Source organism: Moschus berezovskii, chromosome 11 (genome assembly GCF_049115385.1).
Source record: "Moschus berezovskii isolate FMDL1 chromosome 11, NW_MosBer_1.0, whole genome shotgun sequence".
Lineage (NCBI taxonomy): Eukaryota > Metazoa > Chordata > Mammalia > Artiodactyla > Moschidae > Moschus > Moschus berezovskii.
This window is the reverse complement of record NC_142470.1, coordinates 99362817-99504435: the sequence shown is the minus strand read 5'-3', so window position 1 is coordinate 99504435 and position 141619 is coordinate 99362817. Positions and strand designations below refer to the sequence as shown.

The following is a 141619-nucleotide window of genomic DNA, read 5'->3' as shown; positions in this document are numbered from 1 at the left end:
TCATTTTAACCGTTCTTCCTTAGAGCTGGCAGAGTGTCAGGCTGTCCCCCAGAGAACAAGGAGGTGCTGGCAACACTCTCTGTTACCTGGGTGGTTGTTCAGTCACCGAGTCGTGTCTTTGCATGCTGGCCTGCAGCACGCCAGGCTTCCCTGTCCTTCATTATGTCCTGGAGTTTGTTCAGATTCAGGTCCGCTGAGTTGGTATTGCTATCTAACCATCTCATCCTCTGTTGCCCCTTCTCCTGCCCTCAATCTTTCCCAGCATCAGGGTCTTTTCCAATAAGTCAGCTCATTGGAAGGGTTACCTTGGGAGCCCGTAGGCCTGAATATCCCTCAGATATTCTCCACTGAAGTCTTCCCATTGGGCTGCTCTCCCCTGAGTAGAATTGGATGCTGAGTGTCACTTGTCCATCTCACTCCACAAAAGCTTTAATCTTGGTTTTATTCACCTACACTATCCCTCACTGATACAAGCAAAGTACATCAAATGGTTTTAAAAACCAGTACAATCCGGATTGTGAGATAGGAAGAGAAAACAGGAAGTCGTGAGTGGGGGAAGGGAAGGGGAGAATGGAGAGAGGAGAGGCGCCTTCCCACTCAGGGCGGCAGATACAGAGCAACCAGGAGGAGAAGAGGCAGGATCAGGGGGCCATAATCAAGGAGACTGGACACCCCAGCCCAGGGCACGTTCCTTCCCACTTGGGCGCTGTCCTGCCCCCAGGAAGGGCTTGGGGAAGGGCACAGGTGTCAGTTGCCCAAGCTAATGGCTGGGAGGGCCTGGCTTGGGCTGACACCTTTTGGGAGGGTGGCCTGTGATCTGTGTCCACGCTACAGGAGGCACCCCTTGCACCAATCCTGGTGGATGACGGACAGGTGTCTGGCTAATACTGATACTGTTTATTGGGCTTCCCTGGTGGCTCAGTGGTAAAGAATCCGCCTGCCAATGCAGGAGACCCAGGTTTGAACCCTGGGTCGGGAAGATCCCCTGGAGAAGGAAATGGCAACCCACTCCAGTATTCTTGCCTGACAGAAGATGCCATCCAACCATCTCATCCTTTAGGTCATTGTTATTTATCTATTTAATAAGTGTGAAACTCCTGGAATTTAAATCAAAACTCTTTGTGTGCCTTTTTTTTCTGGAAGGATGGCCTTCAATCAAAATTCTCAAGGGGTTCAGGTCCAGAAAGGAGTGTCTGGGCCTGGGAGGGGGTCACTGTGCTCTGATTCCTGTTCCACAAACTATTGCAGGCGAGTAACTGCCAGCTCACTACCTGTCCACCACCAGCTTTAGTGAAAGTCAGGGCAAACCAAGGCTGAGCCACACAGGTAAAGCGCTAAAACAGACCAGGCAGATGACAACAGTCAACTGTCAATAAATCATAGTCAGATGATATTAAGAAATTATTATTAATGTTGTAGCATAGGATAATGGTATCGTGATCACGGTTTTTTAAAGTCTTTGGTTAGCCTGAGGGATGGGGGAGTGGGGAGCAGATTAAAGAAGAAAGAAAATGTTGACAATCTTTCAGGCTGGGGCTGAGCACTCCTGGGTTCATGATACAATTTTTTCTACTTTTGATTTTTAAAATGCTGTTATAAAAAAGTTTTAAAAATAAAAATAAATCCAAGCTACTCTTCATCAGTTCAGTTCAGTTCAGTCGCTCAGTCGTGTCCGACTCTTTGCAACCCCATGGATCACAGCACACCGGGTCTCCCTGTCCATCACCAACTCCCAGAGTTCACTTAAACTCATGTCCATCGAGTCGGTGATGCCATCCAGCCATCTCATTCTCTGTCGTCCCCGTCTCCTCCCACCCCCAATCCCTCCCAGCATCAGACTGTTTTCCAGTGAGTCAACTTGTCGCATGAGGTGGCCAAAGTATTGGAGTTTCAGCTTTAGCATCAGTCCTTCCAATGAACACCCAGGATTGATCTCCTTTAGAATGGACTGGTTGGATCTCCTTGCCGTCCAAGGGACTCTCAAGAGTCTTCTCCAGCACCACAGTTCAAAAGCATCAATTCTTCGCCGATCAGCTTTCTTCATAGATGAAAATCACTCAGCAGGCAGAAGTGTAAAGTTCTCCCAAAGAGGGCAAGCGCAGTCGCCACCCTGCACCTTGCCCGTCTGTCTGTCCGACAGGTGCCACGCTTTGGGAAGGAAAACAGGTAAAAGAGGTGCGTCCCTCTGTTAAAGAGCTGGCGCCCCGCCTCCCCACCCCGCAGCGAGCCCCTCCTGGCCTCGGTTTTGCTCTTCCTGAGATGGGCTGGCGTCCCTCTTGGAAGAGGCGCGGGCGGTGAAGAGGGGTGGGTTGGGAGCGCCTGCAGGGTTGCCCAGGTGAAGCAGAGGCCGGCATTTTCCAAAGCTGGCTGGGGACGCGCGGGTGGATGGAGAGGCTCGTGATTGGGGAGGAGGAAAACACACACACGCGCACACACACACACACACACACACACACACACACACAGGTGAAGCAGAGGCCGGCATTTTCCAAAGCTGGCTGGGGACGCGCGGGTGGATGGAGAGGCTCGTGATTGGGGAGGAGGAAAACACACACACGCGCGCACACACACACACACACACACACACACTCATCTCCCAAAGCTGGCTGGGGACGCGCGGGTGGATGGAGAGGCTCGTGATTGGGGAGGAGGAAAACACACACACGCGCGCACACACACACACACACACACACACACACACACACACACACTCATCTCCCAAAGCTGGCTGGGGACGCGCGGGTGGATGGAGAGGCTCGTGATTGGGGAGGAGGAAAACACACACACGCGCGCGCACACACACACACACACACACACACACACACACACACACACACACACTCATCTCCCTCCCGCCTCTTCCTGTCACTCCGCCCCCCGAGGGGCGGTACCCTGGTCCCTGGGGGAGGTTTAGGCCGAGGAGCCGGGAGCGCGGCGGCCCGGGGAGGAGGGCTTGGGGCTCGCAGCGCCAGCCCGGAGGCCGGTGGTGCGGCGGCCCCTCCCCTGCCGTCCCTTCCCCTCCTCCCCGTCCTCCTCCGGGTCCCTGGCAGCCGAGGCTCGGGGAGCGGCCGGCGGCGCAGCGGCCGCGCAGGCTTTGTCTCGGGGCCGCCGGGCGGAGGGCCCCGCGCAGGCGTGAGTGACCGGTGGCCGGGCGGGGGCTCGGCGGGGAGCGGGCCCGGGTCGGGGGCACTCCCTGCGGGGGACGCGGGCCAGCCCGGTGGTCCGGGGCTCGGGCTGTGCGCGCCGGGCCAGGCGGTGCCGGGGCGCGGTGGGCGCGGAGGGGCCGCGCCGAGAGGGGCCGAGAGGGGCGCGCGGGGCGCGCGGGGGGCGCCGCAGCCTGGCGCCCGCGGACGTGCGGCTTGGGTGCGAGTCCCGTCGGCCGTGTTTCTCCGGGCAGAGGCCACGCGGGGACGCGGGGGGCAGGGGACAGGCGGCGATGAGGCCGCGGGAGAGGACGGGGCCGGCGTCACCACCGCCATCACCATCACCGCCACTGACCGGCGCCCAGCCCGGCTTCCGCCACCTCCTCGCCCCGGTGTACAGACGACTTTATCAGATGATGTCCTTTTCACGGGTGGTACTTTGAAAAAGCGTCAGAGCTCAAACCGGAGATCAGAGGGGCGTGCAGTCGTCTGTCCGGGGCCGGTTAACTAAGGTAGCAGTCAGGCTTCGATGCTCTCGGTTTTTCTAATTCTGGTGCTGGAGAGGTCTGATTAAAAACTCCCCCTCACTTGGTAATGATGATGATGATGATCAAGTATAAAGTAATATCCTCACTAAATTAGATAATCAGGAGTTTAATTTTTTTTCTCCTTTAATTTTTGGGTGTGAAAATACCAGTAGTAAGTGGAGACGTGAGGAAAATGAAGCTTTTCCAAAAATAATAACCAGGAATAGGGGCGAAAGAGGTCCTTTGTAGAAAAGTCACCCAAGTGGGCTGAAGGCAGTGAGTCCCATCAAGTGTGGAAAGTGCTTTTGGAGGTTGGTGGATCTTGATCTCATTACTCTGGATGTATGGTTTCTCATGCTGCCCTAAGAATGTTTCCCTTCCTGTTTCAAACTGGCCTTTCCTTGGTCAAAGGGACCACAGATCCGACCAGAGCACGCACACAGCTCTGGAGCCATCAGGGCTGTTAGGGAGCCCAAGGTGAGCCCCACAAAACTGGCTCCTTATGAAAAGTGACTTTCAGAAAATAGGCAGCTAAGTCCCCTCTGTTTTTGCCCACTGGTTAGAAATGAGCCTTGGACGTCTGGGTTTTGTGTTCTCGTCTAACTGAACATAAACTAGACAATCCTACATATCGATATGCTTGGACATTTTCTTGTCCAAAAGTCAGGGTAACAGGACTCCTTTTTTAAAGATGATTTTTAAATTTATTATCTATTTGTGGCTGCACTGGGTCTTCATGGCTGCTCGGGCTTTTCTCTAGTTGTGGCCGGCGGTGGCTATTCTGTGGTTGCAGTGCTTGAGTGTCTCATTGTGGTGGCATCTCTTGTAGAGCACAGGCTCTGCAGTGTGGGCTTCAGTAGTTATGGCGCACGGGCTCAGTTGCTCCACAGCAGGTAGGGTCTTCCGAGACCAGGGATCAAACCCATGTCTCCTGCATTGGCAGGTGAATTCTTTACCACTGAGTCACCAGGGAAGCCCTAACTTCTTTCTTTTTACTGACGTGTGATTTATACACTTAGCTCACTGCACAGCTCAATCTTTACCTGTGTTGACCCCCACATAACCTCCTCCCAGAGCAAGAGACAGAAAATCTCCATGGTCCATGAGCGTCCCTCTGTGTCCTTTTCCAGATATAACTGCTTCTTTCGCTGTTTCCAACATAGAAAAATCATTTCTTTTAAAATCATTTCTTTTCAGTGTCATTCAGTCACTCAGTTGCCTCCAACTCTTTGTGACCGCATGGACCGCAGCACGCCAGGCTTCCCTGTCCATCACCAACTCCCGGAGCTTGCTGAAACTCATGTCCATTGAGTCAGTGATGCTATACAACCATCTCATCCTCTGTCATCCCCTTCTCCTCCTGCCCTCAATCTTTCCCAGCATCAGGGTCTTTTCCAATGAGTCGGCTCTTCACATCAGGTTGCCAAAGGATTGGAGCTTCAGCTTCAGCATCAGTCCTTCCAGTGAATATTCAGGACTGATTTCCTTTTGGATTGATTTCTTTTCAGTATCTCACATCAAATCTGGTTGGCCTATTCCTTTAGCAAATAGGACTGGGGACTTCCTTGGCGGCTTAGTAGTAAAGAATCTGCCTGCCAGTACAGGAGAGATTGGTTCAGTCCCTGGTCTGGGAAGATCCCACATGCCAAGGAGCAGCTAAGCCCAGGAGCCACAACTACTGAACCCATGCCCTCTAGAGCCCATGCTCTGCAGCAGGAGAAGCCACTGCACTGAGGAGCCCACACTCCACAATGAGAGGGCAGCTCCCACTAGCCGCAACTAGAGAGAGCCCATGCAGCAACAAAGACCCAGCACAACCAAGACTCTAAATAAACAACTTTTTTTTTTTTTTTTTTAGAAATTCATGTCTGAGTCCCAGCCCTGGGCCCAGCACTGCATGGACAGGAGCTCCCCATGGACAGGCAGATAAACCAGATAATTAGACAAGCGGGGGTGACACTGTATGCAGATACAGAACGTTCCAGGCCATATCCTAGTTTTGTTTGTTGTTTTTTTTTCTGAGGGGGAAAGGGAAGGCTTCTTGGGGGATGTGAATCTTCAAGTTGAGAACTGAAACCTGAGCACAAGGTCATCAGTAAAACGTAGTCAGAGGAAAAGGAAAGTCTGTTCCGAGTGGCAGGAATATCATGCATCATGGTTCAGAAAGAAGAGAGCGTGGAGGGTTTGAGGAACAAAAACACACTGAGGCTAATTGGAGCACAGTCTCAGGGAGGGTGTGCAGACAGCCAGGGGGTCAGCGGGGCCACCGGGAGACTCAGGTCGGGGCGGGGGTGGTGGTGTGCTTCTGGCAGGGAGGAGGCCTGGACACGCGTGGAGGATGAGATCTGATTGTCAGCTGGCTGCTGTGTGGTGGGGAGATTGCAGAAGGGGTGGGGTCCGGGTGACTGCCGTGGCATCCCAGCGAGACACTAAGCTGGCCTAGCCAGGCAGGGGCAATGGGAATCAAGGATTGAAAGAGACTTAGGGGACTTCTCTGGTGGTTCAGTGGTCAAGAATCCACCTCGCAACGCAAAGACCAAGGGTTTGACCCTTAATCAGGAAACTAAGATCCTCCCTGCGGCAGAGCGACTAAACCTAGGAGCCGCAACTACTGAACCTGTGCACCGCAGTCTGGGTGCTGCCACTGAGACCCACATGAAAAGATAACAGAATAAATAAATAGTTAATGAAGAAAGAAACTTAGCAGGCGAAATCAGCACGGCTTGGTGTGACCTGTGAAGATTCAAGGATGCCCCTTTGGTTTCTCAGATCTCACAAAACTGATGGATGGAGCCATTGGAGATATTGGTGGGGGAAGAATCTCGTTTATATAATATCCTTTTGTGGTATATAACTCTTTGAATACACCGGATCTCAGTTGCCAGTTAGCTTGTGGGATATGTAGGTGGAAATGTCTCCCAGGAAGTTGTAACAGATGTTTATGGAGCATGTGCTATGTGCTAGGCATGCTGGGGTCACCTAGATGCCACTGTGACTGAACCACAATGCAAGATTGAACCATGACCTTCTGAGGCTCACATATATCAGACCAGAGCTGCAGTCTGGGCCTTCTGGGTGTAGGTGGTGACGAAGGCTTCAGAGAGAATGGATTTGTTTGGTAAGGTTCTAGTGAAAGAGTAGAAGCCAAGGGTAAAGTCTCAAGGGACACCAGGAGACTAAAAAGGGGAGATGGCAGAGAAAGCAAGAAAGGTGTGGTGTTCTGAGGTCCAGGGAGAGGTCCCCAGTGCCACCTGCAGCTAAGTTACATAAGGTGAGGTCTAGAGGGACTTCCCTGGTGGTCCGGTGGCTAAAACTCTGAGCTCCCAGTGCAGGTTCCATCCCTGGTCAGTGAACTAGATCCCACATGCCTCAACTAAGACCCGGTGCTGCCAAATGAAATAAGTAAATATTAGGAGAAAAAAGATGAGGATCAGCAGCAGCAGCTGACACCAGAAATTTAGCAATGCAAGTTCTTTTTAAAATTTATAATTTAAAAATTGATAATTTATCATTGCTCTACAATGCTGTGTGTTTCTGCTGTACAGCAAAGTGAGTCAGCTGTATGCATACCTGTATCCACTCCCTCTCGAGCCTCCCACCCCCACCTGCATCCACCCCTCTGGGTCGTCACAGAGCCCCGAGCTGAGCTCCCTGTGCTACTCAGCGGCTTCCCGCTAGCTGTCCGTGTTACACAGGGGCGTGTATGTGTGTCAGTGCTGCTCTCTCATTCCGCCCCCTGTGTCCGCAACCCTGCCCTCTACCTGTTTCTCTGTTCCTTCCCGGCAGCTAGGTTCATCAGTGCCATGTTTCTAGATTTCGTGTATATATGTTAGTGTACAACGTTTGTTTTTCTCTTTCTTACTGAAATACACTTTGTATGACAAACTCTGGGTTCATCCACATCACTGCAAATGACTCCGTTTCATTCCTTTTTATGGCTGTTTATTTCCACTGTATGTATGTATTGCATCTTCTTTATCCATTCATGTCTATGGGCATCTAGGTTGCTTCTGTGTCCTGGCTATTTTAAATAGTGCTGCTATGAACATGTGGGGTGCGTGTGTCTTTTTGAATTATGATTTTCTCAGGGTGTATGTCCAGGAGTGGGATGGCTGGGTCATGGTGGTTTTATTCCTAGTTTCTTAAGGAACCTCCATATGTTCTTCTTAGTGGCTGTATTAATCAGCACTGCCCCAGGACCACCTGAATCTGAAAGTGAACCTCTGAATGTTAACCAGACCTCCAGGTGATTCACGTGCCCTCCCGGAGTTTGGGAACCACTGCTCTACTATATTAACTAATAAGAAAGTCAGTCACGGCTGCCTGGGAGGCTTGGTGAGAGTAATTTCATTGGTGTTACAGCCTGGTTAGGCAAATGTTTAAAAATTGTAACAAAAGTGTTCAGAGTTTTTTATTGGGAAATTTCCAATGTTTTATTTTCTTTTGCGTGTTTGAGTTTTTTTCCGTTCTATATGGTAGTTGATCACAGATTCATGTTTTGTTTCACCCTGTTCCGTATGATTTTGGGAGTTTTGTTTTTATCTTCTTTGAAACACTTCCATATACACATACGTCCACCCACATCACTGATAATTGATTCGCTGCCCTTGGCTCTGAAATGGAGGAATGAAAGCAACGAAGCAGAGTGAAGATGGGTGAATCTCAGCTCTGAATGGCAGCCTGAGAAAACACCTAGACACATAAAGTTGTTTCTTCCAGAAAGTTCCAAGACACTGTCTGGGGTGTATTTCTAATTATTTGAACTTGTCCTCATGTGAAGTAACTGGATATGCGTCCTTTTCGTCTAAAGTGGGCCAATAGCACAGCCTTAATTATTGTACTTCTGGTGTGCTTATGAGGAGGAGGGCTGCTCGGAACTAGGTCTTCCCCTGACTTTTGCTGTCAGATCCCCAAGTATTTCATTTCACTTGATGGGAAGAATTAGAGCATATTACTCTGGTTTGCTGTCATTAGGGGAAATCTGTGGTTGATGTTCAAGTGAGAAGAGGCTAAGGCAGACCTCCAGGCACAGGCCCAGGATGCTGTGGACTTGGACCCAGACCCACCCCCACCCCAAGTAAAGCGAATGCCGCAGTGAAGCAAGTCACACAAATCTTTTGGTCTTCGGTGCATATAAAAGTTATTGGGGGAGGACTTCCCTGGTGGTCCAGTGGCTGAGATTTGGCTTTCCCAATGCAGTGGCTGGGTTTGATCCCTGGTCAGGAAACTAAATCCTGCATGCTGCAACTAAGACCCAGCACAGCCAAATAAATGAAAGATTTAAAGTTTATCGGTACACTGACACCGCACTGCCGTCTGTCCAGTGTACACTGGCATTGTGTCTAAGATGACAGTGTGTATGCCTTAATTATAAACGCTTTATTGCTGAAAACTGCTAACCAGCACCTGAGCCTTCAGGTCATAATCCTTTTGCTGGCAGAGGGTCTTGCCTTGATTTGACGGCCGCTGCCTGACCAGGGTGGTAATTGCTCTCAGTCTAATAGCAGAAATAAAATCTCACTGAAAGTAAACAATCAGCCTCCTTAACCAGAAGCAGAACAAAGGATTAGTCTGTGCACTTGCTCATTTTTCCCGTCTGCTGGGTCAGAGGAACCAAATGGACAAAACAGAACATGTTTCACACTTTTCCTGCTATTGACTGTTGAGATTCAGTGCCCATGACTTTGGGCCACAGGCAACAAATGAACAGACAACAGCTCAAGGCACGGAAGCTCTGTTCTATACCTCCACAGGTTTCATTAACAAAGACTCGTTGCCTTGTGGAAAGTTTTCTAGAATATTCTACCTTATGCAGTTTTCCAGGGACATCAGGGTAGAAGAGAGTTTGAACAGGAGAGATGGACCTGGGTTTTCATTCTGACTCCGCCTCTGTCCATCCCTGGTGGCTCAGACAGGAAAGAATCCACCTGCAATGTAGGAGACCCGAATTTGATCCCTGGATTGGGAAGATCCCCTGGAGACGGGAATGGCTATCCACTCCAGTATTCTTGCCTGGCGAATTCCATGGACAGAGGAGCCTGGCGGGCTACAGTTCAGGGAGTCAAGAAAGAGTCGGACACGACTGAGCAACTAACACCTTCACATTTTTTCCACCTCCATCTAAGTGTCTGGCATTTGCAGGTCACTCACCCCCACCCAGCCCACCCCCACCATCTTGAGCCTCCACTTCCTCTTTTGTTAGCAGGAAGGAAGGTACACAGTTGCCAGGATTCTTCCCAACCCTGCAATGCTGAAATTCTGTGTTTCTCTTCCTTCATGTGCCTTTTCCCATCTTTTTTCTCTTACATTCTGAACTTGACACCCGCATACTGGATGCTGTTACCATAATTACCCAATCACAGAGCACCCCATGATGGAGAATAAAGTCGCTACTATTTATGCTAAAACTGTTTGGTTATTTTGGAGGGAGGGCGGGTAAGAGCTCCATGCGTGAAGCTCTAATTACAGTAATATAGTACATTAGATTATAGCTCTCTTTTGCCCTATTTTATTGATGATCATAGCTGAGGAAATCCAAGCCAAGATTTTTATTTCCATGCTCACATTCTCTAGATCCCAGGCGTATAAGAAGAGGCCTGCTCTTGGAATGAGAAAGGCTGGACTGAGGTTGCGGCTCCCAGTTAAGGGGGGGCAGGGAACCGGGCGGCGGCCCTGCATGGCTCTCACCAGTGAAATGCACCTCTGGTGCCAGCCTGAGCACCCACCCTCTGTATCCTTGGCTCAGGGTCCCCTGGCTATGCCCCTCACTCAAGCCATGTCGACGGGCAACATGGAGGTATCTACTGAGAATGTACTTTTTTCTTAAATTCATTTGTAGAAGAAATGTTGTTCAGCCGCTCAGTCGCATCCAACTCTTTGTGACCCCGTGGACTGCAGCACGCCAGGCTCCTCTGTTCTCCCTTGAGTCAGAGATGCCATTGAATCCTCTCAACCTCTGCTGCCCCCTTCTCCTTTTGCCTTCCATCTTTCCCAGCATCAGGGTCTTATTAACTAGAGACATATTAATACATCTTTTGTTACCCAAATGTTATTGACCAGAGTGTTTCAATGTTCACTTCCATAATAAATCGCCAGCCGCAGGCGTTAATTTCTGCAAAAATCCCTCAGTAAAAAAATGTGTTAAAAAAAACTCAACCTTATAATGGAGTAGAATGCAAAACTTGCATAAATATTTAACATGAGATAGAATGCTTAAGGGCTTCCCAGGTGGCTCAGTGGGTAAAGAATCCACCTGCAATGCAGGTGACATGGGTTCATTTCCTGGTTTGAGAAGATTCCCTGGAGGAGGGCATGGCAACCCACTCCAGTATTTTTGCCTAAAGAATCCCATGGACAGAGTAGCCTAGCAGGCTACAGTCCATGGGGTCACAAAGAGTTGAACACGACTGAAGTGTTTGAGCAGGTATGCACACAGAATGCTTAAAAGAAATGTCAAGCAGATGGAGGCTAATTTGGGTCTCTCCCCAGATCCTTACTCATATTCTTCTGTTAGGGCACTTTGGTGGAAATCATTGAAAATGCTAACCACTAATATTTATGGAGTGCTGTGAGCGATTCTAAGCATTTGAATATGATTCTCTGGAGGTTTTGTCCCTATCCTCGTTTTTCAGATGAGGAATCTGAGATACAAAGAGAAGTTCAATAATTTGTCCAGAGTTCACACAGCTTGTAAGTGGCGGAGCTAAGACTTAATCCCACCGACTTCTCCCTTCCCTTGCTCCTCACGCTGCCTGCACCCCCTTACAGAGAAAGCAGCCGCACCCCAAGGATGAACTGTCCACATCACGGTCATGACAGGTGGATCTAATGAGGCGGGGGTCCTTGCTCCAGACGGTCTGCACAACTGACCTCGAGACAAGTGTGGTGAACGCATCTCTAAAGAATCTCCCTGGACCTTCAGAGCAGCCAGGCACAGAGCAGAATCTCCTGATGAAGGCACACTTTCTAAAAGTAGCGGATGCTTCTCTGCATACCCGCTGCTTCCGGATGAAGCCAGCTCTGGTCTCCCATCCGCTGATGGGCCTGCTCCCCTCCCTGGACCACTGAGCCAAGAAGGCCTGAAGAGACCCTGCAAGGAGTACACATTCTGTTATATGTCTGTGAAACGGATTGAACATGTGCTCAGAGACATGAGTAAAAGGCTGTGTGTGAGAGTCAGTGTGGAGAAGCCATTGGTTCTGCCTTGGGTGATGGAGGAAGGTGTCCTCGAGACAGTGGGCAAGGAGGGGCGTTCTGAGTGGAGGCGAGGCATGCGTGAAGGCCCAGAACCAACTGCACAGCACGTGTCTGGAATCCAGAAGTGAGGCATTTTAGCAGCAGCATCAGATCACATGGGAGAGCAGGTGAAGAGAAGGCTGTGGATGCGAGGTGGAGCCATTGTATTGCTGGCTTTGAAGGCGAAGGAGGTTGAATTTTATCATGAAGCCAGAGATGAGCTGCTAACAGTCATGGAGGAACGGAAAGGAAGGCTAGAGACTGATGTCTCTGCCCACAATCTGCAGAACAGAGGAGCCTGGAAGAGAGGGAACCATTTAGATAATGCCAGCAAGAGATAGTGAGTGGGCGAGCAGGACCAAGGCACAGAGTATGGAAGCAGCATACTCTTAACTCGGGGTTTATTAAGGAGGTAGCATCTTCACGTGTTGTCCTGATATTGGAAGTGGAGGGAAAAGGAGGACATCATTCCTGAAAGAGAAGAAAGATGGTTCATCAAAAACAAAACAAACAAACAAAAGTGGATTTCTGCTTCTAGGAAGATGATGTTCGAGTAATTGTTCTTATTCTTCCTACTAGGTAGAGCTAAACATCTCTGAACATTTTGTGTAAAATAAGCATAAGAAGACTCTGAAAAGTGGCAAGAAGGAAGTAGACCCACCAGGGACCTTAGGACATGGAGGATAACACTGCCATGAGTTCCCTGGGTGTTATTTCATCTCTCAGCATCCTAGAGTCCCATAACATGATACCCAACACATCTAGGCTTCAACCTCAAATCACTCATCATACAAAGAATCAGGAAAATCTCAACTTCAATGAAAAACTTCAAGCAATAGATGCTGACACCAACATAATACATGTGTTCGAATTACCCAACAAGGATTTTAAATGAGTCCTCATGAAAGTGCTCCGAGCAGCTATGGTACACTTTGCTCAAGTGAAAAACTAAAAAAAACTCAGTGAAGAAATATTAAATATAAAGAAGAATGAAATGGAAATTTTAGAACTGAAAAGTACAATAGATAAAAGAGAAATCTCAGTGGATGAAGTTAACGGCAGAATGCAGGAGACAGAGGAAGAAAATTAGTGAACTGGAAGATAACCAAAAATTACCTAAAGCAAATAAGAAAAAAATAGACAAAAGGAAAGAAAGACAGAAAGAAGGAAGGCTTAGAGGCCTATGGGACTATTAAAATAGACCTAACATTCATGTCATTGGAGCTCTAGAAGGAGAAGAGAAAAAGGTCAGGACTGAAAAAATTCTCAAGGAAATAATGGCCACTATTATTCAAACTAGAAATCAATAACAGATAACAGGAAGGTCTAAACACCTCAAAACTAAATAACACACTTCTAAGTAATTCACAAGTCAAAGAGTAAGTCTCAAGGGAAATGTAAAGACACACTTAATCAAAATGAAAATAAAGCATATCAAAATTTGTGGGACGCAGCTAATTCAATGCTGAGAGGGAAATTTACATCATTAAATACTTAGAAAAGAGGCAAAGTCTCAAACCAATAATCTAAGCCTCCATCTCAAGAAACTTAAAGAACAGCAAAATAAACCCAAAGCAAATAGAAGGAAGAAAATGATATTCAATCAGAAATCTATGAACTTAAGGGGATTAAGAGGTATAAAATAAAAGCTAGTATCTATAAAATAAAACTATTCTGTATAAAATAAAAAACTGTAATATATAAAATTTTAAAAGCCACAGGGATATATTGTAAAACCCAGGGAATATAGGCAATACTTTATAATAACTATAAATGGAGAATAACCTTTAAAAATTGTGAATCACTATGTCGTACACCTGAAACTTACATAATATTATACATCAACTACAAGAAAGGAAGAAAGAAAAAGACAAGAAGAAAGAAATTTGTGAATTTGAAAATAGAAAATCAATGAAACAATTGAACAAAAATCTGGCCATTTGAAAAGATTAAGTTACTGACAAATCTCTAGCAAGACTGACAAAGAGAAAAAGAGAGAAGATGCCAATTCTAACACCAGAAATGAAATAGCACTATAAATCCTTCAGGCATCAAAAAAAGTAGTAAGAGACTAGTACAAGCAATGCTTTACACATAAATCTGACAAGTTGGATGAAATAGATCAATTTCTGAAAGAGTGCAACCTACCATAACTGCCTCAATATGAAATAGATAATTTTAACAGTCCTACAACTATTAAGGGAATTAAATTCCTAATTTAAAATCTCCATATAGAACAGTCTTTGGGACTCTGTGGGAGAGGGTGAGAGTGGGATAATTTGGGAGAATGGCATTGAAACATGTATATTATCATATGTGAAATGAATCACCAGTTCAGGGTCGATGCATATTACAGGATGCTTGGGGCTGGTATGCGGGGATGACCCAGAGGGAGGATAAAGGGAGGAGGGAGGTGGGAGGGGGGTTCGGGAGGGGGAACTCATGTACACCCGGGCTGATTTATGTCAATGTATGGCAAAACCAGCCAATATAATATTGTAAAATAATTCCGTTCCGTTGCTCAGTCGTGTCCGACTCTTTGCGACCCCGTGGACTGTAGCCTAACCAGGCTTCTCCGTCCGTGGGATTCTCTAGGCAAGAATACTGGAGTGGGTTACCGTTTCCTTCTCCGGGGGATCTTCCCCACCCAGGGATCGAACCCGGGTCTCCTGCATTGGAGGCAGACGCATTAACCTCTGAGCCACTAGCCTCCAATTAAAAAAAAAATCTCCAGACCAGACAGCTTCACTGGAGAATTATACCAAACATTTAAAGAATAACAGATCAATTCTACCTAATGTCTTCCAGAAAAAAAAAAAAGAAGAGAGAACTCTTCTCGGGCCTTTTTATGAAGGCATGATTTCTCTGATATCAAAATCAGAAAACAGCAGAACAAAAAAGGAAAGCTAAACACTATGAAAATAGGTGAATCTTCTTCAGAGAAATGCACTTTCCGCTCCTTTGTCTATGTTGGAATCAGGCTGTTTGTTTTTACTGTTGGGTTGTAGGGCTTCTCCATCTATTCCAGATATTGATTCCTTGCTGGGTGTTTGCTTTTACAAGCATTTCCTATCGATGGCCTTTCTCCTGTCGTTAGTGTCTTGATGCACAAAAGCTGTAAATCTGAACGTCCAGTCTAATTTTCCTTTGGTCCTTTCTGCCAACTCTGAAGTTTCTTTGTGGGGGAGGGGTCATGTGGGACTATATCCTCTTTTTTGCTTGACATCCACATTCCTCTGTGGCCCGCATCGGGCCCCCTTCCCCACCCAGCAGAGCCTGTGGGGTGCAGTGTTGTATGAATTCTCTCCTCTGCTCGCGTCTCGCACCAGACGGATGGCAGGGGGTTCCTATGCATCCTGGGGCTTCCCAAATAGTCGCACAGCACAGGGTGGGGCTGAAAAAGTGTTGGATGAGTAAATGAAGGGGTGACTGAATAAGCTGCTTCTGGAAGGAAGAAGCTGGCCTCTCAGCAGGGCTGCCGAGCCTCAGACCTCGCTGCTTTCAGAAGCTCTTTCTTTCCTTCGCTTATTATCCTGGAAGGTTGCCTGTTTATGGGATCTGACTTTTATGTAATTATTTGGAGCATCACAATACAGCTCTCCAGCGGTAAGGTCGGGGTCTAATCCTCCCCTTCTCCAATGAAGAGGACGTGTCTTCTGTGGCAAATGGGTGATTTATTGAGTAACCAAAGACTGTTTGTATTCCTGATAGAAGCTGGTGCAGACAGGCTGCTCCCTAGAAGGAATGAGACCAGCTTCTTCTGAATAGGAAATTGCTTTTGTCGCCCCTGGTGTGTCCTTGCTGATGTGGAGCTGGGTGCATCCTGTGTTCTCCTTCAGATGGATGGGCCTCCTCAGGACATCCTGTCCAGACACCTTTTTAAATGAGCTCTGTGTGTGTAAATCGCCTGACAGCACCCAAGGCACTGAAATCTGAAGTCACATTTGAGAACCTACCTTCCGTAATAAAAGAAAATCTCCCAAATGAAGCATGAATCGTTGTTAAGGATCCTTTCCTAATTTTTCATCCCTTTTAGGACTGCTGATGTCACTATCCAATAAGGGGTCAATCAGTTCAGTTCAGTCGCTCAGTCGTGTCCGACTCTCCGCGACCCCATGAATCACAGCACGCCAGGCCTCCCTGTCCATTACCAACTCCCGGAGTTCACTCAAACTCATGTCCAGAGGCACCAAAAGCCTTAGGAAAAAAATAATGAGAATAAACATGAAATTAAGAAAATTTTAGTGAAACTGGGAAAAGACTGTCATTATAAATCATTATTTGATTTTAGCAGCGAAACCCCCCAAAATCAGTGTTTCCTGTCTGTCTGGAGCAAGTTTGGAAAGTCATGTCATTCCAGAAAGAGCAGGACTCAGACAGACCTGGACGTGCACCTGTGGGTCCAGATGGGCCCTTCTCTCCATTTGATCTTGTACATGTTATGGAACCAATTGTAGCTTCTGTTTGCTCCTCTGTAAAAGAGGGATGTGATGAAAAATGCCTTACAGAGCTGGTAAGAACAGCATTTTTAAGGCGCTTGCTCAATAAATAACCCGTCCCCTCTGCTTCCCGCTCCTCCCCCTTCTACTATTCAAGGCTTTTGTTGTGAGTATAGCCATTGAGGATAGAGTTGCTCATTAGGTGCTTACTAATTTAAAAAGTTGTAGACTCTTAGAGAACAATCTTATGGTTACCAGGGGAGAAGGGTGTGGGGAAGGGATAGTTACGGAGTTTGGGGTGGACGTGTACACACTGTTATATTTAAAGTGGATAACCAACAAGGACCTACTGTACTGTACAGGGAGCTCTGCTCAATGTTATGTGGCAGCCTGGATGGGACGGGGGCTTGGGGGAGAATGGAGACGTGTATGTATGGCTGAGTCCCTTTGCTGTCCACCAGAAACTATCACAGCATTGTTAATTGACTCTACCCCAATACAAAATAAAAAGTATCTTTTTTAAGTAGTGAAAGTGATAGTCTAGTGGTAGATCAGATGACCAAGACCCTGAGGATGAGAAAATGGTATTTTTTTTTCTAACAAGAAGTCATCTCTTTTATCCACTTGCATCAGACATTTGTGTCTAGCTTGAGAAAGGAGCTGGCGGTAGTGAAGGTTTAAAAACTGAGCTTGTCTCTGGAAGCTTGATGTGATTTGCAGTTTGCTCTTTCTCCCATGACTGATTCCAAATTGTCCCTAGATATTTGGTTGGTCTGGGTGAGCTGTTGTGGCTGCAGTGGTCAATGTGTGAGCCCCCTGCTTTACTGTACGCCCCAAGGATGGGCTCCATGGGTGTAATTCTAGGCTGCATCCTGGTGCCCAGCTGCCCATCAAGAGAGCCCTCAGCATCACCACTGACCACTGACCCACATCCAGCAAAGAACATTTTTTTGCCTTATATACTTCAGTATACTTTCCTCTGTCTCAAGTCCCTTTCATGTCACTGGGGCAGGAAGGGAGTGCCATGCCCCCCTCAAGGTCCTATTTCTGTCTTCATGAAAGAGCAGAGAGACACAGCAGCATATTTGGGAAGAACTTTGTAGAGTTAAAGGGTTTCTAAAAAACTGTATTCCCATCTCTTTCAGAATGTTCCACACTTTATTGTGATCCACACAGTCAAAGGCTTTGGCATAGTCAATGAAGCAGAAATAGACGTTTTTCTGGAACTCTCTTGCTTTCTCCATGATCCAGCAGATGTTGGCAATTTGATCTCTGGTTCCTCTGCCTTTTGTAAAACCTGCTTGAACATCTAGAAGTTCACGGTTCACATATTGCTGAAGCCTGGCTTGGAGAATTTTGAGCATGACTTTACTAGCTTGTGAGATGAGTGCAATTGTGCGGTAGTTTGAGCATTCTTTGGCATTGCCTTTCTTTGGGATTGGAATGAAGACTGACCTTTTCCAGTCCTGTGGCCACTGCTGAGTTTTCCAAATTTGCTGGCATATTGAGTGCAGCACTTTCACAGCATCATCTTTCAGGATTTGAAATAGCTCAATTGGAATTCCATCACCTCCACTAGCTTTGTTCGTAGTGATGCTCTCTAAGGCCCACTTGACTTCACATTCCAAGATGTCTGGCTCCAGGTGAGTGATCATGCCATTGTGATTATCTTGGTCATGAAGATCTTTTTTGTATAGTTCTTCTGTGTATTCTTGCCACCTCTTCTTAATATCTTCTGCTTCTGTTAGGTCCATACCATTTCTGTCCTTTATCAAGCCCATCTTTGCATGAAATATTCCCTTGATATCTTTAATTTTCTTGAAGAGATCTCTTGTTTTTCCTATTCTGTTGTTTTCCTCTATTTCTTTGCATTGATCGCTGAGGAAGTCTTTCTCAGAATGTGGAACATTCTGAAAGAGATGGAAATACCAGACCACCTGACCTGCCTCTTGAGAAACCTGTATGCAGGTTAGGAAACAACAGTTAGAACTGGACATGGAACAACAGACTGGTTCCAAATAGGAAAAGGAGTACGTCAAGTTTGTATTTAACTTATATGCAGACTACATCATGAGGAACGCTGGGCTGGAAGAAGCACAAGCTGGAATCAAGATTGCCGGGAGAAATATCAATAACCTCAGATATGCAGATGACACTACCCTTATGGCAGAAAGTGAAGAGGAACTCGAAGGCCTCTTGATGAAAGTGAAAGAGGAGAGTGAAAAGGTTGGCTTGAAGCTCAACATTCAGAAAACAAAGATCATGGCATCTGGTCCTATCACTTCATGGGAAATAGATGGGGAAACAGTGGAAACAGTGTCAGACTTTATTTTTTGGGGCTCCAAAATCACTGCAGATGCTGATTGCAGCCATGAAATTAAAAGACGCTTGCTCCTTGGAAGGAAAGTTATGACCAACCTAGATAGCATATTAAAAAGCAGAGACATTACTTTGCCAGCCAAGGTCTGTCTAGTCAAGGCTGTGGTTTTTCCAGTGGTCATGTGTGGATGTGAGAGTTGGACTGTGAAGAAAGCTTAATGCCGAAGAATTGGTGCTTTTGAACTGTGGTGTTGGAGAAGACTCTTGAAAGTCCCTTGGACTGCAAGGAGATCCAACCAGTCCATTCTAAAGGAGATCAATCCTGGGTGTTCATTGGAAGGACTGATGCTAAAGCTGAAACTGCAATACTTTGGCCACCTCATGCGATGAGTTGACTCACTGGAAAAGAGTCTGATGCTCGGGGGGAGTGGGGGTGGGAGGAGATGGGGACGACAGAGAATGAGATGACTGGATGGCATCACTGACTCAATGGACATGAGTTTGAGTGAACTCTGGGAGTTGGTGATGGACAGGGAGGCCTGGCATGCTGTGATTCATGGGGTCACAAGGAGTCGGACACAACTGAGCGACTGAACTGAACTGAACTGAAAAAACTGTAAACAGACTACACTGTGGAGCCTGAAGGCAAGTGGAGATAATTGGAATCCTGCTCCCCAAAGAGACAGAAGCTCTACCCTGTTTTTTATTACAGACATTTCCATTTTTATTCCCTGTGGAGGAATCTGTCTCCAGAGATAGTTACAGTTCAGTCTCTGGAGGCTGGATGCCTACGGCCTTGCTGCTCAGAGTTGTCTTCTGCTAACAGAGCAGAGTGGAGGCGCTGACCAGTCCAGGAGGGTGGAGATAACACGAGGCCCGGAGCCACCGGGGCTTCAGGCAGGAGGGGACACTTCTAGTCTTCACTTTGGAAAAGCAGAGTCCCAGTAGAGACATTTCCATGGTCCGTTCTCACTTTTAAAGAATGTACAAGGGCTTCCCTCGTGGCTCAGTGGGAAAGAATCCTCCTGCCAATGCAGGAGACATGGGTTCACTCCCTGATCTGGGAAGGTCCCACATGACTCAGAACCATTTGGAGGGACATGGGACGTCTGGGGGAGAGGATATTGGGGAGCCAGATGGGGACAGGTCAGGGAGAGGCACAGCAGAGACAGCAGCTCACTCAGAGACAGCATGTGGGCAGAGAGCTCTTCTGGTAGGTCTGAGGGTGTTTGCACCCAGTCAGGGCTATAGAGGCACAGGCCTGGGGGCAGCACTGTGTCTACTTTGCATCCTCTCTAGTAATTAGCGCTGTTGAGCATCCTTTCATGTTCCCGTTGGCTACCTGTATGTCTTCTTTGGAGAAATGTCTATTCAGATCTCTGCCCATCTTTTGATTATTTTTTTTAATATATATATATATTGAGTTTTATGAACTGCTTATATAGTTTGGATATTAACCCCTTGTCGGTCATGTCACTTGCAAATAATTTCTCCCATTCGGAGGTGAGGTGTGTTGAGCTTCAGGTGTCACGGGCGAATTTCAGGGGATATATGCACAAACCAGAAGCGAGGTCTTGGGTGGATGCCGGACTTAGGAGTCATGAGTTTCGTTAGGAAGCCATCAGGTATTTGATCAAGGGGGGAACCGAAAGACCCAGGGTTTAGGGGAACAGGTGTCACATGTCATCTTGGGGGTTGGCTGGAGAGAGGTGATGCTGAGAGGGATCGTTTGGGAGCTGTTATACTGACCTAGAAGACTTGGCAGAGGACAGAGCCATAAGCTGTCTTCCAGACTCAGAAGCTGATTGGATGGGAGGAAAGAGGCAGAGGGAAGAGTCACGGGTGACTCCGGTGACAATCCAAGTGCTCCACGAGAGTGACGAGGCCATTTCTAGACAGGGCAGGAGGAGGGACAGACCTCTCACAGGGTGAGTGGATAAGGGGCTGGGTGGAGAGGAGGGGAGGAACTTGGTTTTTGATGTTTGAGTACGAGGTGCTGAGGGTCCCCCGACTGCAGTGGATGGAGTGGACAGTGGGGAAGGCTCAGGCTTGGTGTCAGAGCACAGAGTTCAAATCCGGGTCCCGAAGCTTCTAAGCCGTGTGACCTTGATCAAGTGTATGCCACCTCCGCATGCCACTACCCCAAAAAAATAAGAATTAGAGGACTCCTAAGAAGGATCATCAGAGAAGGCAATGGCAAGCCACTCCAGTACTCTTGCCTAGAAAATCCCATGGATGGAGGAGCCTGGTAGGCTGCAGTCCATGGGGTTGCTACAAGTCAGACATGACTGAGCAACGTCATTTTCACTTTTCACTTTCACACGTTGGAGAAGGAAATGGCAACCCACTCCAGTGTTCTTGCCTGGAGAATCCCAGGGACGGGGGAGCCTGGTGGGCTGCCGTCTATGGGGTCACACAGAGTCGGACACGACTGAAGTGACTTAGTAGCAGCTTAGCAAGAAGGATCATATGGGTTTCCCTGGTGGCTCAGTGATAAAGAATCCGACTGTCAGTGCAGGGGCTGCAGGAGACATAGGTTTGAGCCCTGGGTCAGGAAAATCCCCTGGAGAAGGAAATGGCAACCTACTCCAGTATTCTTGCCTGGAGAATCCCATGGACAGAGGAGCCTGGTGGGTATAGTCCATGAGGCTGCACAGAGTCAGACACAACTTAGTGAGTAAACAACAACAAAAGAAGGATGGGCATGCATATTGTCAAACACACACATAATAAATGCTGGTATTTTAAAAAATTTTTTATTATTACAATAGCTAATACTAAGCTGTCTGACCGGTGGCTAGAAGTACAGCCAAAGGCTCAGACAACGGGCTGGAGATCAAGAGTGGGGAGTCCTTGCAGCAAGGTGGAGTGTTTCAGCCGGGCAGGGGAGAGGTGGAGGCAGGAGGTCCCTTGGGGAGCATGCACGTGTGGAAGGGAGCCCCCCCACCCCCAGCATAGCCATGGTCTCTGAAACGTGAACATCACTTCCTCAGCTCGATCCAGCCCTGCCATTTTTCAGGAGTTGCCTGGCAGTTCCATTAAGTCTGTTTCCCAATGGACTCCATGAGGCAGGCCCCTAGCTGCACCCCAGCACCCAGCACAGTGTCCTGCACACAGTAGGTGCTGTGCTGTAATTATTTGTTGTTTGAAGGAATCTGGTTGAGGGGGAAGATTTGCTGGGGGAAGAGGTGTCTGTAAATATTTGGGTTGCCCTGAAGAATAACCTGATGGAGAGGAAAATATAACAGAGACTCTGAAGGTGAGGGTTGAGGGGCTGGGGGTGGTAAACCTTGACCTGGCTCCCTGCAGTCCACCCTGCCACAGTCCACTCGGGCTTAATAAATGGCAAAACGGTTTTCCTGAGAATGGAGCCTTGAAAGACTGTCAGCCAAGCAGATCTAATCACATAAGCAAGTGAAAAATAAACAACCGGAGTTTGGAACAGCTGATCAAAAGCTGGGAGGAGGCGTGTGACTCTCCCCAGGGTCTCCTGGCCCCTCCCAGGCACATCCCTGAATCTCACGTCACATCCAGCGACTCCCGCCACTGATTTATGGCAGGGGACCGCCGAGGGCTCTGTGAGCATCATAAATGATCCTCAGGGCAGGGAAATGCTCGTTCATCTCTTCCAAGAAGGAAGAAGGCACAGCTGGGTAGCCCGCGTCCGCCTTCAGTCATCCTTCACTGTTGAGACAGAGGCAAACGCTCCGGGCTCAGACTCTGCAAAGTGACAGCGTCAACGGCTCCGCGTGGATCATAGACGAGGCAGGCAGGGCCCTCAGGGACGGTCCCCTCCAACCTCACAGCCTCATTTCATGACAGGAAACCGAAGCCTCGGAGGGAACCCGAAGATGAGAGACTGAGCCTCACCGAGCTTCTAGATGGGCTGGCGCTGAGCGGGCCACTCCGCAGCTCTGTGGTGTGTTCTCCACTTCAGCCTCATAAGTATTTTCTGTAGGTTGATGGAAGCATTAATATGTGTGTCGTACTCAGTGAGGGCAACTCGCTTGTCCAGACCCCCAGGGAGTGGCAGAGAGGGGACCTGAACCCCGAGTCCTTGTCAGGAGGACGAGGTTATGCAGTCGCTGCTTGTGCTTTGCGCTCCCTGACCGCCGAGGGTGGCTGGGCTCTCCTGTTTGTCGCCTTCATGCAGGGAAGGCTCCAGCATCAAGGGCTTGGAGTGGGGAGGGAGTCAGGGGCTCACCTGCTATTCAGCATCAGTCGGAGGGCACCCCTCACGCTTACTGCCAAGGAGAGCCATTTGCCACACTCAACCTTGGGGAGCAGAGAGGGTGACCCTGAAGTGTGGCTGGAGACATACAGGAAATGCCTGGGGGCTGTACCAGTAACCCCCCAGCTCGACAGCGCCCCCATCCTTCCAGCCCCTGGCAAGCGCTGAGACACTCCCCAGGTGGCAGATCCCCCACTCCTCTCCTGCACCCTGTTTTCTGCTCTCTTCAGACCACCTCCCCCTGCTTGGCTGAAAAAAAAAAAAGAGTAAATAAAACCTTTGTTCTTTATTATGGCAACTGGATAAATATAAATATATTGGCAAATATTTACAGCCCCCAGAGCTGAAAGATGATATGCAAAGGGAATTAAATTACAGGCTGCAAGGTATAATAAAATAGTACTTGGGTTTCCCAGACTCTTGATAGTAATGTAATGTTTATTTTCTACAATATATGATGCCGGAAAGACATCCTTTTCTAGTCAACTTCTTTTATCTGCCCTTTTTTTTTTTTTGCCTCCAAAGTGCATGCAAAACTTTTACATTAATTGGAAATTCATTTCAGGCAGTAGAGGGACTTCCCAAATAGTGTTTCTACTTTTGCACTTGGATCTTTCAGCAAGTTATTTCTTTTATTCTGGGCTTTACACTTGCTAAAAGTATTGGGGGTAACTCAGGAGAGCTTTCCTGGTGGCTCAGCGGTAAAGAATCTGCCTGCAATGCAGGAACCATAGGAGCCGCAGGTTCAGTCCCTAGGTTGGGAAGATCCCCTGGAGGAGGGCATGGCAACACACTCCGGTATTCTTGCCTGAGAATCCCATGGACAGAGGATCCTGGCAGGGAAAGTTCATAGGTTTGCAAAGAGTTGGACATGACTGAAGAGACTTAGCATTCACGCATGGTAACTCAGGAAATTCCCACCACTCTAGCAAGAACTAGTTTATTGGAGTCCTGCCCTGTAGGACAGGATTGAGGGCACCCAGGGAGCCAGAAGGAGGGGTCCATTCAGACAGCATGTCCCTGGCGGCCTTTCCGTCCTTTAGGATGTGCTGGAGGTGACTGAAGCACAGAGCTTTTGGGATGGGTTGTGAGATTGGATGTGAGTGGTCCTTGCACCCCGAACCTTCACAGTGGCTCTTCTGCAACCAGTCAAGGGGTCCTGGCAGGACATTCCACCCCACCTGCAGGTCCCCACATGTCCCTAACCAGACCCTGCCCACCTGCACGGATGCCCAGTTATCTGGACCAGACCCAAGTTCTGTTGGCGGGAGAAGAGGAGAGAAGCCCAGTGCTGGGGGAGAGGGGCAGGGGTTCAGCTCCCTGGCTGCGTTGGTGACATGGTCACATCCATGGCTTCTTGAGATAGCTCTGACCGGGATCGCCACAATAACAACAGCTTTATTTCTATGGAAAAGAAAACTGGCTTTAGGATAACCTGCTTTACAAACCGCTTCTGGGAAATTCCCTGGACAAAATGTGGGGCCAGGGCTTCCCTGGGGGTCCAGTGGTTAAGAACTCACCTTACAGTACAAAGGACACGGGTAGTATCTAGAGCCTGTGCTCTGCAGCAAGAGAAATCACTGCAGTGAGAAGTCCACGCACGACTCGAGAGGAGCCCCAGCAGTTCTTTAAAAATAAAGATCTTTAACAAAAATGTGGGGCTGGCCCCTGTTTTACCCCCGCCCCACGCAAGGGGCGCCTCGCTGGGGGCCTGTTGTGGGTGAGCCTGGGGTCCTCAGAACAGTGGTCCCCATCGATGCAGAGGGTCTGGTGAGCGAGATGGGGAGAAGGAGGGTCTCCATGGAAACCTGTGGGGACCAGTTGCCCCCAGGTGAAGCATCCACTGAGGTCCATCCAGCCAGGGCCCGGCTGCTAACAGAAGGCCACTGCCCATCTCCACTGCCTAATCCCAGAGGCTTCAGCTGCTGTTCCAGATTTTCCAGTGGAGATGTCTCTCCATCACTGCCGAGTGTAGGTCCCAGAACCTGGGCAAGTGGGCGGGGCAGTGCAGGTGAGGCAGGGAAAGTAAAGGTGTGTGCTGCATGAGATTCTGTTGGAGAGAAGAGATATAAGTGGACAACAGAAGCTGGAGAAAAGAAAATATTTTTAAAACACGGTAGGCTGCAGGCAGCAGGATCTGCCCAAGGCAGCCTGCTGTGGGGACCAAACACAGGGTCTGGAGCTTGGCAACCCTACTTCTGACATTTATGACGTGTGTGCTTTGGAATGAGGAGCCTAATCTCTCTGAGCCTCAGTTTCCTCATCTGTAAATGGAGATAGTACCTTCTGCGTAGGGCTACGTGAAGATTACAGTTAAAGACTTGGACATGTGATACAGTAAAATAATGGAGACATTTTCTATCTTGTGCATGCATGCTAAGTCGTTAATTTGTGTCCAACTCTTTTGTGACCCTATGGACTGTAGCCTGCCGGGCTCCTCTGTCCATGGGATTCTCCAGGCAAGAATACTGGAGTGGGTTGCCATGCCCTCCTTCAGGGGATCTTCCTGACGCAGGGAATGAACCGGCATCGCCCACATTGCAAGCAGATTTTTTACTGTCTGAGCCACCAAGGAAGCCCAAAAAACATAATACTTCAATGTGATTTTTTAAAAATAAAAATGAAGCAAAGAAACCCATGATGAACAAAATAGCATAATGTTTAAATAAAGACAGGATCATCAGTGTTGTGTAGCCATATCAGAGTCTGAAACAAAAGGAAAGATGGTTAGCTGTCATCTTCTGCTTATTCAGAAAGTGAGGCCCCTCTTTCCCCACCCTCGCCCCATCCTCCAGCCCTTGCACCTCTTCTGGGTCCAGTGGCTCTCAACCCCCTGCACGGTGCAAACAGTTGTACTTTTTAAAAACGCAGGTGCTTGGGCTTCCCTGGTGGCTCAGTGGTAAGTAATCTGCCTGCCAATGCAGGAAACATGTTTGATCCCTGATTCGGGAACATCCCACATGCCACAGAGCATCTAAGCCAGTGTGCCACAGCTACTGAGCCTGTGCTCTGGAGCTTGGGAGCCACAGCTACTGCCCACGCATCCTAGAGTCCATGCGCCACACCTAGAGAGTAGCCCCCTACTCTCTGAAATTAGAGAAAGACTCAGCACAGCCAAAAATAAAATCAGTCAGTCAATCAATACCAGGGCGCAGCCCCGGACCAGTGAAACAGAATGTGAGGGAGTGGGGCCTGAGCATCTGACTGCTCAAACTCCCCAGGTGGTGCTTCTGGGCCCGGGGCTGGCTGTCACTGTGTCTGCGGGTATCTGGAGGGTCCCTGGAAAGCCAGCTGTCCCTCCTCTGTGGCTTCTCTTAGCAGAGAGAGGAAGAAGCAAGTAACTGGACTCTTTTCTGCACAGAAACTGGAGAAAAGCCAACATGCTCGGAATGGTTCTGTCCATCGCAGATCGGCTGGTTCCTGGAGAGCCTCCTGTGGGTGTGGGCTGCCAGCCAGTTCCCTTGGCTCCCCTGTCAGCTTGGGCAGTCCTGAGTCTGCTCCTCAGTGGCTGCTCCCTAAGCATCCCTTCTCCCCAGAGACCTGAACCTCCCCAGAAAGGTACTCGTGAGAAACAAACTCAATACCAGTACCGCTCAGCAACATCTGTAACAGCGATGTTGAGCGTGAAGACGTGCTTTCCTTTAACTGAGTCAACAGATTCCCCAGATACGTCTATTCATGCCTCTGACATGTTCAATCCATGGGTTGGGAAGATCCCCTGGAGAAGGGAATGGCAACCCACTCCAGTATTCTTGCCTAGAGAATCCCGTGGACAGAGGAGCCTGGCGGGCTACAGTCAGTGAGGTCTCAGAGTTGGACACGACTGAGCATGAATTCACAGTCCAGTGTTGAGCAAAGGTTGTGCTTTGTTCTGAAGAAAAATAAAGCCCAGTAGAAGCACAGAGAGTGCCTGGGGCTTCTGTGTCAGCCAGGGCATCTGGGCAGAGCTGAGAACGAGGTGAAGAGTGAGCCCTGGCATCATTTGGAGACGTCTTCAGGCAGGGAACCACGGTGCAAAGGCCCGGGGGTGGAAATGCTCTAGGCTGTTCCAGGAACTGCGGGTTTTTGCATCATTAATACTCATGTGAACTGAATTTTGTAAATCTGTGATTTTTGTTCTCACCAACTCTAAGAGAACTCAGCCTTTGGGTGTTTCTGGAGAAGCTCGCATTTGCTCTTGGAAACTGTGTCAGCTCTTCTGTGCTCAGTCACTCACTGGCGTCCAGCTCTTGCGACCCCACGGACTGCTTCACGCCAGGCTTCCCTGGCCATCACCAACTCGCAGAGCTTGCTGAAACTCATGTCTATTGATTTGGTAATGCTATCCAACCATCTCATCTCACTTTCCTGTATCCGTGGAGAATTTCTCCCCTTCTTCCAGCCTTTGCTGTTTGGTCCTATATCATCTTCTTGGGGAAATCAGTTGGAGGTTGCTTTTTATAACTTTTCTCATTCTGGTTGATTTAGCTATTATTGGACCATTTTTATTTCCTCCTAAAAGATTCAGATTTAATTACATGTTTTTCTTCTGCCTTTGGTTCAAGTGTGCTAATTATGTGGTGTTTAGTCTGTCTCAAGATTATTATTAGACTTTTCATTGTCCCTGAATTTGCTCAATTGTAGAGAATTTATATTTTTAGGGTTCTTTCCATTCATGGTGTCATTCCTTGAGGAAAGTTTTAAAAAAATATGCATATAAAAAGTAGGCCAAACTCAGTATTTCCGACTCTGAGTGTAGAATCCTGCTTAGTGAATGAGGCTGGTGATTCTGTGGTCAGCCAGCTGGTAAGTGTTACGTTAGGGAAGTTACTCAGTCCCAGAGCTTTTTCTTAAATGAATGGTTGGGAAACCAGGAGAATTGAGAGACTGAAGTGATGTCTCCTCACTGGCCTTTGGGACGTGTGCTCTGGGTCCTGCTTTAGCATCTGACTGTGAGGACCCTCTCCTGATGGTCATCGCTGGGACTGATGGAGGTGCTGGGGTTTTAGAGGAGGAAGCTGGCTAAACCCGGGAAGCAGATTGCAATGAAGACAGAGTGGACGTGCTGGGGACCCCCCCCCCCAGGGAGGTCAGAGGTGTTTCCCAAAGAGTATCCCATGAGGCATAGTCTTGGGAGATGTGGTGGAGGGGCCGAGTATTCCAGGACCACATAGGATTTGGAAAGGCTGGGTTAACTGTGCCAAGGGTTTCTTTCGTGCAGGACTTCTCAGGGCCTTTATGTGTCAATTCAGGTCAAAACTCATGCTGGGGCTATGGTGTAGAGCAGGGTCCCCAACCTCCAGGCCACAGACCAGTACCTCCTGTCACATCAGCGGTGGCATTAGATTAGAAATAAAGTGCACAATTCCAGTATTCTCCTCTGGGAAATCCCATGGACAGAGGCGCCTGGTAGGCTACAGTCCATGGGGGTCACAAAGAGCCGGACACGACTGAGCGACTAGATAGCAACCAAGTGCCCAATGATTGTGATGCTTGAGTCACCCTGGGCCCCCCCGCTGCCGTCCATACTGCCCCACCCCGCCCTGGCCTGTGGAAAAAGGTGTTTTCCATGAAACCAGTCCCTGCCGTCAGAAAGGTTGGGGACGGATAGTCTAGAGAGAGAGGGATGGTGCGAGAGACAAGAATAAAAGCAGCAGGTGCTGGCGATGAACTGGCAGGAAGGACAGTGTCCAGCCTGGCCCCAAGGGTCTTTGGCTCATGCGGTCAGTGGGCGATGGGGGCATTTGCTGAGGGGCACTTCTTTCGCTGGGAAGAGAATGAATGAAGTTTGAGAAGGCTAATGGTGTTCCCTGACTTGCTTCCGCCTTTGAGAGATGCAAGAAGAGATGACAGTCAGAACAGAGGAGACTTCAAACTCAAGGGAGAGTATTGTTCTGCAGACTTGGGAGTAAGGAGGGACCCCGAGCTGATCTGAGGGCCTCTGGGGAACCCTGGTGCCATCAGCCATTCCTGGAGGGATGGTTTGGGACTCCAGAGCCAACATCTCCCATTACCCCAACATGTTTGTGACCCTTGACCCTTCCCATAAAGTACAACTAGAACTCAGGAGTCCAGCATAAGAACTAAATGCAGACGTCGAGCTATTTTTAAACACCATGTCAGGCATGTAAGGTCCTCAAGGCACCTTGTCATTGCCCCAGAATATTAAAGTTCTGAGCAAACCAAGGACTTCATATCTATTTCATATGAAATTTTATAAGACATGTAAGCATAATTTTCATATAACGATGTCCTGTGAAATACAAGATTTCCATGCTGGAAATCAACGCTTGAGTCCCGCATTTGGGCTGGAGGAGGTTCTGTTTGATTTATTTTGGGTCCGAAAGAGTCTTCCTTAAGCACCTAGCATCACCCACAGGATGCTGTGCTCCTGAACTTGCTCTTCCCGGGGAGCAGTGGTCCTGATGCAGAGGTCAAGAGACATAACCTCTGAATTCCAGGCAGTGATGATGCCTTGTTTCTGTGTATCCAAGGGGCCAGCGCAGCTGAGGGGCTCAGGCAACACATAAGGCTTGAATTAATGAACAGGCTCAAGTGTCTGTTCATTCAGCACGTGGTCACCGAGCACCTGCTCCATGTACTATGTGCCAGGAACAGAGAAGGAAAAGTGAAAGTGAAAGTCACTCAGTCGTGTCTGACTCTTTGTGACCCTGTGGACTGTAGCCCACCAGGTTCCTCTGTCCGTGGGATTCTCCAGGCAAGAATACTGGAGTGGGTTGCCATTTCCTTCTCCAGGGGAATCTTCCCAACCCAGGGATCGAACCCAGGTCTCCTTCATTGCAGGCAGACTCTTTACCATCTGAGCCACTAGGGAGTCAGAGAGGGGAAAGACAGACATAATTCCTGCCCGGGTGGAGTCAATGGTGGAAAGCAGACACAAACCACTGCTCTGCACAGTGACGTGGACACCAGTGGGGAAGGGAAGGTGACATGGGGTAGGGGGCCCACCCCGTCAAGGCTTCCACGAGGGAAGGACATTTCAGCTGAGACTTGAGGAGTGAGAATTAGATGTGCAAGTCCAGGGTGGGGCAAGCAAAGATAAGAGCCTGTGCAAAGGGCCGGGGGCAGTGGGCAACTGGGTCTGGAGGCGACTAGAGAACCTCGAAGGGGGCGACAAGGAGGGGCCTGAGAGTCGGGCTGGGGCCAACTCAGCAAAGGTCTCATCCACTAGCGTTTCTCAAACTAGTCTTAACTACAGCCCACAGTGAGAAATGCACTTACGTCGTAGCTCAGGACACCCAGGCAGGTAGGACTCAGCCATCACCAGCCATACTCGCCCTGCGCAAAGACCTCCACGTCCATCTTATTCTGCTTTCATCAGCACTGGTTATGACCCCAGACTTGATCTCATTACCTTCACGGGTGTCTGCGCACACCCTTGGATGTTTAGGCAGAGACGCTGCCCTTCATCCCAAGGTCAGTAGGGAGCCGTCCATGGGCTTTCAGCCGGACGTGGCTGGGTCTCTTCTCCTTCTCGGGCTGGTCGGTGGCCATGACCTTGTTGAGAGGTGGCAGCCCCCCAAACTGGAGCAGCAGCAGAGTGGGTGGAGAGAAGCGGGTTCAGGTCTGTGGTTCTTCTTTTTCTCTTAATTCTATTTATTTGTTTTGGGCTGCACTAGGTGTTCACTGCTGTGCCAGCTTCTCTGTAGTTGTGGCCAGTGGGGCCACTCTCGAGTTGCGGTGCACGCGTTTCTTACTGTGCTGGCTTCTCTTGTTGCGGAGCATGGCCTCTAGGGGTACCTGAGCTCAGGAACTGCAGCTCATGGGCTTGGCTGCTCAGTGGCATGTGGGATCTTCCCAGATCAGGGACGAAACCCACGTGTCCTGCATTAGCAGGTGGATTCCTAACCACTGAGCCTCCAGGGAAGACCCTGCAGTTCTTAAGACAGAGAGTAGACGACTAGTTGGCGGCATGGAGTGGGGGGAAGCAGGGGTCAAAGATGACTCTGGGGGGCTTGGGGGGCTGGTTATTGAGATGTGGAGCAATGAGGGGACAGCCCCGTTTGGGGTGAAGATGCTAAGTTCTGATTCAGGCAGGCTGGGCAGAAAACAGACCAAGAATTGATGTTCCAAGGACCCTGGGAGTCAAGAAAGGGGGCTGGATGTGGCTTCTAGAATTGGGCCTGAGCAGTCTCTTGGGACGTTTGGAGTCTTGGAAGAGAAGGGATCTCTTCAGGTGAGTGTGTGAGAAAAGCCAGGGCAGACCCCGGGACCCTCATGGTTCCTGCTCTAGCGCCATCTTTGTCTCCAAGTAAGAAGGCAGCCCTCGCCTTCCACACACTAGAGACCTCTGGATAGTATTACCTGAGGAGCTTAACGCAGAACAGACCTGTGTGTCTGAGCGGACTGTTAAACATTGTCTCAAGAAACCTGAAACTGACCCTCCCTTATGGCAAATGAACCTTTTCTCCAGGCTGATTCGGGGGGAAGCCCAGGTGGAACTCGATGACCTGTGGGCCCAATCACCCTCCGGCTTTGTGTGTTTCGAATGTTTTCCATCTTGGATGGTTTTGAACTAAATATGTTCCTCATGCAGGGGAGGACGTGTTTGATGTTATTACCATCTTAAACAATAAAAAGATGTTGTGAATTATTAGAAGTTGGAGCAGCTGGTATTGAAATCTTTTGGCCCTGGGTTCAAATTAGTGAGTTGCCTTTCTTGTTAAGATATTGTATTAAATTCCAGGCTTTTGATTTAGCAAAGGGTTTGCCTGCTGTCTAGGAAATGGCCAGAAACAGTGGCCGTCAGTGCCCGTCCCCTCTCCCTGCCTCCCTTTCACTGTCTGTTCCCATCATATCCATGATTCTTGAGTCCAAAACATACATAGTGTAAAATTGAAACATACAGATAAAATGCTGTGAAATGAAGTGTTAGTCACTCAGTCGTGTCCGACTCTGTAGCCCACCAGGCTCCGCTGTCCATGGAATTCTCCAGGAAAGAATACTGGAGTGGGTAGTCACTCCCTTCTCCAGGGGATCTTCCTGACCCAGGGATTGAACCTGCATCTCCTGCATTGCAGGTTCTTTACAGTCTGAGCTACCAGGGAAGCCCATAAGTCCTATATATTTAAAAAAATTTACCATTTATGGAAAAAAAAATGTGGCCTGTTACCTGCAGAAAGTTTAGAATATATAGATTTGCAATGGAAGAGAAGTAAAATCATTCACTCAATGAATGTTTGTTTTTTAAAATTATTTTATTTTTGGCTGCACTGGATCTTTGTTCTGCTGGCTTTCTCTACTTGCAGTGAGCGGGGGCCACTGTCTAGTTGGTGCGTGGGCTTCTCATTGCAGTTGCTTCTCTTGTTTTGGAGCACAGGCTCTAGGGCGAGAGGGCTCAGAGCTTGCAAGCTCTAGAGCAGGGACTCAATAGTTGTGGCACACAGGCTTAGTTGCCCCACAGCAGGTGGGATCTTCCCGGACCAGGGATGAAACCGGCATCCCCTGCATTGCAACATGGATTCTTAACCACTGGACCACCAGGGAAGCCCCACTGGATGAATGTTGAAGAACAGCTTCTAAGCTGCCTGAGTTGCTGGAGATGTGTGGGCAGGGTGCCCGCCGAGAAGAGGTGTAGGCTGCACTCCCGGTTGGATGTCGTCAACATCAGTGGGCAGCAAATGACACACCGAGATGGGCTTTTGAAGAAACACTTGCAGGAAGTAAGGGAGAAGGAGAGTGAAAAAGCTGACCGAAAACTCAACATTCAGAAAACTAAGATCATGGCATCCAGACCCATCACTTCATGGCAAATAGATGGGGAAACATGGAAACAGCGACAGACTTTATTTTCTTGCGCTCCAGAATCACTGTGGACTGTGACAGCAGTCATGAAATTAAAAGATACTTGCTCCTTGGAAGAAAAGCTATGACAAACCTAGGCCTATCCCCTGGAGAGGAGAATGGGTACCCACTTCAATTTTCTTGCCTGGAGAATTCCATGGACAGAGGAGCCTGGTGCGCTACAGTCCATGGGGTCACAAAGAGTCGGATACGACTGAGAGACTAACACTTCACTTCATAAGGGATATCATACGATATTTCTCTTCAAGAAGGAATGCTATCTTTTAAGGAGTTGTCTTGGTGCTAGGAGAATGTTTCTATTTATGGTTGAGCAAGGAGAAGACTCTTGAGAGTCCCTTGGACAGCAAGGAGATCAAACCAGTCAATCCTAAAGGAAATCAACCTGGAATATTCATTGGAAAGACTGATGCTGAAGCTCCAATACTTTGGCCACCTGATAGGAAGAGCCCACTCCCTGAAAAAGACCCTGATGCTGGGAAAGATTGAAGGCAGGAGGAGAAGGGGGCGACAGAAGATGAGATGGTTAGTTAGATAGCATCGCTGACTCAATGGACAAACTCTGGGAGATAGGGAAGGACCGAGGAGCCTGGCATGCTGCAGTGCGTGGGGTCCATTGGGTCGCAAAGAGTCAGACACGGTTGAGTGGCTGAACAGCAGCGTGATTGAGCAGGCAGTCCTGCTGACGGAGGAAGTTCGGTCTGTGTAACGCAGAGACCAGGGCACTCTTTGTCAGGCTGACTTCATTCAGTGTGCTGACCTCTGGGTCCAGTTTCCCAGGCTGAGAAGTGGAGGCGGGACGATGCTTTAGGTCTGGAGTTCCCTGGCTGGACTGGCGCCAAAGCCTCCGGTACATCACTGGTCCATCTCAACTCTGTGATGGTTGGATGGTGGTTTGGTGGAAGCAGGGGTGAAGGAGTTAAGCTCCCTGCCCAACTGACACTTGCTCACTCAAGGGTCACGGATATCCACAGGGGCTGAGGCTGCAGGACTGACATGGTCCCAGTGCCGTTTCGTCTTTATCACAAAGCTGGTCCCTTCGATGCCACTTCCCTCATGGGTGGACCCAGTGGGGATTGTCAGGGCGGGGCTGCCAGATTAACAGCCCTCCAATCAACAGTGTTAGGTACTCTGTTTTGGAAAATAAATTTAAAACACTAGGGCTTCCCTGGTGGCTCTGACATAAAGATTCCACCTGCCAATGACGGAGACAAGGGTTCGATCCCTGGGCCAGGAAGATCCCACATGCTGTGGAGCAGCTGAGCCCGTGCGCCACAGCCACTGGGCCTGCGCTCCAGAGCCTGGGAGCCACAGCTGCCGAGACCACGTGCCGCCAGCACTGAAGCCTGAGTGCCCCAGAGCCCATGCTCTGCAACAAGAGAAGCCACTGCAGCGAGAAGGCCACACGCCACAGCCAGGGAAAAGCCCACGCAGCAGCAGAGACCCAGCATGGCCAAAAATTAAACTAAATGAAACGCAGTCAGTCGCCTGCAAACAGACACAAGGGGTCTCTTTGGGGGCAATGGAAGTGTTCCAGGAGTGGACTGTAGTGACAGTTGCCTAACATTATAAATTGACTAAAAATCATTGAATTGTAAACTTACAGTGGGCAGGTTTTATGATATGTAAATCGTGCTTCAGTAAAGCTGTTAAAACATTAAAATGTTATCAAAAGTCATTTTAATCGAATTTACCAGCTGTGTTTTCTTTATTACTAATGAAAAAGCATATATATATATATGTATATATATATATATATATATATTTTTGTCAGAGTCAGGGTTTTCTTTTTTCAGAATAGGGGCATAAAATGTTAGAAAAATTGCAAAGGTACCTAAAAGAGTTTAAAAATAGTTTCTGAGGAAGTCAAGTTCAAGGGAAGGATGGGCACCTGCAGATGTGATTTTGGAGAAGGAAAAAGGTTTTGCCAAGCAGCCAGGCTACAAGGCTGAGAAGTCTGAGGAGCCCTCATGCATCCAGGGTTTCTAGAATTTAAAGGAGCCACAGCTATGCTGAGAGCCTGGTTGCGGGGGGTCGGGGGGCGGTGGTAGCTGGCAAGTGGCTTGGGACATCACCTGTTCTACATGGAGAAACTCGACATAGGCAGATCTTATTTTGTAGCATCTTGGAAAAAGTGCTAAGTGTCTCCGATTTCATTAAAACATCAAACTGTGTCTATTTTTAAACAAGCACCATATGCTTTCTGCCTCTAGCAAAATCTTTATACCTGGTTCAGAGACTTTAAACACCACTCCTCAGATGCAACACTTCTAAACTAGTTCAGAGAGGGGGAAAGTTGGCTTTTCACAGTGAAATGCATAGATACAATTTTCAAGAATTACTTGGAACCTAAGGTCCCTAAGTGAGCCATATGCTTTAAGGGTGATATAAAAATACAAAGGGCTTCTCAGGTGGCACTAGTGGTAAAGAATCTGCCTGCCAATGCAAGAGAAACACAAGAGATGCATGTTCAATCTCTGGGTCTGGAAGATCCCCTAGAGAAGGGAATGGCAACCCACTCCAGTATTCTTGCCTGGAGAATCCCATGGACAGAGGAGCCTGGTGGGCTACAGTCCATGGGATCAAAAGCAGTCAGACACGACTGAGCAACTAAACATTAAGATGAAAAAACTGGGCATTTGGTATAGGTTGGGTGGGTTATTTGGACTTCTCAGAAGGACGTATCGTACCAGCTGTTCTATGTTATAACTAGAGCAAGTGCAGGCAGTCAGTAGATCCAAATCGGCATCTGAGTCTGTAGAAAGGGATTCGTCTGCACAGTGAAACCCACCTGCACCCTGAGTGGGCACCGCTAACAAGGCCCCACAGCAGAGCAGGGATCAGGGCCCAAGAGGACGCAGAAGTTCCTGGAGGCCCTCTGTCCACTTGACTGCTTTCTCATCTGTAATCGAGATGAGAAATTACAGATGTAATTACAGATGTAATCTCATCTGTAATTAACGTAATCGAGCAGCTGTGAACATTTTGTATATTTGTTAAATTTTGTTTTTAAAAATTATTTATTTTGGAGATGAGAGGGAAGTTCAAGAGGGAGGGGTACATGTATACCTATGACTGATTCATGTTGAGGTTTGACAGAAAGCAACAAAATTCTGTAAAGCAATTATCCTTCAATTAAAAAATAAATAAAATTTAAAAAATAAAGTTATTCTTTATGAAAAAATGATTTGTTTATTTTGGCTGTTGCTGCACGTGGGTTTTTCCCCAGTTGTGGTGAGCGGGGCCTCTCTCGCTGAGGTGTGAGGGCTTCTCACTGCTGTGGCTTCTCTTGTTTCAGAGCACGGGCTCCAGGCTTATGCGCTTCAGCACAGGCTCAGTACTTGTGGAGCATGGGCTTAGTTGCTCCACATCACACAGGATCTTCCGGGACCAGGGATCGAACCTGTATCTCCTGCATTGACAGTCAGATTCTAATCCACTGAGCCACCAAGAAAGTCCCATTCTGTGTATTTGAAATCTTATCCAAACAGTAGGTATTATTACTGTTTCTTTGGTCCGAGCAAAAATTCAGTCTGTCTTAGACCCCTGGGCTCACGCAGAGTCCTGCAGCCTGGTTCCACAGACTAGAATTTCCCAACTGGGTGCCTGGCCCCAAAGCAATGCCCAGGCTGCCAGTGTGTCCAGGCTCTCAAGCCCAAGCCTGGTCATTCCATGGGGCCATACGAATGCTTTTTGTGCATATCCTCAGGGTGGCATTGGGGACTAAACAGACCAAACAGTGTCCGAATCCTGGTGCTTCCCTGTATCTCCCGTGGATGTGGCAATCATCCTACATTCTCTGCAGCCAGCAGCGTTAACTTCAGGGGGACAAGGAGTTCTCACCCACTTCTCTCCAAAAGCACCCAGGAAAGCTCACCTATGTGTGTTCTACACGTCCGAGGGCAGCCAGAGTCCTGGGGTCCGTCCACGGCTGCCGTGGCCCCACACGCTCCTGCCCCTCTCTGTTCCCACAGAGCCTCCAAGCTAGTTTGTTCCTGCTTCCTCCTCTTCCTGCTGAAAGACTTCGCTGCTCCTGTCCCAAAATACTAACTCACTGCTAATATAAAAGACCCGTGTGGCTTCCCTAGTGGTTCAGTGGTTAGGAATCCTTGCAATGCAGGGGACACTGCTTCAGTCCCTGGTCCGGGAAGATCCCACATGCCAAGGGGCAACAAGCCTGTGAGCCACAACTACTAAGCCTGTGCCCTTGGGCCCAGGAGCTGCCACTACTGGGCCCACATGCTACAACAAGGGAAGCCGCTGCAATGGGAAGCTCAGGCATGGGAGCTAGAGAAAGCCTGCAAGCAGCAATCACAACCCAACGCAGCCAAAAATAAAGAAATAATAATAATAATTTAAAAAAACCATGTATTTGAACACCCACTTAAATCTCATGGAAGTGGCCCAGCTCAGGGTTAAGCCAGCCCTCCTGGGTCCTAATGCGGGCGTCTCTTGCCACCACTTTCTAGGTGAAGGACTGAAGTCTATAAAACTGCATCAGTGGCAGGGTTCTACAAGGTAGGCTGTCAGCAGCTCCCACGATTGAGGATTGAGAACTTTAAATTCCCTAGAGTGATAGTTAACAGACGGCTTGCTGGGCCCCCAACCCTGGGGTTGTGATTCAGCAGGTCTGGTGCCCCTGATAACCTGCATTTTTAACAAGTTTCTATACCATGGCCAATGCAGGTTCAGAGAACCCCTGAGCTATCACAGGGCTAAACCTGGCAGTAATATGCACACAATACATTTCAGGTGTTTCCTAAGAATCCTCAGTAAAGCTGTGCTTCATTAAAAGCCTCCCCAATTCTGTTCTCTCCCCCTCCCACTTTTTTTTCTGGTCACACCATGGGGCATGCAGGATCTTAAGTTCCCCAACCAGGGATGGAACCTGCACCCCTTGAAGTGGAAGCGCAAAGCCTTAACCACTGGGACTCCAGGGAAGTCCCTCCAATTTTGTTCTGTTTGAAAAATTTCCTCCCAAGAGTCTTGCCTGAGCTGAGAAATAAAAAATCTGGTCTCTCTCAGCTCACTTTTCTTAGAGGCTGAGACACGTAGCCTAACACCTGTTTCTAAGCAAAGCTATTGATGAATTACTTCTGGCAGCTCTTGCCTAGTTTTTCATTGCCAATAAAGTTATTGAAATTGGGATATACCATCTGTTTGAGAGTTTGTATCAAAAAGACAGGTGATGCGGCTGCAGGTAAAGACAGAGTCAAGCTGTTTCCACGGTAGACTTCCCCATCTGCCCAAGCTGACATCACTCCTTAGATCCAGCATTTGTGAACCAGCATTTTCCTGGAGTAAAGGCTGAAAAGTCCTATATCACAAATGTGATTGGTTACTGGAAGCAATAACCACAGCTTCAGAGAAAGAACTCACGAATTCCCCACCAGCAGAGATAGCAAGTTCTGCTGAAGATTACCATGCCCGACTCTTTGCAGACTGCCAGGCTCCTCTGTCCATGAGATTCTCCAGGCAAGAATACTGGAGTGGATTGCCATTCCCTTCTCCACGTAGATCTTCCTGACCCAGGGATCGAACCCACATCTCCTGGATTGCAGGCAGATTCTTTACCACTGAGCCACCAAGGAAGCCCCAGAGATTATATACATATTTCTAAGTCTGTGAATTAAAATGTAGATGTGCCGGTGTGAAGTGACTATTAGACTTATTTTTAGTATTTCTGGAAAATAGTTCCCTATGAAGTGCTTGCTCCCCAACCCAGTGCTTTGAGAGTTTATTCCTCAAAGTGGATGGTGGCCCCACGCCAGGGAGACTCTGCGGACACCCAGGGCACAGCTTCAGGAAGGCCAGTGCCCGCCTTTGCTTAAAGGACGTAGAGGAGCAGCATCTTTGGGGGCAGCTACAGAGCAGCAGTGGTATTCTGAAGCTAGTGGGACTAGTGGGCAGCTGCCGTTGCCGTCGCGTGGGGAGGGTCAGTTGATTTTCTGAACACCCTATGGTGATTCGGGCTTTCTGGGCTGGACCAACCTCAGACTTGTGTGAACTGCCGATGCCACCAGCCATATCAGTAATCAAAGGATGCTGCAGCCATCAAGCCATCACATTACAGCCACCGTGGCGATGCACCCTGAGGGGGCTCAGGATGTGCAGACACAGGATACTGGCCGTGGAGAGCTGAGGTGCACATCAAAGGACTGATTTCAGTGAGCCCAGCCTCTTGCACCTTCTCACACATAGAAAAGCGGTAAATTCCTTAACTTGAGATATCTGGTTTTCTTTACTTAACAGTTCTGACTACTTGGTCTTTATTGCAAAAACTCCTACATATCCTGGCTCCCTGCCATCTGTTCCCCCCTCCCCCAACCCCGGCACGTCTTCATTCAGAGCAGTCCCTCTGAGCTATCCATCAGAGAGGCAGTCTCCTGGGCGTAAGACCTCAGTTTTGTCCTCTGAATAAAACATAACTCTCAACTTTTAGGTTGCGCATTTCTTTTTTTTCCAGTTAACACATGTAATAAGACGATCTGCTGCCTCCGTGCAGACACACCTTTGGACAATTCTGCTTTAGTTGTGACAAGAAAGGAGGCATGAGCCTCCGTTGAAAACCCTTTGTGCATGCTGTTGCTTAAGTCATGTCCGACTCTTCGCGACCCTGTGAGCCGTAACTGAAGGAGCTTCAGATGACGAACGCCGCGCTCAGTTCAGCGTCTCCTCTCTGCTCAACTGCCAGTGGCTCCTTCCCTCCTGGGTGGAGACGCGGCTCACTGAGCGTGCCGCCAGTGGATCCCTGCACACAGCAGAGCACAGGCTGTCACCTCCCTCAGTAATGAAACCTCAGCTCACAGTGCTGATTATTTTTTCTCATCTTTTTCTTTATTCTTTAAAATATGTCAACAAGTTTTTAATTGGAGTACAGTTGTACCATGTTGTATTCATTTCTGCTGTACAATGACATGAATCAGCTGTATATACACACAGGGGCTTCCCAGGTGGTACCAGTGGTAAGGAACCCACCTGCCAATGCAGGAAACATAAGAGACACAGGTTTGATCCCTGGGTCAGGAAGATCTCATGGAGGAGGAAATGGCAATCCACTCCAGTATTCTTGCCTGGAGAATCCCATGGACAGAGGAGCCTGGCAGGCTAAAGTCCATGGGGTTGCAAAGAGTCAGACGTGACTGCAGAACTTAGCACAGCACATGTGTGTACATATATCCCCTCCACCTTGAACCTCCCTCTCACCTCCCACATCCCACCCCTCCCCTCTCGGTCAACAGAAAATGGACATGTGGACCCAATAGGGGAAGGGATGGCGGGATGAACTCAGAGAGTAGGATTGACATAAATACATGACCATGTGTAAAACACATAGCTAGTGGTAAGTTGCTATAAAGCACAGGGAGCTCAGCTCGGTTCTCTGAGACCGAGATGCTTATTTATCTTCAACACCTGCACGCCTACTTAGCCCCAGGGTGGGATCGATTGCATGCGAACTACAGTCAGTGCCTTGAAATGGTTCCGTTCCCAGCTTGATGCTTCCTGGGCTTACAATTCCCATCACGACCCCTCTCTTCCACATACAAGCTGCCGGAGAGATGCTGAGAGCTGCTTCAGACTGAAGAAGGCCCCAGAACATCTCCCGTCCTGTTACCTCTTACTTTGATCTTTAATGTGCCCGAGCACTTGGTAAGAAAAGCGCTGTCGATCTGGGGATGAACAGCAGGACTGTGACCAAAATGCTGAATTAAAATATCTGAGACAAGTTGTTGCCCAGAAGCCCAAACAATTTTAATCTGATTCAACCTCAAGACACATATTTAAAAAAAAAATTCCTTGCACCATCTGTTCCTTTGGTTAAGCATGAAATCGCTCCCTATAATTACGTTTTAGGGAAGATCCACTCTTACAGCGTGGAGACGGGGGCAGGTGAAAGGCTCAGCCAGGATTGATAAACACATGGACACACAGGGGTTTGTCTTTTTCTCAGTGGCCCTTATTCTGTGCTCCAAGAGGGACTTGACCCACCAGGGCTTCAAGCATGCCTGTCATGGTTCCTGTTCTTCAATTCAAGAGACAAATCCCTGAACTCAAAACAATAAGGGATGTGGAATTAACTTCCGTTCCGTTCCGTTCAGTCGCTCAGTCGTGTCCGACTCTATGCGACCCCGTGGACTGTAGCCTACCAGTCCTCTCCGTCCATGGGATTCTCCAGGCAAGAATACTGGAGTGGGTTACAGTTTCCTTCTACTAATTACTAATTGGTGAGTTATTGACTAATGCCCTTCTTTGCACCAGGCCTTGCACATGTTCTTACAACTCTGAGGGTAGACATGTGGTTGGCCCCATTTCATAGATTGGAAGACAGAGGCACGGGAGTATTGTTTCATGCTAACACAAGCATCTGTGTTCTGCAGAGAGCTATTTCTCACTTATAGAATAACACAGCAGATCTCTGCTTATATAGCTCAGCCTCCAAAGGTTTGGATAACTGCTCCTACCACCAAGGTAAGCCTGTTCTGGCCATGCTCAGAACTGGTGCTCAGACCATGGGTCTACCCTGGAGCACTGAGGACCAGGTGGACCTGAGCTGGAGTAGCATCACCAAGACATGGTCACTGGCAGAGCCTTTAGACTATGTGGTGTGTGACCTCCTGAATTCCTTGGCCACCCCCAGTCCTTCAACTTGAGATCTCTATGATATTGACTCTAAGGAACCTGGAAAAAGAGATGCTTCTCACCAGCACGGAGGAAGAAGTGAGCGCAAATAAGTGGAAAGCTGGAGATGGACTTCCAAAGGAGAGAAGCTGACATATCCCTAAGGTGTCTCTGAAAGTGTCTACAGGTCTTATTCGCACCTGGCTCATGCATTTTGTTTCCGGCAGAAGACAGCGTAAAGAAGAAACAATTCAATTCTCCTTCAAATGTTTTCATTCCCAGACTGCTGCTGATGGCAAGGGGCTCCAGTTGGTTAAGTGTGTTCTGGCTCCTTATGGGCCCTGCCTACACCAGCCCAAGCAAGGGACTGCCTATGTGACCCCTCCCCACGGCCAGTGGGGCTTCCTCTGGGGTAGCCTGGGGAACCCAGAGCTGATGCTGCCTCCCATCCTGGTTCCATGGCCACCTCAGTCACCTACATGCTCCACTGCAACAATCGTTCTTACTCAAATTATGAAACATTTATTTCTCAGGGGAAATAAAGATTGGGCCTATAAAAAGAAAATTGAGTCAAATTGTTGGCTCATTAAGTCTTATATTTTTTAAATTGCATTATCCTTTTAGGTAATTTTTAAATAAAGTATATAATAAATGATATCTTATTTAATAATTCAAAAGTGCTTCCATTATACACACACACACACGTATATATATATATATATATATATATATACACATGAAAATATCTTTATTCATCCATCAATGTACATTTAGCTTGTTTCCATGCCTTGGATATTGTGAATAACGTCCAGCATGGTGAGTACAATTCACAAGATTGTATTATACACTTGAAATTTGTTGTGAAGAGTGTAAGTCGTAATTTCATGACCACATACACACACACCCCAAAACTGATAATTACATGAAGAGATGGAGCTGTTAACTGACTTTACTGTGGGCATCATTTCACAGTATATACGTGAGTCACATCATCAGCTTAAACTGACATGTGTGATATGTCAACAGTCTGTCAATAAAGCTCAGGTACAAGAAGAAAACAATTGAGCAGCTAGGGCAGTGATCTGCTCGCCTTGCTCCCAGCACTGGGGGCCAGCCCCCTCCTGTGCTCCCCGTAACAGCCCTCCCTGGGGGGCACTTCACAGGCAAAGAAACAAAGAAAAATTAAGAAACAAAATCAACCCAGTTGGTAGGATCTATCTGAATCCCAGGCTGGGTTCTTACCCCAACTATTATATACTTGTGTATGTGTGTGTGTGTGAGTGTGTGTGGTGTGTGTGTGTGTGGGGGGGTGTGTGTGTGTGGTGTGATCAGTCACTACATTGTTTCTGTCTCTTTGTGACCCCATGCACTGTAGCCCTCCAGGCTCCTCTGTCCATGGGATTCCCCAGATTTAAGAATACTGGAGTAGGTTGCCGTGCCCTCCTCCCAGGCACTTTTCCCAATCTAGAGATTGAACCAGCATCTCCTGCATTGCAGGCAGATTCTTCACCATCTGAGCCAGCAAGGAAGCCCAGCACTCTGGAAGCAACACAGTTATCTGGAGTGTTACCGCAGCAGAAACTGGGGGAAGAAGACACGCAATCCTGCCGGATTATTTCTGCTTAAGGTCAAACAAGCTTCCCAGGTGGCTCTGCAGTAAAGAACCTGCCTGCCAATGCAGGAGATGCAGGTTCAATCCCTGGGTCAGGAAGATCCCCCGGAGGGGGAAATGGCGACCCATTCCAGTATTCTTGCATGGAGAATCCCATGGAGTCTGGCGGGCTATAGCGTCGCAAGAGAGACATGACTGAGTGACTAAACAACAAAAAGGCTAAACAAAGAGTGGTGGCATCAACTAACATTTATGTACTCGACAAAGTTTCTGTTGAGCATCTTCTCTGCTGGGGACACAGCAAACACAGACAAAGCCCTGCCCTCTTGGAGCTGGCTTTCCTCCAGCAGTTGCCTCATGCAAAGCTTCACTGGATCAGGGTGCTTATAATTCAAGTTAATAAATTGCTGTTCAGTTGCTCAGTCACGTCTGACTCTTTGCAACCCTATGGACGGCTCACCAGACTTCCCTGTCCTCCACCATCTCCTGGAGTTTGCTCAAACTCATGTCCATTGAGTGGTGCCATCCAACCATCTCATCCTCTGCCACCCTCTTCTACTCTCAATCTTTCCCAGCATCAGGGTCTTTTCCAATGAGCTGGCTCTTCACATCAGGTAGCCAAAGTATTGGAGCTTCAGCTTCAGCATCAATCCTTCCAATGAGTATTCAGGGTGGATTTCCTTTAGGGTGTATTTAGGATGTAGTATTAAGTAAATGCTGATTATGGAAATGTTGATTACAAACTCTGGCCCCCCACAAGGTGGGTTTGATTAGGTTTCCCAGGTGATGTGACAAGGCTTGTCATGCTTGTGAAGACCCAGCCTTGTTCCAAGTGGTAAATAAGTGAGTCATCTCCACTCCGATGCTTAAAATACCTATAAAAGGTAAAAAAAAAAAAAAAAAACACTATTCTATTCCACATGTGTTTGGAAGGTCTAACCCCTTTTTCTTTCCTGCTTCTTTGCTCCAGGCCATCCAGAGCACAGGAAGTTGAACAGCCAGTTGTCACGGAGAGGATGAGGCTGTGATTGATGAATTGCAGGTCCCAGCCAGTTGCCCCCAAAGACAGGCTCCTCCCAGCCCTTCCAGAGCCCCCCATACCCAAGCCAGCAGGAGGAACATGAAGTCCCCAAATCGCTAAGGACCCTCCTACCCGCCTTCTGCCTCACCGCCAGGACGTCCTCCACGATGGCCTGTAACCAATCGTCCATCGAGACCTACGAATACCTGCTGGCCAACGGGAGCCACGAGGGGGCCTCCAGCGCGCCCCCACCGCCCGCCACGCTCAGGATGTCCCTGGCGGTCCTCATGATGCTGATGGTCGTGGTGGGGTTCCTAGGCAACGCGGTGGTCTGCGTCATCGTGTACCAGAGGCCGACCATGCGCTCCGCCATCAACCTGCTGCTGGCCACGCTGGCCTTCTCGGACATCATGCTCTGCTTGTGCTGCATGCCCTTCACGGCTGTCACCCTCCTCACTGTCCACTGGCACTTTGGGGACTCCTTCTGCCGGCTCTCAGCCGCGCTCTACTGGTTCTTCGTCCTGGAGGGTGTGTCCATCCTGCTCATCGTCAGCGTGGACCGCTTCCTCATCATCGCGCAGCGCCAGGACCGGCTGAATCCCCGCCGGGCCAAAGTGATCATCGCCGCGTCCTGGGCGCTGTCCTTCTGCGTGTCGGCGCCGGCGCTGGCCGGCTGGACGCTGGTGGAGGTGCCGGCGCGGGCCCCACAGTGCGTGCTGAGCTATACCGAACTGCCGGCCGGCCGCGCCTATGTGCTGACTCTGGTGGGCGCCGCCTTCTTCGCTCCCTTCGCGGTCATGCTCGGCGCCCACCTGGGCGTCCTGCACGCGGTGCGCAAGAACGCGGTGCGCGTGCACAACCAGTCCGACCGCCTGGACCTGCGCCGGCTGCCCCGCGCCTGCCTGCGGCGGCTCCGGCGGCAGCAGCAGCAGGCCAGCCTGGACCTGAGTTTCAAGACCAAGGCCTTCACCACCATCTCGATCCTCTTCGTGGGCTTCTCGCTGTGCTGGCTGCCGCACTCGGTGTACAGCCTGCTGTCCGTGTTCAGCCGGCGCTTCTACTGCGGCCCCTCGTTCTACGCCACCAGCTGCTGCGTGCTGGGGCTGAGCTACCTCAAGTCCGTCTTCAACCCCATCGTCTACTGCTGGCGGATCAAGAAGTTCCGCGAGGCCTGTCTGGAGCTGCTGCCCCCCACCTTCCAGATCCTCCCCAAAGTGCCTGAGCGGATCCGGAGGCGAATCCAGCCGAGCACCGTGTACGCGTGCACTGAGAACCAGTCCGCGGTGTAGGGGAGGGGCGAGCAATACCCCCCATCCGCCCCCACCTGACTTCCGGGGACTCCCGAGCAGTCAGCGCTTAGCACAAAAGGACCCGCTGGTCACCTGGGAAACTGGGGCTCCCGCATTTGCACGATGAATTATTTCTGTTTCTTGCTGCAGAACAGCAGTGCGGTCTGCTGGAACCCCGAAGGCCATCAGGACCAAAGGGGAGTTGCGTGCAGTGATGCAGGTGGTGGCGGTTTAGTCGCTAAATCGCGTCTGACTATTTCGACCCCATGGATGGTAGCCTGCCAGGCCCCTCTGTCCATGGGATTTTCCAGGCAAGAATACTGGAGTGGGTTGCCATTTCCTTCTCCAAGGAATCTTCCCGACCCAGGGATCGAACCGGGTCTCCTGCATTGCAGGCAGATTCCTTACCAACTGAGCTATGAGTGATGCCTGAGTTGGGCGGAAAGTTAGGGAGGAAGGAGGTTGGCTGAGCGGCAGGAGGAAGGCTGTGTCTAAAAGGCCCTCTCCAGGCTTGCCATGGAGACACCCCGGTGCCCTGTTCTGCTGTGAGAAACCCCGGTGCGTGCATCTCTGGGTGGTCAGGCATTGTATGGGGCGCCAGCATCCTTCACAGGCGTCTGTGTCTGTGTGTGCGTGGTGGAAGCACGTAGAGTTCTTTATGTTGGTCAGATGTGCTTTTGGGGTGATGCCAAACCATCCTTTCTGGAAACCAAAGTCACATGGAGGCAGAGGGGCCCTGGGCTTTTCAGCTCCCGTGTGACACAGGGGAGACCTTGGTGGCTCGAAGCCCAGCGCATGTTCGAGGGCAGCTCAGCTGAGAGGAGAAGCCCACCCCAGTGCTCATGCATGTCCTCAACCCTCCTCCCCGCCATGGCCCCTCACCTGAAGCCACCTCTGGGCCCGTGGTGACAGCCCTGTCCCTCTCTTCTCCCTGCTTCCTGCCCTGCCCCACCTGGCCTCCTTCCAGCTGACCGATGAGCGGGCACCACATGCCTTGTCCTGTTGGCTCATCTTGTCAGTAAGTCTTGTGTTGACTTGCTTTCAGTCTCAGAAGGGGCTGGGGGCTTTGTTTACATGTTTCTCGTGATGCCCTGAGGCCCGCCACATCACCCCGTCAAGCGGCAGGAATACAACCCCCACTGGGCCGCCTCCACGACCTCTGTGTTCCTCTACCTCACTCAGGGCTGCAGGATTCCAGCCGCTGTAGCCTGGCCCACCTCCCTGGGAGCCTGGGACCCCGGTCCCCCAGCCCAGGCAGGACCGCGATCCAAAGGGCAGATGCTTGGAGGGGACCCTTCTGCTTGTCCCGGGTACTGGGCCTCTACTCCCCAGGCCACTGTTACCACCAGGAGCTTCCGCTGCTGGGAGTGACTTTCCTGAGTTCAGGGCACGCAGTTGGCTCCGTGGACTGTCCTTACACTTTCAGATCTGAAGAGAGTGGGAGATTTAAAGAGAAATGTAGAAAACATGATTCTAAGCCCAACTCAGAAACTAGTCATGTGACCTTGCTGGTTTCTCCCCAGTTTCTCTGGGCTTTGTTTCCCCATCCCTGAGGAAGCAAAGTCTCCAAGCTCCCCGCCACTCTCACACACTCTGATTCTAACATGCATGTGTTTTCCACTCGCAGACCCCACACCCCCCTGCCTGTGTGTATCTATCATTCATTAAGTGCCTAAGAGGCGCAAGGCACTGTGTGATTGTGGGGTGGGGGTGGGAGGGGCTGGTGAATGAGGCAGGGGATGGGCCCGGAGGCAGCTGTCCGAGTTATCTCAGGATAATCAGCACTCACATTTCCTGCAAGAACACAGACACTCCCCTGTGTGTTTTTCTTCTCATTTCCTTTCCAAGGTTGTATCAGCAGACGAGCTCCTCATTCTCCTTCTGTGACAGAAGCAAGAAAGAAAGATAACACAGCTTACACTCCTCTAAGCCCAGAGGAGTTCTTTTCCAGAAAATAATTGGCACTTTTCTCACCAACCTCACCCTCCTTTTATACACAGACCCAGAGCCCCTAGACCCTTTTATACCCAGAGAGGGGGAGAGAGGTGACAGATGTGAGAGAGGTTGATTGAAGATGGGCAGTTGCTGTGTGATTGATTGAGCTGTGCCCCTCATGTCTGTGTCCTGTGAGCCCCCAGCAAGGTCAGGGTTTGCCCTCAGTCCCCATGAGGCAGAGTTGCATGACCTCGGTGGTGTCCGAGAGCACAGCCCGTCTGCCACAGGGACCGAACCTCTGGGCGCCTCCCCTCCGGTGGCCGTTTAAGAGAATGTTCTTCAGGAGCCTTGAGTAAAAGAGAAATCCCCAAACTTAATGAATGAAGGTACCAAAATTTACATCAATCAGTGTTGTATGATTTGTGTTGGACAGTAATATATATGTTTCAAAGTAATAATTTTGTATATATTTTAAATAAAGTATTATTGCTCTTTCGGTGTAGAAGGCTGTGTTCTTGCCAAAATTAGCACCAGGGCCATGATAGCAAGCCAGGAATCTGGGGTCAGACATGTCCTCAGACGCAATCACTTCCTAGAACCTGTAAGCCATTAACGGAGCTGCAACGACTGAAGGACATTACGGATTAGATGACAAATGGGAGATTCAGCAGTAGGGGTCACAAGGCAGCACTCACGGTTTTAATAGAACTCTCCACCCTGCTCAGCAATCCCAGCCAGTGAGTTTCGCCTCTGCCTTTCTTTCTGTCTTCCTCGTGGCAGCGGGCTTCTCTTGTTGTGGAGCACAGGCTGTACAGCACACGGGCTCAGTAGTTGTGACTTGCGGCATCTCAGTTCCCCGACCAGGAATCGAACCTGCATCCTCTCCCTTGGAAAGCAGATTCTGAACCCCTGGACCTCCAGGGAAGTCCCTCACCTCCGACTTTCAATTTGCCGCCTTCATGATTCCCTCCAGCCTCGCTGAGCCTTCAGTGAACTTTGTCCTAAAATCCTATGTAAATAGCAAGTTCTGGTTTCCTTCCCTGCCATGCGCAGGGTGACCACTGCTTCTTCATTCTTGCTTGATCTGGCTGTCACTTCCCCTAGGGTCCCTAGCCCTCCCTTTTCTTGAGCAGTCTGAGCGCACTGGCCTGGTGAAGATGTTGGAGCACGAGCATGGTGTGTGTGTGTGTTTCTGTGAGTGTGTGAGCATGCACTTGCATGCATGTGTGCGCATTATTTGGGGAGGGCACCCGAGGTCACTCACTGCACCAGGCAGTCCTACTTCACCTTCTGCTGTCTGCCCTTTGGTCCTGGAGGAGCCAGGGATACGGTGTTCTAGGATTAGGAGAGGTGCTGGAGTGTGCCTAGCTCCAAGGGTACCAGGGAGAGACTGCAGCTCACGGGGCATTTTCCTACTTAGTCTGATGGGAACAGAAAGAATTCGTCCAAATGAGAAACACTCAGGTGTGACTGGAACGTTACCTTCTGCATCAGGAATCCGAGGTTGCCAATACACCAGCTCAGGCTGGACGTGTCCAGGCAAACACCTAACGACTCCCAAGGCTGGGGTGGTAAGGATGATTCCTTTCCCGGGATCCGCGTGGTCCAGCTGCCCTGGCTCCCTCCTGCTGCCTCTGGTCTGGCAGCCGCTGTCCCTTCACCAACCATCCCAGCTGGAAAAAAAATAGCCAGCCTCAGAAGCACGTTTGAAAAGACAGGTTTGCTGCTCCTTATGAAGTGTCCTCTGGGACTCGTTTCTCATTTCCTCCCTCACTGGAATGCTGCATCGTCTCCCCTCCTGACGGTGTTTGCGAATGTTTTATTAAACTGTGAAAAGAGGGTCAGGCACCTCTCCATAAAAGACAAACAGGACTGAATAATTTTAGAAATGCACATGGAAAAGTGCAAAGCTGTAATTTGCTTTCAAGGCTTGCAGAGAGGTAAGGGAGAAACAGTGTGGGAGGCAGGAGGCTCTGACTCCCCAAGGCTGCCACCGGCTCAGATTTGCAGGGCCTCCCGGGCATTAGGCGGTCCAGGCTGCCTGGAAGTGCTCCCAGGGAGCGGGCAGCTGAGGTGCATCCGCTCGGGCCTCACTCAGTGTGGTCACTCGTGGGGCCTCCCTTGCTCTCCTAGGGTTCCACCCAACTTTTGTCCACCAGCGTCTAAATCTCCATTATACCCTCTCCTGCCCTCAGATCCTTTTCACTCTCTGGTCCCCTTCTCCGTTTTCCTCGAGTCTTCCCTTCTCAAATGATGCAATAAGCAGACACAAGGTGATGCTATACTTCAAACTTTAGATTTAGATTCTGTAAGAGAATGGCGTACTTGCCATCCTTATGAATGAATGTTCCCTAGGTTTAAGACAAGTTTTAAAAATAATACCTGATTTTTTCTATTATAGAGGTAATTTCCTCTTTGTAGAATGAAACCTCTTTTTTACCCAAAGATAAAGATTCTCTAGTTTTAAAAAATTGCATTAAAAGTATATATTTTTTTTTGCAAAATTTAGATCATACTCTCCCACAACTTGGGCTTCCTTGGTGGCTTAATGGTAAAGAATCTGCCTGCCAATGCAGGAGACACAGTTTCTATCCCTGAGTCTGGAAGTTCCCCTGGAGAAAGAAATGGCAACCCACTCCAGTATTCTTCCCTGGGTAGTCCCATGGACAGAGGAGCCTGGTGGGCCACAGTCCATGGGGTCGCACAGTCAGACACTACTTAACGACCAAACAACAACTTCAAAAGCACTGTATTGAAAAAGAATCTAGAAATCGATCTGGGGGCTTCCTTATGATGAATATTCATTGGAAGGACCTGTGCTGAAGCTCCAATACTTTGGCCACCTGATGTGAAAAGCCAACTCACTGGAAAAGACCCTGATGCTGGGGAAGACTGAGGGCAGGAGAAGTGGTGACAGAGGATGAGGCGGTTAGGTAGCATCACTGAGTCGATGGACGTAACTTGAGCAAACGCTGGAAGGCAGTTAAGGACAGGGAAGCCTGGTGTGTTGTAGTCCTTGGGGTGGCAAAGGGCTGGACACGACTTGGTGACAACACAAACATCCTCTCAATATATTCAGGGCTAGAAACCGAAGGGCAGAAAGTTTCTTTAGGAGTATTTGGCTGAAGGTGACCTGTCAGAGAAGTAACCAGAAATCTCCTTTGTTGAACTTTGCAGGGCAGGATGAATCCAAAGGCCTTAAGGTGTCCAGGAGCACCTAAAGACTTTGCAGGAGACAGAAGTGCATTGTTTACAATTTACTGAAGTAACACCTAACTAAGGAAATGGTAACCCACTCCAGTATTCTTGCCTGGAGAATCCCATGGATGGAGAAGCCTGGTAGGCTACAGTCCACGGGGTCGCAAAGAGTCGGACACGACTGAGCGACTGAACAGAACAGAACAGAAGGATTTGTGAGGCGGCCAATACAAGTCCTTGATGGAGCTGGGAGCAGCCACCAGGGCTGGGGACTAAGTCCTAGGACCCCCTTAGGCTGGATGCCCTGGGGGTGGAAACCATCCTCTCACCAAGATAACTTTTATTTAAAAAAAACAACCACAGGAGGAACAAAGAATTAAAAGGATTTTTAATAAAATCAACAAGTTTACATTTGTACATCTTGTGTATTTCGGACCCATCCAGGGGTTAAAGGGTAAAGGGCCAGGTCTCCATAGGAGGGCGAGCAGGAAGCCCAGGCCTCCCTGGCTGTGTGATAGGCGGGGAATTGAGGGTGGGACCCAAGGCCCCCGGATCCCCTGCAAGCACACCCTGGGTCCTTCCAGCTCGGAGTGCAGGGCCAAGGCTCCACAGCCCATGTGACCCTCCCACGGGGATGCCTGATAAGCGACAGCAGATTAACAGCTCATGAAATTAAAGTCTTGCCCAGAGAATATTAATGTCAGCTGTGTCCACTTCGTGCTGTTTTAACTAGGTAGGTGACACCGAACTGACCCAGGGAGGAAAGGAGCGAGTGATGGTTCTAATTCCTCTAATCAACGGCACGATCACAAAATAGCAGGCCTCTGGAAAGAACCATGAACTTTTAAAAATATAATTTGAGAAAGGGGCCTGGTCGGTGGGGGTGTTGATTAGAGAGGCAAGGTTTTTTACAATTCAGCACAGGGTCACAGAATCCTGCTGCATTTGAGGGCTCAGTAGAGATAGAAAACTTCAACTTTAGTTCCATTATTCTAAAGGATAACAAACGTCAAAATATTGATCAAATGTGGAGCAAAGAAGACCTGTGCCCCCGAGTTAGGAACAGGAGGCTTTTCCAGGACTGTACCCATCTTGTGGAGAGAAACAGCGCTTTCAGAAGTGCAGAGTTCGAAGTCCTAGTTGCTCGTTCTCTGAGGAGTAAACCCAGACTCATGAGCCGTAAGGATAACGTCCCCAGGAACACGACCATGCCTTCATAGCCACCTGCAGGACAAGACTCGTGACTCGGCTTTGACTGCCAGTATTGCACACAGCACACAGCGGAGCTGCAAGAATTTCTTCATCATTGACGCTTTACAGAGACTGAGACACAGCTGGGAAGGTGCGTGGGTGCCTGTGCTTCCCAGCCTCTTCAATCACAGGAGGGACGGGCACACAGACGGTTATCAGTACAGATCCTTTCTACAGGTGGGTGAGCTCTACACCTGGTCTGTAGGGCCTGGGCTGAGGACACAGACCAGGTCTGGGAGTCCTCCCGTCACACACACAGGCTGATGCCTATCTGCCAAGCTTCATGGCAGGGGTCACGGCTTCTTTCTTCTTAGTCCCTGATGGTCGGTCAGTCATCAGCAGGAAGAAATTCAGAGGAGGGCAGTGAAGTAACCACAGCGTCAGCTTCCCCAAGATGCTGGAGGCAAGAGTGGATGTGGGCCTGCGATACCGAGGTTGCAGGAGGCTTCTGTCCTGTGTGTCTGGGAAGCCACAGGGCAGGCATGTAAAGTGCTGGGAGGTAAGGCAGCCTGCCTGGGCTTCCTTGTGGGGGGTGGCACTCCCCTGGGAAGGGTGGCGATCCCCAGTGCAGGAGGAGCTGTCACCCACTGCCCACTCCACCCTGCGTGGAGGTGACCACCAGCCGCCCCAGCAAACACACTTGGCTTGTGCTCACAACCTTTCCCTTTTAATTTCCCAAGTGGTTAAGGGTGAATATGTTTTCATAAGGAAAACTGTCCCTAGCAAACATGATGGGTGAACTTCCAAACTAGAGAAAAACCACGAAGAGGACAGAACTTCAAATAAAAGGTTCTGCTCAACCATGTGAATTGTGGAGTTTCAAACCAGGAGGCCACACGCCATGGGTTCCCACCCCCGCCACCGACTCCAGACCCGAGAGCAGCTCTTCCAGGCGCATCCGCGGCTTCTCGGAGCCTCACTCTTGAGACAGCCAGAAGGGAACAAATTTACCCCGAAAGGAAGGGTGGGGCACCCAGGCAGATCTTTTAGGGACTGGGAGCCAGATGGGAAGTGGGAAGGAACAAAAATTCCTCCCCAAGGTCAGCCATCCTGCAGGGCAGAGGCAGAGCCTGGGTGTGGTCAGTGAGCGGGCAACCAAGATGGAGAGCTGGGTGCTCCAGCCACTCACCCACCAGGACGAGGTCCCCGCCATCACCCTGGAGCAGACGATTCCAGTGCGGACACGTGCCTACAGATCAGGGTGAGGGGTGGGGGTCTGATCTGTTTGGGCTGTACAGGAAGGCTCACTTCCTCAGGGCGCAGAGGTCTGTTGTGGACGGCGATGTCCCTGGACGGGGCAACCTGGCATGTCTCTATTGGAGGGACTGTCCATGTCCATCCGAGGCAGGGGGCTGGCCGCAGCCTGTTTCCCGTGGACAAAATTCTCCCAGCACCCAGTGACGGCTGACAGAGCACAGTCACAGCCTCCTGTCTGCGCACCCGGCAGGCTAGGTGAGGACCCAAGGCCCTGCCTCTTCAAGTCCGAGCCCCGGTGCTGGGGGAGCTGGGCTCTGTGTGTCTGCTGGCCGCGCAGTGGGTGTGGACGAGACCGCCATTGGGGTACCTAACGAACACAGGCTCGAGGAAGGGGTTTTGGCACATCTGGCAAACTTTTTTGTCTGAGAGTCGAACGGAGCTTCCTTTCAGCTTCATCTGCAGAAAGAAAAAGATAGAGATGTCTGTGACCAGTTTTCAGAGCTGACGAGCATCGCCCCCTGGGTAGTTATTAAAGTCATCCCTGGTGGGGACAGCTTGAACATCAATTTCTGGAAACAGAATCTCAGCAGTGAAAATAAACAAAACTATCCTCAGGAACTAGAAAAGTCAAAAAAGCTACAAAACCCCCTTCTTATTTTACAAAAGTAATTGCTTCTTCTCTGGTTGAGGCATTTCTCACCAAGATCCTCTCTCAAACGTTCTCTGAGCCCTGATGCTTTCAAAAAAGTCATTATGCAGTCATGGGGAGTTAGTGCTGACGAGGCCAAGAAAGTCGTCTAATTCCTGCTTCCCCTGTCTGCACACCAGAAAAGTGAGGCCAGATGAGAGATGTGGTCAAAGCCACGTGGTCTGTCCAGAGCACATTCATGACCTGTCCCGGGACACTTAATTTCCTTTCTTTAAAGGTAACTAATGAAACTAATACAACTTTTATTACTTCCTGTCTGAAACACAGGACTTGAGTTCTGTAAGTTAAAAGCCTTTCTGCACAATTCACGTGAGTAAACCCAGCAAGTCAGCCTGTTGGTGGCTTGGGGAATCACCATATTTGTTAGTTTCTTTAGTCATTCAACAAACATTGGATGCCGTCATGATGACACCAGCCTTGGCTCAGGAATTCGGAGATCAGTAAAGGAAGCTCCTGCCCTCAGAGTACCCAAAGCCTCACAGGGGAAGGGACACCACAGGCGCTGCACTGGGTGAGCACACGGGGTGCTAGTCTGCTTAGAGGGATGGGAAGGCTTCACAGGGGAGAGAGGTCAGCCTGTGTTTCAAGGAGGCATTCACCAGGCACAAAAGGAAGAGATGGGACATAGGCAGAGGAACCGGTGGATATCAAGGCTGTATGTATGGAACGGCAGGCCCACCGCTCCTGCCACATGTCCTGGAAACAGTGAGATGGGCAAGGACGGGTCAGAGGAGGGAGGCCAGGTCCTCCAGACCTCGGCTTCTCCACTGGGGGAGGTCAAGGATGTCTCCCCAGTGGGAGAAACCTGCAGATTCCTGCTCTGGAGGGATATCCTGCCGGACGCAGGGCACACGGGCCTCATCAGAGAGGAGCCTCTGATGAGCTGGGGCTGCTATGGACTGAATGCCTGTATCTCTCCCCACGTGGACGCCCTGGCCCCCAGCGGGACGGCATTTGGAGGCGGGGCCCCCATGATGGCCGCGGGGCCCTCAGAGGAGACTGATGCCCATGTCCGGCCCTGTGCACACAGCAAGGACGGGGACGCACGAGGCACTGAATCAGTCGGCACCTTGACTCCAGGCTTCCAGCCTCCAGATGGGGAGAACTGTTTGTGAGTCATCTGAGCCCCTGGTGGTGGGGTTTGCGCTTATCTGTTACGGCAGTGCTGGAGGATGGAGACAGGACGCAGAATGGGGCTCTGAACCGGCCTGCGGGCCACACCTGGCTCCTGCGTGCTCTATGTGACACCCCATGTCCCTGCTCCCCCTTCTGCGAAAGGGGACAGTAACAGCCAATTCTGCACGGATGTGCTGGATGGACAGAGTGACACCGTGACCTGCGGTGTGGACTGGGGCCTGGCCACAACCTCCCTCTGCTCTCCTGATCGCTGGCACCTGCAGGGCGGGAGACTGCCCCCAACCTCACCACTGCCAGCCTGACTCCCACACCCGTGACTGCGTGAGTAACTCACACACTCCATGTGTCGAAGTCATAGAGAAGAAAACGGACCAAGACTTTTTCCAGGGCTAACATCAACGTTAAACATCTCACCCAGGAAGGCCGGGCTCTCACCTTGTCATATTTGTAGATGAGGTTTTCAGACTTGGCCAGCCCCATAGCCACCTGCGTGGTCCTCCGCGCATGGATGCTGTCCCGCACGGCACCCATCAGGAATGGGCGGAGCAGCTGCACTGACCACGTGCCTGGCAGTAGCTGCAGCACCTGGGCCGCGTCGAACTCCATGGAATGGTGGTTCAGCAGGTCCACGGCAGCCACGGTCCGCTCAGGCGCAGCAGGGCCGGGGCCCAGGTAGACAGCCAGCAGCAGGTGGAAGAGCCGCTGGCGGTAGGACGGGTCCCGGCCCTCAGAGCGCCACAGGCAGTAGTCCTCCGCTGCTGGGAAGTCCGCCAGCTCGTGGACCAGGATGCGCAGCGCCTCCTCGTGCTGCTCCAGCTTCCCGTGCAGGATGGCGCTCTCCAGGGGGAGCCCGGCGCCCCGGGTCCTGTCTGTGGGGTGGGACCTGCCGGTGAGGCACTGAAGCGCCCGTGCCAGGTGGGGGACATTCAGCCTTGCACCTGCCCGCCGGCACCATGAGCTTCAGAGTGCCCAAAGCAACTCTGGCTACACGGAAACCCCGAGACGCCCCCACCCAGGCTGCCTGTGCTCAGCTGCTCAGTCGTGTCCAACTCTTTTGCAACCCCATAGACTGTAGCCCACCAAGCTCCTCTGTCCATGGGATTTCTTGTGCAAGAATTCTAGAGTGGGTTGCTATTTCCTCCCCCAGGGATCAAATCTGTGTCTCCTGCATTGGCAGGCAGATTCTTTACTGCTGAGCTACCTGGGAAGTCCCCCAGGCTGCCCAGACACCCTTAAACACCTCCACTCTGGCTACCTGGACACCTGCCTTGGGTAGCAGAGTTTGGGGTTGTCTAGGTACAGGAGGACTGCCGGGTGCCTTAGGACAAAGTTCTTCATGGGAACATCATTCAGGCCCAAGTCATGTGCTTCTTTCTGGCCATGAGGTCAGTGTCAGTGAATCAACAATATACATTAAATAAAGTATCTTTCAACAGAACATACATAAACAAGATTATGTAAGGATCAGTTGATGGAAACACTCTGACCAGTGGTTTGCCAGAGGTGATGGTGTAGTGTCTGTGAGTTCAACTGTGGGGACTACAAAGGACACACCTCCCATGAACCTTGAGAAAGGACTGTAGCTAACGGTCAAAAACTAGAGTTAAATGCTGCCAAAGAGAAATATTTTAACCCAGTAAAGACAACTTTGGAGAAGGCAATGGCAAGCCACTCCAGTACTATTGCCTAGGAAATCCCATGGATGGAGGAGCCTGGTAGGCTGCAGTCCGTGGGGTCGCTAAGGGTCGGACACGACGGAGCGACTTCACTTTCACTTTTCACTTTCACACATTGGAGAAGGAAATGGCAACCCACTCCAGTGTTCTTGCCTGGAGAATCCCAGGGACGGGGGAGCGTGGTGGGCTTCCGTCATGGGGTCACACAGAGTCGGACACGACTGAAGTGACTTAGCAGCAGCAGCAGCAAGGACAACTTGGAAATCCCACGGTGCCCATAAAGAGGGAGCAGTTCACTCTGCCAGATGACGCGGACACTGCGGTCCCTGCCCTGGAGGAAGTGAAAACTGGACCCCCTCCAGGAAGGATGCCTTCCTCCCAGCCTGGAGTGGCCAAGCGGGCTGCTGGGGGCAGTGCCAGCCAGCAAAGTCATGGTCACAGCCGGAGCCTCATAAGGAACTGATGCGAGGGCTTCAAAGCTGAGTGAGCAAGTTCAAAGCAGCTCTGCTCAGCGAACACACAGACCTCCCAGCACCCTGGGCAGCCTCTGGTTCATTGGCTAAAGGGCCTTGTCCATGTCCAGAGGGCAGAGGACAGACAGGAGGCTCCCCTGGCCTCCAGGAGGCTGACTTGGTGCCACAGAGGCTCACGAACCGCCCCCTTGTCCTCCCCACTCCCACCCTGTTATGTTTATCCACAGAGGCTGCGTGGATCCACTCACCCATCAGAAAGTGGACTCGGTAGAGATCGGATTCCTGGAGCAGGCGTCGCAGCTTCGTCTGCGTCTCGGTCACTTCTGCGTCCTGGTTGGGGGTGCAGGGCTTCTGCTGCAGCACCTCGTCCAGGTAGAGGACGGCCAGGTGCGTGTGGTACTCCTCCTTCTGCAGGATGGGGGCGAGCAGACGGGCATGCGCACGGGCAGCACGGAGACCACCCTCCCACCCCGACAGCCTGTGCAGGAGACCGGACGTGTGAAGTGAGCAGGGCCTCCAGGCCGACAGAACGCAAGGACTGGAGAGAAAGCTTTCCGAAAGCATGACAGAGGAGCTGAATGTAAACGTTATGGGAGACTGCCCTGGGGTCCGGTTGTTAAGGTTTCACCTTCCAACGCAGGGGACGCAGGTTTGATCCCCAGTCGGGGAGCTAGGATCCCACATGCTGGGGGGCAACTAAGCCCACAGGATGCAAAAAAGATCCCGCAGGCCACAAGAAAGATCCCACGTGCCACAACTGAGACTCAATGCAGCTGAATACATAATAAATAGAATGAAATAGAATCTAGGGGAAAATATCTCATTCTGAGATGTAAGGGCCACAGGATTTAGGTAAGGCCCACAGATTTAGCTGCCCCCAAAGAAGGGAAGCTTCACTCATTTCCTTTAAGAATAATAACAAGGAAGAAAAAAAAAGAAAAATGTAAGTGGAAGGGACAAGAGGTGGAGGGTAAAAACAAGCCACTTGGGCCTCTGGTCTCTTTCACAAATGTCTGGTTCCCTCTCTGACCTCCCACAAGTATACATTGAGCGCCAGGAACATGAGACGTTTAGTTAGACCCACTGGCCAAGTTCAGGTCCCCATGGGGCCCCCGCAAACCCAAGATGTTGGCCCGAGAGCTGGGTCTCACCTGCAGTCTCCTGTCTGTGACGAGATGCTCCAGGTACTTAACCAGGGCTTGAGGGTATTTCTTAAGGCAACTGATGATATCATCTGGGTTAAAACCACTCTGCTGTTCGTCTAGAGGTCTCTTGGTGAAAACCTGAACTCCGACCTGAAGGAAGAGTAGCCGTTTGGTCACCGTGCTTTTCAAAGACCCCATCTTCTCTTTACTGTGAGCGCTGCATGCTTTGGGTAAAAGCTCTGTCAAAATCATGATGACTCAGAAAACCTGAGCAGTGTGGAGTGCTGACAAGAGAGAGGAAATGACCCAGAGCTCCAGCTGGGCCTTCTGAAAAAGCTGGCGGTGGGCTTCCCTGGTGGTCTAGTGGTTAAGGCTTCGCCTTTCAAGGTGGGGTGTGCAGGTTCAATCCCTGGCCAGGGAGTGAAGATCCCACACACCTCAGGGGCAAAAAACCCCACACATAAGACAGAAGCAATACTGTTAACAAATTCAATGAAGACTGTGAAAATGGTTCACATAAAAAAAAAATCTTAAATAAATAAAAGGGTTGGAAACTAAGGAAGCAAACATTTATAGGTAGCAGGTTTCCACAATCTGTGAAACAACAGTTTTGTTATACTCAGATCAAGCAAAAGGACGGTCACTTGCTGGATGGTAAAGTGAAAGCAGATATAAGGGGCTGAAGATTCAGTCAACCTGGTTCTCCAGACGCCCAGACAAACTGTGTGCATGACCCGCGAGGGACCCCAGCATCTCCAGGCTGCCTCCCGACGGTCAACCGGAACTCGCAGTGCAACATTATCTTCCAAGAAAAGCTACAGAGGTGGTGGGGGTAGGGGGGAGCGTGTCCCTGGACTTACACATGCACGTTCTGTCACACACACACTCACTCCACAACCCCAAAACACAGCATAGCTCTGATGAGCATGGACCCCGAGTTCCATAAGACGGGACCCAAGCCTCAGTGCCACCATGTGACCAGCCTAGAGACACTTCCCCCACCCACCTGAACACACCACCCGCCTGCAAAGAAGGCGCTGCTGAAGCACAAACCTCCTGATTTCTCTGCAGGACCCAGTCGGCATGCCGCCATACGAGGTCGGGGTCGATGCTGTAGGTGAGGAAGTCCACGATGTACTCGTACAGGTCTGAGCGCGTGGAGTCCTGAACGTCCCCGTTCACGATGCTCACCCAGAGCTGCAGAGGGGAGCGGGACGGGCAGGGTGGGAGGACACAGGCCGCTCAGAACCAGCTTAGAGAGGGTGTGAGTGTGCTTACTTGACCTTGCAATATTTCAGAGTGGTAACACAAACTTTAAAGGCTTAAGTCCATCTTAATTTTTTCTAACAAATGAAAAAAATATAGAGGACACGGCCTAAGAAATCAAGAACATAAAGCATCAAGTTCTCTTTCCTTTCTAATGAGATCTCAGTAATACAAATAGTAAACATAAAATATGGGGAGACGTGGATGCATTATAAAACATCTTTTCCTGAAACAAAATAATCATTGACAGTGTTTGGACAGAGAAGAAATTCGCCTGCATCCATCCTAGGTGTTTCCACCTTCTCCGTCACAGGAATTCCTGATTTTGAAGACCCTTTTGGGCTGCCATACTCAGATGTGCTTTCCAACACTTCAGTGACCCGGTGCCCTGGTGTTCCCACTCCCACGGGCACGGGGCTCAGGGTAGATTCTCACCATAAAGGCCTTTGCTGTTTCACTCAGACATTTCCCCGCCGTGTAGATGGAATCTTACTTTGAGATGCAAGATGAATTGGCATCACGAGGGGTGGAAGAGATGGGTGCTGCTTGGGAGCCTGTCTTGCATCATCCCTGTGCCACAGACCTCACCCACCTGTCCACACTGACTTTTGAACCACACCCACAGCAAGAAGCCCAAGAAACAGGTGGGCAGTGTAAACACCATAATTCTGATACCAGTGTACAAACGTTTTCTATATTACTAATTTCTTCAGTGCTGAATTCCCCAAACCCCACTACTCACACAATCATTGAAATGTGTCATTAAAAAAATTCTGCCATAGATGGGAGATTTATTCCTAATTACTTCAGTTTTGTAAATTCCTCTCTATGCAGCTCTGCTAATGCTATTAATACATTTAAAGGAAACTATAATTCTTGCAACTTGGTGTTTAAAAAAATGAAAATGCTATCTTAGACTCCAAAATCTGCTCTTAGCCATGGGGATACATGTTGATGGGAAATTTTTTTTTTTTTTACCTATTCCACAATCACGTTATCATGGTAGTTTCTCAAAGCAACCAGATATTTTGGTGAGTTTGTGAGCACTGCTGGTGTTCCCAGCCACTCACAAAAGATGTAAGAGACAGGCCGAGACATTTGAGCACAGAACCCCTGCCAGGGCCCGGAGCACTGGCTCAGACCCCAGCTCCCCCTGACCAGTGGTGTCCCACGGGCAAGAGACCGGCCTTAATCAGCTTTAGTTTTGTCACAGATGATAGATAACTCCGCTGCCTGCAAAACTTGCTGTCATTAATGGTAGAAATTACAAACTACTACTCACAGTCTTAATTTCTGACAGGCCATGATGTCACAAGCCTTGTGGCTCAGTATGAAATCCTATTTTTCTCACATTTAAAATAACTCAATCTTAACAATGTTCTTTAGAGAGAAGGAAATGAAAAGAAAATCCTTGGCTGGTGTTTCTCAGGGAATTCACTTTCTAAAACGGTGTCACTTTTGTTCTGTAAAAAGGGCTATGATCAGGCAAGAGTGGTCTCTATCAAGCTGTGATTTTTTTTTCCAAGTAACTCGGAGTTAAACGTGGTTTTACAACAACACCTAGAAGCCTCTGAACTCACCTGAACCGCAGCGGCATCTTGGTGGTTGTAATGATAGAGCAGGCCCAGAGCAAAGTACCTGCAAGAAAGCACAGGGTCAGTGCAGCCTCTCTTGACCACAAACTGCAGGTGGCACCCCTACAGCGATGCCCCGAGCCCTCTCCCCAGCCCCGCATTTTCTAGTCAACTCAGATCAACAACACATTTCAAGCAGCAAGAAGACCCCCATCTCTGTTTGTTTACTTATCATATGAAAATGTATTCCCTATCAACTTCCAAAAAGGACCACATTCAGATCTAAGATAAGCTGAAAAGTAAAACTACAATTACACGATGGAAACTCGCATTGGGGATTACTTTGCAATTTACTTCCAATACTAGTATGATTTCCCATCTCTTGAGGCCACGATTAAAATCATCACGGGGAATTAAGACTATTTGGAAGAGAGGCTGTGTGAGCTATTCTGGAAGGGAGGATTCTGAACAGCAAGAAAGGCCAACAGCAAGCAGGCATGGCAGAGAACAGGTCAGGGAGAGTCAGAGTGGCAGGGGCAGGGGGCACCCAGAGTCCTGGGCCCTGGGTTTCAATCCAGGCTTCATCACTCATGGACTGCATGACCTTGAGCAAGCAGGTCACCCTCTGTGGCCCTTGTGTTCTCATTTCTAAGTGGACAGGATCAGTGACAACATGGAACTGCCTGGATCGTGAGCTGTTCCCACCTCCCCAGCTCTCAGGGGTATCCCCACCTGGTCCCCCTCCTCTCCAGACAAGCTGCCCCAGGGACTGTCAGACTTCTCCCCTCAAAGAGCAAAGACACTACACTATCCCCTGGAACCCTTCTCTTCTCTAGGAAGCTTTTAGAGAGTTACACTGACTCGCCAGACCCTCCCACCCCAGGTCACAGCGTCGCTGCCACCAGAGGGCAGGGCATTGCCTGGTTCCACAGTGCATTCTGGAAACTCAGGGAAACGGCTGAAGAAGACACTGCCTGCATGGAGACCAGTCACCGGCCCACGATGTCCCGCATCTGAACGGGCTTTGGGTTGTGAGCCCCTGTCCCCGCAGGATTTGAACAGCACCTCTGCCACGTCACATGCCTAACAAAGATCATGGACAGAGAATCGTACAGGGAGCACCCAACACCCCTCACTTTTAAAGAAACCCCCAGCCCAGGCCCAGAAGGCTTAGACCACTGCCCCCAGGATGAAGCTGGTCCAGTCAGGTCATCACTGCAGACAGGCCCCCATGGTACCCGGCGGTCAGTCAGCAAGGGGATGGCTGCCGACCAGCTCATGCCTGTAATGAAGGCAGAGTTTTATCCCTTTTGTCCACAGGGTCAGGAAGCCCGCCTTTCTATCTACTTATCCAGGTATCCGCCTCTCTATTCAATCTGGTCATCAGTGGCTGAAGTGAGCTATCATTTTACCAATGCACATGTGGCAGCTAGCACAGGCCGACCCCATCGAGAAGGAACATGGAGGAGGCGGGATGATGCACTGACTCACAGGGCCCATGACTGCACACTCTGTCATTACGGAGTTAATATGGAGGGGCTTTCCTGGTGGCTCAGATGGTGAAGAATCTGCCTGCAGTGCAGGAGATGCGGGTTCAGTCCCTGGGTCAGGAAGACCCCCTGGAGAAGGGAATGGCAACCCACTCCAGTATTCTTGCCTGGGAAATCCTGTGGACAGAGGAGCCTGCCAGGCTATAGTCCATGGGGTCGCCAAGAGTTGGACCCATCTGAGTGACTGACATGAGAGTGGAGTGGTCTCTGAGACCCCTGTGGCTGGTCTGCAGACTGTGATGGGGCTGACGAACCCAAGGGTGACAGGTGGTCCCTGGAGGAAGGTGCGGGACTCAGAAGTCGCTCTGGTTCATCAGCTGCACAATAGCATCCAAAGGTGGTGGGTGGGGAAGGGCCAGGCGGGGAGCCCCTGGGGAGCGTCTGGGGAGGGGGTGGAAAGACGCTCACTTTTTGTGCTTCTCCAGCCAGGCGGCGCTGTCGGGCAGTAGACAAAAGTTCTCAGTGACCAGCAGGTCCAGCAGGCTGTCGTGGTCGGCCTCAGCGTACAGCTTGAGCAGGGCCGTGTCAATGTCCTCCTCATGGCCGTTGGCCACCTCCGTGCTGCGGACCTCGTTCAGGTAACTCATGAGGAAGCGCTTGCATTTGGCCACCTTGTCCTGGTCACCCTGTGTCAGCTGGTTGAGGTCTGCGAACTCATGCAGGGGCGGGTGGGAGCGGGTGAACGAGGAGGACGCGGGCAGCAGGAGTGGGTACAGGGAGATGAGCTCCCGCACGTCAAGTTGGCCGCTCCTGCAATCACAGGGGCGGAGTTCATGAAGCAGAGAGAGGAGGCTGCAAGCCAACCGGGAGTGGACCCCACACTGCCCGCAGAGCCCAGCACCGTGCTCCGCCAACCTCGGGCCCCACAATGGAACAGGGGCCTCGGCCGCCGAGGACATCACACCCCCAGAGGTGCAGGGGGCTATGGTCCCTGCAAGCCTGGGCAGGAAGGAACAGCAGTGGCACCGCACCTCTGATCAAAGGCGGATTTGGAGGCTCTGCGCACAAGTCCTCCTTCACGGCTTGGAAGTGCACAAAGTCTGTTCTACTTGGACGTTTAGAAAACTTACTCTGCAGACCACACCTTCGTGGGACATATAAGGGCTATCATAGCAGGTGCAATCTGATCTGCATGAGTGTGGAGCGAACATGAACAACTGCTGACCCCAGAGCACACACCCGACCACCCCCCTTGCCCCCCATCACCAAAAGAAGGGCTGCTGGGGATGGGGTGCTGGGCTATGGAGGGAGTGGGGGTGGTGGGAGGGCCCCCTTGTGCAGGATTCATGAAATGCAGAAGGGACCATGGCTTCCTAAGACACTGAGTCAGGAGCACACAGTTCAGTGTCTCTAGAACAAGAATGGTTCTCATCAATTCACCTGCTCTCTCTCTAGACTCACAGCCTTCAGTTAAAATCTCTGGAGCAAAGGGAAACCAAGCCCTCAAGGGATCCACAGGTCATCACATGTGCTCTTCAGAACTGCCATCTCCCCTCTCCAAGGACCACTCTGTACGCCTCTCATCAGCCCCCCTTCAAGATACACGACAGTGACCCCCCCCGGCTAAGGGGGGCAGGGGGCAAGGGGTGAGCACAGGGCGGGGGCTTCCCCACTCCTCCCAGAGCACTGCACTGACACGACTCTCCCGTCACAGCATCCCAGTGACGACGGAGGTCCAACCGCAGGGACACAGGCGGGCTCACTGCCGACACCTCAAGTTACCTGAAGAGTTCTTTAGCCTCCAGAAACTGAAGCTGTGCAAACTGTATGAAGCCTGCCTGCAGCAGGATCCGCCGGTACATGACCTGCAGGGGACACAGGCATCATCGCTCAGACCAGCTGGAGTCACTCACCAAGGGAGGGACACTGAGGTCCTGGTCACAACCCAGACTACACGTTAATTATTACAGGGAACCCTGAAGTTATACAGTAAGGAAGAAACAAGGCTTACACGAAACTATTCTCAATACGTTAGTACACACACATATGCCAATCCGCCCCTTGTTCCCAAGATCAAGTTGTTCTCTGAATAATCACTGCTCCTTCTTCTTCATGGTTTCCCATCCATCCTGGTCTGTATCACAAAGAGCCACTAACATACTTTGGGCTTCCCTGGTGGCTCTGTGGTAAAGCATCCGCCTGCAGAGTAGGAGACACAGGTTCGATCCCTGAGTCAGGAGAATCCCCTGGAGAAGGAAAAGGCCACTCTAGTTTTCTTGCTGGAGAGTCCCATGGTCAGAGTAGCCTGGTGGACTATAGTCCATGGGGTCGCAAAGAGTTGGACACGACTGAGCGATGAACACTTTCACTTCTTCCCACTGGTCTGTATTCCTCCTCCCACCCTCCCTGGCTTTCCTGATCGCTGCCACTTCTAGTGCTCAGACGGATGTCAACAAGGCCGGTGTTCCTGGCAGCCTAGAAGCCACCCACCCCTCTTCACTCTTGCGGAACTCTCTTCACAGTGGCATTTCTGAGCATCCCTCAGAGCACGGGGTCCATCTCATTTAACGATAGATCAATCAGCAGACTTTCCTGCTGAAGCTGGGGAGATGCTGAGCCTTCCGTCCCCTCCCCCACTGGTGACGCACAGCCACGCCCACAAGTCACAGTCTGAGGATTCCTGCAGTACAAGCGCCACTTATCTTTGTCTCATCTGGTCCTACCCAGATTTCCTGGACCGCGGAGCCCCTCGTTCTGGAAAACTTCCAGAAATAGCAACACACTCAGGGAAGAGGCCCTGTGGTGAACGATACATGTATCTGTGTGGCTGAGTCCCTTCCTCCTTCACCTGAAACTATCACAATATTGTTCATCGGCTATATTCCAATACGAAATCAAAAATTCAAAAGAAAAAAAAAATAAGATGCCCTGTGGTGTCTTCAATTCCACCCCGACCCTGTCACTTCCTGGCTGATCAGCTGTGAGCTCTGTCCACCTTTGTCTGAAAGGCTTTGTGGAGCCAGCTCTGCTGTGTCCTCACTGGCTCCAGCACCTCAGCTCATGCCTGCACCGCCTCACAATGGAAGACTAATCACGTTTAGATCCCTCCCCTTTCCAGAACACCCTGCTGCTCAAGAAGCTATCGATTGCTTGCAGCCACTCCATTATTCATCCTAGCATCCTCGCACCCTGGCATCGTACCTGCTGTTTTGTAAGCACCTGCTGACCTGATCAGTTTTTATGAAACTCCACTTTGAGGACCCCCCTGGTGGTCCCGTGGTTAAGAAGCCGCCTTGCCATGCAGGGGACGTGGGTTGGATCCCTGGTCAGGGAGCTAAGACCCCACGTGCTGCAAAGCAAATAAGTCCGTGTGCCACAGCTACTGGGCTCGAGCTGAGCCAGGGCTCCACGAGCGAGACCACTGCAGCTCAGAAGCCAGGGAGCCGCAACTGCTGAAGCCCGCACGCCTGGAGCCAGGGCTCCACGAGCGAGACCACTGCAGCTCAGAAGACAGGGAGCCGAAACTGCTGAAGCCCGCATGCCTGGAGCCAGGGCTCCACGAGCGAGACCACTGCAGTGAGAAGCCTGCACATGCCGGCGAGAGAGCATCCCCTGCTTGGCGGGACTAGAGAAAGCCCGTGCACGGCAACAAAGACCCAGCAAGGCCAAAAATAAATAAGTAAAGCAATCTTTATAAAACAAAAGCCAAATGAAATGAAGGAACCCAAGTATCTATAGGAAAGAGTCGGTGGCAGACCAGCTCCGAGAACTGGGTCCCATGACTCTGAAACAGAGAAACCTCTCGGCGCAGCCCGAGCGGGATCTCCCTCCAGGATAAAAAGAATGCGAGACGCAAACATTTACAGGACACCTGGGGACACTCGGGCCGCCCCAACCTAGGAAGGAATCAGTGTTTATTTTGGAGATGTATGTGATGCTTACATTTCAAAGGGAGGCTTTCTTGTCTTTTGAAGATACATAGTGAAATAGTTTTAGATGAAATAGGAAAAAAACAAAACAAAACAGGTATCAAAGCCCAAGCTTAAACATGACACTATCCATACTGCATGACACACATCAAGCAAGCTTCCTGGAGACACACACCTATGTCTGCAAATCTCCCCTCACTGCCTCTTGCTTTACAGCGTCCCAAACCTTAATATAACTTAAGCTTGGCTTCTTAAAGTTCTAAGCCTTCTCACCTTTTGGATCTCCAGAAGGAATATTCCTTTAATCAGAGTCCCACAGTTAAACTTCTCCATAAATCCCTCCCTAGTTCAGAACTCAGTGAACCAAAACCAACACTCGCTTTAATGGAGAGAAAGGTGAACTGTGAAAAGCCAGTCCCCTCGACTTCTGGTCTCTTTCCCTCCCCACTTTCTAGTTTTCCTGAGCCCAGGGTCTAGCATTTGGCTGCAAGCCTCCTAGAGTTTAAATAACTAACATACCTAATCCTGTAAGAGTCACAGTCAACCCTTAAAAACACATTAATATGAATGACACGTTATCTCTGAACTTTTTTGTCAATACTGTCTTCTTTTCCTCTCATGGTTCTATTTTAAACCAAAACTCTTCTGCTCCCCGATCCACAGAGCCTAGCTGCTTGAAGACCAGTTCAAAGCTCTGAATCAACCATCACTCTTTCCTTGTTGTTCAGCCCCAGGCGCAAGCAGGGGCCGAGGGAAATGAAGGCGAGTGTCTGCCCAGGACTGGGGGAGGAGTGAGCTGGAGCTGGGGAGTAATCGGCTGTGTGTCATAGGTCAATAGGGATAACTGGGAGCTCAGAGAAGCCAGTGCTGCCTGGAAGGACGGGGCAGATTCAGAGAAGAGACATATGTCAGCACAGTATAGAAACCATATTTGAGGGGACCTCCCCGGTGGTCCAGTGGTTAAGACTTCGCCTTCCAAGGCAAGGGGTGTGGGTGTGGTTGGGGAACTAAGATCCCACAAGCTTTGCAGCCAAAAAGCCAAAACAAAAATCAGAAACAATACTGTAACAAATTCGATAAAAGATTTTTAAAATGGCCCACATAAAAAAAAAAAAATCTAAAAAACCCAAAACCCTGTATTTGGTGGATGATGGATGTTCTCTCCACTGACAAAAAATAGCACAAATAACAAGGGAAGAAAGCAATGGCGCAGGGGCGGGACGCCAGCCCAGACTCCCCAAGGATGCCCAGAGGCAGCTGTCTTCCCCAGGACCGCCCTATCTTTGGTTGGTGATGCTGGTTATTTCTGACCTGTCTGCAGGGTGCTTCTGGAGTACCTGCCCAGTACACAGGTGGCAGGTGACTCAGGCCAGGTCACAGGGGGACAGAGGAGGTGGGAGAGGCTGGGGATGCAGGCAGGGTCCAGCCACCAAGGCCACCAGGTGTGGACCTGACTCTGGCCAGGAGGTGCCCGCTGTAGGATCTACAGCAAAGGGGTGCGGACAGGTCAGAAAGCTCCTTCGGCGGTGGCGTGGAGGATGGGCTGCAGACATGCAGGAAGGGGCTGTGAACACGATTCCAGCACAAAGGGAGGAGGGTTCCCAGTGGTCATGCAGGCACGAGAACCAGGGCCAAGTTCAAGGTCACTGAGGCTATGTATTCTGGGCCCAAATAGGAGTCTAAAACAACATGGGGGGAGACAGGGGTGTGCCAGATGCACAGACCCCAGCAGGGCCATCATACAGGAGGGAGGGTAAGGGCCAGCACTAGCTGGTGCCCACTGCTCGGCTGCTTGTGGGAAAACAAGGGGGAGGCAGAAATTCAGCACGGGAAGCCTCTGCAAGAAAATGCGACACATTTGAGGTGTGTCCCTGGGTGTGTCAAAGAGGGGATCCCCGATATGTGCCTGTCCAGATACCTCAGAGCTCCTGAGGCCACTGCCGGGGGAGAGGAGCTGAGAGCAGAGGCCGCCAGAGCCCCACTGGCCTTCCCACCAGGATGCAATGCACAAGGAGACAATGCGATGCACTAGGCAGAAACGGGCTCTCAGCTCAGAAACACGCCCTGAACGAACAGCTTTCTTCTTTGTGCTCTGCTGCCCCCTGCTGAGAGTTCACAGATCATCTCACTTGAAAAACAGGAGGAATAGGGCTGGGGTGAGGGGGATTGGGAGTTTGGGATTAGCAGATGCCAGCATACAGGACAGATAAACAAGGTCCTGCTGCATAGCACAGGGAGCGTGCGTGCTAAATCACTCAGTCATGTCCAGGTCTTTGCGACCCCTCGGACTGTAGCCCACCAGGCTCCTCTCTCTGTCCGTGGGATTCTCTAGGGAAGAATATTGGAGTGGGTTGCCATTTCCTTCTCCAGGGGATCTTCCAGACCCAGGGATCGAACCCACACCTCTTATGTCTTCTGCATTGACAGGCAGGTTCTTTATCACTAGCGCAACCTCGGAATTATAGCCAATATTCTGCAATAACAATAACGGAAAAGAATATGAATAAGAATGTACATATATTTATAACTGAGTCATTCTGCTGTATAACAGTAATCAACAAAACACTGTAAATCAATTATACCTCAATAAAATTTTTTAAAATAAGGAATAAAGATGAAAAGTTTATCAATATTTATCCTGTGACCATAAATGACAGGTCCTGACTTTTCCCACCTTTAGTCTACCTTCTATAGCAAAAAGCCACAGAGGCCAGAAAGCACAGCTTCATCCCACAAACCATATTGCCCTGAAAACCTGGTCAGCAGGTAACAAAAGGGGGATCACCCTGACTTCATGTGAATCTTTCATGAGTGACTCAGATGTTTTTAAGAAGCGTGCATGCACCAATATTACACTTTATCATTCTCAAATACATAGAGTGACCTGAACTCACCTAGCAACCAATCAGGAAGCAAATTTTAGAAAATCTGATTTCATCAGATGTGAGAATAATTCATGATTGTCTCATCAACTATATTGATCATACCAATTATATTAAAGCTAGCATTTCTTAAATGCATTACAAGCTTTCTCCTAAGGAAATTAGTTAGATGGATTCCGGCAATATTAGAAGATTTATGAGTATGGTTCACAAAGCTTTTCCTACAGATAATAGAAACTTAAAAAATTCAACCCCATCCCAACAAATTCTACATTGGGAAACAAATTATGCTGAGGATCTTTTGGTTTGTAATTACAGTACCCTTAGTCTACTCTGGAAGAACATGACTGGAAATGAAATGTGGTGTATTAAGCACGGGAATCATGTCAGAGGCTCAGATCCTGACTTGGCCTCTGCCGGCATCATGACCCCCTCCTGCAGCCTGCGTCCTTATCTGTATGACATGGATGCACAGAGAAACTTGACTGACAGACACGAAGTAGTCTGCAGGGCCCGGCGCCCTTAGATCCTAACATTTTCTAATCGGCAGTTGGGAGGCACACTTCCTTATGGCTAGCTGACTACAAACCTGAAATTTTTCCTTTGGGATGTTCCTCCGGGCGCCTTTCGCTAGAACCAGAGCCTCCTCCACTCGGCGGCTGGCTAACAGGTCCTGTATTTGTTTTTCCAGAGGTAGTGGAACCAAGATGTAAACACCTTTACTCGTGGCAACGATCACTCTTCCTGGGAAGAAATGGAACACTGCTGGAGAGGAAACAGACATTGTGCTGGCAAGAAAACACCCCGCTTTCATCCCACACAGGAGCACGAGCTGATGTCTTAACAATGTCATTACAGTTCTCCAACACAGAATTGCCACAGCAATCAGAAATCAATGCTTCTCTTATCTTCTTTCCATCATAAGAAAAAGGCAAACTCTTAACACTACATTTCAAGTATAAGACATAAAGATGCTTTGCCTTTTTTTATTCTACGATGATGATAAATTTAAAGCCAGTTGAATAGATCCATATGAGTCTGTAGAGCTCCATCATGGAAAATGAGCAATAAGAATTATGCTGCTCCTCATATAAAGCTGGGGCTTCCCTGGTGGCTCAGATGGAAAAGAATCTGCGTGCAAAGCGGGAGACCTGGGTTTAATCCCTTGGTCTGGAAGATCCCCTGGAGGAGGTCATGGGAACCCATGCCAGTATTCTTGCCTGGCAAATCCCATGGACAGAGGAGCCTGATGGGCTGCAGTCCATGGATCACAAAAGTGTTGGACATGACTGAGCAACTAACATTTTGACTTTTTCAAATAAAGCTGTTTAAAATTCTTTTCTCTCCAGGTTAGTCAGTTTACAAGAAACTAAGATTACAAGGTGACATTCTGAACCATAAGCTAACATCTCACACTTGCCCACTATGGTCAAGATCACCGAGTCCCAGGGTTACCTCCTCCATCCCATGAGAGACCCTGACCCTTGGCACCATGAGGTCCTGCGCAATCCGAAGGAGAGTCAGACCTGCACCCAAGAGAACTCCTCCTGTCAAGCACTGACAGCGAGTTCTGCTCTCTGTGGAGGTGCGTTTCAAACTAAATTAGTGCCTGTTCCCAGGAAGCAGTGGAACGGCCTTGTCTTTCTGTCTGAGGTTGCTCAGGGTCAGCCACATCTTCCTGCTCCCTCTGCTCCCCGCTCCTTGGGATCCATCACCTTCAGCCCAGGCCCACCACCTGGTCTCTCCCGCCGGATGCCCCCGCACCTCCCTTCCTGGGCTCCCTGCCTGGCGGTCTTGTCTGCATCCTCTGTCTCCATGCCAACCAGCATCATCCCCCCACACTTGCGAGATTCAGCCCCTGCTCCGCGTTGAGTCCTCCTTCCAGGAGGCTTCCCACATTCCCGCCTGAGGCAGTTATGCCACCAGCCTCCCTGTGCCAGTGACCCCCGTGCCTGCCTCCACCCTCAGCCCACAGAGCACATAACATTGCTGTGAATAAGCTCTCCCGTGCATGTGCGTGTTGGAGCCCAAGCTGAGTGTTGACACGCTCATGTGGGATGACAAGTCTCAGCAGGCTGTGTCCCTAGCACCTAACTCAGGAAGGGCAGTGTCTGGGGAGCCCTGGGGACAAAGGCAATGAATGCACAGATACACACGAGCTCCTGGCCTCAAGACAACATCACAAGGGGTGTTCTCAGGAAGCCAGGAAATCTGGCCAGAGGCAGGGCTGAGAGCGCATTTCCGAGGTGTGGAAAGGGCTCTGGGGTTATGTGGGAAAATGCCTGCTGCAGGGTTCTGGATTCAGTGTCACGATCTCCTCTCCATATTTCCAGACAGCTCAGCTGAAAGTGAACCAGTACCAAATCCAGGTGAACAGGGGATGGGGAGTCACTTTCTCTTTCAACTTTTCAGTAAATGTGAAGATTCTCATAATAAAATTGTTGTTGTTGTTTAGTCGCTAAGTCATGTCTGACTCTTCTGAGACCCCATGGACTAGAGCCCACTAGGCTCCTGTCTATGGGCTTTCCCAGGCAAGAATACTGGAGTGGGTTGCCATTTCCTTCTCCAGGGGCTCTTCCAAACCCAGGGATGGAAGCTGAATCTCTTGCTTGGCAGGCAGTTTCTTTACCGCTGGGCCACGATAGATTCCTCGTGTGGTTCGCTCCCGGTTGCCCTGATCAGCTGAGGCCTCATCCCCTGCTTGCCCTCCTCACATACTGGGCACCACAATCATGCTGAACGACCTACACGGTCCAGGACCTGGGGTTCCCTCCTGTGCAGACTCACATGTGCCTTTCTCTCTGCCTAAAGGTTCTTTCATACCATACATGCTTGGCTGATTCCAGCTCATCCTCAAAAGTTTGGCTCAAATGCCACCTCCTGCAGGAAGCCCTCTCTGGTATGGTTAGGAAATACATCCTACTCTGTTCTCCTAGCTGGCCTTATTTGTTGCTGTCAAGCTCTCAAATGCTGTAGCTATTTTTAAAATGCCTATTTCCCTTTAATCTCTGTGCCCCTGAAGCTCAAAGACTGTATCACCATTGCCTACAGAATTTCTGTGCTTGGCAAGAGACCATGTTCCCAGTGGTTCCTTAATAGCATTTAGTGAAGAAATACCATCACAAAAGACCTAAAGATTCAGTGGAAACTCATACCTTCAAAATCCTGGAGGATGTGGCCTTCCTTGAAGGGCAGGGTCTGCTTCTGCTGCTGATCCAGCATGCTGTGCACGGTGATGAACTCATCATCCAGGGCGACCACGTAGGGGAAGCAGACGGCCGCTCCAATCACATTCTCTGACCAGCGAACAGGTGCACGCTGAGAGATCCCAGCCACCGTGGCGAACATGCCTGGGAAAACAGGAAGCGATGGGGCACTTCACAGAGCTGTGGTTTGCTTGCCTGTTTTCCACAGAGGTGTTTGGATGTGGAATATCTGTCCCCTTCATTACATTTCAGGATGGGAGAGATGATATACCAGGCTGCGGGGACAGAAGACCCTTGTATCTGTTTTAATGAAGGAAACCTCTCTCCCCAGAATGTCCACCTTATACCTCCTTCTAATTAAACATAAAATTAAAAGACGCTTGTTCCTTGGAACAAGTTGCATCACCAACTCTATGGACATGAGTCTGAGCAAGCTCCAGGAGTTGGTGATGGACAGGGAAGCCTGGTGTGCTGCAGTCCATGGGGTCGCAAAGAGTCAGACACAACTGAGTGACTGATCTGAACTGAATTGAACGTAAGGTTAGAAGAGGTGAACACAGGTCTTCCCTGGTGACTCAAGTGGTAGAAGATCCAGCTGCCAACGCAAAAGACAGGGCTTTATCCCCAACCCGGGGAGATCCTACATGCCCTGGGGCAACGAAGCTCACATGCTCTAACTACCGAAACCCACACGCTCTAGAGCACGTGTTCTGCAACAAGAGCAGCCGCCGCAGTGAGAAGCCCGTGAACCACAGTTAGAGTCGCCTCTGCTGACTGCAACTAGAGAAAACCCCTTGCAGCAATGAAAACCCAGCACAGCCATATAAATAAATGAACAAACACAAAATAAAAAACAAACCAAACCAAAAACAGTGTACCCGCACCCACACGGAGGTGTTCACTGCTCATGTCCTCACACATGGGGAAGAGAGAATTCTACACAATTTAAGAAGCTTCACAAGCTTTCTGCCACATCCAGTCCTCCCGTGGCTTTGCGTCTCTAAGCACCAGCTTTTCCCTAGACATGCACTCCACACTGAACGCATTCGTTCAGATACTTATTGAGCACCTACTGTATGCGGGCCACTCGACAAGATGTCCCAGTCAGAACACTCATCCCGCTCCCCTCGCCACCACTGAGAGTTCAGGTGTAATTCTGGTTCCATGCTCTGATACAGGAGTACAACTAACTCTGCAATTCAAGACAGTCTGTTGGTGAGTGTTTGTCAATGATAACATCCACATTCACTGACGGTTTATCTACTTTGTACTTAAAGCACTAACTGCCTCTGCTGTTCAGTCCTTAAGTTGTGTCTGACTTTTTGACTCCTGAATCAGGTGTGGGGATATATACAGAGAAGCAAACAAAACGGGATGATTTGGAAAACCTATCATCCTAATTCCCAGTTTGCAAGAAACAAAGCTCTGCCTGACACTATGTGTCATCCATGCCTACGAACATCAATGATGCTGCCGGCTATGATTCTCAGGAGGTGACGCCAAGAACTAGAAAGGCAACAGGAAACAATGAAAGCCCATCCAAGAAGCTAGCAACTAAATTAGATGGTTTCTGGTGGGATAAAAACTGTAGTCAATAAGAGAAAATCAGGGACATGACCTTGGAGCTTCCACACTTCAAAATATCTAGAAGTGAGCTTCCCCAACTCCTTTTTAGAATGTAGAACCTGGTCTGGTTCCACAGACCAGGTGGAAACCCATACACAGAAGAATATCCTATAAAGAAGTCTTACAGACTCTTATTTTTGCACTTATCCCCTTTCAGGAATTCTCTCTGGAGCCATCTTCAGGCTCTACTTTGTACTGTGCTCAGTTGTGTCCGACTCTTTGCGACCCCCAAGGACTGCAGCCTGCCAGGCTCCTCTGTCCATGGGATCTCCCAGGCAAGAATACTGGAGTGGGCCGCCATTTCCTTCTCCAGGGTCTTCCCGACCCAGGGATTGAACCTGCATCTCCTGGGGCTCCTGTATTGGCAGGTTCTTCACCACTGAGCCACCTGGGAAGTCCCTCAGCCTCTACTTTAGCACAAAATAGGTGACGCTATGACTGGCCTATTTTTGTGCCATGAAACCCACACTCACAAAACAATCTAATGAAAACTGAGCAAACACTGGGCGTCCAGTTGTTTGCCTCTTGCCTCAGTGTTGGCAAACACAGTCCATGAGTGTCTGCTTTTCACAACCACAACCTCCCTCTCCAACCTCAGCGTGAATGCAAGGAAAGAAGGTGGAGAGACTGGGCAGAGAGTGGCAAGGTTAGTGGAGGCACCTGGGCGCCCTGCTCACCCAGTCCCCCAGGGCCCGCCAGAAGGAACTCTTGTCTCCCGATCCTCTTGACGATGGGCCGCCTCTCCTCGCTGCAGAACGGGAACAGGTCCTGGGCAGCACCCGTGCTGTAGTTGAGGATGATGTACTGGGTGGTGAGGGCCAGGCACAGGAAGTGGCCATCCACGGCCACGGCCAGTGGCTGCTCCGGTGTGGATACCTCCCTGACAATCTGGACGCGGTCCTCGTACACCAGGAAGACCTGGATGGTCCTGCGTTTGATTGAGATGATGCACACCTCCACGCAGAAGGGGTCCCCGCTCACCGGGTTCTCATTCAAGGCGAAGGCTGTGGCCCCCTTGATGCGGGCACCTGAGGGCACGGGCTCCAGGCTCAGCATGTGGACCAGGCTGATGCAGCCGTCGCATAGCACCAGCAGCCGGCTGAGGGCCGACGCGGCCCGCAGCTCGCTCACCGCCTTCTTGAAACCCAGGTGTCTGTGCAGCTGCCTGGTGGCCGTGAACGTGGCCGACCCACTGGGCAAGGTCTTCTCCTCCAGCAGGAAGTGGTACACGAAGCAGTCGCTGGTGCCCACGTAGAGGTTCCGGCCGCAGCACTCCACACACTCCAGCGACCCCCGGTCCCGGTAGCCCAGCAGCTGCTCCTGCTCAATGGCGGGGACCAGGGTGAAGGCCTTGGTGCTCATCATGTTGGCGGCGGCTCTAAGGGACGGGAAAGGAAAGGGAGGTTAGAGGAACAAGGGACGGACAGAACCGTTTCTGGGCGTGACAAATAAACATCAATTCCCAGTTGTAACTTCAGAGAAAGGAAATCATTTGACACTTGTGAAAAACACTGAAAGAAAGACTTCTGACTTGGCCTCCTCCCGCAGGCAAACAGAGACCCTGGCCGGAGAGCACACACGTGCTTGTAAGTAACTGCCAACCCTCCTCAACAGTCATTCATCCGCTAAGTCAGGTCTGACTCTTTTTGAACCCAAGGACTGCAGCACGCCAGGCTCCCCTGTCCTCCACTGTCTCTGAGTTTGCTCAATCTCATGTTCATTGAGTCGGTGATGCTTTCTAACTGTCTCATCCTCTGCTGCCCTCTTCTGTTGCCTTTAACCTTTCCCAGTATCAGTCTTTCCCAATGAGTTGGCTCTTCACATCAGGTGGCCAAAGGATTGGAGCTTCAGCAGCAGTCATTCCAACGGATATTCAACTCTCAGCAGAGCTGAGATTTATTATATATGGAGTCTCCCTACACTGTTCTTCAGAAACAAACCTCTGGGTAGAAGAAGAGCACGTCTACTCACCCACAGACAATACAAGACAAATATTTTGGAAAAAGACAAAAATGATCGTCACTGATGTTCCCCCAAACCCTACCAGCCACCTAACTCGATGTCTAAGTGAACAGTGGGGCACAGCTCCATGGTGGGGTTCACTCCTGCCCCTTGGATCTCACAGGAGTCACAGAAGCAGGGACCACACCAATTCCCTCAACATTCTTCTCACTGAGGCATGCACATTGTCCCAGCACCGTGTTTGGCTCCCAGAATAAATCTGTTGGTGTGGAGCAGTAAAGATGTCCCTGGACTCTCCAAGGCTGGCAGGTGGCGAGCTGAGGTACTTAGCAAATTTGTGGAAGGTCAGTTAATGGATTACTCCCACTGGAAGACACTGTCCCAAACTTGAAGCCTGGGCTTCTTACTTCTTCCTCTAGAAAGGATTCTGGTTTCACAAATTAGAAGCGGCAGAAACAAAGGCACCAGCGCAATTCAGTGGGGAAAAATAAAGTTATTTTAATCAATGGCTGCTGGAACATGTGGTTAACCTTGAAAGTGAAAAGTCAAAGTGTTAGCAGCTCAGTCGGGTTTGACCCTGCAACCCAATAGACTGTAGCCCAATATGCTCCCCTGTTGATGGAATTCTCCAGGTAAGAATACTGGGGTGGGTGGCCATTCCCTTCTCCAGGGGATCTTCCAATTAACCTCGGTTATGGTTGGCAAAGTAATGTCTCTGCTTTTTAATATACTATCAAGGTTGGTCATAACTTTCCTTCCAAGGAGCAAGCGTCTTTTAATTTCATGGCTGCAATCAGCATCTGCAGTGATTTTGGAGCCCAAAAAAACAAAGTCTGACACCGTTTCCACTGTTTTTCCATCTATTTCCCATGAAGTGATGGGACCAGATGCCATGATCTTTGTTTTCTGAATGTTGAGCTTCAAGCCAACCTTTTCACTCTCCTCTTTCAGTTTTATCAAGAGGCTTTTGAGTTCCTCTTCACTTTCTGCCATAAGGGTAGTGTCATTTGCATATCTGAGGTTATTGATATTTCTCCCGGCAATCTTGATTCCAGCTTGTGCTTCTTCCAGCCCAGCGTTCCTCATGATGTACTCTGCATATAAGTTAAATAAGCAAGGTGACAATATACAACCTTGACGTACACCTTTTCCTATTTGGAACCAGTCTGTTGTTCCATGTTCAGTTCTAACAGTTGCTTCCTGACCTGCATACAGGTTTCTCAAGAGGCAGGTCAGGTGGTCTGGGATTCCCATCTCTTTCAGAATGTTCCACAGTTTACTGTGATCGACACAAGGCAATGGTTTTTCCCGTGGTCATGTATGGATGTGAGAGTTGGACTGTGAAGAAGGCTGACCGCCGAAGAATCGATGCTTTTGAACTGTGGTGTTGGAGAAGACTCTTGAGAGTCCCTTATACTGCAAGGAGATCCAACCAGTCCATTCTAGAGGAGATCAATCCTGGATGTTCATTGGAGGGACTGATGCTAAAGCTGAAACTGTAATACTTTGGCCACCTCATGCGACGAGTTGACTCACTGGAAAAGACTCTGATGCTGGGAAAGGTTGGGGGCGGGAGGAGAAGGGGACGACGGAGAATGAGATGGCTGGATGGCATCACCGACTCTGTGGACATGAGTTTGAGTGAACTCCGGGAGTTGGTGATGGACAGGGAGGCCTGGCGTGCTGTGATTCATGGGGTCGCGGAGAGTCGGACACGACTGAGCGACTGAACTGAACTGAACTGAATCCCTACCTCATATCCTCTCTTAATATAAAAATCAATTTGAGATGCATCAAGTTATTTTAAAAACATAAGGTAAAACTACAAATCTTACAGAAGAAAAGATAGTAGAACATCTTTGGGATCTTGGGGTACATAAAGATTTCTTAGGTTACAAAAAGCACTAACCATAAAAGAGAAAAAGCTGGTAAACATGATTTTATAGAAATTTAAAAAGTGTGTCCACTGAAAGACACCACTAGGGAAATGAATAGGCAAGGCCCAGACTGGGAGAAAAATCTGTGATAGCCATCTCAGACAAAGGGCTCACATTCAGAAGAGAAAACACGATGGTCCACAGCCATGAGGGAGAGATCAACCTACAGAACTACCTGTAATTGCCAACTGTAGCTACAAGCAGACTTCATTTCATACCCATCAAATGGACAACACCTCCCAAGTCTGATGACGCTGGGGGTTTGCAAGAATCTGGATCCATGGGCATGCCCTGCTGGTGGAGGCTTCTGGGCTGGCCAGACCACGTGGGTGACGGAGGAAGCCCATGGCAACTGGGGAGCCAGGGATTCTCTCTCCTTTTGGCCTCACTGATGTTCAGCAGGACATGAGCAAGGAAGCTAGCAGCAGTCCTGTTTGCAGCTGGGGGGAAATGGAAACCCCACAGGATGGGTGGATGGAGCACCAAGCAGCAGCGAGGGCACGCACTGCGGCCCACCTGTGACTTGGTAAACATCCCTGCGAAGGGGAGCTGTGGATGCTATATTCGGCCTGATGCTTCAGGCCGTGTAAGATGCAGAAACATGGAAGTCCCAACTAATGTACTGTTTATAGAGTTTCAGCCCTACATAGTGAGATCATAAAGAAAAGTAAGGGAATAAAGAACAGAAACCCAAGGGGGATAGGATGTCAGTTGGCAGAAGCTGATCTCAAAGGGATTAGTCATGTCTGTTTCCCTACGTTGAGTTGCTTCTACTGCTACTCTCTACATCTCATGTGAATTGCAAATGTTCTTTTCAATATATAAAATATTAATTTAAAAATATTTATAAAAAACCCTACTCATTTCCCCAAACCAGCTTACCCTGGAAACATAATAGATACAGAGCCTCGGTTAAATGAGGTTGATGTGCACGCATGCTCAGTCGTGTCCAACTCTTTGCAACCCCATGAACTGTAGCCTACCAGGCTCCTCTGTTCATGGGATTTCCCAGCCAACAGTAGTGCAGTGAGTTGCTATTCCCTTCTCCAGGGGATATTCCCGACCCAAGGATCAAACCTTCGTCAACTGCATTGCAGGAGGGTTCTTTACCACTGAAGCCCTTAATAAGCCTGGCAGGAGTCATAAAACACACGTTCCTTGTTTACAATCTCACTTCACAGAAACATTAACAACCCATGTGAATGATTTACTTGTCATTTCTTAGTTCATCTAAATCCAGAGCTTAGTTTATCTGAATCCGTATTTAGAAAGTCTGGATATTTCCACACATCCCGTGTTACTGGAACATGGGGAACGGTCCAGCAGGGTCAGAAGCCCTTCAAGGGGCAGTGTGGGCACCTTTCAGGGCCCCAGTCTCTTATCCAACGACCTCTGCTCAGCTTCTGCTACCCCGGCCACACAAAAGGCTCCCACTTCTATCCACAGCCAGCTGGAGCTGCATGCTGTGTTACTCCGGGCCTGGTTTCCCTCTGCATTCTCTCCGAACTAAATCTCACCAAGGCCAGGCTGCATTAAAGGTCACCACGCAAAGAATAAATATGGACTAAAAGCAATGTTTGAAGTAGACAGATTATCGAGATGCAGAAACTGGCTAATAGACTCAAGGTCACAAGATTAAAGAAAGGGAAAGGACTTCCCTGGTGGGTTCAGTGGCAAAGAATCGGCCTGCCAATGCTGGAGATACGAGTTCAATCCCTGGCGTGGGAGGATTCCCACACGCCACGGAGCAACTAAGCCCATGCACCACAACTACTGAGCCTGGAGCCACAGCTACTGCAGCCTGCATGCCCAGAGCCTGTGCTCCACAAGAGGAGCCCCACCGTGAGAAGCCCACTCGCTACACTAGAGGAAGCCCACACGGCGACAGAGACCCAGCATAGCCAAAAATAAAAAGCAAAATTATAAAGGAAGGAAAACATATATATATATAGAGAGAGAGAGACTCCTGATCTGAGACAGAAATAAATATATCCTAAAATAATGCTGTGACAAAGTGCCATTGATTGAAATGGGATCCTCGCCACCGTTTACTTTTTGGAGGACTTCCCTGGTGGTCCAGTGGTTAAGATGCTGAGCTGTCAATGCAGGGGACACAGGTTTGATCCCTGGCCAGAGAACTAAGATTCCACACACATTTGCTGAGAGGTGCAGCCAAAAACAATAGCAATTATTATTTTCCTTGAACCAAAGGACAGTTACCTCCTGTCATACACATAATATGAGAACAGCCTTAAGATGGGCGTGGCATCCTATGTATCTGCAAAGAATCACACACTTGAGAATTACACCGGCACTTTAAAATGCAACAAACCCTTCAGAGCCCCACAGCTGTGTGAGCACCAGAGGCATCACTTTAGAGGTAAAGACCCGTCTATGGGTATCACAGCCCTGTAACAGGAGGCTCTTCCTATGAATCCACTAAAGATGAATTCTTACCTGCATTTTAAAAAGGACCCTCTACCTAAAGTTGGGCTTCCCAGGTGACTCAGTGGTAAAGAACCCACCTGCCAAAATAGGAGATGCGAGTTGGATCCCTGGGTCGGGAAGATCCCCTGGAGGAGGAAATGGCAACCAGCTCCAGTATTCTTCCCTGGGAAATCCATGGACAGAGGAGCCTGGCGGGCTACAATCCATGGGGTCACAAAAGAGTTGGACGGGACTGAGCAACAGCACACACGCAAGTGTATGTATACATACATATATACACCAGTTATACACACCACCTGTATACATACATATGCACATAGTGTGTGTGTCTATGTACCTATCCTGTGGATCCTATAAGAGCAACAGCAACAGCAACAAGCGAAGTAAGGATCTGGAGAGGGCAGGGTAGGTGGGCCAGGATAGGGGGTGGGGGGGTAGGTGGGTGGTCTGGGTCTTCAGGGCATGGCCTTTGTAACATCTTCCTCAATCCTGGACTTTCAAACAGCTGTTAAGAAGTATTGAGGGCCTTCTGAATGCTAGGCAATTGTCCCCTTTTACATGTTTTTTCCTGAATGTTTAATTTCCTCAGCAAAGCTACCTGACCATCAAGACAAGATCCTGACCTCAAATCACCTACAAGATTTCACAGCATGGCCAGTGACTCCTCCTGCCCTTCTGCATGAGGCATTCCAGCTCACTCAGGGTAACCCCAAATTAACTTGCTACTTCTGCCTTCATATAGTAGTACAGTGTTTTTTAATAAAGAAAAACTGGTCAGGTTTGCCACAGAAGAGATGAGTTGTAAAGTAAGGGCCAAATTCTTGGGCAGTCTCCAAACACCTGGCCACCACAAATGATTACTTTAATGTATTTCTAATGAGAACTGGGCTCAGGCCAAGATGAAGATGCTTAACCCATTAAGGAAAATTTCCTCGAGTTTTCTTAAAGGATCACAAAATTTTAATATTAGCATGAAGGAATAAGCCATAATGTTTTGTGTAAGAACACAAAGGTTAGCTGCAAATCAGGCCTGGAAAGTTTTTAAACACTGATCTCTGTGCTTTTAAAACTTGTCCACTGGATCTGCCTGAAGGGACCCCAGGCAAACCCCTGTTGCTGGAGGGTTAGGCAGAGGCTGAAGTGTCCTGGGAGGCTGCAGTGGAGGGCAAGCTGCCTCCAGGACCAAAGGGCTGAGGCTCACCGTCGAGTGGAAGAGAAAAAGCAGAGGACGGATCCGCAGGTGAGGGTTCCCACCACACCTGTCCCCCCAGGTCTTTGTAAAATGTGCACAGAAAATGTGCACTCTGGAGTTCAGAGTCCAGGAGGGGCCTAACTGCAGAGGCAAGCCCTCACCGGGTTAACAATTACTCAGAGCCGAGATAGCTCTGGCCCCATGACTTCCTTTCTGTTTACCAACCATAATTTATCGAGCACCTACTAAGTGCCAGGCTCCATGCCACATGCACATTCTCTTAATGCGTTGCATGTATCTTTTCTCATATTTCCCCGGTTTTGATTGAGGAAATTGAGGGTCAGAATGTCCAGTGAATGTCCAGGGCTCCCAGTTAGAAGGGGCAGGGTCAGGGTTTGAACCCACAACTCCATCCCCCAACTCCCACCATAGAGCAGCTCTGCCCCTGTTAAGAGTAGAACCCGGCCTGGGAGGGCCATACACCAGACAGGACGCTTCAGTGACCGCGGAGGCAGCAGGGCTGACAGAAATGGAAGGAAAAAGAAAAGGAAGCAGCTGTCCAGCTCTTCCTTCCTATCCGACCATAAGGCTGGAGCTTCCTGCTGACCAACAGAGAAGGGAGGCCAGAGGAGGGGCAGTGGGCTCGGCGACCCCTCCAGCCGTGAGCCCCGGGCTGGGCTGTCGGCTCACACCCCGGTGTACCCTCACACACGTTCTCCCTGGGTCTCCACCTGCCACCACTGTCCCCACGGCTGCCTGCCCTCCCCGGGCACTTGCTCAAGGATGGAACCCTGATCCGACAGGTTGGGACCCCTGAACTCAATAAGGCCTATGTGCATGAAGAAGAAAACCCTGCAGCCAGCTAGGGCCTGGGGGAGGGGGGCGGTTTGATGGTCACCCGAAGCCTTTGGCGGGAGTGATGGCAGGTGCGAGCAACCAGAGGTGGCAGCTTCTGTTTTGAAAGCCACCTCTTAAAACACAGAAGGCGGGCAGAGGAGAAACCAACTTCTATAGCACCTGCGTCCCAGGGCAGAACGGCGGCGAGGAATCCCCGCCTCCCATCACACACCCCTGCCCGGTCTCCCAGTTCAGGCCAGACAGTCGGGCCCGAATGTGGCCCGGAATTTGCTTTCTCAAATCCCAGGAGCTCCAGGAAATGTCAACCACAGCGACGAAACGATCGCACGCTCGGGTGGAGGGGCAGGGGGCTCGGGGCGCCGTCCTACTGGGCTCCTCCCCGCAGAACAGCTCACTCAAACCCAGACGAGGTCTCGGGTCTTCCCAGCCCCGAACACGCGCACGCCGCACACCCGCCGAGTCCCCGCGCCGCGCGCCCACCCCGCGCTCGGCCGCAGTCCCCTCCTCGCCACCTGCCCGCGAGCACCTGCTCGCACCCGCCGCCCCCTCACCCCCTTCACGCCCCCGCGCCGACCCTGGGCCCGCCCGCCCCGCGCTCACCGGCCGCGCTCCGGCCGCTCCGGGCCCCGCGCCCCGGGCCGCGCGCTCAGGAGCCCCGGCCCCGGCCCCGGCTTCGGCTCCGGCCCGGCCCGGCCCCGCCGCTTCCCGTCACGTGGGTGGCCGGGGGCGGGAGCGCCGGTCCCCGCCCGGCCTGCGCCCCGCGTCGGCTGCAGACCCCGCCCTGGGCCGGGCCGCAGGAGGGGGCGCCCCTCCGGCCTCGGATGCCTCGGGTTTGGGGGGCCCGGAGCGCCTGCCTCGGGGCTCGCGGGGGGCGGTGGGCGGGGAGACGCGCCGATCTCCGAGGCGCACGAGCCGAGCCTCCCGGGCCCTGGGCGGGGTCGGTAACGCGGCAAGGCTGCAGCTGTCGGGGCCGCGCTTTCTCCTCCCCCCGGCCTGCTGGACACGCTCGCCGCCCTATTTCTAGCACCGCGACGGCGCTGGGCAGTGTACTTGCTGAACGAACAAGTGAATCCAGCCATCCCTCCATCCTGGGAAAGGCTGGACCGCATGGCCACCTGACGTAGTTGGACTGAGTGGATGGCGGCTGTTGGCCTCCGTAGGGCTGAAATGGACTGCCGGGCACGAGCCCCCCCGCCGCCCGCCCCAGGCCCACAGCTAACCCCGAGCCCCAGGGGCGGTGAATTCGCAGGGTGTCCTTAATGAAGCAAGGAGTCCTGGATTCTTTACCCACTCCTTCAGGAGAGCCCATTGATAGCTATCCCTTTGGGTCAAGCTACAGCGCAGTCCTAGGTTAGGATGAATCCATGGGCCTCTCTTCAACATATAGTCAAACTCCAGTTCCACAGAGAAAAAGATTAGAAAATTCCCTCTAGGGCCGTCAGTGCGCAATTATCAGCATATAAAAAGCCCAATTTTCTCAATGATTTTCCTGACTTTAAGAGGTCCCCAAGACCTCAGCTTTCCTCCAGCCCCTGGAGCATATAAAATAAAGATGCCATCCCCAATCTAGAGGCAGATACCAGCTACTACTCTGCAGCCTTCTGTTTCAAAGGGAGAAAAACAAATAACCCCCCCCTCCCAAAGTCAAATGAAGCAAATAATCAGGAATTAATTTTCTGTGACCTCTTACGTCCTTCCCTTCTGGCTACACACGTCCCACCAGCCCCAGACAGAGTTTTGGTCCTGACCCTGCGGATCCAGCATCACTGGCCCAACCTCCAGGTGGATAAGGGGTTTTCAGAGTTACAGCTACCTGTGTTTCAAGGGCAAGTGCAGGTCTGGTGGAGCCAGCTCCCTGGCATCCAGCTCCTGAATTTTCATCCATCTCATTTTGCCCAGACCCATGGAGAATGTGTGACTGGTCACCAGCTCATCACTGACCCACCTGGCCTAGAATCCACTCTGCCTTGTCATTTCAGCGCTCTGCCATGCCCTGGCATAAGACGAGGTAGAGGTGACACCTACTGACTGCCAGCCAGACACAAGGCTAAGGGGCCTACCGTGGTGACTGGCCTCATTTAGGCAATATCCTTATGAAGCAGGCACTACTGATTTCTACACTGGACACAGGAATTAACAGACACAAAGTGGAAGACTGCCCCTAAATTCCGCAGAGTAAGAACAGAGCAAGGTAAGAACTCAACAACACGGTGACACTTTTTATACATAAAATTAAGTTCTGTTGGTTGAAACAGTTTATGGAACGTCTGTGTTCTGCTTTAAACAATCTAGGAGTGAAAATGTGTTAACACAAGAGGAGCAAAAGAAGATAATTCAGAAATAGTTATTTCCTTTTTGAAAAAATTTTTCATAATATTCTTAAAATGGTACACTCCACACGGGCACGTTATTCCATTTACAAACCTTCCTGAAGTTTTTGAGTCTGGCAGCTGTATGTAATCCATAAACATGCAAAGATACGCACCTGGCTAATTCTATACTCCTCATGTTGTTTTGATTCGTCATATTTAAGAATATCAAAATAAACTTTTCAAAGGAATTATCAATTAACTTCATTTATGATATTTATTTACTTTTGGCTGTGCTGGGTCTTCCTTGCTGCACAAAGGCTTTCTCTGGTTGCAGCAAGCAGAGGCTATTCTCTAGTTGTGGTGTGTGAGCTTCTCATCGTGGTGGCTTCTCTTGTGAAGCACCAGCTCTGAGCTCATGGGCTTCAGTAATTGCAGCACAAGGGCTCAGTAGCTGCATCCCACAGGCTCTGGAGTGTGGGCTTGGTAGCTGTGTAAAAAAGGCTTTAGTTGCCTACAGCATGTGGCATCTTTCCAGACCAAGGATCAAACCCGTGTACCCTGCATTGGCAGGCAGATTCCCATCCACTGTACCACCAGGGAAGTCATTTATTATCCTTAATAAATATCCCTTTGGTCCATACTAAACAAGTTATTCTATAGAGTGTGAAAAAGATGGCCTAAAACATTAATGAAGATTAAGCATTGAATAGATACAACTGAATTCTTAGTATTATACTGCTAATAAGAGAAATCAACACCCCAGGTTCTCATTATATATCTTGTTCATGATTCATTCATTCAGTAGACACTGAATACTTACTAAGCGTATGCAATGTGTTGCTAGGGCCAAGGCAGGGGGTCGGGGTGGGGTGGTGGGCTCTGTTCCAGAGGAGCTCATAACCAGTGAGGTGACAACACCAAGCAGGGCAGTGTTTGTTGGTTTTCCTCAGCTTTGTTCTTGTCAACTACAGGCCCCAAATAAAAATGTTAATGAAAACCTCATGATCTCTGAGGAAGGGGAAATTCTCATAATAAAACCTGAGCACTTTCAGTTACTATATAATACAGATAATACTGTTGTAGCAGGAATGAACTTCAGTCTACAAACTCAAATGTGGAACAAATGGAATTTTTTTTTCTGTAACTGAACTTTATTTCTACTTTAAGCCCCACTCAGCTGCCAGAGACAATAATCTTGTCACGGGAGGCCAGTGCTCTTCCTCAGGGTTGTGTCTGGTTAGGGAATGTGTAAGGTGCCAGGATGAGGAGAAGCAGGAGATGTCTGGTCCTCACATCTCTGGTCCTGAACGAATTCAGAGGCGCTCTTTGTCCACTCTGGGGTTTGGTTTTCAGTCTTGTGGTTTAGGTGCTGACAAGCCTGGCTTGAAGCCTCCAATCACAGTGTCTGCCTGGCTCGCAGGTCAGATGCCTGTAGCTTCCTTGCTTCGATGTGGCAGAAGTCTCTTTCAGGTGGCCCTTCTGCCTGTACACATTCGAAACATCACCTCAAAAATTGTTAGAAAGGCAAATTATCCCCCATCCTACTTCTGCATCAGAAACTCTGATTAAAACACAGCAGACCGCCTGTTTTCAGCAGCTCCTCTCTCTAAGGCTCTTTCTAGGATGGAATGAGGGCAGGCATTACCAAAGACCCTGTCTCTCCTTTCCCTTGAGTGGGGAGGGTGCTGGAATCTTATTCTGCCCTGGGGACACTCCTCCTATCCTGAAACGTTTGTTTCAGAGGCACCAAGAGTTATCTTAAATGATTTAGTTTCAACCAGGGAAGTACTTCTAGTTTTAAACTGGAAAATACGAGAAGGAAAAAAATAAAAAGCACAGGTCTTACCTGCCATAAAACGTTTTTGCTGATGAAGAGTTTGAGACATCAGGTTAAGTCTTGAAAACCAAAGGCGGTGGCGGGGTGGGGGGGGGACCAAGAACCGGTAGCCACATTTCCAGGTAGCTAGAGGTAACAGGTGGAGAAGGCAACGGCAACCCACTCCAGTACTCTTGCCTGGAGAATCCCATGGACGGAGGAGCCTCGTAGGCTACAGTCCATGGGGTCGCTAAGAGTAGGACACGACTGAGCAACTTCACTTTTCACTTTCGTGCATTGGAGAAGGAAATGGCAACCCACTCCAGTATTCTTGCCTGGAGAATCCCAGGGACAGGGGAGCCTGGTGGGCTGCCGTCTATGGGGTCGCACAGAGTCGGACACGACTGAAGCGACTCAGCAGCAGCAGAGGTAACAGGGGAGGGATTTGCCCTACTTCGACCCATCTTCACAACGGTGTGAAGGGCGTTATTCCCATTTCACAGCTGCGAAAACTAAACAAACGCGCGGCTGTGTCCCGGCACTTCTCGGTTGCCCTTACTTTCATGTGGGAGTAGGTTAAGCAACAGTTAGAACTGGACATGGAACAACAGACTGGTTCCAAGTAGGAAAAGGTGTACGTCAAGGTTGTATATTGTCACCTTGCTTATTTAACTTATATGCAGAGTACATCATGAGGAACGCTGGGCTGGAAGAAGCACAAGCTGGAATCAAGATTGCTGGGAGAAATATCAATAACCTCAGATATGCAGATGACACTACCCTTATGGCAGAAAGTGAAGAGGAACTCAAAAGCCTCTTGATGAAAGTGAAAGAGGAGAGTGAGAAGGTTGGCTTGAAGCTCAACATTCAGAAAACAAAGATCATGGCATCTGGTCCCATCACTTCATGGGAAATAGATGGAAAAACAGTGGAAACAGTGTCAGACTTTATTTTTTTGGGCTCCAAAATCACTGCAGATGCTGATTGCAGCCATGAAATTAAAAGACGCTTGCTCCTTGGAAGGAAAGTTATGACCAACCTTGATAGTATATTAAGAAGCAGAGACATTACTTTGCCAACCAAGGTCCGTCTAGTCAAGGCAATGGTTTTTCCCGTGGTCATGTATGGATGTGAGAGTTGGACTGTGAAGAAAGCTGATCGCCGAAGAATCGATGCTTTTGAACTGTGGTGTTGGAGAAGACTCTTGAGAGTCCCTTATACTGCAAGGAGATCCAACCAGTCCATTCTAAAGGAGATCAATCCTGGGTGTTCATTGGAGGGACTGATGCTAAAGCTGAAACTGCAATACTTTGGCCACCTCATGCGACGAGTTGACTCACTGGAAAAGACTCTGATGCTGGGAAAGTTTGGGGGCGGGAGGAAAAGGGGACGACGGAGAATGAGATGGCTGGATGCCATCACCGACTCTGTGGACATGAGTTTGAGTGTACTCCGGGAGTTGGTGATGGACAGGGAGGCCTGGCGTGCTGTGATTCATGGGGTCGCGGAGAGTCGGACACGACTGAGCGACTGAACTGAACTGAACTGAGTATTATTTCAGGAACAAATACTTGAGTGCCTACTATGTGCCAGGCGCTGGGTTCGAAGGAATTAAAGCCTGTGGCCTTACATCATATTGTATGAAGATTAGGAAACAAACAATAAAAATGTTCAAAAAACAAAACCAAGAAGCTTTCAAACACTGCTCACAATATTTAGACTAAGTTCTATCTGCCTCTTTCGCCGTCTTCCTGCGAGGCTGTCCTTGCACTCCCATTGGTCTCTGTCTCTGACGTCATAGGAGGCGCGACCAGGCGCGACCAATCGTGGCTCGTGAACTTCGCCTTTCCCTCTCTTCCTGTCAGACTGGAAATGCCAGTTTCCTCGGCAGGGAGCTCTTTCACTTCTTTATGCCCCCGGGGATATTCCTTGGTTAGAGCCCGCCCAGCACCCTAGCCTGCCCGCAGAGGCGGGCGCGACGCGCGGCACACACACAGTGACTCCACACCCGAGGCCGCCGCGCCTTCCGTGACGTCACTTCCGGGACGCTTGCTCGCGGGAGACTTGTGGGTAGCCGGCCGGGGTCTCCTGGCGACGATGGCGGGGGATGTGGGCGGTCGCAGCTGCACGGATTCGGAGCTGCTGCTGCACCCGGAGCTGCTGTCCCAGGAGTTCCTTCTCCTCACGCTGGAGCAGGTGCGGCGCGCTGCTGCGGGCGGGCCTGCCTCGGGGAGGCGCTGGGACTTGAGCTCGCCCCGGGTAGTCCTCGGCGGCACCCGACACACCCGCCGCCGCCGTGCCAGCCTCCGGGTCTAGCCGTTCTCAGCCCCGCGCTGACCGGCCGGGTCTCCGCACTCGCCTGTCGAGAGAGACGTCCTCAGAGTTCCAGGGACTCCTGGGAGTTAGGAATACGTTTTTGTGGTTCCGATGGCTCGGAAAGGGGAGTCCAGACAACCCCCGCGGCCTGGGTGTGATCAGAGGCCTTCCAGGAGGGGCTGGGGAAGGTCGTGGAAGAACGGGAACAAGGGGTGGCGGTGCCCGGCCGCCGGCCTGGAGGGCATCGAAGTCGTCCGCTCTCCACAGTCACCGAGTTCAAAGACGGGGAAACTGAGTCCCAGACAGGTGGAGTGACTTCTTTGTTCACACCGCCTTTAGATGGTGCAGCCGGAGACCTCAGGGCTCCTGGCTCTCAAGGCAGCATTTGCTCTTTTTTAGCTGTTGTGGCCTGTGATAGCAGACGAAAAATAAGACCAAAAAAAAAAGTTACTCTAGAGCACCGGGAACTGAGTTCAATTTTTGTGGCAGCCTGGATGGGAGGGGAGTTTGGGGGAGAATGGATCTGTGTATATTTGCGGCTGGGTCCCTTTGCTGTCCACCTGAAACTATCACAACATTGTTAATCGTCCAGCATAAAATAAAAAGGTGTTTTTTTTAAGTGATGAGTTTTGTTTAAAGTGGTGGAGAATTGCTGAAAACTTTGGGGGGCTTTAAGTGGCATGTTTTGTTGTTTTCCTTTTGTTTTTCTCCTGAGTACTCTTCTTTCTCTGGTTTCCTCAAACCTGGTCCCATCACCCCCTACCCCCCACCCCGGTAGAATTTTTTAGAAATAACAATTACCTTTTTTCCCTGTGGTTGTGAAACTTTTTAGGTTCCTCACAATCACCCCAGGGTGTGTGAAAACACAGACTGCACGGTTCAATGCACAGAGTTTCTGATTCAGTAATTTTGAAGTGTGGCCTGAAAAGTGCCATTTTTAACAAGTTCTTGCCGCTGACCCAGAGATCACAGTTTGAGAATCGCTTTGAGGTCTGGGTGGTGAGCTCCAGTTTAATATAGTTTCCTGAGTAGGGAAACTTGGGGAAGAACATATGGGGTGAGAACTCCAGCCCGCCCATCTGCTCATGACAGTAACTCTCTAGATACCTTTCTGACAGGATGGAGTAACTGTTATCATTGTTTGCTTTCTTTTGTCTGGTCTCCCCAGACAGTTCCCAGCTTTCAGTTGCATTCATAGCTTAAGATGCTGCTACTGGAAATAGCCTTTATGCCTCCTGTGTGTGTTGAGCAGCATGGATTGCTGTCCTTGTCATACTGAGGACACATGACTATTGTCTTTAAGAGGAAGCTGGACAGAAGGCTTGAAGAGCTTAGCCCTTCTGAAGTACTGCTTCTTGCACCATCATATAGGATGTTAGGCATGTGTCCAAACATGAAAGTGGTTTTATACTTGTTATTTAAGCACTCATGTCTTACTCTGTTAGATAGGGACTTAAAATGAAGGCTGTTGTTTTGAAATTACTTTTACTTCCTTTTCCACAGAAGAACATAACTGTTGAAACTGACATGAGAGTAACCAAAGACAGTCTGACTGACCTTTATGTTCAGCATGCAATACCGCTGCCTCAGAGAGATCTGCCAAAGAATAGATGGGGGAAAATGATGGAAAAGAAGAGAGAACAGCACGAGGGAAAAAATGAGACAAAAAGGTACTTTTCTGTGGTTCTGGTTATTGTTTTATATGACTGAACAATCTTGCTTTTCTTTTTTTTCCCCAGGTGAACTTAGGTAAAAAAATACTCAGCTTCTGTTGATTGAGCATCAGGCATTGTACTGTAGCGTAAATAAAAGTGACCGAACTCCATGCTCAAATTTGAATTGGGAGACACACAATAAAAAAGTTAAGTCAAATACAGGGAATGCTGCACTGCAGTAAATGCGAAGGAGAAAAGTGAAATGGGAGGAGGGATGACAGGTGTGGGTGAAGTAGCCAGGGACAGCCTCACTGAGAAGTGACATTTCAGTGGAGAGACCTGTGGAAAGTAGAGGGTGTTCTGGGCTGAACACGAGAGCCAGGTCCGGGGTGTGTCCACACCATGGCCAGGAGCAGCCTGGAGGCCATCAAGGCCGAGCAGGGAAGGCGGTGCAGAGGGGTGAGTGCGGGAGGACCGTGGCTCTGCTCTGAGATGAGCAGCCAGCACAGGATTTTGAGCAGAGAGATAATACCATCTGATGTACATTTTAAGAGGTTTACTCTGGCTGCTATACTGAGATGTGGTTTAAGGTTGGGGGAGGGTGACGGAACCAGGCCGGGTGTTGTTCTGTAATCCTGGCAGTAGACAGTGGTGATTCTGGGTGAGATACTGGACTTGGTAAGAAGCATTTGGGGTCTGGTTGTGTTTTGGAGGCAGAGCCAACAAGATTTATTAAAGTAGGAGAAAAAAGTGGAGTCAGATAAGGCCATGAGGTCTGCGAATAAAATAGAAATAAAGAGATGGTTGTATCACTTCCATAAACCCCAGAAAAGTCCAGAAAATTTTAAATTCCAGAAAAATTTTCGTAAAACCACAAGCAGATGAATTTCCTTTTGTACATTTAATTAATCAGCAGTTAGTCAGGACGAAGTATCTTAAGATCTCTAAGTGGCCTCATTATGTATTTTCCTGTGTCTCTTTCATTGCGCATGGGTGCTATTGACTGATCGCTGAATATGTTTTTAGCGCCTCACTGTCCTAGGCAGTGCACTACAGACAGCGGGAGAAGATGGACTGAGAGGCACATCAGCAGCACCTGAGCTCTGAGCTAGTGGTTTAATCTCTAGAGACGGAGAAAGGTTCCTGACTGATGGCTGATTCTTCCCCACTTCTGAGAATAGCGGAAGAATGTAACACCTGTGTCATCTGTGTATAATCTTTTGGCGAACAGATGTGTATACAGTCTCAGTGTTGATCAGAACACAGTCATCTCAGGATGAGCATATTTCTTATAAGCTCCCGAGATGGTGCTGATGCCACTGGTCCCTAGTAGGACTCTCAGTAGCAAAGCTAAAGTGTTTTTCCTAATAACTGGTTGTTCAAGTTCTCTTAACATGTTTAATTGAAAGTCCCCCCACCCCAAGACGTTTGTTTCACTTGAGGTCTAATTAATACTGAACAGATGAATGCTTTTATTATTTATACTTACAATTAAGAGTGGAAATTAGGTTTTCAGAAACTGAATGTCAAGACTTGCCAGTTATAAACTTAAAATTATATAAATGTTAGAGTTAGTTTAGAAAATGCCTGGACTTTAAGGACTTTTAATGAGTGGAGTTGGATGTCCTATCAATTCCTTGTTTGTTAGCTGCCAATATGGTGGTTTAGTGTAGTGTTATAGTTTGTTAGGCTTTCTAAATAATCAGTGATACATGGGCAGGATAACTCTGTCAACAGGATGGTAATTTTTTAAAGTTAAAATTTTTTGTTGTTGTTCAGTCAATGAGTTATATCCAAGTCTCTGCCCATGGACTGCAGCACACCAGGCTTCCCTGTCCTTCACCATCTCCCTGAGTTTGCTCAAACTCATGTCCATTGAGTCAGTGATATCATCGAACCATCTCATCCTCTGTTGTCCCCTTCTCCTGCCCCTGGTCTTTCTCAGCATCAGGGTCTTTTCCAGTGAGTCAGTTCTTTACATGAGGTGGCTAAAGTATTGAAGCTTCAGCTTTAGCATCAGTCCTTCCAGTGAATATTCCGGGTTGATTTCCTTTAGCATTGAGTGGTTTGATCTCCTTGCTGTCCAAGGGACACTCAAGAGTTCTCCAGCATCACAGTTCAAAAGCATCAGTTCTTCAGCACTCAGCCTTATTTATGGTCCAGTTCTCACACTGTTACATGACTACTGGAAAAACCATAGCTTTGCCTATAGGGACTTTTGTTGGCAAAGTGATGTCTTTGCTTTTTAATATGCTGCCTAGCTTTGTCATAGCTTTTCTTCCAAGAAGCAAGAGTCTTTCAATTTCATGGCTGCAGTTACCATCCATAGTGATTTTGGAGCCCAAGAAAATAGTCTATCACTGTTTCCATTGTTTCCCTATCTCTTTGCCATGAAGTGATGGGACTGGATGCCATGATTTTAGTTTTGTGAATGTTGAGTTTTAAGCCAGCTTTTTCACTCTCCTCTTTCGCCCTCATCAAGAGGCTCTTTAGCTCCTCTTCAGTTTCTGCCATTAGAGTGGTATCATCTGCATATCTGAGGTTGTTGATGTTTCTCCCGGCAATCTTGATTCCAGCTTGTGAGTCATCTAGCCTGGCATTTCGCATGTTGCACTCTGCATATAAGTTAAATAAGCAGGGTGACAATATACAGCCTTGATGTACTCCTTTCCCAATTTTGAACCAGTTCATTATTTCATGGCCGGTTCTAACTGTTGCTTCTTGTCTTTTATACAGGTTTCTTAGGAGACAGGTAAGGTGGTGTGGTATTTCCATCTTTTTAAGAGTTTTCCACAGTTTGTTGTGATCCACACAGTCAAAGACTTTAGCTTAGTCAATGAAGCAGAAGTAGATGTTTTTTGGAATTCCCTTGCTTTTACTATGATCCAGCGAATGTTGGCAATTTGATCTCTGGTTCCTCTGCATTTTCTAAATCCAGCTTGTACATCTGGAAGTTCTTAGTTCATGTACTGTTGAAGCCTAGCTTGAAGGATTTTGAGCACTACCTTGCTGGCATGTGAAATGAGGGCAGTTGTGCGGTCATTTAAACATTCTTTGCCTTTCTTTGGGATTGAAATGAAAACTGACCTTTTCCAGTCTTGTGGCCACTGCTGTGTTTTCCAAATTTGCTGGCATATTGAGTGCAACACTTTCAAAGCATTTTCTTTTAGGATTTGACATAGCTCAACTGAAATTCCATCACCTCCACTAGCTTTGTTCGTATAATGCTTCATAAGGCCCACTTGAAGTTTTAGGGTTAGTTGATGGATTGATGCTCTAAAAATAACTATATCTTCTATATACATGAAAGATAACTAAGTTTTTGTTGATAAATTTTGTAAAGTTCAGAGCAGCAGAAAGTTATTTCATTCAGGGTAAACATAGAAAACTTCATTTCCAGTAGTCCTACTTAGTCACATCTTCTTTGGTCATTTTAGCTTTGAGTTCCAGGGAACTGGTTTGCCATTCAAAGAGTACTTTTCATGAATACATCTCTCTGATTTCAGGAGTAGCCCTGCAGATGGGTTGCGGAAAAGACCCCTCATTGTGTTTGACGGAAGTTCAACAAGTACAAGCATAAAAGTGAAGAAGACAGAGAACGGGGATAATGACCGGCTCAGGCTCCCGTCCCAGGCGAGCGCTGCCAGTAATGCCTTTAGAAAATTGTCAAATTCCTCTTCAAGTGTGTCACCCCTAGTTTTGTCTTCCAATTTGCCTACGAACAATAAAATGGAACACAATAATAATGACACTAAACAGAACCATGACTTAACGCATAGGAAAAGCCCTTCAGGCCCTGTGAAGTCGCCGCCTTTGTCACCCGTGGGATCCACTCCCGTGAAGTTAAAGCGAGCTGCTCCCAAGGAAGAGGCCGAGGCCACGGTGAGTGCGGCCTAGTGGTCTCTGTGCCAGCTGCGTGCCTGGGGTCTGCTCTGCAGAAGACGTCTCGTGTGTACATCTCATTCCCTGTGTGTGGCCCTGGGATCCATGATAAGCTAGTGTCTAAAGTGCTCTCAGTTTATTTCTGCTTAAAACATGTAAAGGGAGTGCCTCTTGGGCACTTTTCCTAGATTGTCCTCTTGGAACTAAAGGAGAGAAGTAGTCCTGTGTTAGCAAGACTCAGAATGTTAACTCGGTTGTGCAGGGTTGCACATTTGTTAAGCGGCATTGTAGATACTGACCTTGAATTGGTCTGTTTTTGCACTTAACCTTAAAATCACACCAGAATCTGTAGGGTTTGCCAGTTGCCCCCCCTCCCCCTCGCATGCAGCTGTCTGTAGCAGGATGGAGGTGGTTTGGGAGACTCTGCTCTGTTAGGCTCCACTAGACTTACCATCTGAATGCTTGCATTTCAAACGGCAGATCTGTATAGTTGCCAGAATATATTTTGAGTTTAATTACGAGATTTTACATATATATGTGTGCAGTTTTATAGCATTTACTCTTTGTCTTAGTTCAGTCAGGCTGATATTAACAACAGACACGACTGACTGGGTGGCTCCAACAGTAAACATTCATTTCCTACAGCCCTGGAGACTGGGGTCCACAGTCAAGGCAGATTCAGTGTCTGGTCAGGGCCCACTTCCTGATTCAGAGTCGACTGCTCTCTCTGCGTCCTCTCCTGGCAGAAGGGGCAGGATGCTGTCTGGGGTCTGTTTTATGGGGGCAGGCACTCATCCCCTTCGTGACATAACCGCCTCCCAGAGGCCTTCCTCCAGCACCGCCACCTTGGGGGTCAGGATTCAACACGGGGAGTTTGAGGGACAAAGGTATTCAGTCCACAGCATCCCTGTGTATTCTTCAGCTTTGTTATCATCTTCATGTTCTGTGTCAAAGAGATCAAGACTCTTGAGTAGTTGAGACCTAAATAGCAGACCCCGGAGAGAGAGCTGCAGTGACCTGACCAGCCCACAGTTCTCGTTTCAGTTCATCAGTTCAGGCTCCTTTCAGCCACCCCCTGCAGTGGGTACAGTCGCTGTTCCCATTTCACAGATGAGAAGGAAGAAGCCTCGATAATTTAAACAAACTAGTCTAGGGCTCCAGTCTAGGCGCGTCTGTAGTTGGATTCAGGCCAGCTTGGCCCCAGCACATGCACTTCTAATGACGCCACACTGCTTCTGTCCTCAGCCAGTCACTGCTGGGGGCACGGGGGAGAGGAGAGGTGGAAATGTGAGGGAGGCCCTCGAATATTATGGTCAGTGAGCACTGAGGATTTTTTTTTTTCCCCCAATCTCTTGGAAAGCATTTTTCTACTCAGAAAACTTTTATTCTTTCAGAGGTGTGAATTTTCTTTTAAAACTTGTACTCAGATCTTAGACTGTGAGGTTGGGGTGCGATGGGCCCTGCAGGGAGGAAGCAGGTCTGGAGTGGCTGTCGTTCTCAGCTCCGAGTGTACCGGGGCGGGGGGGGTGGCTTCCAGAAAACCCCGCTGGGGTCAGGATTGCATCCCCGCATCTCCTGAGGGTGCTGACTGAGTTGGCTCTGGGGTGAGGCCCAAGCCTGGGCATGTTCTCTGTGCCCCGGGCCAGTCTGTCCAACAAACGTCTGAGAACCGCATCTGTAAACACAGGACCAGGAGGTGGCTTTCTTTCCTGCCGCCTCCAGTTCCTCCACCAGGCGGCAGCAGTGCACCACCATTCCTGTATCAGGGATCAGTCTTGGTGTAAAATACGCCTTTGGGGTATTCTCTGACGTTTCTCAAGTGTGCACTGACTTCTGCCCCTGTGTTTTCAGATTAACCTGAAGCCCCCCGAAGCCAAGAGGAAGATACAGCATGTGACGTGGCCGTGAAGGAGACCTCCCAGAAATGTAAACGTAACTAACGGTAGTTTTTCAGGCAAGCTCACATATATTGACGGCATTTACAGAGGTCTTGATTATTGTGGAATATTCTTAAGAGGTTTAAATTAGGTTAAAAAATAAAGTCCTTTTCTTTTCCTTTCTCCCTCCTTTCCTTCCTGTGGGGGAGGGGGAAATCTTGCCTTTCATGCTTTGATTAGGAAGGGATTTCTTTTTAAACAAGTGGTTTAGTAAAGTCATTTATATTGGCCCTAGTCACATAATTAGCTGCAAGTCTGGTATAAAACATTTGATGAATTTTAAGAATTATGCTCAATTGTTTTGGTCTTTGGGGAAATTTGAGGGTTTTTTAAACTCAAATACTTTAGAAATTCACGATTTTTATTTATTTTCCCAAGCAAAAGAATATAGCAGTTCGTCACAGTATTTTAGTGAATACTGCCAGACTCCTCTTCAGGGTTCCCCACGGAGAGTGTGTTTGTAGTGCTGCCAGTTACCTGCTCAGAATACTCAGGTAACGCTGCTGTCTTTGACGCTCGTGTTGCCTCTTTTCATAGAAACCAAAAGGCAACCCAGTGCTTGTTACTGCCCCTTCTTCCCTTTAATTGTGAGTTGATTTATGGAGAGTAGACTGCCCAGCCCTTGGATGTTCCTGTCATGTAGTCCTGGCAGCTCTGACCTCCCTCTCAGCCAGGAACCACTCCCTCCTGGGAGCATAATCTTTTCCAAGTGAAACTGACTCTAAGCTCTTGAGGGGAGTGATCCTGTTGGAGGTGGTGCCTGACGGCAGGAGACTCAGGATAGGAAGAGGGTGTAGAAGGCCAGAGCCTGAGGATCCAGGAAGCCTGGGAGACAGCCAGGGGGGCTCAGTGCCACGTGCAGTTGGCAGGAGAGGGGCCGCCAAGTCTAGGGGTCACTAGGAGCAGCGCGGGGCAGTGGGGGTGCCGTGGAGGCACCAGAGGTTTCGTGGTGTGTGAAGTGACGTCACTCCAGTCCGCTAATAGAAGTCAGCGAGGAGACTCGCAAGCCTCGTGTTCATGAGTTCCCAGGTCCACTTTCTGCCGTGTGTTTCTGACCAAGGTCAAGGGTACTTCACATTCTTCCCTTGTATGAGTGACCCTCAGATTGGAGTTTTCCTTCCTAGAGCAGTTCATCCCTTTGTTGATTTGTTAAAACAAGCATTTTAGCTCTTGAATCACCTTATAAAACATTCATTCAGCCTTGAAGATAGGTACTATACCCAAACTTTAACCCTACATTTTTCAGCCTTTCTGCCTTTGTCCAGACTATAAATCTGTACACATAAGACAAAACTGATAGACACTAGTGCTGTCAGTTGTTAATGTTACGGTAAATTGTTAAACATGCTGTGTGATCTGCAGGGCTGACATCTGGGTATGTTAAAGGACAGCCGTAACCCTATACATACTGTGTGTTAAGGGAGAGAGTGAAAGTGCAGATTTTAGGGTAGGATGACAGATTATGTTTTATGTTCTGCCGTCTCCTCTCCCATCTGCATCTCTCTCCTAGTTAAGAGAGAGTTAGCCATTTGACAGTTTTACGTCAGTGGAAACTTGTTTTTAGTTACTCAATAAAAATAATTTTTAATTTGTATATTTAAGTTACAGAGTAGGTTGGTAATAACAGCTGAACTGTGTAACATTGTTGCTTCAAATTGAAGTTTATATTATGAACATTCAGCGTCAGTGCTCATATAGCAGCATATTATTGAGCTGTTTTGAGTTTGAAGAGTTGGAGAAGCCTCGGCCAGGTACTGCGGGTCGTGTTCGCCAAATCCAAGCACAGGGTGGACACAGCTTCACAGGCGATGACAGCAGTCCCAGGGGTCGCCTTATGGGCTTGTCTCCAGGCCTTGAGCTGAGCAGCACTCATGTGGATGACCTCTCGCTCCTTGACGTGCAGCCGTCTGGTGGCTTGTATGGAATGAGTGGAGAGCAGGTGGTTAAGTCAGGTGGCTCCCGGTGTAGGCACATGTCTACTTCCTAGGCACGTGGGCGCCTGTGCTTCTCCCTCTTTGCTCCCTGTTTTCCCTTTTCTTACTTTCCTCTCCCACAGTTCTACTTTCTCTGCTCCTTCTCCTTCACCCTGTAGATCCTGAACTCCAGGCTTACATTTATTTGCAAGTCGGATTGCTTGGCCAGAGCTAGGTGAGCTCTGTCCTTGAGGACCACAGACACTGGTGCAGGGGTCTGAGAAGGTCTGTCGCCCAGTGGCTGAGGAGGCGGACAGTTCACCAGAATCGCTTAGGGCAGCGAACAGGCACTTTGCAAATACCACTATGAGGCCATCATATCTCTACTAGTATTAAAATTCTTCAGAATTGTAATTATTATTTGAAATAGCATTTTGGTTGACTTAAGTTTTGAGAGATGATTCTAAAACTGATCTAGAGACTCATTCGATAGCAACGACCTTCTAAAAACTTCCATTAAGTGGAACTGCCCGTAGGTGAAATCATAGGTCTGTTGGAGCATCCTTTCTCTGTTGACTGCTGTGGACTCGTCATCCTTAGAGGCTCCAGAATGGCCGTGATGTTTTAAGTGTGCTTTTATTAAATACTTGTTTTGTAATTCGGTACAGAGAGTTTAACCTTGTAATGTACATTTTTGTATGTCAACAGTCTTTTAAGTAGCCTTATCCTTATTTAAATAAAAGGAGTCAAATTACTGAGTAGGTCTGTCATTCATAACAAAAATAAAATGTAAAAACATGTAGTGATTTGTTCTTTTTTTTAACTATATAGAAACTTGTTTATTCCTTATCGAACAACCTTCTGTACCTGGATTGACTTCTCAGTAGTCTGGCTGCATCTTGGACCCGCATGAGGGGCTGAGTGGGGGTCCTTGGGGTGTCCGCTGGTGGCCCCTGTGCTTCCAGGGCTAGAGCCACCAGCCCCCATGTGTGTCCTCAGTCAGCTCTCCTGGCAAACGTGGACTGACCAGAGGTTCAGCTGAGGGGTGATTTGTGTCTGGAGTAATTTTGAAAAAGTTATTTTTTTGCTGATGTTTTACTGTTGGAAACTGAAGCTCTAAATTAACTAATGAATTTGGAAAAGCCTCAGGTGACTTTCTTCCTTGAACTTAAATGTAGATCTTTTTTTTTTTGTCTGGACAGAAGAGATCAAAAAAATCTCATTTCCATTTAGATCAGTTTTACCAAAGTGCCTTTTGCTGACTGATGTACTTTGTGCCGTCTGTACTGAACTCGGTTGTCTTTCTTGTTGTGGCAGAAAAGATAAAAGATGTGAGTTAGTTAAGCTCCTGCTCAGTGGATGGTAGATAATCGCAGTGATGGGAGAAGCTCGGACACTGCAGTGAAACAGTGAGGGATGGGGTGGTAAGGAGCGTTAGGGAAGGTTTCCCAGGAAGAGATGGTGCTTTAAGGGGAGGCAGCTTGGAAAGCTTTCAGGAGAAGAGTCCTGTTTATCGTGGGGTTCAAAGGACTGTGTGGTCGTTGCTGCTCTGCCCATAAAAAGCAGAGCCTGCATCCGACTGCTGGTGTGGAACCAATCAAGTGCTCACGCTTGGACCCATGCTGCAGCTGTGGGAAAAGCCCACTGGAGAACTGTGTCCCAGCCAGCAGTCAGCATCCCCGCAGACCCCTGACTATGGGTCACCCTTCTCCACTGCCGGATGAGACCAGCGCCGACAGCAGACTCGGAATCATGAGGAGCAGAAAGTGTTGGGGTTCTTTGCTTCCAGCCCTGGATAACTCAGACACCAGCCAGGTGCAGAGTGGGGTGCTGCAGAGTGGACAGGGTCTCATGGCAGAAAGGCCGCTGTGGCTCAGATCGGTGAGAGCAGGGAGCCTATTATGAAATTACCCAGAAACTGGGAGTGGGGGGACGCGGCTGGCAGGGGCCAGATAACCTGGGATTTACATAGCCGTGTAGGAATTAGAATTTGATTCTAAGAGTAACTGGAAGCTGTTAACTGTTTCCAGCCTTAACTAAGCATTCAGTTTAATCAAAGGACAGAAATAAGACTAGTTCAGTAAGTACATAATAGCTCTATACATTTTTTTCTAGTAAAAATTATTGATCTTTTTAAAGCATATGGCAATGGCACCCCACTCCAGTACTCTTGCCTGGAAACTCCCATGGACGGAGGAGCCTGGTAGGTTGCAGTCCATGGGGTCACTAAGAGTTGGACACGACTGAGCGACTTCACTTTCACTTTTCACTTTCATGCATTGGAGAAGAAAATGGCAACCCACTCCAGTGTTCTTGCCTGGAGAATCCCAGGGACAGGGGAGCCTGGTGGGCTGCTGTCTATGGGGTTGCAGAGTTGGACAAGACTGAAGCGACTTAGCAGCAGCAGCCTGCCAGGCTCCCATGCATGGGATTTCCTAGGCAGTAATATGGGAGTGGGTTACCATTTCTTCCTCCAGGGGATCTCCCCGACCCAGGCATTGAACCTGCCTGGTATGCAGAATCTCAATTCCCTGAGCAGGGATTGAGCCCATGGCCCTTGGAAGGGGGACGTGGAAGCACAGAGTCTTAACCAATGGACTGTCAGGGAAGTCCCCCAAAGTGTTGTTTATACTTGGAACCTGCATGTTTCATCACCAGATCACACACTGCGCCTGGCAAAGATTTTGCCCTGGATACCTTGTAAGCCATATCATCTTGCTTTCAGCCCCACACGACAGGAAGTTACACCAGAAGTACCAACTCATTACTTTACTGTAGTTCAGAAACGGTCAAGTTTGTGACAAATTGATTGCACTTAAATACGCGTGAAAGAAACGTTTATAAAGATATCACTCTAAAGGATTTTTACACTCGGATTGGTCTCGCTTGATTACAGAAAGTCAAAAACCTTTCCCGCCTAAGGTTCCCATGAGTTTTCTCCTTCCCAAGCACAGAGTGTGGATTAAAGGGCTTAAACAGGTGAGCATCGCTGAGAAGCGCAGAGGAAAGTCCCGCAGTGGCCAGGGGACCGGGTTGCAGCATTGCCCGGTGCAGGCGGAGGAAGCAAACAGCGTCTGCGTGCAGCGCGAGCAGGGACCTGGGTGGGTGGGGGAGTCGGAGTAGTGGGGGGGTCGCTCAGATGTCCTTCCCGCAGTCGGGGCACAGGATGTCATCCCTCTCCGTGAGGAAGCCTCGCCCCACCAGCGACAGCGAGCACTTCTTGCAGTTGAAGCAGTCGTTATGCCACTGCCGCTCCTCGAAGGAGATGTACTTGGTGCCGCCCAGTCCTGCGGAGGATGGAAGAAGAGACGGATGAAGATGGAGAGGGAGGCCGGCGGCCTGGCTCCTGCACTGTGGACAGTGTGAACTTCTTACAACTGCGAGGGGCTGGGCTCCACGTTTAAATCAGAGTCCATGCGCAGGTTGGGGCACTCCTGAGCCTCAGAAAAATAGGACGGGCTCCAGCACTACATGGTCATCACTCATCATGAGACTCCTGCTGTGTGTGTGTATTCCTCCCACTGTGCGTCTGGGAACTGATCTCTGTTACTCCTTCACTGCGCACCTCAGGTCTGGTGCTCAGAAGTTTCTCGATGTAAAGAATGAGGGAGAACAGAGGTGGAACGTGGCCACACGGAGGAGACGCTGCGTGGGCCGGGGTGGCGGGATGGATTCTCCTGCATAGGGTGGTGGAAGCTGAGAGCAGATGAGGAGGATGTGTGCAGGGAAAGCAGTCCTTTACTGAAACAATGGGGCCTTGTTTCAGTCTAAACACCCGACACCCGCGGGGAGGGGCGGGGGTGATGCAGGCCCGGAGGGGACACTCACCGCTGATGGGGTTGGCGCAGCCTGCGCACTTCTTGGCGTACAGGTCGCAGAAGCAGCTCAGGCAGTAGGCGAACTCGTCGCGGGACGTGAAGCGCTGGCCTGACAGCGGCTTCTTGCAGGCGGTGCACACGAAGCACTCGCGATGCCAGGGCTGCTCCCGGTACGTGACGCCCCCGGTGGTGATGGGCTGCAGGTAGAGGGACCTCAGCTCCCGCGGCGCCCACACCCCCGGAGGACGCTTGGTCCCCGCCCCAGACACGCTCTCCAGACGCAAGCACACCCCCGCCACCCCCGCCCCAAGCTGCCTGCCCTCCACTGCAGACCAGGCTCCCCGTCTGTGACCGGGGTACCAGGGTATCAGCCCGGGAAACCGCTGCCTCCTGGATGTGCTGCCACCTGCCATCCTTGGCAATCCCCGCCCCTCGGCGGCACCACCCGCGGGCAGGTCCCTGTGACCATCTCTCTACCTCCAGGTACGCCTCCTTCAAGTCTATTCAGCTACTCGCGCGTTAGAAGGAAGAGCCTTAACAGACACCTGGGGTCAGCACCATGGTGGAACCGGCTTCTTGGAAGGTGTGGAAAATGAGCCCAGTGCCTGCCTCCCTACCGGGTCTAGTGGTGTTAGGACACAGCCCTGGACAGTATGATGAGGGGTCTGCTTCCACCACTGCCCCCCTACCCCGAGACCTTTCCAGTTTCCTTGTCTCCTCCCTGGCCCGGTCCAGGGCTGGTTTCTCATTGATTCAAGGAGAGCAGTGAGCAGAGGGACGTTGGGGATGCGCCGACACCAGACAGACACAGGCCGGGTGAGTACGAGGTACCTTCTTGCACTGCACGCACTGCAGGGCATACTGCCTCTCATAGCAGGGCACGCAGAAGTTCTCGCTGTCCTTCGGGATGAAGCTCTTGGTTCCGATGGGCTGCTGGCAGCGGTGGCAGATGAAGCAGGTCTCGTGCCAGCTGCTGCCCTTGTACTCCATCTTGCGGGTGCCTGTCGGGGGTCAAGGAGACAGCAGCTGAGTCGTTACTGACCACCTGGGAGGCCCAGTGACCAACGCTGAGAACCTGCCACCCTCCAGTCCTGGGACCCACATAGAGTCACTTCAGCTGGGAAGGCTTGCCTCTCAACCAGCATCTTTACTATTTAGTCGGTTCACAGCCACACGCCTGGCTCCTGGAACAGAATCTGTACACAGTTGATACTTACGTGTTGAACAGGACGATTATGAACATTAAGTGGAAAAAATACTTGTCTCTCAATTTGTGACGTATTAACAGACACCTAGCACAGCTCACATTCATCCTTGGGGATCTTGAATCTGGAGCACAGGGACCAGAGGATGAACACCCGTCTGGTTCCCAGCGAGGTGGAAACAGGCGGGTGTACGTGAACCTACAGTCCAATGCCTGCCTCAGGGAGGGGCCTTAGTCTCTCTCTCATGATGCGGCCGGCCATGCAGACTTCAGCTGTGAGGAATCTTCGTGGTTGAAACCCACCTGCCTCACTTGTACTTCCACTGAACAATTTTCTGATCTTATCTCATGATATTCCATTTCCTTCCGGCAAAAGTGCCATCAGCTGAGAGGTTTACATCATTTCTCAAGCAGACCAGAAATCCTCGAGAAAACACTGTGAGTTCACCCCTCCCCCACCACCAGGCTTGATTCACAGCAGGGAGGGCTGTATTTGTTTGGAGTTCTTCCCTATATTTGCCAAAAAAAGAGCATGTGCCTGTTTATAGAAAGAGATGGTTTAAGTAAGAGAAACGTGTATGCGAGCTCCCTTTGTGAAGTACTACAGAAGAATTTGCAGGCTTCCCAGGTGGCGCTAGTGGTAAAGAACTGCTTCCCAATGCAGGAGACGCTGGGGTTTGATTCTTGGGTTGGGAAGATCCCCTAGAGGAGGAAATGGCAACCCACTCTAGTGCCTTGAGAATCCCCAGGGACAGAGGATCCTGGTGGGTTACAGTCCACGGGGTCACAAAGAGTCAGATGTGACTGAAGCAATTTAGCAAGCACTTAGCATGCATGCAAGGAAGGACTTAAGGAGAAGGAGCTTCTTGGGTGAAGAAACAGAAGGGTTCCTGATCCTTGGGCAGCTCAGGGGCAGACTGGACTCTGCAGTTCATCACCAAGGTCTTCCCAGACACAGCCGCAACCCACCCGCTGGCTCATCCTCAACCATGGGTGCTGCTTTGTGGTTCTTTCCTCTCTGGCCGCCCCCTGGGCTCACCTGAAGGACAGAGCCTAAAGACAGAATATGTGAGTGAGACTGAACTCAGGTCAGGGAGCAAGGAGGGAGGAGGCTCTGGAGCTGGAGGCAGGGTGTGGGGGGCTTCGTGTTGGGACGCAGGTGTTGGGTAACTAGTTTTTAGCACTAAGACTGAAATAACACAGTCAAGATGACAGGCAATGGGCCAAACTGTAGCTGGTTGGAAAGGAGCTGAGCATCGCTCCAGAACCATGGCCTGCTTGTCTTATTTAGCAGGTGTCATTTTTTCAGGATCACTTTCTCAGCTTCCGAGCTTTTCAGACCCCAGACGCCATCTCCCAGAGAGTACAAAGCACTCCGGATGTGTGTGCAGGCGGGAGGGGGCACACGGCAATCTTCAAAACTGTGCGATTAAACTGTGAGGCAATGAATCCTGAAAGTGGGGAAAATTACACCAAGCAATTAAATTTCAGGTAAAAATGATGGAAGGACTTTGCTGTAAATTCTAGAACCAAAATCTCCTTTGGTCTCTGGGATTTTAATTTCCCATATACACCTCTGATACTGTACCTTTTAACCTCTTGACCTTCCCTCTGATCACTCAACCCAGACGCAAAGAATTTGTCCATAAATACCCGATGACCGTGAGTCTCACTAAAGCGCCCAAACCAGACCACACGTGTCTTCTGCATGTTCAGAATGAGCCTTCTGTCCACCCCGGAGCTCAGGGAGATGTCCAGTCCTCGGTCCCGGATCCAGGTTGGGTGCCCCAGACCTGGTGCAGACCTTGTGGTCCTTGTGCAGGGTCGCCAGCAGGGGGCGGCAAAGCTCCTCCTTCTAAAGACCAGATGAGGAGGAGCCGGGGGACCGAGTCCACCTCCTGGAGGAAGCGGTGTCTTTCTGATTCAAAGGAGCAAGTGAGGAATCTGAAAGCCGGTGACGGCTGGCAACAGCGTGAGGCTGCCTGGAGGCCGCAGTGCACCTTCGAGCCAGGGCTCAGCATCCCTGCATGGGCTCGGGGGCCTCGTACCTCGGGTTGGTGACTCAAAGCTGTGGGTGCTGAGTGGGGACGCCTGTCCTATTGATCCAAGTTCACTGCAGAAGCCGCACTGCGAGTCTGCATTGCTCTCATCTTGATTTGGTTGTAGCACTTTTGAAAATCAAACCAAGGAAGGAAGCTAGTGCTCTGATCTAGTTTTGTGGGGTTTTTGTTTTGTTTTTTTTCTTTCAGTATCTAGTACTTGTTTTATTTTTGCAGGCCTTTTTGGGGCACACTGCCTCTGGTACCTGGTCCATTTCCTCTGCCAGATGTGCCCTCTTCTGACTTCTCCATCCGCTGAAATCAGGTCGACCCTGAGACTGCTCAAAGGTCACATCCCCAAGGGCCCCTTTTCTGCCTGCCCTGCTCTGGCCTACTGCCTCCATCACAGTAGATACCAGCCAGGCTTCTCCTAAAAACCCCAACAGCAGAGATGGTGAAATGCATGTCCCCGGGGAGAAAGCGGGGCAGGGGGAGGGGGGAGCGGTCCTCAGAGACCAGCCTGCCAGAATCAAGAATTGTCTTGGTGGCCTCAGGAATTTTAGGAAAACTTCACCTCTTACTCTAAGGTATATTTGTCTTTGTCAAAACGGCAGTGAACATTTTTCTTCCCAAACTGGACCGCTGCCCTGGGAAACTGTCTTTCCCCACACGCATGGCCCTGGCTTGGGTCCCGGCGGCTGGGCATCCCCTGGGTCAGTCTCCTTGCAGAGTCAGGAGTCTGACTCTAAATGACCCCTTCAGGCTAAGTTCTCTGCGTGCGTCGGCGCAACGCCAGCTGCTGTGTGGACTAGCGTGACTCTGGAGGGCACTGAGGCTTCTGCAAGCTGACATCCATTCTACTGCAGTTGAAAATCCAAACCCTCCATCGAACTTCATCCTGCACATCTTATCAACGTGTTCATGGATGCTGCACATTTTAAAAATCACTTTTAAGGGGCATGACTTTATGTTTGGTTCCTTTCACCAATGTAGTGAAGTCCTTTAAAAGGACACTTAGAATTTAATGATCCCGATGCTGGAAAAGATTGCAGGCAAGTGGAGAAGGGGGCAACAGAGGATGAGATGGTTGGATGGCATCACCGAGTTAATGGACATGAGTCTGAGCAAACTCCAGAAGATGGTGAAGGACAGAGAAGCCTGGAGTGCTGCAGTCCACGGGGTTGCAAAGAGTCAGACAGGACTCAGCGACTGAACAACAAAATTTAATGTATTTGTTATCCCTTCTAAGTTCAATGCCAAGGAGGACCTTGGCAAACTGGAGCTCAAGTTCTTAAGTAATTGTTGATGACGTGAGCTAAATATATAAATACAGTGGACAGATAATGATGGACAAACATGGGCCATTATTCACAGCCTCAAAAACTTAGGTATCTTAAATGTCAAAAACATTTATAGATTAAGAAAATCCACAAACCTAAATCACTCAATTGCACACTTTTAGTTAGAATCAAAAAATTTATACATTCTTGAGACCAATTTTTTTCCTAAATTTCACTCATGCTTTATCAGATTATTTAACACAATATTATTGCTCTGGGTTGGGTTCTCTTGGTAAGTGTGCCCTTAATTCTAAAGCTTCTCAGAACTGAAGGAAGCACATCCTCTAAGAAGCCATCTTGAGGACAGACACTCTTGAGCAGTTTGAGGGCTCCCCAGGCAGCAGCATCCAGCTTCCCAAGTGCTGGGGACCCTAGACCTGTGCCCTGCTCCCACCACCCCGAGCCTGGTTTGGGGGCCACACCCCAAAAGACAGTCAAAAGACAGAGCCCTCTGTTGATTTTATGTGGCTCTCTGGCAGAGAAGCCAGATTAATGAGGTCTCAGGTGGAATCAGCTGAAATTCCAATTTACCTGGGAGTCCTGTATTTTATTCGCTAAGTCTGGCAAGGTTACTGTCCAGTCGCCCCTTACTGGTCATACAGAGGACATCACTGACCCTCCGTGGCCAATGAACTATGCAGGGTCCAGATCTCAGGTTCTTCTTGCCCTCGTTTTGTGTGTCTAACAAGATTCATTTTTTGAATACTGTGTTGAAAAATTTCATATAGCATTTCTGTCCATTCTATTCTTTAAAAGAAGATTCCTCTCTCCCATAAAGCAAAGATTTCCCCCCTTCCAAAAGCAAGAGACACAGTCCCATCCTCCCCCATCAACAGACAGGTCATTCACCACCAGCCACTAGACCCAACTGCGATCAAGTTTGCCAGGATGTCACGTGCAGGGGGCGCAGCACCCAGCCCCAGGTCCAGCACGAGTGTGCGGGGGTGGAGGGGCATGGGGAGGGACTGGGGGGTTAGGGCTTGGGGAACTTTGCGTGTGTGCAAAAGGCAGGATCTTGGCACCCACCTGGCATGATGCTCTTCTTGCACTCCTGGCATCGCGAGGAGTACTCCTGCGAGTAGCAGTCAGTGCAGAGCAGCTGGTCCTCCTTGGCAGCGAACGGCTTGTCCACGAGGGAACCCCGGCACCGTGAGCAATGGAAACAGGCCTCGTGCCAATGCCGGTCCTTGTAAGACAAGTCCTGCAGACCCGGAGCAGAGAGACAGACGTGAGCGGGACCCGGAGGCAGGGAAATGGAACTCGAGGGGCTGGAATGGGTCAGGTGGGGTACGGAGCCACTGTTTAGAAGCTTCTGAAAAACAGGTGGCCTTCCCTGGGATCTGTCTGTAAGAAAGAGGAGCTGCACATGAAACCCATCGGTGCTTCTCCTGGACACACAGACCTTGGGGGTCCACTGGCCACAAGCACGCGGGGCGAACCCAACCATGCCCGAGGGGGTGGTTGTGATTCCCAGGGGAGGGAGGCTCTGCTGCGGGAACCTCAGAGACAGAGGCTGGGGTGGGGGACCTGGGTCAACCTGGAGTAGAATACTTCCAGGAAGTGCCACCAGCTGAACATCAAAGACCAGAGGATGCGTGAGCTGGGCAGAGAAGGGGCGCAGACCAGGAGGGCCAGACTGAGGGGCGCTGGCTAGGAGAGTTCCCACTGGGCTGGACCAGGAGGCCAGATGAATGTGCCCAAGTGAGTGCAGTTCAGCTGTCTTTGTTGAGAATTTGAATAAAGTCGACAAACCATCTAAGGTCCTGTCCACTGAGGACAGTAATCAGCCTAATTAAAGACGAGTTTGGGTTTGGATCACGTGATCACTGTTGTAATGCTGATTATGGAATAAATGCATTTAACAATTTTTTCTTTTTGGTATGGAGAACAGTATGGCAGGCAGTTCCTCAAAAAATTAAACAGAGAATTACACCATGACCCAGCAATTCCACTTCTAGGTACATGTCCCAGAGAACTGAAAGTGGGAATCTGTAGACCCAGATTCACAGAAGCCAAAAGGTGGAAGCCACCAAAGTGTCCATCATGGAGTGGACAGATAGTGATGGACAAACATGGACCGTTATTCACAGCCTCAAAAATGAAAGAAATTCTGACACACCCTGCGTGCGTGTGTGCTAAGTTGACTCTGCACCACCATGGACTGTGGCCCACTAGGCTCCTCTGTCCATGGGATTCCCCAGGCAAGAATACTCGAGTGGGTTGCCATTCCCTTTTCCAGGGGATCTTCCTGACCCCAGGGATCAAACCTGGGTCTCCTGTATTATAGGCAGATTCTCTACCAACTGAGCCACTAAGAAAGCCCCCTTGACACTAGAAAGTTCCCTCTAAATCTGATACTACCACCCTGTCCTGACTAGATCCTCCAGAGGGAGGTCCAGCTCCTGGCCTCCACCCTCCTGAGGCTGTTGGTCATTTGGTCGCTCGCTGTCCCGAGTCCCACGTCCTGCATTCAAGGGAGGGACTGATCACACCCTGGCTATGGCATGGACCTCCAGGCTGGTGACAGCAGCTGCCTGGAACCCTCACCACTCCCCCCCACCCCATCCCACACCCACTCCGGAGGGCTGGTCACCATCCTGCCGAGATTCCTGCCAAGCTGAGTCACCCGCCATCCCTTCCCTGGGGCATCCTCACCCCCTTGCACAGCTGCTCCCTCTGTCTGCCCTCTCTTGCACCCGCGCACACACACGTGTTTCTGCATTAACACACAACAGCCCTGAACTGTTCATTCAAAGACATTTGATAATTCTTCAACCTTCTGACAAAAATGTTTTTCTTGAAGATAAATACCAATCTACGCCCACACTCTCAGAAGCCATGGTGAGTCACAACTCTCTCTGAACAAGCTGGCATCACCATCAGTGGGGCGGGGAGGGGGGTAGGCTGAGGTGGGGCGACAGCTCACCCACCCCTGTTCCAGTTGCAGTCAGCGGCGACAGCCCCAGGCCAAGGACACCTGACGTGCAGGCAGGTGGGAAACGTGGAGTCACCGTCCTGCACACCTGCCATGCCACTAGTGCCCTTGGGGCCCCTGGGAGCATGTGCCTAGAATGCCTGATGTATTTCATCCCAGCGATTAAACTTGAAGGCTCCAGACTCAAGTCCTGGCTCTGCCTCACCCCTGTGGCACGGCGGGGGGTGAGGGGGTGGTGGTGGTGGTGAGGTCAGTCACCTGACCCCTCCCAGCCTCAGATGCCACCCGTGAAGCAGAGATGATGGTGAAGAATTGACCACAGTCTGGGCATACTGTAACTGCTTGGCTAATGCTGGTCTTCGATCCCAGCTCATGGTGACAGCAGGTGCCCCAACGCGTCACTTGCTGGGGTCACGTTTGCTCATGAGACGAAGACGGATTCCAGGCCCTCCTCTAAGAGCTCCAGGCTCCTGGGCTCAGTCACTCTACTCTGAACAGTGCTTTCAGCCTCTGCGGCCCTTCTAACTAAAATTCCCTTAAGGTCCTCTTGTTTTGAGCCACACAGTGACTCCATGGAATAAGGTTTTATCCCTGTCTTATAGGTGAGCGAGTTTAACAGAATGATGTTCAGACGCTGTGAACCCGGTCCCCTGCACCCCTCTTCCTGGTCTGCGTCTGGCAGGGCGCAGACCTTTACCTGGCCTGGCAGCATCTTCACAAGCAGACCCCAGCACGCTCACCCAGACTCACCTTCTGCCCCAGCCTCCTCTCTGCTACGCTCCCCTCTCCCTGCCCATACCCTGGCTTGTGCTGTCCTGGCCTCCGAAGGCCCTCGCCCTCATCGCCCTTGGCTATGAGGCCCGGCTAGGACACCAGTTGCTCAGTGATGCCTGTGTGGCCAGGAGTGACACTGGCCCTGCGGACCTGGGTACCACCCCCACGGGCACGCCTGGAAGAGCCACATCCTGCAGCTTGCTCAGGGGCACTTGTGAAAAGCCCCATCTGAGGCCATACTGTCAGCTTCCCTGGGAATCCTCCTTCTCTCGTGCCGTCCTTACACGTCAGTCTGAGTCAAGTTAATACTTCACGTCCCCACCTCCTCTGGGACTCCCTTCTGTGGAAAAGTCCACACTGCACGGGCACCAAGGTGGGAAAAGGCCACCGGCTTTGCTGGCTCGGGGCTCGTGGGGCTGGACTGGAAATCGGCACAGAAAGGCCGAGGCATCTGGTCTGGTTAGGTGATCCGACCTGGTGCCTGAATCAGGTGCCCAGTGCCTGCTCTAAACGTGTGTCTGTAAACTGGGCTCTGAGTGAGTCTTCTCACCGCCGGCATTCACTGCTCCAAATGGAGTTTCAGTCTTGTAGTACCGAGCTAGTCTTGTCTCGCTGAATTCTGTTGTGTGTCAAGCTTACTGGGTGGTCCCCAGAGACACCACCGAAATGCCAGAGGTTCCAGGCTAAGAAGTAGGGGCTTGCTGACTAACTTTCAAGAACTTTGAAACATCCTAGAGAATGCCCCTGTTTTAAGGTTCTCTAGAGAGAGAGTGCATGAGGGGGCGAAAAAGAAAGGAAGAAAAAAAAATCTTCAACGCATCCCAGAAAAACTAGCAAGGTAATCTTGTGCACACAGACTGTCATAAATTGCTGCAAAATGTTTGATAAACAATGTGAGATTAGGCGCAAACACTTCCTTTCAGATTTTCCATTTTCCCATTTTATAGATACTCCTAACGAGGGAAGGGCTTGTGGCTTTGCTCTGCCCTTGCTGAGGCCTCGGCTGAGCCGTGGGTAGACTCAGTGGCCTGGAGGGACCCCACAAGCCCCCAGCTAATGGGGGTGCCCAGGGCAGTGGGGTCCCTTGCTGTCCTCTGCCCCCCGTCTGTCTCTCTCGGGCTGGAGAAGCTCAGCTGCTGATTCCCAAGCCAACCAGTCCTCAGACCCACAGGGCCCCATTGTATCCGGGGTGTGCCACGTCATTCGTGCTCAGCACTTTGCAAAGATGTCCCGTGCTTTGTGTCAGTGAGGCCACCACGTTCCCATCCGTATGGTCTTTCAAATCCTTGAAGAAAGACTCTGGCAGAAACCCTGCCACTTACCCTGTTGCCAGGCTCAGGGTTCACTTCCTGAGAGGCAGGGACGTTTCTCCTGCCATCGCTTTCTTCACGAAGCCAATTTTCGTAATTATTTCCGAAAGCCAAGAAAACTGTTCCAAATATTCAAAACCCCACATGCCGAGGTCTAACTGCAAGTTCACTTCTTCGTTTCCTTCCCAAATGCACAGAATCACATGCTGAGACTCCACAGTGGACTGTTATCCAGGTTGAAAAGTTCAGCGTGATTGACTGAGCAGCAGTCTTGACTCTGCAGCAGTCTTGTTGATTTTGGCCGCTTTGGGGGGATTCTTGTTTGTTTACTCATAAAGCATGAGCGGAAGGATAAGTAGTTTCAAGGGCCTGTCCACTAAATCATACTGAAGAAATGATCAGTGACTTTAGTTTTATTTTCACGTTAGCTCCCAGCCAAGGATGACTAGCCCCAAATTTCCAAAACATCTCCTTCAAACCAGAGTTGATAAGTCAGAAAAAGACAAAATATGGTATATGAATGCATATATGTGGAATCTAGAAAGACGGATAGATGGACCTATTCTCAGGGCAGGAGTAAAGACACAGATGTAGAAAGCAGATCTGTGGACAGAGTGGGGAAAAGGAGGGTGGGCCGCATCGGGAGATTGGGATTGACGCAGACACACGACCATGAGTGAAACATAGCTCGTGGGAAGATGCTGTGTGGCACAGGGAGCTCAGCTCGGTGCTCTGATGACCTAGAGCAGCAGGATGTGGTGGGCGGGAGGGAGGCTCGGGAGGGAGGGCTATATGTGCACACACAGCTGACTCACTTTCTTGTACACAGAAAGCAATGCAACACTGCAAAGCAATTATGCTCCCAAAGACCCCCAAAACCCAGAGCTGTTCTCTGTCAGAACAATATCTGAACCTCTCACCTACTTAAGTCTTTTCCAGGGAGAGCCCTTAGAAAATAATAAGTTTTTCTCTGCCTATTAGTTTTCCCTCAAAGCAGACATTCTTATTGATGTTTCTCTAGTGAAAACTGATAGGTTGAAGCTTCAAGAGGCCTGGGGAGGGACTGAGCTGCAGAAAGAACAGGGGTGCAGTTGGCAGAGAAGAGGGGACTGGAGTTCATACCAGCAGCACCTGCTCCCTGGGCTTCCCAGGTCACGCTAGTGGTAAAGAACCCACCTGCCCATGCAGGAGACATAAGAGAGTGGGGTTTGATCCCTGGGTCGGAAAGATCCCCTGGAGAAGGAAATGCCAACGCACTCCAGTATTCTTGCCTGGGAAATTCCAGAGACAGAGGGGCCTGGCGGGCTGCCGTCCTTGGGGTTGCAAAGAGTCAGACACGACTGAGCACACACACGTAGCTGCTCTTTAGAACTCTGGCTGCTTCGTAGCTGCACATGTGAGAACCCATGACCCAGGCTTCCTGGTCGTAGCTCCAGTTTGTAAACACATAGACGGGCACTGAGGAAGTCAAGACATGGGTCTGAGATCACATGGCCAGTGAGACCCAGAGCCAGGCTGGAACAGGGCCACTTGGTGTCCAAGCTCTCCCACTCGGCCTGGGGATGGATGCGGAGGGACTCAGACACATCCCCCGGAGCTGGAGGTCGGAGGGCCGGCAGCTTTCAGGTGAGCAAGACCAGCTGCTTCTGCCCCTGGTTGTAGCCAAAGCTCTGGTTGTTTGGAGGGTCCCCGTGTCCCTTCCTCTCAGGACCCACCCTGCCCTGGAGCCAGGACACGTGACTGCAGCTCAGGCTCCAGCGGCTGGCATCCCTCACCCCTTGTCTCTGCTCAAGGCAAAGTCTGCCTTCCCCACCAGATGGAAATCATTCTCAGACTGTCACTAAACACACAGAGACAGAAGCTGGTGTGCCACCAGCTGCTCACCGCCTGCCCTCGGAAGGATGAGACGCAAGATAGACACAGGGCAGACGCGCAGCTGAGCCAGCTGCACCCGCTCAGCCCGCAGCTACACAAGCTGACCCTCCCCTCAAGGACCAGAAGCTCCCCGGATGCCCCAGGGCAGGCAGAGCCTCTGAAACCCTCCACCCAAGGGGCGGGCGCCGTGTCACCCGTACCACACTCACTTCACAAATATTGACCTCGCACACCTGCCCTGTGAGTCAGCCCGGGAGGAGAGCTAGGAGCCTCAGGGGTGCAAGGGATTGGGCGGCAGGTGTCTGGTTAGATAAGGATGCTGACCTGGGGCCATCAGAAGTGTACCTGGGACGCCAGGCATGCACGTCCTGGAAAGCCCAGAGCAGACACGACTGGGAGAGGGCAGAGACCAAGCCTGCAGGGGGAGGCTAGGAAGGGCTCATGTAGGGTCCCAGCCCAGCAGAATGGGGCTCAGGAGTGTTCAAGGTGATGGGAACCAGGACTTGAGTGCAAACTAGGCAGAGAAACGTGGGGAGCTCCGTGGGGCCCAGGGAAGCGTGGGGACGTGGGGAGCTCGGGGGACCCCCAAGGGGCCGGGGTACCTTGCAGTCACAGCCGATCAACTTCCCGCACTCCTCACAGGTGCTGGCGAACAGGGCCTCGAAGCACGCCACACAGTAGGGCTGCTCCTCCCGGAGTACGTACTTCCTGCCGAAGAGCGAGTCCTCACAGTGGTGGCAGTCAAAGCGCTCGGTCATCTTGGCCCCGGATGTCTGTCACCTACCAGGCAGGAGTGAAGGACAGGTCCCAGTGAGCATGCACACGGCATGACTGTCCCCCTCCATCATGGTCACCTTGACCATCACCTTTACCATCGGTGGCGCGTTTCCTGGGTGAGCAATCAACACCCCTGAAACGCCTTGTCATTTTCAACGGTACTTTAAAAAAAAAAAAATTATTTGGGGGCAGTTCTGTGTCTGAGCCCATTCCGCTTCCTTAAAAGTCCTAGTTCTTGGTGACCGTGTCAGAAAAAGTGATCTTGATGTTGGACACAAGACAAGAGTTGGAGCCAGAGCCCTCATCCCCCAGGAGGAGTGCCTGCCCCAGACAGGATGGAACTGCACCTCGCATCTTCCCCATCTCCTGCCCCCAGAATAGCTCGGCAGGGATAGAAACAACATGCTCATTTCTATAAAAAGACTTTCCATGCGCTCCTCTATGATTCATGAATTTGAATAAGGAGAGACCACAGAAGCCAGGGGAGGGTCTTTGGCGCTGGAAACCTGAGGCCAAGGGAGCACACCTGGACCGGTCACACCAGGAAGCACACTGCCACCCCCCGCTCCCCAAGAGAGGAGCCACCCCCGCCCCCACCTCACTCCTCCCACCGCAGCCCAGGCAGCCAGCTAGCAGGACACAGAGAAAGGCTGGCTTCCAGGCACAGGGATTATCACGGTAGGAAACTCAGTGACCACAATCAACCGTCTCCCCAGGTGACACCTCGACTTGCATTTTTCCAGGATGAGTGTGGCGTGTGCGTGAGCAGAACGGACTGGGTGGGGATAGAGGGAGGCAGGCCTTCTCCTCCTCCTCCCGTGTGGTTCCTGCACCAACATGTCAGAACCACCCCACAAAGAGCCCGTCTACCCTGGGAAGCCCAGGTGTGGAGAAGTGCCTCCACACCATTAGAAACAGTCCAGCTGCTTCAGAAATAGCTTCTCAGGTAGGGCTGACTGCGTAACTCCTGAGGGACGTTTCACAAACTGACGGAACTCAATTCGACTTTTGGTCATCTCCACCTACTGAAGAGTGAAATTCCAAATGATACCCTGGGGTGCAAATAAAATATTGCTGGCTGGTTTATGATAATAGTGAATTCCATTGTGTTTATTAATTTTGTACTTTGTGTATACAAGATTCTGACGACTGTAAGCAAAGAAAGGGACAACTTTCAGGCACCCATACTTGGTGACTTGTGTGTTTATAGGACAGTCTTTTTTCCCGAAAGTATTAAACTTGCAGCTGGACACATGTGGCGAGATCCATCCCTCTAAATCGCTCTTCCTGGAGTTAAAGAAAACATTGCCGGGATATTCTTGAGATAACATCACAAGATGAGGCTCTTGAGTGTTTCATCTTTGTTCTGAAACCCAGTGTATGAATATCATCTGTCCTAAGGCCATCTTAGGTTTCAGCTGCTAAGTTGGCAGAAGACGCAATGCTTTCCTGAAATCCCTGTTAATGGCCTTGAAAGTGGCCACCATTCAGTTCATTGGAATTAAGCACCGTCCTTCCAACCTATGGATTTTTCCACAGGGGCTGTCATTTAACTGCAGAATCTTATTCCCTATGCGGGTCACACAAATTTAAGAATAATGATCTGAAGATTTGAAATAAGAACAAGGAAAGGAGATAGGGCTATAAAAATAAAATTTTTGAATCTGGGAACAACCCAGAAGATTATCTATTAATACAACTACCTTGTTTTATGGGCTTCCCTGGTGGCTCAGTGGTAAAGAATCCTCCTGCCAATGCAGGATACTGAGGGTTTGATCCTTAACTTGGTAAGATACCCTGGAGAAGAAAATGGCAACCCATGCAGCATTCTTGCCTGGGAAATCCCATGGACAGAGAATCCTACTGGGCTACAGTCCATACGGTTATAAAGAACTGGATATGACTGAGCGACTAAACAACAATCTCATTTTATGGACGGAAAAATGGGAAGCCAGGAACATTGATGAAAACAGAAGACTATATGAGCATTGGTTTCCAAACAGCTCTCTCACTTAGAACAAAGCAAACTTCCAGTCTACACGGAAAAGTGGTTCCATGCGGGTTTGGGAGAGCACCAGTCTTCTGCAGGAAGGAGACAGGCTGTACCGGTAACCCCATTGAGAGCCATTCCTGTGCTCTGGAGCTGGGAAAGGGGGCGCTGTTTCCTCCGGGGTAGTGCCCAGCCATGCTCATATGCCTCGAATGTGCCTTCTGCCTCCTCTGACTGCACAGGACTGTGACAGACGTCATCTAAGGCAGTGAACCGTGGGCACACGAGGGCCCCGTGGTGGATGAAGAGGGCTGGGGCGGCCCCAGCACAGCCCTGTCCTGACGCTGGCTTCCAGCGGGACGAGTGAGTCCCCACCTGCCCTCCAGGTCCGACGGCCCCCACTTCTGCAGATTGTTTCAGCTGCTGGTGGGCCTCTCTCCTACCTTGCTCCTTATCTCCTCTGAGTCACAACAGCTTTATTGATCAGGACAGTTCTTCTGCTTAAACCAACAGGTTGGGGCTGAAAGCAAGACCACTGCTAATTAGAAGCAGAGCAGACAGACATGAATCTGAACCCATTTCCAGTGAGTTCCAAGAAGCACAAGCCCTGCGTCTCAGAACAAGCAGCACATGAGCTCCTAAGGAATCTAAGAGCCTCCCTTCTCCTACAGAGTTTGAAACCAGTTCTTTAACTTAATGCTACCAAACAGAAAATGACAGCATTGTGTACCCAAAGTTACACTCTCAATCTTAAGCCTCTGTTTAATGGGAAAAATTTTAACTATAGTCTTTCATTAGATGTCACCTATAACTCTACTTTTAAATCTTATAAAATGCCTGATTTTTATTTATTTGAATGGGGCTTTCCCTGGTGGCTCAGACGGTAAACAGTCTGCCTGCAATGTAGGAGACCTGGGTTTGACCCCTGGGTCAGGAAGATCCCCTGGAGATGGGAATGGCTACCCCCTCCAGTATTCCTGCCTGGAAAATCCCATGGACAGAGAAGCCTGGCAGGCTACACTCCAATCTTCTTAAGCCTCTATTTAATGAGAAAATTTTTAGCTACAGCTAAATTTTATAAAATGACTTATTTTTGTTCAATTAAATTTTTTTCTTTTTTTTTTTAACTTAAAATTTGGGGGGGGTGTGCACCACACGGCATGTGGGATCTTATTTCCCAGACTAGGAATCGAATCCATGCCCCCTACATTGGAAGTGCAGAGTCTTAACCAGTGGATTGCCAGGGAAGTTCTAAAATGCTTGGTTATTCATTCATTCCAGAGGCATCAGCTGAGCTGGAACTGTGTGAGATGTTATCCCAAAAGCTGGAGCTACAAAGATGAGTAAGATATGAGAATCTGTGGCCTAGTGAGAAACGGATGCATGGTGTGTATCCAACAGACTCAGTTCCATGCTCAGCACCCTGAGGGAGAGACCCGAAGTTGTACCAGGGGAAGCGGGAGAAGCAGCCCCTGAGTCACCCCTCCTGGGAAGGTGGACAGACTTCCTAAGATGTTACCTGTGCCGGGAAAGAGTTATCCAGGTGATGATGTAGGCAGAGAGCGGAGGCTTGGGGACGGGAATCGGGGTGGGGAGAGCAGACAGCCCAGGAAGATGCGAGTGACTCGGGTCACTCCAAGAGCAGTCAAGATGAAGCTGAAGAGACAACCAGAGGCCAAGGGAAGGAGGGCCTGTGACCGTGACCCTGAACACAGATTGGCCCCACAGGCAGTTAGCTGTAGCCTGCAGTGAGTGAAGGTTTACCGTGTGGAAGCCGGACTTCACTCTGTGGGGTTGGGGGAGACAAAACCGAGAGGCAGTGACTCTTTCAAAACGTTTTTGGGGTGTCCAAGGCCACTTCTGAATCATTTCCTCAAACAAAACCAGAACATCTTGTTTTGTTTTTACCTAATTGTGCACAACGTGCTTACCCTCGCCAAACCGCCACATCCCTCACTGTCGGTTACCTGACACTCAGACCATCACCTATGCACAGATGCTGAGAGCTCAAAGCAGCAGCCAAGGACGCTCCGGGCCTCAGGGATGACTGCTGACTTGTCGTTCGAGGACTGAACCCGGATCCCAGTGTCCAGGAGTTCTTACCCCTCCCCCAGGTTAAGTCATCCTCTGATGTCATCCCCCTTCAGCTCTGAACGAGAAGCTGATCTTAGGGGACAGGTTTACAGATGTGGCTGCAGGCCCAGCCGGCGGTGCTGGGAGTAGACAGTCCTGGGGCAGCTGGCAGGCGTGATGGTAGGAGGTGGGGTTGTACCTGGCGTGGTAGGAGGGAGAGTGCTTTGATCTGAGTCTCTCTACCTGTGCTGACTCAGGTGTGAGGATGCAGGTTTAGAGAGCACGTAGGGCTCCCCACAGAAAATGACGACTCCACAAGGTCCACAGGCTTGTACGTGTGAGCTATTTTTATCTTCTCAGATTTAAGAACTGTTGAAGTCTGAGGTGGGAGGGACTGTGAGAGCCAGAAAGAGAAGAGAAATGAGAAGAATAGGGAGGAGGAGAGGAAGTGGAGGAGGGAGGAAGGCATTTAGAGCCAGGAAGAACATGCATCATTTTTAAAAACTTTCCATTTTGCATTGGGGTATAGCTGACCAACAATGTTGTGATAGTTTCCAGTGAACAGCGAAGAAACAGAAATATGATCCAAAAGGATACACACACCCCAGTGTTCACTGCAGCGCTGTTTACAGCAGCCAAGACATGGAAGCAACCTAAATGTCCGCTGACAGAGAAATGGATAAAGATGTGGTATATATATATATATATATATATATATATATTGGAATATTACTCAGCCATTAAAAAGAATGAAATAATGCCATCTGCAGCAACACGGATGGGCCTGGAGATTATCATACTGAGTGATAATACATATAGACAGAGAAGCAGAAATATCATGCGACATACCTTATATGTGGAATCTAAAAAGAAATGATACAAATGAACTTACAAAACAGAAACAGACTCATGGACTTAGAGAACAAACTTACGGTTGCAGGAGTGGGGAAGGGACAGTTAGGGAGTTAGGGATGGACAAGCACACACTGCTATATTTAAGATGGATAACCTAGTATAGGGCACAGGGAATTCTGCTCAATGTTATGAGCAGCTTGGATGGGAGAGGAGTCTGGGGAGAATGGATACATGCCTATGTATGGCCGAGTCCCTTTGCATTTTTTTTCCCTAGGAATCAGGAGAGGGGCAGAGTTCGAGGCTTCTGGCTTGTCCTTCCTGAACAGTGGGCCTTCCACGTAGCCTTCTCTTCAGTGCTCCCCTTGCCAACCTAGCACCTCAGCCTGACTCGAGATGCTATGTGTCTCCGGCCCCACGATGCCCGTGTGTCTTTATCCACGCTGCCTGATGAGACTGGTCTAACGGCCTTGATTCCTCCCGAGAAATCTGCAAACATCCCCGGAGCCGTCCCACAACCGGCGATGCAGCCTCGGCAAGTCAGTCCTGACGAAGCTTTCACTGACAGCCAGGTTCCAGGTGGGAACCGCCATTGCTTACCAGCATCTGGAGCTTTCTAGGGAGGATTAAGAAAACCAGTCTGTGGCATGTGGGCTCTTTTAAGGAATATATTTGAAATTGCAATGTTTTCCTGACACCACAGGAGGCTGACTGCCTGTGTACCCCCCACCCCTCAACCATAAGTCCTGCAAGGGTGTCACCAGGTGACAAACATGGGTCTGGTGCTTCAGGGACACGCGGGGAATGAATGAATGGACACGCAATGGGTGGTGGGTGAACACGTATATCCCAGAGCACAAACATGTGAGCAGCATCCCCAGAGGAAACGAGGCCTGTGTTATGTGAACAACCCACTTTGCATAGCAAACCCCAGATGTAATGTGGTTTGGCATCCGACACCGTTACAATTTCTAAAGCAACAGATTTAAGCTTCATTCTTTCTTCTCCGCCTCTGGCCTCGTCCCTCTTCCAGATAAACTGCTGCTTCCTCAGCGGGTAGAGTTGTTCTTATTGTGTTTGGATCCACACCCATGTGAGCACACAGCTGCATGGCTCCCAAATGAGGATGGTTAGGTCAAGAAGCCCACACCCCGCAAGAGATGCCCCCAACATCTTTGTGTGGAACCACCAGCTCCCTAGACCCAGGTTCCAGGCACCAGGGGGGCCCGGGGTGTCCCACACAGACACAGTAGCCTATAAACCAGAGGTCTCTGTCCAAAGGCACAAGCTCTCATACCAGCAGAGAAGCCAGAGAACACTATGCACCAGTTTGTTTTTCTGTGGACTGAAGGATCGACACACAGACCAGCTCACCCCAAAGCTCTTGCCATTAGTCCAGCTGAATTGTTTCTTTTAAACAGAAATTCTGCTAAAAGGGAGAGGGGATACCATCTCAAAGGATGTTGTTGATATTTTAAAAAGTATTATAATGCATTTAAAATCCTTTTGCAATCCATTTTGGGATTTTGATAAGAATGACTATACCTATTGTGTGTGTGTGTGAGCTCAGTCACGTCCAACTCTTAGTGATCCCATGGACTGTAGCCTTCCAGGCTCCTCTGTCCATGGGATTCTCCAGAAAAGAATACTGGAGAGGGCTGCTAATTCCTTCTTGAGGGGTTCTTCCCGACCCAGGGATCGAACCTGCATCTCCTGCATTGGCAGGGGGGCTCTTTACCAGTGAGGCACCTGGGCAGCCATACTTGTATATTTACAGGTTAATTTACTGAGTCTTCAGTGAGTATATAGGCAGGGGTCATGAATGTATTATAACTTGGTATATTAACTAGTAACTTTCAGAAACATTTAAAAAGCTCAAGTCGTTTATGATCGTGTTAAGAAACATTTTGTGTGAGAGACAAGGCTTGGGTTAGGTGAGCTGATGTCTTTGGGATTATCTTTTGGATAGTACTGAACAAAACGGCCCTGGGAGACTGAGATGAAACACACAGTCTCCGGAAGAGTTGTCTAGTTCTAGCTCCAAAGAATTTAAATCACCTTTAAGATTCTATCTGGCAATTTAATCTCAAAACACATCAGCTCTGTCTGCACAGGACAAGCATAATTACACAGGCTAGGATGGTTGGCAGCCTCGGGTCCTCAACTGGCATCAACGTGTGTAGGGGGAACCCAGCCTGTCTCCCTCCGGTTCCTGGTTACGTGTAGCCCAAGTAACCACGATGGGTTTCACAAGAACAAAGGGAAACCTTCATGCATCTCCTCCCATCTCCATAATGTAGCTCGCAGTTTACTCTCGTCTGCCTCCATCTGCTATGACCCCAACTTCCACAAAAGACCAGCCCCCCTCCCTGTTCGCACAGCCCCACTCCCCTTGGTGTTTTTTTTAACACAACCCGCAGGATCCTGTCACGACAGGCATGCACACCTCCTGCTGTTCCCACCACTGCCTAAACTGGCTGATTCTTATCTGTTCCAAACCTTGTACCATCAAACACAGACAGACCTATTCTCTTGAAACACATTTACAGGCTTCAAGGATGCCCTACAACACTGGTGAGGGCAGCCACTTCACCCATGGGCACAGACATCACTGGCCTCACTTAGAAACACTTAAAGGAGATCTTTAACTCGCAAACTAACTTAGGGCCGGCAAGGTACCACTTACACAGGCCAACGACGAGCAGAGTGACATGTGATATCCAAAGCTCAGACGGGGCGTGAGAATCACCCATGAGAACCAGACTGAAGATCAACAGACCAGACGCTGCCCCCAAACAGCTTATCAGAGACCCAAGAGGGCGGGCAAGCACTTTTTACATCTAAGGGAACGTGAGGACCACCAGTAGCAGTGGGAGGATAGAATCTTTAAAATGCAAGATGGGGCGGGGGAGGAACTGGGAGGTTGGGATTGCTACATATACACTATTGATGCTAGGTATAAAATAGACGGTCAGATAGCATCACCTACTCAACGGGCGTGAGCATGAGCAAACTCTGGGAGGTCGTGGAGGACAGGGAAGCCTGGCATGCTGCAGTCTGTGGGGTCGCGAAGAGTCGAACACAATTTAGCAACTGAACAGCAACCACATACAATAGATAAGTAATGAGAACTTACTGTAGGGACAGGGAACGCTGCTCGATTCCTGGGATGACCTAAACGGCAAGGACGTTCAAAAGAGAGGGGATACACGTACACAAAAAGCTGAATCACGTTGCTGTACGGCAGAAACTAACATGATGTTGTAAAGCAACAGTACTCCAATAAAAATTTAAAAAAGCAAAACTGAGCTGATGGAGAGAATTGTGAAGCAAAGTTACTGAGAAATGGTGGTGGTCAGGGTTCTCCAGAGAAGCAGAACTGAAAGTATCTATTATATGAAGAGGCTGATTATTAGGAATTGGATCATATTATTATGGAGGCTGGAAGTCCCAAGCAGCTGGCATGCTGGAGACCTACTGGCAAAGCAGAGCTACGAGGTCTTGAGTCTGAAGTTCCAGTCTGACTCTGAAGGCCTGAGAACCAGGGACCAGAGGTGTACATTCTAGTTCAAAAGCCGGCAGGCTCAAGACCCAGGATGAGCTGAAGCTCCAGCTGTGACCAGAGCCTGGAAAGGACCGAGTGCCAGCTCCACAGTCAGGCACAGGGCGTCCCCTCCTGCTCAGCCTTCTCTGTTCTACTCAGGTCTCCAGCTGACTGCACGAGGCCACCCCAGCTGGGCAGGGCGACTCAGGCTACTGATTAAATGTTAATCGCATCCACAAACAGCCTCCCAGACATACCCAGAAGTTACATTTGTGTCTTGGCACCAGCTGACTCAATCAGGTTGACGCAAAATGAACCACCGCAAGAGCTAACACTTCAATCCACCTGTCAGGACAAGAGAGGCCATTCACATAACTCACCCCAAAGTCACTGCCAGCCTCCGGCTCTGGAAGACTGGGCTCACAGTCCCTAGAGATGGGCCTGTGCGTTCAGTTCCAGGTGGTCATCTTCAGGAAGTGACCGCTCAGTGTAAGTCCATGTGACAATGTGGCTCTGATAAATCTGGTGTAAGTGAATGACCAGGAAGTCTCCAACGGCTCATTCTGTTCACGGGAGCTCACGGAACTGGGTTATCTCCTGGTGCTGAGTCAGAGCGGCTTAGGTAAGCTACCTCCTCCAGCCTCCTGCTGATAAGAAGGCAGCCGGAGCCCGAGAGGCTGGGAAACAGGCCCTCAGGGCAGGCCAGGAAGAGAACTCAGGCCTCCGGAACCCAGTCTTTTTTTTTTTTCAATATCCTGCTGGGCTACAATTAGATTCTTTGAGTACTAGAAGTGACTTAACAACAACCGTGGGTGAAGGTATGCAGTTACGCCCTCACTGAAATGTTCAGGTTCCCCCACCCCCACCCCACCCTCAACTTAGTGGTTAGAACTCAGGCTCTCAAGTTAAAGCAGTCTGGGGTCTGCTCTTGGAGTCCCCGTTTCTAAGCTGGGAAACCTTGAGAAAAGTTACTTCGATCTCTCTGTGCTCCAGTGTATCTGTAAAAACAAGGGTAATATCCATTTTGTATACACTGCTTCTGATGTGCAGGCTTTATAACAAACCCTGCAAGCAAGCCACCATTCCTGTGTTTTCAGATTGTAGAAACCGAAGCACCATGAGTTTAGATGACCTGGCCAAGACCACACAGCTTGAGGTTGAGGGATGGGGAGCGACGGGAACCTAAGCCCAGGCAGCCTAGCTCCAGCCCAAGCACACAGCCTACCAGCCACACCTGCCTCAAAGCACGTCCATACCTGAGCCTACCCCACTGTGCCTGGCTGGTGGGAAGCCAACACAGCCCTGTGAACACGCAGCTCTGCAGAAGCATCGAAGCACACCAGATAATAGACACTGTGGAAACCCCATTCCATCTATTAACTCACAGCCCTTAAAAATACAGGCTGGAAAACACGGAAAAAATTCATACAGCTGCACAATGAGATATTCTTCATTGTTTGCTTTTGTAGGACTTTAAGTGTCAGCCTAGGAATGCCTGTACTTCTCAGACTCTCCTCACTTGTTTCTTAGTCAAAATCACCTTCAGGATATGAAAGCCTCCTCCCTCTAAGGTATTATTACAAAACACACATCAGTGGGTTAGCGCCAAGAGGGTGGGTCCTAAACACAGTTCTTGGGATTCTAAGCCCCAGAGTTGGGTGGGTTACTGCCTCCCAAGTGCCCTAGTGCAGCATAGGTGACCAGGTTAGACTAATGGGAATGGAAAGCCAAGTGGGGATCTGAAAGTCAAGAGAATTATTCCTTCCTTTACTATAGAAACATTTAACACTTTGTTCCTGCAATTTCAGGTATGCTAAGATATCACAGGAGTCAGTTTAAGATGAGTACTGTGTTTTTCTTGAGACGCCGGTTTTGGTTTTATTCTGCTCCGATGTTTCAGGTTCAGATCTATGCCTGAGGTCACTGGCAAGGTCCACTCCTTTCTCCCGCAGGAAAAGCCTGGGCGCCCAGAGCAGACTCACTCGGCCAGTGCACCAAGACCACTGGGTTGGTGACCCCCCTCTCCAGGAGGCTGGCTGCCATCCTCCCTTCGGGATGAGGTGAGGTCCATCCCTGGCCGGGTCCCTCCCACCTAAGGTACCTCTAAGGTGTCCCCGTGGGCCAACTCCCCTGTCCCTGGATTCCGCCCCCCATGGCCGGTTGCCCTCTCTCTGGGTACCCCCACCACCAGACGTCCCATCCCCAGATCTCCCCCACCGCCATCTCCCCCTGTCCCCAAGTCCTCTTCTGTCCCTGGGCTCCCCTGTTCCCAGGTCCCCCACCACCCCCAGCCACATTGTCCGCAGATCTCCCTCCTCCTCCGGGGCTCCCTTGTTCCCCGGTCCCCTACCGCCGGCCCCCAGTCCCTGGCCCGCCTGGAGCTCACTCACCGCGCGGCGGCTCGCGGACAGAGGAAGGACGGCAGCGGAGGTCCGCGCGGCTGGGCCCGCGGAGAGGCGCGCCCCGCCCGGAGAACCCCGCGTGTCATTTGACCAAATAAGGAGACGCTCGCTGGGCGGCGCGGGCCGGGCGGGCGGGCGCCCCCGGGCTCAGGGCGGCGCTGGGGACCCCGGCCCTTTGTCTGCCGCGGGCGTTTCCTGAGTCCCCGGGCGTCGCGGGCGCTGGTTCCAGGGGTCCCGCCAGGTCCGGGCGCGCAGCGACCCCGCCGGGAAGGTGCGGGGCGGCGGCGGAGGGGCGCCCACTTACCGGGTCTGCAGGAGCTGGAGGCGCGCCGGGGCGCGGGGTGGGGGCGTCTCTCCACAGCCCCCGCGGATCTTGTGCCACCAAGTGAGCCGCCGATGGCAGGAAGAATGGGGAAGGCCGGGTCTTTGTCCCGCGGGGGAGGGGACGGGAAGGACCAGTCCCCACGCTCCAGGCCGGAGGAGCGCTCTTTGGATGTTCTGTGGTCTCTCCGGGGCAGGGAGACCCAGTTGAGCTGGAGAAAGCTCCTCCCCCACTGAATCCCAGACCCCCGAGCCCGGTCTGGGGGCTCAGCGGCACGGCCTGCGGGCGAGAGCGCACAGCAGCCCGGCCAGCACGCGGCGCGCCGGGCTGGAATTGTCCTAGCGCGCAGCTGGGGCGCAAGGTGGGCGGATGGAGGCCGAGGCAGCACAGAAGGCCCGGGGGTGGACGTGGCGCGTCCAGCAGGAGTGGGCCTCGGAGACGGGAAGCAGTCTGGTTGATTTCTCCTGTTCGATGCTCTGTGTCCCCTGATGTGTCAGAGGGTCCCCATCTTAGAATCACACAACCCCAGCGCCATCGTGTCAGCTGTCAGCTACTGAGATGTAGCTCTACAGGGCATCTCATTGGACCCTCGCCCCTTTCAGGTAAGGGTTAACACTCCTGCTTGAGGGTAAAGACATTTCTCTCAGAGGGGTTTGCTAAAGGCCTCCCAGCAATGAATGATTCTGGCAGTGGTGATCTGACCTGGAGCCTGAGGAAGGCAAAGCCCTGAATCCAACAGGGGAGGAGATGCCCTCCGCCCAACAGTCACTCCAGGGCCGCGGGGGCTGCGACTCGCCTCAGTCCTGACCCCTCAGGACTTCCTTCCCTGCTTCCTCCCTGATCCTTGAAGCTTTTCACCAAGAACCAAAGTGTGGGCTCCGGACCTGATTTCTCACTAACAGTCAAAGCACGCCTCATCTTGAAATCCAGAGCAAACTGGGTATAAAAGCCTTTTCCCTCTGACAGTTAACCTAGGTTATCTTGTCAGGTGTGGCGGTTTAGTCTCTTAGTCGTGTCCCACTCTTTGCGACGCCATGGACTGTAGCCCACCAGGCTCCTTTGTCCATGGGATTCTTCAGGCAAGAATACTGGAGTGGGTGGCCATTTCTTTCTCCGGGGGATCTTCCCAACCCAGGGATCAAACCCCTAACTCCTGTATTGGCAGGCGGATTCTTTACCACTGAGCCACCAGGGAAGTACCATTTGTTGTCTATTTAGTTGTAAATCACAAAATGACCACCTAGGTCTGGAATGATGATCCTAAATCTTTTCAGCAAGTTGAAAAAAATAATAAAACATTAATTTCTGTATTTTATCTTCTTTCTGCTTTTTTTTTTGCTTACTTAATTTTTGTTATTGCTATATTTTTCAGCTTTCTAAGTTGAATGTTTATTTTAATTGTATTTTTGATTGATATAGATATTTAGTTTTCTATGTTTTCTTTTAATAACTAGTTATGCCACAGATTCAGATATGTTTTTTCTTGATTATTTTAAGAAATTCTACAGTTTAATTTTGCATTTTTCCTTTGACCTAAAGGATAGAGGAGCATATTAAATGTCCCTATGGAGATGTAACCAGCAAAATCCAGCCTCTGGAAGCAAATTCACTCAGTTTCTACAGTAATATCACTCAGGAAGAAGAAAAAAACAAGGAGAGAGGTGGAGGGGAAAACCAACAAATTAAAAAAATAAAACTTAACCAACTGCAGTGAATGGATGAAACTTATTGAGATTCTGAGTCAAAGAACAAGCTGTTGAAAAAATAGTTTTTCATGAGACAATCTGGAGAAACGTGATACTAACAAATGATGACATTCAGTTCAGTTCAGTTCAGTCGCTCAGTCGACTCTCCGCGACCCCATGAACCACAGCACGCCAGGCCTCCCTGTCCATCACCAACTCTTGGGGTACACTCAAACTCATGTCCATCGAATCGGTGATGCCATCCAGCCATCTCATTCTCGGTCGTCCCCTTCTCCTCCCGTCCCCAACCTTTCCCAGCATCAGAGTCTTTTCCAGTGAGTCAACTCGTCGCATGAGGTGGCCAAAGTATTGCAGTTCCAGCTTTAGCATCAGTCCCTCCAATGAACATCCAGGATTGATCTCCTTTAGAATGGACTGGTTGGATCTCCTTGCAGTATAAGGGACTCTCAAGAGTTCTCCAACACCACAGTTCAAAAGCATCGATTCTTCGGCGATCAGCTTTCTTCACAGTCCAACTCTCACATCCATACATGACCACGGGAAAAACCATTGCCTTGACTAGACGGACCTTGGTTGGCAAAGTAATGTCTCTGCTTCTTAATATACTATCAAGGTTGGTCATAACTTTCCTTCCAAGGAGCAAGCGTCTTTTAATTTCATGGCTGCAATCAGCATCTGCAGTGATTTTGGAGCCCAAAAAAATAAAGTCTGACACTGTTTCCACTGTTTATCCATCTACTTCCCATGAAGTGATGGGACCAGATGCCATGATCTTTGTTTTCTGAATGTTGAGCTTTAAGCCAACCTTTTCACTCTCCTCTTTCACTTTCCTCAAGAGGCTTTTGAGTTCCTCTTCACTTTCTGCCATAAGGGTAGTGTCATCTGCATATCTGAGGTTATTGATATTTCTCCCAGCAATCTTGATTCCAGCTTGTGCTTCTTCCAGCCCAGCGTTCCTCATGATGTACTCTGCATATAAGTTAAATAAGCAAGGTGACAATATACAACCTTGACGTACACCTTTTCCTATTTGGAACCAGTCTGTTGTTCCATGTCCAGTTCTAACTGTTGCTTCCTGACCTGCATACAGGTTTCTCAAGAGGCAGGTCAGGTGGTCTGGTATTCCCATCTCTTTCAGAATTTTCCACAGTTTATTGTGATCCACACAGTCAAAGGCTTTGGCATAGTCAATGAAACAGAAATGATGACATTAATAAAATAATATTAATTTATTTTAGATATGCTAATGAAATTACACACACACATTTTTTAAGCCCTTACTTTTCAGAAATATTTACCCATGGAAAAAATACTATGTCAGGGTTGTTTCAGAATAATTTGGGATGAGGGGGATACATAGGACCTAACTATATATATAGTATGTATGAAATAGTATCAGCCATAGATTACTGATAACCATTGAAAAGTGGTGAAGTGTGTGTAGAAGTCCATTGTACTTGTCTCTTTGCTTATTGAATGCTTGAAATATTCAGTAATCAAAAATTTTAATTACAAATGCACATATCATTTGCCCTTAACCCAGCATTTCCCCTTAAAGTAAATTGTCTTATAGGTGGACTTGCTCAAATCTAAGTTCATATACATACAAGAGTAGTCAGCGTAGATCTGTTTGTCATAGCAAAATACTGGACCATGTATTAGGTTCATCAACTGGGCCTAATTCAATATCACATGGTTCCTTTTAGAATTGTGTCTATATTCAGCTGTGAAGAAGAGCAAGGTAACTATTTATTGAATTGGCACTTTGTAAAGGGCTTCCCAGGCAGTGCTAGCGGTAAAGAACCCCCTTGCCAATGTAGGAGACAGAAGAGACAAGCATTCATTCCCTGGGTTGGGAAGATCACCTGGAGGAGGGCATGGCAAACCACTCCAGTATTCTTCCCTGGAGAATCCCATGGACAGAGGAGCCTGGCGGGCTACCATACATAGGGTCACAAAGAGTGGGACATGACTGCAGCGACTTAGCATGCACAATAGTAACCAACCATTTGTGTTAATAAGGCAAGAAGGGGGAGGCAGTGCATACACATATGATAATGGTTGTTCTGGGGCGATTCGGAGGGGTTGAGGATCAGGAGGAGACATGCTTACTATGCATCCTTTGATTTCTTAAAAATTTCAGCTCTATAAATGTATTGTTCCTTCTAAAAGAAAAATACTTTATTTATTTACTGCTTTGGGTCTCAGTTGTGGCACACAGGCTTAGCTGCCTCTCAGCATGTGGATTCTTCCGGGACCAGGGATCAAACCTGTGTCCCCTGCATTGCAAGGCGGACCCTTAACCAGTGGGCTACCAGAGACCCTAAAAATATTTTAAAAGTTAAAGCAACGCATGTTCCCTCTTTAGGAAAAATAGGAAACAAAGTTATCAAAGTGAGTTTTTAGAAACTCAAATGTGTTTTGCCAGAAAACAAATTAAGGACAGAGGAATGCATTCTGGGCCTAATGATAGAAGTACTTTTCTGAACAACTTGAACCAGAGGACAAACTACTAAATAATAAATTTTCACCAGGCATTCTGGGAAACTATTTTGTAAAATTCTATCTTGTACTGAAGGAGGAAACAGAACAGGCTCTGTCTTGAGAGCAGGACTCCATCTTGGGCCAGACTGTGGACTTTGAGCTATATATATGCCCAGTATCTATGGAAACAACATACCAACTGGAAAACCAGGCCCCCAGAAGGAACAGCCCTAGGGCTCATACCTATACTCTCCAGTCGCCTAAAAGAATACCTTAATTATCTGTGTAAATGAATAGAATCATACATTCTATTACGCTTATTGGGGTATGACCACAGGCCTATTGATAATTGTCCACTGTTAACTACCTAGGCACTCATCTCACATGCCAGTAAAGTAATGCTCAAAATTCTCCAAGCCAGGCTTCAGCAATATGTGAACCGTGAACTTTCAGATGTTCAAGCTGGTTTTAGAAAAGGCAGAGGAACCAGAGATCCAATTGCCTACATGCACAGGATCATGGAAAAAACAAGAGAGTTCCAGAAAAACATCTGTTTCTGCTTGATTGACTATGCCAAAGCCTTTGACTGTGTGGATCACAATAAACTGTGGAAAATTCTGAAAGAGATGGGAATACCAGACCACCTGACCTGCTTCTTGAGAAACCTGTATGCAGGTCTGGAAGCAACAGAACTGGACATGGAACAACAGACAGGTTCCAAATAGGAAAAGGAGTATGTCAAGGCTGTATATTGTCACCCTGCTTATTTAACTTATATGCAGAGTACATCATGAGAAACGCTGGGCTGGAAGAAGCACAAGCTGGAATCAAGATTGCCGGGAGAAATACCAATCACCTCAGATATGCAGATGACACCACCCTTATGGCAGAAAGTGAAGAGGAACTCAAAAGCCTCTTGAGGAAAGTGAAAGAGGAGAGTGAAAAGGTTGGCTTAAAGCTCAACATTCAGAAAACAAAGATCATGGCATCCGGTCCCATCACTTCATGGGAAATAGATGGGGAAACAGTGGAAACAGTGTCAGACTTTATTTTTCTGGGCTCCAAAATCACTGAAGATTGTGATTGCAGCCATGAAATGAAAAGATGCTTACTCCTTGGAAGGAAAGTTATGACCAACCTAGATAGCATATTAAAAAGCAGAGACATTGCTTTGCCAACCAAGGTCCATCTAGTCAAGGCTATAGTTTTTCCCGTGGTCATGTATGGATGTGAGAGTTGGACTGTGAAGAAAGCTGATCATTGAAGAATTGATGCTTTTGAACTGTGATGCTGGAGAAGACTCTTGAGAGTCCCTTAGACTGCAAGGAGATCCAACCAGTCCACTCTAAAGGAGATCAATCCTGGATGTTCACTGGAAGCACTGATGCTAAAGCTGAAGCTCCAATACTTAGGCCACCTCATGCGACGAGTTGACTCACTGGAAAAGACTCTGATGCTGGGAGGGATTGGGGGCAGGAGGAGAAGGGGATGACAGAGAATGAGATGGCTGGATGGCATCACCGACTCGATGGAGGTGGGTTTGAGTGAACTCTGGGAGTTGGTGATGGACAGGGAGGCCTGGCGTGCTGTGATTCATGGGGTCGCAAAGAGTCAGACATGACTGAGCGACTAAACTGAACTGAACTGAATAGAGGATGTACTGTTTTGATTTTTTTTTTTTAAGTTTTTGAGTTTTGTTTTACATTTCTCTAATAGCTGACAAAGATCAATCTAGTCAAAGCTATGGTTTTTCCAGTAGTCATGTATGGATGTGAGAGTTGGACCATAAAGAAAGCTGAGTGCTGAAGAATTGATGCTTTTGAACTGCGGTGCTGGAGAAGACTCTTGAGAGTCCTTGGACTGCAAGGAGATCAAGCCAGTCAATCTTAAAGGAAATCACCCCTGAATATCCACTGGGAGGACTGATGCTGAAGCTGAAACTCCAATTCTTTGGCCACCTGATGTGAAGAACGGACTCACTGGGAAAGACCCTGATGCTGGTAAAGATTGAAGGCGGGAGGAGAAGGGGACGACAGAGGATGAGATGGTTGGATGGCATCACCGACTTGAAGGACATAAGTCTGAGCAAGCTCCAGGAGTTGGTGATGGACAGGGAAGCCTGGGGTGCCGCAGTCCATGGGGTTGCAAAGAGTCGGACATGACTCGGCAGCTGAATTGAATAGAGGATGAGATGGTTGGATGACATCATCAACACAGTGAACTTGAGTTTGAGCAAACTGAACTGAACTGAACGGAACTGAACTACCTCAGATGGTAAATACTTAAGGCATATGATTAACTTTGATTGTATCTTTCTTTTCCTTTGTTCAGACTAGTTTCAGGGAGTTTGGGGAGGTGGGTTTGGGCACGTACACTTAAGGTATATAAGGTTTTCACAAATACTGGGCGGGGTCCTTGGCTAAGGAGACTCTGCCTTGGGCCCGCCAGTGTAATGAACTGCACTCCACTATATGCATTGTCCTTCTGAGTGAGTCTGTTTTCTGGAACATGTGGCTACAGCAGTACATCATTTTATAGTTGTCTTATCCCTGTTGGAGGATATTGGTTCCATGACCCCTTAGAACTCCAAAATCCAAGGGTGCTCAAGTTCCTTATATAAAAGGCTTATATCCTCCTGTATTCTTAAAATCCTCTCCAGGTTACTTAGCAGGGCTTCCCATCCACTTGCCAATGCAGGAGACACGGGTTCAACCCCTGGGTGGGGAAGATCCCCTGGAGAAGGAAATGGTAACCCGCTCCAGTATTCTTACCTGGAGAATCCCACGGACAGAGGAGCCTGGCGGGCTACAGTCCATGGGTTCCCAAAGAGTTGGACATTACTTAGCAACTGAAACAACAATAAGATATAGGCTATGTAAATAGTTGTAAATGCTGTGTAGCTAGTTACCAGCCTGGCAAATTCAGATTTCGCTTTTGGGAACTTTCTGAGATTTTACTTATTTTTTTCAAAGTATTTACCATCTGAGGTTGGTTGAATTTTCAGATGCTGAACCCTTTGATAGGGGGCCAGCTGTATTCCCAGGACCTGACTGTAACACATGGCACATGGTAGGTGCTTACTAAATAAAGAATTAATGGATGGATCATGGAAGAATTGTAATATGTGACATCTCTCATTTTGTAATCTGTTAGTTCATAGCATAGCAGATGGAATATTATAGAGAACAGAACACTGGCATCAGACCCTAGCCCCTGTCCTACCTGTGACCAGCTCTGTAGGCCCAAACAAACACAAAACCCTAAACCTCAGTTTGCGCATGTGTAAGAGAGACTGATGACATATTATTTGCAAAACTGTTGGGAAGGTCCCTTGACATGGTGCACATAAACCGTTTACCAGTAGTACACACTTGGCACATAGTAGGCCCTCAGTAAACACTAGCTTTTATTCCATGGGTAAAGGAGAGATGACTCCAGGATAAGAAGGGAATGTGAAGGTGGTTAAATGGTACACTTTTTTTTTTTTCAGTTACAGTAATTTCCCGACGTATGAACTAATTCCGTTCTGAGAGCACATTCATAAGTCCAGTTTGTTTCTACGTCCAACAAAGTCAGCCAAGTACCCATAATCAGCTATCGAGTACTGTACTGTCATAGGTTTGTAATACTCTTCACACAAATAATACATGAAAAACACAAAAAATAGAAGCATTTTTAACCTTGTGGTTTAGTACTTCTAAAAGTACAGCAGAACCAGCCACATCACCACTGCTTTGATGCTTGTATTTATTTGAATAAAGACACTGTACTACGATTCTTTGTACAGTACCAAACAGCAAAACGCACAAAAGGACAACCTCTTGCAGAGGATGCACGCACATGACAACATAGCCAGGCGTGCATTGGACATGTGAACGCACAATCACACCTGTGAAAGTTCATAGCTTGAAGGTTTGTATGTAGGGGACTTATTGCCTGAGATAAGGAAGTCCTGGGGATCTGATGATGAGATCATGCACAGTGAGCCTGGTTAACAACGCTGTGTGGCATACTTGAACAGAACACAGTGCGCATAAGAGACGTAGGGACTTAAAAGTTCTTGTAAACAGAAGCTTACAAGTTCTGTTGACAAGAAAGAATGTGAGGCAAGGGATGTTAACTCAACTTACTGTGGTCATCACTTCACAGTATATGCCAATATCAAATCACGCTGAAAGTAATATAAGGTTATACGTCAATTGTATCTCCACAAACAAAAATCAGGAAACAGACTTAATTCTTGTCGGAAGGAAGGACGACAGTTTAGATTCTACTTTCAAGATAAAAGACTGTCTTTTTGAGACAACAATTCTCTGCTACAGATCTGAGTCGAGTGCATAGAAGGACAAAATTAAGAAATTGCCTTTCCTGGGAGAGGGATTCTGTGGCAATGCCGATGCATCATTCAGCTTGTTCTCAGGTTTATTTCACTTCTCCTGAAACCATGCCCCAGCCAACACTGCGGAGCTTTGGGAGAGGCACAGCGAGGTACGCGAAGGAGAGGGAAGGCTTTGTGGGGTTGTTGTTTAGTAGCTCAGTTGTGTCCAGCTCTTTGCGACTCCATAGGCTGCAGGCCGCCAGGCTCCACTGTCCAGGGATTCTCCAGGCAGGTATACTGGAGTGGGTTGCTGTTTTCTTCTCCAGGGGATCTTCCTGACCCAGGGATCGAACCCGTGTCTTCTGCATTGGCAGCAAGGTTCTCTACTGCTGAGCCAGCAGGGAAGCCCAGCCAGTGATCCTCTGGGTGACCTGGAACCAGAAGCATCAGGATCACTGGAAACTTGGTGAAAGAAAACTTCTCAGGAGAGTTCTGTTTGAACAAGCCTCCAGCGATGCTGACGACTGCTTGTGCTTTGAGGTGAAACACTCACCAAGGACTCCTATCTCTGGACTCAGTAATTTACCAGAGACTTCTATGGGGGGCGGGGAGCATCGACTAATCACAGACCAGGCCCAGGGACTCAGATCCAAGTGCGAGTACCACTTAGGCCGGTAGGCACGGCTTGTGAAGGAAGTACAAGGTGCAACCCCTACAGGCAAGAAGTTCCAGACGCGTCTCGGTGATGCAAACGCTGAAGCTGAGCTCTCTCCTCCTGACCCCTCGAGGAGGGCCAGCTTGCCAGAGAGTGGGCCCACTGCAGACCTCTGTGGCACCCCCACCCTCACCCCCACCAGGAGGAGAGGGTTAGTCACCCTAAACCACCATCTCAACAGAGATCTTCAGAGTAGATTAAAGAGATATTTCTCACTGGCATTGGTTCCACCCACGGCAACCCGGGGCAGGAAGCTGCTGGATGATCTGCCCCTGATTCAGAGGTAATCATCTGTAATTGCCTCGTGGTTGGACAAGGAGTAAGTGTCTCAGAACTAAAGGCTGGCCATGCTCCCAGGAGGGGAGGGGAGAAGGGAGGAGCGGGGAGGGAGAAGGACAGGGGAGGGGAGCAGGCTCAGGAGGCAGGGCCTGTGGCAGTTCCGCGCACTGGTGCTCCTCTTCCTGAAATCACAGGAAACCCTCTCTGGGACCTGGCCCCTTGGGCAGGGTGTCAGTCTGCCGGTGCCCCTGAACTGGTGGAGCAAATGGAAGGAACCTGGTCGGGTTACAGTGGCTCCACATAGCTCACTCCTGAAGGACCCGTGTTGTTCCTGTGCCTGGCAGTCGGTCAGAAAAAGCTCAGCTCTCCCAGGTGGGTCAGTGGTAAAGAATCCACATGCCAACGCAGGAGATTCAGGATTGATCCCTGGGTCAGGAAGATCCCCTGGAGGGTCCCACTCCAGTATTCTTGCCTGGGAAATCTCCTGGACAGAGGAGCCTGACAGGCTGCAGTACAGGGAGTTGCAAAGAGTCTGGATGGGACCGGCATACAGCATAGGTGGGCACAAAAGATAAACACTGCCCCTACCCCTTCCTGACCACCCTCTGGCTAGGAAGAAAGATGCTTGCATTTCCACATGCCATTTCTTTACACTCCCCTTTCCATAAACTGACTTACTGGGTGCAAACAGTCAGTATGTAAAGCAGGGGTCTCCAACCCCATCCTGGATGTCCATGGCAAGGCTGTCTTCCACGAAATCGGTCCCTGATGCCTAAAAGGTTGGGGACTGCTGCTGTAAAACCCCCAGACATGTCTGACTTGGATCCACAAGCAGCGCCAGGATAGAACTTTGCATTGTTGGTTGGTTCCTGCGTGCTTGAGCAGCTGACACAAGTCCCCAGGAGCCTTGCTAAGTTAGGAGGAACTGCTCTGTCTGAGGCTTCACTTCCAGTGAGAGGAGGCAGTCACACCGCAGGACAGGAAATGCTGGGCTGTGATGGATGAAGCTAGGCCCAGAAGAACTCTGCTTCTCTCTTTTCCTTTGGGATCATTTCTTCTCTGATTCCAGCCCTTTTCTGTAGCGATCCATTCACCTCTCTGCATGCTGTGCTCAGTTGATTCAGTCACAGCTGACTGTTTGCAACTCTGTGGACTATAGCCCACCACAGACTCCTCTGTCTATGGGATTCTCCAGGCAAGAATACTGGAGTGGGCTGCCATGCCCTCCTCCAGGAGATCTTCCCAACCCAGGGATTGAACCCGTGTCTCTTATGTCTCCTGCATTGGTAGGCAGATTCTTCCCACTGAGCCACCTGGGAAGCCCCAATTCACCTCTCTGCTTGCCAGCGATTTTTTTTTTTTCCTCCACATGTCTGTTAGTCTAAAATCTATTTAAAAGACATATACATGTCCCAGGTCTGTGCAAACCTGGCAAAACCCTGTTTTAAAGACACCATGTCAGTGTCCCCCAAAGCACTCTGCCTTCAGCCTCTGATGATCCTTCCTGGCATCCCTGCCAAGGGGGCCCTTCATGCCTCACTTGTTTCTCAGAATGTCGGTTTTAAACCACACTGAAATCACAATTGTTCTTTGTGAAGTAACTTTATGAGTCAACACTGCAACTTTAAAATCCCAAAGTTCTTTTGCACTATTTCCGCCTAGATCAGGGTCATTAACAGAAAACCTGTGGCCTAGCCAGGAACAGCCTGCATGCCAGGCCCTGGAGGGCGGAGGTGGATGGGCAGGAGCAGGGCTCCAAGCCAAGAGCTCTGATGGAGCATGTGTGTATATGACCACAGGCAAGAGACCTTCACTGGAAAAGACCCTGATTCTGGGAAAGATTGGGGGCAGGTGGAGAAGGGGGCGACAGAGGATGAGATGCTTGGATGGCATCACCGACTCAATGCACATGAACTTGGGCAAACTTCAGGAGATGGTGAAGGACAGGGAAGCCTGGTGTGCTGCAGTCCATGGGGTTGCAAAGAGTCAGACACGACTGAGCGACTGAGCAACAAGAGACACCCTCAACCCACCTGACTGGTGAGACAAAGAATGTACCACTCACTTCTTACTTTAAAGGGTTAATCCAGTTTCTCTTTAACTCATTTTCATGGCTAATCAATAACTGAAAGATTTCTGTAAAGTCTCCCATGGGTGGTTCTTCACCACCATGCAAATTTGGGTATAACAAAGAATTGTATTTTAAGTTGATTTCTGTTCTTCTAAATAAAGCAAGTTAAGGACTATTTTCCACCCCTTTCTGAAAGTGCTTTGACTCCGGACCTCAGAGACATGGCAAGGCTTTCCAAAACAGCCAAGTTTCTTTCTACATCATTGCAACAGTAGACTGTACAAAAACCAGGAAAAGATTTTCTAAAACATCTGACCTTCAGCCTCTCCTCGGAGGGACTCTTTGTCCCCCAAAACATCTTTTAAAATTCTGGTCCAACATTGCTGCATAAATATTTTTGGAAACTTCTGTCCAGCTAGATGCTGGGCAATTACCCTACAGTCGCACATGGTTGGTCACTCGCCTCCTGCAGGGTGGACCAGGGCAAGCTACTGTCAGGCGTCCAGACTTCATCTCAAGGTGCTTCCCTCCCTCCCTCTCTCTCCTCCTTCTTTCCTTCTTTTCCTCCTCTCTTCCTTCCTTTCTTTGTTTCCCCTTCTCGGCAGCTGAAGTTCACTTTTCACCTGGCAGGCGGCCTTGCCATACACAGGCTCCCTGACCTCTTGGAACTTGCATGGGCTCGACTTCATCTTCCTCCCTTTTTTTGGTGGTGCATCTATTTCCCTCCACGGATATTGGGTCCCTCAGTTCCCCAGGACTTGCTGCAAGCAGTTGAAGGAAACGCTGAGAGTCAATGGATGTCCACTTGATATCCCTGATTCACCATCACCATTCAACACGCTTTCTTTCCTTTCTTGCTCTTTCTTATTTATTTATTTATTTTTGACTGCCGTTGTGATGCCTGTTTGGCAGAGGAAGGTGAGATGGGTGTGGATTCAGATTCAGGGTCTGGGAGGATTCCTTTCTGCCTGAAACTCCAGGAGGGGAGGTGTTGTGAGGTGGGCCTTGCAGTCAAGGTGATGCAGGGGAGCAGAGCAAGGGTGGGAGTCCATGGTGGCCAGGGTGACTGTGGGGTCCCTCCTGGTGGGGCCAGGAAGCAGCTGGATGTGGTGGCAGGAAAGGCCTTGGGACCCAGTGAAGGGGCTGCAGGGGCCTGCTGCGATGGATGCATGAAGGGACAGTGTTGGCAAGACAGACAGACAGAAGTGAGGGGAGGAAGGTGGCAAGAGCAAGTGAAAGGAAGCTTCCACTGGGAAGTGGGAGAGGGCTGCTTTAGCTGCTTCATTTTTTTTTTTTATGTGGACCATTTTTAAAGCCTTTACTGAGTTTGTTACAATATAGCTTCTGCTTTATGTTTTGGTTTTCTGGACAGGAGACATGTGGAATCTAGCTCCCCCTCCAGGGATGGAACCAGCAACCCCTGAACTGGAAGGCGAAGTCTTAGCCACTCAACCGCCAGGGAAGTCCCATGGCTGCTTCATTTCTGAGGGCAAATAAGGCCACTGTTCACAAGCAATGTCTGGAAATCAGGGTGGTTTCCGAGGATGAGATGGTTAGATAGTCTCACCAACTCAACAGACATGAATCTGAGCAAACTCCAGGAGATAGTGAAGGACAGGGAAGCCTGGTGTGCTGCAGTCCTTGGGATCACAAAGAGTCAGACATGACCTAGTGACTGAATAATCAAAAACCAATCCAAGGACAAAGCTGAAGTCACCCCAAATCTCCCCACACCTTAGCTTCACGTTCAACCCCAGCCTTTCCAAGCGAGGCCAGGACACTATAAGCACCGTGGGAGAGCAGCTGAGGAAAGAGAGGGCATCTACCAGCTTGGAGCAGCCTCAAGTTCATGGTGACTTACATCTGTTGAACGAGGTGGTTAATACAGTTGTGCCCAGGACTAACCAGGTTAGTTCGCACTTGGTCTGCTCTTACAGAGACCTATTTAGGGAGCTAGTAAATCATGTGATGTTATTTTTGAAGTGCCTATGGAGGACTCTTCGCCCCAGAAAGAGGAGGCAGAGAGGGGATGAAAGATCCACCCTGCAGCACCCCAGTTCTGTCTGGTTTTCCCCGGGGTCCAGAGCCACCTGGAAGTGCCCCGCCGTGCTTTTCCAATGAGCAGATAATGCAGCTCAGCTCTCTCCTCTGCCAAGAGGACAAGCTGACTCCTGCCTGGTTCGGCTTGTGAACCATTGTTCAAAAATTTGTGAAGGGTCCTGGAATTTGGCACTGCTTCGATATTAAAAGCTCAGATGACATCCTTCTCAGAGCCATTGGACTGAAAGTGGGGGAAGGCAAGAGGAAGTGATTGAGCAGGAACTTGTTGTTTGCCGAGCGAGTCATCCTCAGCAAGCCACTGAGATGAATAAAGCCTGGGCTGTCGCTCCCAGAGCCCAAAGTCCAGCGTGACTGGAAGGGAGGGTGCCAGCGTGGAGATGAAATCCCAATACAATCCCATCTGGGTTAAGATACAGGAAGCGTATCCCACCCCTGGGTATATATTCAAAAGGGTCGAAAGCAGAGTCTAAAGAAATGCTTGTGTGTTTATAGCAGCAGAATTCCTAACAGCCAAGAGCTGGGAGCAACTCAAAGCTTCACAGTTCTCAGTGGTTCAGTTGTGTCTCTGCTGACCTCAGGCACTGTAGCCAGCCAGGCTCCTCTGTCCATGGGATTCTCCAGGCAAGAATACTAGAGTGGGTTGCCATTTCCTCCTCCGAGTATTCACCAGTGAATGAATACATAAACCAAATATACAAACAGTGGAAGATTATCCAGTCTTGAAAAGGAAGAGAATTCCGTTCATCAAAAGCTACAACACAGATGAACGTTGAGGACGCTGCTGTGCAGACGTGCGCGCTCAATCATGTCCGACTCTCTGCGACCCTATGGAGTGTAGCCCGCCAGGCTCCTCTGTCCATGGGATTTCCCAGGCAAGAATAATGGAGTGGGTTGTCATTTCCTCCTCCAGGGGATCTCCCCAACCCAGGGATTGAACCTGTGTCTCCTGCATCTCCTGCACTAACAGGAGGATTCTTTACCAGTGATCCACTGGGGAAGACCTTAAGAACATTATGCTCAGTGAAGTAAGCCAGTCACAAAAGGACAAATGCTGAATGATTCTATTCATAGGAGGGATGTACAATGTTCAAATTTATAGAGGGAGGAAGTAGACGGTGGATGTCGGGGGTTGGGGAGAGAAGGGGACAGGGAGTTGTGTAATGAATGCAGAGTTTCAGTTTTGCAAGAAGAAACTGTGCTGCAGCTTTGTTGCACAACAATGTGACTATTCCTAACACGACCACAGTGCACACCTATAACCAGAGATGGTTAAGAGAAATGACAGGAAAGTGCATTCACAGAAAGTGGTGAGAACACGAAAGGCCCTCAGCCCCGCCTGAGGGTCTGTGACGGCTCATTTTATGTGTCAAGTTGGTGGGACCATGGGCTGCCCAGATATTCAGTTAAACATTATTCTGGGTGGTTTTGGATGCGATGAGTATAGGAACCTGTAGAGCCAATCAGCTTGCCCTCCCTACGGGGGATAGATCACATCCTACTGATAGATAAAGGTCTACAGAGAACAAAAAGGCTGCCTCTGCCCTGAGGAGGAGACAATTCATTTTGTGTGATGACCTTCAAGGTGGGACATCAGTATTCATCTTGCTTTTGAACCAGACCTGAAAAACAGGCTCTCTTGGGATGTAATCTGTCAATTCACTCTTCGGGGCTGGGGACTTCTCAGGCTTCATAAGCACATGAGCCATTTTTTTTTTCCCCCAATAATAAATCCCCGGAGATTTATTTCTGGAGAATGCTGACTGAGATATGGTCCTGGGAAGACCTCTGGCGGAGACATCACTGGATCTGAGTCTTGACAGTTAGGCACGAGGTGGCCAGGTGGCTGATAAGAATGGGGCTCCGAGGTCCCTGTGGCATGTCAAGCGTGATGCAGCCAGGAAAGAGGCTGGGAATGCAGGTGGGCTGTGGAACTCTCAAGTGCCACCGCAGGGAGCTTGATCCTGTGGGTGAGGGTTTCCCACTCAGGCCTATAGACAGCAGTGTCAACATGGCCTCACACAAGACACACACCAGAGAACACTCAAGGCTGAGGTCAAAGAGGGCTGGTCATTCCCAGGTTAAATGAGTCTCTAGCTGGAGATCACAGCTGCCTCTGCAGAGGTGACTGAGCCTGGAGATGGGGGAGGAACCACTTTTCACTACATCAAGTTCCCCGCATACAACCTTCAAGTTGAGAAATTTCAAAGATGTGAATATATGTTTACATGTCCAGTCACATAAGTTAGTTCACACGTCTGGTGTACATTGTAACATGCGTGCATCCTCTAAAAGTGGTTGTGCTAAAATCATGGCATCCAGTCCCATCACTTCATGGCAAATACATGGGGAAACAATGGAAATAGTGACAGACTTTATTTTCTTGAGCTTCAAAATCACTGCAGATCGTGCCTGTAGCCACGAAATTAAAAGATTCTTGCTCCTCAGAAGAAAAGCTGTGACAAACCTAGTTCAGTTCAGTTCAGTTGCTCAGTCGTGTCCGACTCTTTGCAACCCCATGAACCACAGCATGCCAGGCCTCCCTGTCCATCACCAACTCCCGGAGTTCACCAAA

At 49.7% G+C, this 141619-nt stretch overlaps 4 protein-coding genes across 9 annotated transcripts; 2 read left to right on the top strand and 2 right to left on the bottom strand.

Moving 5' to 3' along the window:
• The first annotated feature begins 44099 nt into the window (after nucleotides 1-44099).
• On the top strand, nucleotides 44100-45595 carry GPR45 (G protein-coupled receptor 45). Its single transcript, XM_055399609.2, has one exon. It carries the CDS (start codon nucleotides 44115-44117, stop codon nucleotides 45234-45236), a length of 1122 nt encoding a protein of 373 aa, XP_055255584.2. The 5' UTR covers nucleotides 44100-44114; the 3' UTR covers nucleotides 45237-45595.
• A 5140-nt stretch (nucleotides 45596-50735) lies between these two features.
• On the bottom strand, nucleotides 50736-83029 carry TGFBRAP1 (transforming growth factor beta receptor associated protein 1). 4 transcript variants are annotated; one of them, XR_016038627.1, is made up of 13 exons: nucleotides 82928-83029; nucleotides 74608-75308; nucleotides 72254-72448; nucleotides 69688-69863; nucleotides 64070-64152; nucleotides 62756-63097; nucleotides 60804-60861; nucleotides 59011-59154; nucleotides 57964-58107; nucleotides 57061-57220; nucleotides 55099-55532; nucleotides 52750-53273; nucleotides 50736-52081 (listed from the first exon to the last, which is right to left on the bottom strand). XR_016038627.1 is itself a non-coding variant. In XM_088841591.1 (12 exons), the coding sequence occupies exons 2-12, from the start codon at nucleotides 75293-75295 to the stop codon at nucleotides 53097-53099; spliced, it is 2601 nt and encodes an 866-aa protein (XP_088697717.1). In that variant the 5' UTR covers nucleotides 75296-75308; nucleotides 82928-83029; the 3' UTR covers nucleotides 50736-53096. The 4 variants fall into 4 exon arrangements, 3 of the variants coding, with proteins under 3 accessions (XP_088697717.1, XP_055255583.1, XP_088697718.1); XM_088841591.1 differs by having other exon boundaries at nucleotides 50736-53273; XM_055399608.2 differs by having other exon boundaries at nucleotides 50736-53273; nucleotides 69688-69842.
• Nucleotides 83030-88321: 5292 nt separating this feature from the next.
• TSLIG2 (tRNA splicing ligase complex subunit 2) lies at nucleotides 88322-98960 on the top strand. The gene is made up of 4 exons (XM_055399343.2): nucleotides 88322-88651; nucleotides 90275-90441; nucleotides 93933-94308; nucleotides 96160-98960. The coding sequence occupies exons 1-4, from the start codon at nucleotides 88553-88555 to the stop codon at nucleotides 96214-96216; spliced, it is 699 nt and encodes a 232-aa protein (XP_055255318.1). The 5' UTR covers nucleotides 88322-88552; the 3' UTR covers nucleotides 96217-98960.
• A 1952-nt stretch (nucleotides 98961-100912) lies between these two features.
• On the bottom strand, nucleotides 100913-125532 carry FHL2 (four and a half LIM domains 2). 3 transcript variants are annotated; one of them, XM_055399341.2, is made up of 6 exons: nucleotides 125396-125532; nucleotides 114056-114233; nucleotides 107586-107760; nucleotides 102808-102977; nucleotides 101987-102173; nucleotides 100913-101445 (listed from the first exon to the last, which is right to left on the bottom strand). In XM_055399341.2, exons 2-6 carry the CDS (start codon nucleotides 114209-114211, stop codon nucleotides 101294-101296), a joined length of 840 nt encoding a protein of 279 aa, XP_055255316.2. In that variant the 5' UTR covers nucleotides 114212-114233; nucleotides 125396-125532; the 3' UTR covers nucleotides 100913-101293. The 3 variants fall into 3 exon arrangements, with proteins under 3 accessions (XP_055255316.2, XP_055255315.2, XP_055255317.2); XM_055399340.2 differs by lacking the exon at nucleotides 125396-125532 and adding an exon at nucleotides 125080-125234; XM_055399342.2 differs by lacking the exon at nucleotides 125396-125532 and adding an exon at nucleotides 123070-123443.
• Between the last annotated feature and the right edge of the window lie 16087 nt (nucleotides 125533-141619).

Excerpts from the sequence above, each read along its gene's own strand:
- FHL2 (XM_055399341.2), bottom strand. The coding sequence starts at position 114,211 with ATGACCGAGCGCTTTGACTGCCACCACTGTGAGGACTCGCTCTTCGGC. Across the intron at positions 107,761-114,055 it reads TGATCGGCTGTGACTGCAAG|GACTTGTCTTACAAGGACCG; the intron begins GTACCCCGGCCC and ends CCGGGTCTGCAG. Across the intron at positions 102,978-107,585 it reads CAAGAAGAGCATCATGCCAG|GCACCCGCAAGATGGAGTAC; the intron begins GTGGGTGCCAAG and ends GACCCCCGACAG.
- GPR45 (XM_055399609.2), top strand. The coding sequence starts at position 44,115 with ATGGCCTGTAACCAATCGTCCATCGAGACCTACGAATACCTGCTGGCC.
- TGFBRAP1 (XM_088841591.1), bottom strand. The coding sequence starts at position 75,295 with ATGATGAGCACCAAGGCCTTCACCCTGGTCCCCGCCATTGAGCAGGAG. Across the intron at positions 60,862-62,755 it reads TGGCTGGAGAAGCACAAAAA|GTACTTTGCTCTGGGCCTGC; the intron begins GTGAGCGTCTTT and ends GCTTTCTTGCAG. Across the intron at positions 57,221-57,963 it reads TCACAGACAGGAGACTGCAG|AAGGAGGAGTACCACACGCA; the intron begins GTGAGACCCAGC and ends CCCATCCTGCAG.
- TSLIG2 (XM_055399343.2), top strand. The coding sequence starts at position 88,553 with ATGGCGGGGGATGTGGGCGGTCGCAGCTGCACGGATTCGGAGCTGCTG. Across the intron at positions 90,442-93,932 it reads GGAAAAAATGAGACAAAAAG|GAGTAGCCCTGCAGATGGGT; the intron begins GTACTTTTCTGT and ends CTCTGATTTCAG. Across the intron at positions 94,309-96,159 it reads AGGAAGAGGCCGAGGCCACG|ATTAACCTGAAGCCCCCCGA; the intron begins GTGAGTGCGGCC and ends CTGTGTTTTCAG.